At 37.2% G+C, this 144,179-nt stretch overlaps 3 protein-coding genes, 1 non-coding gene and 1 pseudogene across 5 annotated transcripts in view; 2 read left to right on the top strand and 3 right to left on the bottom strand.

Moving 5' to 3' along the window:
- CEP350 (centrosomal protein 350) overlaps positions 1 to 44,846 on the bottom strand; it is a 187,389-nt gene extending 142,543 nt beyond the window's left edge. The window contains exon 1 of the mRNA XM_044673549.1: positions 44,768 to 44,846. The gene's annotated coding sequence lies outside the window, so the exon portion shown is untranslated. The remainder of the gene's footprint in view (positions 1 to 44,767) is intronic.
- Positions 44,847 to 71,002: 26,156 nt separating this feature from the next.
- Positions 71,003 to 105,886, bottom strand: TOR1AIP1 (torsin 1A interacting protein 1). Its single transcript, XM_044672161.1, has 11 exons — positions 105,404 to 105,886; positions 100,296 to 100,373; positions 95,526 to 95,594; positions 94,918 to 94,965; positions 88,335 to 88,373; positions 87,235 to 87,330; positions 80,012 to 80,053; positions 79,204 to 79,272; positions 75,648 to 75,695; positions 73,581 to 73,637; positions 71,003 to 71,799 (listed from the first exon to the last, which is right to left on the bottom strand). The coding sequence occupies exons 1-11, from the start codon at positions 105,870 to 105,872 to the stop codon at positions 71,018 to 71,020; spliced, it is 1,797 nt and encodes a 598-aa protein (XP_044528096.1). The 5' UTR covers positions 105,873 to 105,886; the 3' UTR covers positions 71,003 to 71,017.
- Positions 105,887 to 113,350: 7,464 nt separating this feature from the next.
- On the top strand, positions 113,351 to 129,811 carry TOR1AIP2 (torsin 1A interacting protein 2). 2 transcript variants are annotated; one of them, XM_044677054.1, is made up of 5 exons: positions 113,351 to 113,484; positions 122,165 to 122,314; positions 123,982 to 124,512; positions 128,308 to 128,418; positions 128,862 to 129,811. In XM_044677054.1, exons 2-5 carry the CDS (start codon positions 122,281 to 122,283, stop codon positions 129,614 to 129,616), a joined length of 1,431 nt encoding a protein of 476 aa, XP_044532989.1. In that variant the 5' UTR covers positions 113,351 to 113,484; positions 122,165 to 122,280; the 3' UTR covers positions 129,617 to 129,811. The 2 variants fall into 2 exon arrangements, with proteins under 2 accessions (XP_044532989.1, XP_044532988.1); XM_044677053.1 differs by having other exon boundaries at positions 122,140 to 122,314.
- Positions 115,295 to 115,398, top strand: LOC123248170. Its single transcript, XR_006506249.1, has one exon. It is a non-coding gene; the product is annotated as a U6 spliceosomal RNA (small nuclear RNA).
- On the bottom strand, positions 118,652 to 118,873 carry LOC123247953 (annotated as a pseudogene).
- Positions 129,812 to 144,179: the final 14,368 nt, after the last annotated feature.

Below are 144,179 nucleotides of genomic sequence, written 5' to 3'. Positions count from 1 at the left end.
CAAGCAAACGTGGAGGAGCAGGAGAGATTAAAGGGAATTTGGGAAAATACTAAGGGACTTCTGGGGGATGAAGTACAAAGGCTCAAAATCTCCATTTATATAATTGCAAATATTAATAGTATGGAAATAGGTTTTGAACAATGATACATGAAACTCTCCCCCCCAAAAAAGATGGGAATACAGAGGCCATCAAGTCCACCTCATACATATCATCTATAATGACCCTTATAAGCACCCATCCAAGTTTTGGTTGAAAACCTCTGAGAACCATTAACTCCTAAAGCCATCCATCACACTTTTGGATAGCTCTAATTATAAGGATTTCTTTTTTCTAAAATGAAACAAATATTCCTCTCTATAACTTCCATCCATAGCTCCTATTCTCTTCCCTCCAGCTCAATGCATTATCACAATTCTACTCCTGAGAAGTTATATTAAAATCAAATTGTTTCATTTAGATTTTTTTAAAAACAAGTTTTTAAATACACTAGAGTGTTACTATTTAAAGGATTACTATGAATCAAAATAATATGAGCCAAAATAGGCATGCTTGCAAAAGGTGTACACCAACGTTACATAAATAGAAGAGGAAATGGTGAAGTTTTTACAAATATTCCTGTTTGTGGGATGCTGACAAATAATGCAGATTTTTGAACATGTTTAACTTGATGTATGTGCCATGGGACAATAAATTAACAATAATTAGTAAGCAGCTGCAAGGTACTATCCTAAGCATTGAAAATACAAAGAAAAATGGAAAACAAGTGAAGTTGTCCTTTATGTAGCTAGAAATGAATGTGAAGATCAGCAACGAAGTATTTGGGAATCATATTCATGTAGGTAATAAATGAAGCTATGAGAGAAACTGATAAACAGGGATAAGTATAAGTGATCCAGTGAAATCCAGGGTAGAAAATTTTACTTTTCAAGAGAGAAAGACATGGTCTTTGCAACAACTAATAGTCTTAGAAAGCTGCCTAGATCCTAGAGCACCGAAGGAGTTAACTGACTTCCCAAAAGTCACAGAGGCAATATGTGTCAGACGGGGCACTGGAAGCTAAGTCTTTCTCACTTGGAGATCTACTCTATTCACCATTCCATGCTGCATCTAAAGATGAGTAATGAGATACAAATAATATCACTGTCAAAATCTTTTAGTCTTTGAACAACTAAATACAAATCAATCATTCAACGAGTATTCACTGAAAGTCCCTCTTTTTGCAAAGTATTTGTTGAGTATACTGCCTGTTTTCAGATGAAGAAATCAAAATTATCAATAATCATATGAAAAAGTTATCTCAATCCCTCCTGATTAGAGAAATGCAAATTAAAACAACTCTGAGATAACACTTCACAACTAGCAGACTGGCCAATATGGCAGCAAAGAAAAGTGATAATTGTTGGAGAAGACGTGGCAAAAGTGGGACACTAATGCATTGCTGGTGGAGTTGTGAATTGGTCCAATCATTCTGGAGGGCAATTTGGAACTATGGTCATAGGGCTTTAAATGAAAGCCAACTCTTTGATCCAGTCATACCACTGCTGGGTTTGCACACCAAAGACATAATAAGGAAAAATATTTGTACAAAAATATTTATAGACGCACTCTTTGTGGTGACAAAAAATTAGAAAATGAGGGGGTGTTCATCAATTGAGGAATGGCTAAACAAATTGTGGTATCTGATGATAATGGAATACTGTTGTGCTGTAAGGAATAATGAACTGGAGGATTTCTATGTGAACTGGAAAGACCTCCAGGAATTTATGCAGAGCGAAAGGAGCAGAACCAGGAGAACGTTGTACACAGAGACTGAAATATTGTGGCACAATCGAATGTAAAAGTTGTTGCTCTACTAGCAACAATGCAATGAGACTGAGGACAATCCAGAGGAATTTGTAAGAAAGAATGCATCCACATCCAGAGAAAGATCTGTCAGAGTAAAAATACAGAAGAAAAACATAGGATCAATCATGTGGTTCAATGGGGATTGATTGGGGTTTGGGCGTTAAATGATCATTCTATTGCAAATATGAATAACATGGAAACAGGTTTTGAACAATGATACATGTATAATCCTGTGGAACTGCTTGTCAGCACTGGGAGGGAGGAGGGAAAAGGACTGGAAAAAATCATAAAACATGGAAACATTGAAAAATATTCTAAATTAATTAATTTTTTGAAAAGTGTCCTGCCCACAAAGAACATATAATTAAGCTGAGACTATATACAATCATAACCTCCCTTCCCCTACTCTGCTATTTCTCCAGCTATTTAACATTTTGAAAACAGTCTCTTCATAACAGTCCAGTGGGGTAAGTAGCACAGGTACTGAATTAATTATCATTTTACAGATGAAGAAACTAATGAGGCCTAGAGGGGAAAAGTCAAATTGTTCTGGGCCACAATGAACCTCTAGATTTCCCTTGTAATGTATTGTAGCATTTTATTAGTAGTGTGTTAAGGCCAAATAAAATCTAACAGGTGAAGTGCCACTTAAGATCAAGAGATCTGGATTTTAGTCTGGCCTCTGATACTTACTAGCTGTGTAATAATGGGCAAGTCACTTAAACTCTGACAACAGATTGTAAATGGGTCTCAATCTCCTCATTTAATAAGTGAAAATGATAATTACAGCACTACCTACCTCTGAGCTATTGTAAGGAAAGTTCTGAAAATTTAAAGCAACAGAGAAATGAGTTCTATCCCAAGTTTAGCTCCAAGGTATACTATCTGATGGAGACCAGAAAGAAAATGACCCTCTTCCTCCCAAGCAGTTGGAGATTTTGACACTAGAGGTCAGCAGGGAGGATAGGGCTAGATAACTAAGTCTGAGAAATAGTACAGAGGAAGAAGAGGGCCTAGGATAGAACCCTGGGGTTCACTGGCAGTTAAAAGGTGTGATCTGGATGGAGGTTCAGCAAAGACTGAGGAAGAATAGGTAGTAAGAAAAGAACTAGGAGAATGCAATATCATAAAAACTTAGAAAGTAAGTAATCTAATTTGGCTGTAATACAAAAAAACGGAGAATTATGTTGATTACAGACAATGATACTGGAATATATTTTCTGTCGTACAGCTGTTTTTTGGTTGTGTTGTACTCTTTGTGAGCCTATTTGGGATTTTCTTGGCAAAGATTCTGGAGTGGTTTGCCATTTCCTTCTCCAGCTCATTTTACAGATGATAAAACTGAGACAAAAAGGATTAAGCTGGGATCATACAGCTAATGTCAGTAGCTTCTTCCTGACTTCAGATCCAGTACCCTATCCACTGTACCACCTACCTGCCCTCCCTGGCACATAGTAGCTTCTTAATTAATATTTGTTCACTGGCAGAAAGGGTATTGTGCATTAAACTTGAAACGTTAGACTGGCACTTGATTATAAAGGGTCTTAAATGCCAGAGAACTTTGTATTTCATCTTAGAAGAAATAAGGAATTTTTTAAACAAGAAGTAATATGGTCATACCAGTGGCTTTAGGAAAGTCCATTTGACAGTAGTATTGGAGGGTAGATTGAAGAAAGGACTAGAAGCAGAAACATCAATTAAAAGGTTATTTCAAATAGTTTGGGCAAGAAATGAACTAAGGTGCTAGTCACGTGAGTAGAGAGAAAGGAAGAGATTAATGAGTTGCTATGGAAGTAAAATCAATAAGACTTAGAATCTTATTAGATATGGAAGTTCAGTGAGAAAGAAAAAAATCAAGAATTAATCTGAGATAGCAAAAGTAGATAATTAAAAGATTGTGATACTCCCTAATAAAAATAGTGAAGTTAATAAGATTGAAAGTTCTGGGCAAAAAGATATTGAGTCAGTCTATCCTCTCCAGTCTTTCCTAAGATCATATTTGATCAACATTTCTACCTATTTCACCTTCAATTTGTCTTCATCTAACTTCTTCGTCATTACCAAAAATATGCTTAGTTTACCCATATCTTCCCTTAAAGGTTGTCCCCTTTCCTCCTCTTCCCACAAGGAGGCTCAGGGACAACACTAAACCCAGGATTACAGAAATTAGAATAATTAAGTAGGGCCCAGGAAATAACACACATAAAAAATCCTGAAATCTGAGGCATCACCCCCACACACACCCTGGGAACAGAGCCCAAATCAAACATAAAACTAACAATTAAGCCTATTCATTTGGCTACTGAAATTTGGAAGAAAAAAAAAGAGTAAACCAAAAAGAAAGAATCTTTAAAGAAAGCTATTATGGAAACAGAAAAGACATGGGTTCAAACTTGGAGAGAGAAGTAAAAAACAACTACTTCTAATACAGCAAATCGTCACTATAGCAAAAAGAGTATTAGGAGGGCAGCTGGTAGCTCAGTGGATTGCGAGCTAGGCCTAGAGAAGGGAGGTTCTAAGTTCAAATCTGGCCTCAGACACTTCCTAGCTGTGTGACCCTGGGCAAGTCACTTAACCCCCCATTGCCTAGCCCTGTAACAAATAAAATTAATATAGAAGGATATATTTAAAAGATATTAGGGTTTAAAAAAATTTTTTTTAATACTGGAAAGGGTGCAGCTGAATGGCTCAGTGGATTGAGAGCCAGGCTCAGGAGACATAGTATTGATTCTAAGATGGAAGGTAAGGATTTTTTTTTTTTTTTTTATCCTGGGACTCCATTCTAGGAGCATAGGGCCACAACCAGTAGGCAATGGGTCACACAGTCGCTCAGGGTCACCCAGCTGGGAAGTGTCTTGAGCCCGGGTTTTGAACCTAGGACCTTTCGTCTCTAGGCCTGGCTCTCAATGCACTGAGCTAGCCCAGCTGCCCCTACTTTAGGTTGCAGTTTCTTTAGCAGATGTAGTTTTTACAGGGTGGGGTTGCTAGCCCCACGCCCAACCCTCTTCCTTTTTCATCCAGGCTAGGGACCGTCCTTGGCCCAGGAGTGGTAAGGGTGGGCAATAGGGGTCAAGTGACTTGCCCAAGGTCACACAGCTGGAAGTGTCCGAGGCCGGACTTGAACCTAGGACCTCCAGTCTCTAGGCCTGGCTCTCAATCCACTGAGCCACCCAGCTGCCCCCAGGTAAGGATTTAAAAAATAATAAAAAAATAAAAATAAAAACACTGGAAAACATAGGTATAAATAGAATTTTTACCATCAGCAAATATTATCTGTATTGGGAATAAGCACAGAAGCCTTTCCAAAAAGATTAGGAATTAAAACAAGGGTGGTCATTATCACTTATATTATTTAGCATAATATTAGAAATAGTAGTAATAGCAATAAGAGAAAAAAGAAATTAAAGGAATCAGAATGGGTAAAAAGGTAATAAAACTATTTTTGCAGACAATATATAGGGATATAGACAGTATATAGGGAAAATCCTAGAGATTGAACTAAATTGTTGAAACTATCAATTTTAGCAAAGAGCAGGATATAAAATAAATCCACATAAATCATCAGGATTTTTAAATATTACTTACAAGGTCCTGCAAAAAGTCATAGAAAGAGATACTTCGTTTAAAATAACCACAGATCAAATAAAATAATCTGGGAGAATACCTGCCAAAACAAACCCAAGAACAACATAAACATAATTATAAAACACTTTTTACACAAATAAAATCAGATCTAAATAACTGGAGAAAATATTAATTTTTCATGGGTGGGTAGAAGATAATTAAAATGACAGTCTTACCCAAATTAACCTACTTATTTGAAATTACCAAAAAATTATCTAAGTAAACTAGAAAAAATAACAACAAAATTCACTTGGAAGAAAAAAGATCAAGAATATTAAAGGAACTAATGAAAAAATGTAAAGGAGGAGGTCTAGTAGTACTAGATTTTAACTACATTATGAAGCAATAATTATCAAAACTATCCAGTACTGACTAAGAAATAGAAAGATAGAACAGTAGAATAGAACGGACATACAACAAACATTAGTATATTATAGCAATCATATATTCGACAAAAATATTGAACCAGGCTTTTGGTATAATAAATCTTTATCCTCCAGGTTCTCTGAGCTCTACTTTCCTATTTGAAACTGCCTATGACCAGCTCCATCTGGATATCAGGTTGATAGTTCAAAATGAACATGTCCAGAGGTAATCTAGAGACTTCCGGTTAAGATGGCGGCAGAGTAAGGAGCAGCTGCTCGATCTCTCCCAACCAATGCATACAAAACTCCTCAAGGGGACATAAAAACGAATCCAAACAATCAAAGGAACACCACAATGGGGTGCAGCATTGAAGGTATGCAGAATCGGGGCATTTTCACGCTATAAAGGGGTGAAACAGCTCTCACTAAAACGCGAGAGGAAGAAGGTACTCCACCCCCACACACACACACCACGCACAGCGCCAAGGCCAAAGCACAAGAGTGAAAGCAGGATTGGGGCAACCAGTAAACCACTAGCAGCCCCAGGGCTTGTACCTGTGAGCTGCCAGATGTGGGACCCCAAGAGGCTAGAGGGACGCATGGACTTTCCCCTGCGGTGCTGCCCTGGTGTGAATCTCTAAAGCAGGAAATTTCCCCATCATCTGGTGTGGGTGAAAGCCCTGCCCGGGGCGTGAAGGAAAAGCCCTAAAGCAGGGACTTTCCTGAGCCTACGTGCAGGTGAAGGCAGGGCTCTGGGAGTGAATTGAGATCTCCAGGGCAAGATAGGTCATCAAGTGAGGACCCAGTGCAGACGGGAGCCCGGCTGTGGAAGCAGCCCCCAAGACTGCTGAAGGAGCCTCGGGCAGAGGGGCAGACTGGGGACTACCGGGAGGCCTGACCCCAGGACAAGAAGACCCGGAGCCATCGGGAGCTTAGAGGGGGCAGGCAGACCCTGAGTGTGAAGACAAAGCTGAAAAGGGACAGGGCTAACAATGGCAACACAGAAGAAAAAGATTAGTAAGAAAAATGCTAGAACACTCAACAACTTTTACACGGAGAAAATCTGGACCACAGAGGAGGACAAATAACCAAACCTTCCCCCCCAAAAAAATGAAAGCTGGTCACAAGATATTGAAGAGTTCAAACATGAGATGTTGAGGAAGATGGAAGAAATCTGGCAAGAAAATAACAGTTTAAAAGGCAGAATTTCGCAATTGGAAAGTGAGGCAAGTCAACTGAAGACCAGAAATGACCAGACTGAAAAGGAAAACCAAAAGATTATAGCTGAAACCCAAAATATTATAGCCGAAAACCAAAAGATTATAGCCGAAAAGCAGTCCTTAAAGGCTAGAATTGAACAATTAGAAACCAATGATCTCTCAAGACAAATAAAAAAAAGTCAAAAGACTGATAAAATAGAAGGAAACATGAAATATCTCAATGACAAAGTGACAGACCAAGAAAACCGGGCTAGAAGAGACAATTTGAGAATCATTGGTCTTCCAGAAAAGGCAGAAATTAATAGAAACCTGGACTCCATACTTAAAGAAATTATTCAGCAAAATTGCCCTGAAGTTCTACAACATGAGGGCAATATAGACATTGAAAGGATCCATAGAACACCCTCTACACTGGATCCAGATAAGACAACATCCAGAAATATAATTGCCAAATTCAAGAGCTTCCAAGTAAAAGAAAAAATCTTACAAGAAGCCAGAAAGAGACAATTCAAATATCAAGGAGCACCAATAAGGATCACACAGGATCTGGCAGCCTCCACACTAAAAGACCGCAAAGCTTGGAATACAATATTCAGAAAGGCAAGAGAGTTGGGCCTTCAGCCACGGATCAACTACCCATCAAAACTGACTATATACTTCCAGGGGAAAGTATGGGCATTCAACAAAATTGAAGATTTCCAAGTTTTTGCACAAAAGAGACCAGGACTAAATGGAAAGATTGATACCCAACCACAAAAACCAAGAGAAACATGAAAAGGTAAATAAGAAACAGAGGGAAAAGAAAGAAAGCTCATAATTTTTTTTTAAATTGACTCTTTAAGGGCTTAAAAAAGATCTAATTATCTGTAATACTAGGTGGAGAAATGCTATGTATAAGTCTCTGTAATGAACTCTATTCACTATTATAGCAACCAGAAGAATAATTCATAGGGAGAGGACAGGATACTGAATGGTCTAAGATGACATGGAGGGTGGGAAAGAGGGGGAAACAGTAGGGGACACCAAGAAAAATCTGAGTAAATAAGAAAAATAGGATATTCTATTACACACAAAGAGGGCAGGGGAAGGGGAGGGGATAAATACTATCACAAGAAGGAGAGGAAGAGAGCATTAAGAGGTAATAATCAAACCTTACTCTCAGTGTAATCAACGGGAGAGGGAAGAGTGACTTTATTATCTATTCGGATAAAAAACTTTATCTAACCCTACTGAGAAAGTCAGAAGGGATAAACCAAAGGGAGCAGGGGAGTGGGGAGGTCAAAAAAGGGAGGGGAGAAGAAGGGGGAGGGAATTCATTAGGCCTTTAAAAAACAAAAAGAGGGGAATAACAAGGGAGGGGGCAGAAAGGAAAGTCAATCAAGGGAGGGGATAAGGGATACCTGCTCAAAGCAAACCACTGGTTTAAAAGTAAATAGTGTAAGAAGAAGGGGTGGGTCTAGGGGAGGATACAAAAATGTCAATGAATGCACAACTGATAATTGTAACTCTGAATGTGAATGGGATGAACTCACTCATAAAACGGAAGCAAATAGCAGAGTGGATCAGAAACCAAAATCCTACCATATGTTGTCTACAAGAAACACATATGAGGCGGGTAGACACACACAAGTTTAAGGTTAAGGGCTTGAGCAAAATCTTTTGGGCGTCAAGTGAGAAAAAGAAGGCAGGAGTGGCTATTATGATTTCTGACAAAGCCAAAGTAAAAATAGATATGATTAAAAAAGACAGGGAAGGTCATTACATCCTGATTAAAGGCAGTATAAACAATGAGGAAATAACACTGCTCAATATATATGCACTAAGTGGTATAGCATCCAAATTCATGAAGGAGAAACTGGAAGAGCTCAAGAAGGAAATAGATAGTAAAACCATAATAGTGGGAGATCTAAATATTCCTCTTTCAAATCTAGATAAATCAAACCAAAAAATAAATAAGAGGTAAGAGAGGTGAATGAAGTCCTGGAAAAATTAGATTTAATTGATATGTGGAAAAAAATAAATAGGGACAAAAAGGAATACACCTTCTTTTCAGCTGCACATGGTACATTTACAAAGACTGACCATGTAATAGGGCATAGAATCATTGCAAACAAATGCAAAAGAGCAGATATAATAAATGTAACCTTCTCAGATCATAATGCAATAAAAATAATAATTAGTAAGGGCACCTGGACAGGCAAATCAAAAACCAATTGGAAATTAAACAATATGATTCTCCAAAACCAATTTGTCAGAGAAGAAATCATAGAAACCATCAACAATTTCATTGAAGAGAATGACAATGATGAAACATCCTACCAAACTCTGTGGGCTGCAGCCAAGGCAGTACTCAGGGGGAAATTTATATCCTTGAGTGCATATATTAACAAATTAAGGAGGGCAGAGATTAATGAATTGGGTATGCAACTCAAAAAATTAGAAAGCGAGCAAATTAAAAACCCCCAGATGAAAACTAAATTAGAAATACTAAAAATTAAGGGAGAAATTAACAAAATTGAAAGTAAAAGAACTATTGAATTAATAAATAAGACTAGAAGCTGGTATTTTGAAAAAACAGATAAAATAGACAAAGTATTGGTCAATCTAATAAGAAAAAGGAAAGAAGAAAACTAAATTGACAGTATTAAAAATGAAAAGGGAGACCTCACATCTAATGAAGGGGAAATTAAGGCAATCATTAAAAACTATTTTGCCCAATTATATGGCTACAAATATAACAATTTAGGAGATATGGACAAATATTTACAAAAATATAAATTGCCTAGATTAACAGCAGAAGAAATAGAATACCTAAATAATCCCATATCAGAAATAGAAATTGAACAAGCCATCAAAGAACTCCCTAAGAAAAAATCACCAGGACCTGATGGATTCACAAGTGAATTCTATCAGACATTCAAAGAGCAACTAATCCCAATACTATACAAGTTATTTGACATGATAAGCAAAGAAGGAGTCCTACCAAATTCCTTTTACGACACAAATATAGTACTGATCCCAAAGCCAGGTAGACCAAAAACAGAGAAAGAAAACTATAGACCAATATCCCTAATGAACATAGATGCAAAAATCTTAAATAGAATATTAGCAAAGAGACTCCAGCAAGTAATTAAGAAGATCATTCACATGATCAGGTGGGATTTATACCAGGAATGCAAGGATGGTTCAACATTAGGAAAACCATCCACATAATTGACCATATCAACAAACTAACAAACAAAAATCACATGATTATATCAATAGATGCCGAAAAAACCTTTGACAAAATACAGCATCCATTCCTATTGAAAACATTGGAAAGTATAGGAATAGAAGGACCCTTCCTAAAAATAATAAACAGTATATGCCTAAAACTATCAACAAGCATCATATGCAATGGGGATATATTAGAAGCCTTCCCAATAAGATCAGGAGTGAAACAGGGATGCCCATTATCACCTCTATTATTCAACATAGTACTAGAAACACTAGCAATAGCAATTAGAGAAGAAAAAGAAATTGAAGGTATCAAAATAGGCAATGAGGAGACTAAGCTATCACTCTTTGCAGATGATATGATACTTAAAAAATCCTAGAGAATCGACTAAGAAGCTTGTAGAAATAATCAACAACTTTAGCAAAGTTGCAGGGTTCAAAATAAATGCACATAAATCATCAGCATTTCTATATATTTCCAACACATCACAGCAGCAAGAGGTAGAAAGAGAAACACCATTTAAAATCACCCTAGACAATATAAAATACTTGGGAATCTACCTACCAAAACAAACACAGCAATTATATGAAAACAACTACAAAACACTTTCCAAACAAATAAAACTGAATCTCAACAATTGGAAAGCAATTAATTGTTCATGGGTAGGTCGAGCCAACATAATAAAAATGACAATTCTACCCAAATTAATTTACCTATTTAGCGCCATACCTATCAAATTACCAAAAAACTTCTTTACTGAATTAGGAAAAACTATAACAAATTTCATTTGGAATAACAAAAGATCAAGAATATCAAGGGAAATAATGAAAAAAAATGTGAAGGAAGGGGGCCTAGCAGTACCAGATATTAAACTATACTATAAAGTAGCAGTCACCAAAACAATATGGTACTGGCTAAGAGATAGAAGGGAGGATCAGTGGAATAGACTTGGGGTTAATGATGTCAGCAAGACAGTGTATGATAAACCCAAAGAGCCCAACTTTTGGGACATGAATCCACTATTTGACAAAAATTGCTGGGAAACTTGGAAAACAATATGGGAGAGATTAGGTTTAGATCAACATCTCACACCCTACACCAAGATAAATTCAGAGTGGGTGAATGACCTGAATATAAAGAGGGAAACTATAAATAAGTTAAGTGAACACAAAATAGTATACCTATCAGATCTCTGAGAAAGGAAAGATTTTAAAACCGAGCAAGAGTTAGAAAAAATTACAAAATGTAAATTAAATGGTTTTGATTATATCAAGCTAAAAAGCTTTTGTACAAACAAAAACAATGTAGTCAAAATCAGAAGGGAAACAACAAATTGGGAAAAAATCTTTATAACAAAAAACTCTGACAGGGGTCTAATTACTCAAATATACAAGGAGTTAAATCAATTGTATAAAAAAATCAAGCCATTCCCCAATTGATAAATGGACAAGAGACATGAATAGGAAATTCTCAGGTAAAGAAATCAAAAGTATCAATAAGCACATGAGAAAGTGTTCCAAATCTCTAATAATTAGAGAAATGCACATTAAAACAACTCTGAGGTACCACCTCACACCTAGCAGATTGGCTAAAATGAAAGAAGGGGAGAGTAATGAATGCTGGAGGGGATATGGCAAAATTTGGACATTAATGCATTGCTGGTGGAGTTGTGAACTGATCCAACCATTCTGGCTGGCGATTTGGAACTATGCTCAAAGGGCTATAAAAGAATGCCTGCCCTTTGATCCAGCCATAGCACTGTTGGGTTTGTACCCCAAAGAGATCATAGATAAACAGACTTGTACGAAAATAGTTATAGCTGCACTTTTTGTAGTGGCAAAAAACTGGAAAATGAGGGGATGCCCTTCAATTGGGGAATGGCTGAACAAATTGTGGTATATGCTGGTGATGGAATACTATTGCGCTAAAAGGAATAATAAACTGGAGGAGTTCCAGGTGAACTGGAAAGACCTCCAGTAATTGATGCAGAGCGAAAGGAGCAGATCCAGGAGAACATTGTACACAGAGACTGATATACTGTGGTAAAATCGAATGTAATAGACTTCTGTACCAGCAGCAATGCAATGACACAAGACAGCTCTGAAGGGATTTATGGTAAAGAACGCTACCCACATTCAGAGGAAGGACTGCAGGAGAGGAAACATATAAGAAAAACAACTGCTTGAACGCATGGGTTGGGGTGGACGTGATTGGGGATATGGACTAGAAACTACCACACCAATGCAACTAACAACAATATGGAAATGGGCCCTGAACAAGGACACACGTTACAACCAGTGGAAATGTGCGTCAGCCATGGGTGAGGGGAGAGCAGGGGGTGAAGGGGAAAGTAGGGGTATGAAGCATGTAATCAGGTTAAAAATGAATATTAATAAATGTATAAAAAAAATTTAACATGTCCAAAAATAAACTCATAATCCATCCCCAAAACATATAAGGGTAGAAGAAACAGTATCTTAAGGCCCTATTCCACACAGAGTAACGTTTTTTCCTAATAACTACAGAAATCATTCTTTTTTTTTTTTCAAACCCTTGTACTTCGGTGTATTGTCTCATAGATGGAAGATTGGTAAGGGTGGGCAATGGGGGTCAAGTGACTTTCCCAGGGTCACACAGCTGGGAAGTGGCTGAGGCCGGGTTTGAACCTAGGACCTCCTGTCTCTAGGCCTAACTCTCACTCCACTGAGCTACCCAGCTGCCCCCCAGAAATCATTCTTAACATTTCATTGGCTCAGAAGTCTAAGGCTCAGGCCCCTAACACTGCTTCCTGATAGGTAAGTACAGAAAGCCAGCAACTGACAAATCAGCATCTCCTCCCTCTATGTTCTGACCAGCAGACTAGCATGCCCAACAAAGAGACAGGTCATCTAAATCTAAAGGAATAATGCTGTTTACTTGATGAATTTTCTTTTTCTGATATGTCTAAAGAAACAACTTCTTTTATCAACTGTTGGTAATGAACTATGGGTATCTATTTCATTCCAATTGCACATCTTAACTATGAGACTGGAAGAATTGAATTTAGCCTATAATACCTACTTACCCTAACTTCCCTATTTCTATTACTATTTATAAATATTCCTAGTCATGCAGGCAAAAAAATCATAGAATTATTAATAATTCCTCCCTCTCCTTCCCTTTTCACTTGTAGTTATTAAGTCCTATCAAATCTACTTTCTAGGGGGCAGTTGGGTGACTCAGTGGATTGAGAGCCAAGCCTAGGCTAGGTTCAAATATGGCCTCAGACACTTCCTAGCTGTGTGACCTTGGGCAAGTCACTTAACCCCCATTGCCTAGCCCTTACCACTCAATACCACACAGTATTGATTCCAAGATGGAAGGTAAAGGTTTAAAAAAAATGTACTTTCTATCTCTCCCATCTCTATTTCCTCTCCTCTGCAATGGCACTGTCACCCAGTTGAATCCTTAACTACTCAACTAGTTCTAATGAAACAGCATTCTTCTTGCCTCCAAAGAAATAATATGAATAAATGAAAACACATTTATTAAGCACTTACTATGGTCCAAACACTATGTTCAGTTGGTGGTTGTTGCCCTTTGTAGTAGAAGGCCAAAATAACATTGTTGGTGATGTCTTTGGACTTGCACACAAACTGGATTTAAGTGAAGAATTGTGCAAAGTCACCAGCCTCGCTTCCTCTTCCAGAAAGTCCAGTAGCAAGACAAAAGTCAAACTACCTGGCTGTGGCTCAGGATACAGTGGATAACCATGCTTTGATGTTTGACCAAGTTCTAAGTGCCTGCTTCTATTTAAGTATGCTACAGTGCCTGCTTCTGTTTAAGTATGAGAACTCTAAACTATATATTTTGCTTTTTCTTTATTTCATGATTATTATAAAATATAAGATGGTGTTTAGTTTGAATGAGAATTCTAATGAGAAGAAAGAAGACTGTTAGTTTGGATCTCCTCGTCTCTGACATACCACAAAGATATTGCAGCTTTGGTTCCAGACCACTGCAATAAAGCCAATAATACAATAAAGCTAGTCACACAAATTTTTTTTGGTTTTCAAGTGCATATAAAAGTTATCTTTACACTCTCCAGGAGTCTATTAAGTATGCAATAGTATTATTTCTTTAAAAACAATGTACATTCCTCAACATAAAAATATTTCATTACTAAAAAATGCTGGCCATTATCTAAACCTTCAGTAAGGCATAATCTTTTTGCTTCAGGAGGGCCTTGCCTTCATGCCGATGGCTGCTGACTAATCAAGGTAGTAGTTGCTGAAGGATGAGGTAGCTGTGGCAATTACTTAAAAAAACAATGAAGTTTGCTGGATTGATTGACTCTTCCTTTCACCTCAACACTTAGAGGCTGTAGGTTTATTGAGGGACCTAATTTCAATATTGTCTCAAGGAAGAGAAAGGCACAAGGAAAGGAAGAGACAGGCACTGCCAGTTTGGTGGAGCAGTCAGAAACACATACATTTATCACTTAAATTTGATGTCCTTTATAGGTGAGTTCATGGTGCCCCCAAACAATTACAATAGTAATATCAAAGATCACTGATCATCAATCACCATAACAGTTTTAATAATGAAAGAGCTCAAAATATAACAAGAATTTACCAAAATTTGACAGATATGATGTGAATACATGCCGCTGGAAAAATGGCACCAATAGTCTTGTTAAATGCAGGATTGCCAAAAACCTTCCATTTGTGTTAAACAAACAAAAAAAAGTAATCCTGCAATATCTGATGCAAAGTACAATAAAGCAAAGATCATTAAATTGAGGCATGTCTCACTGTTGAAGGTGCAGGCCTAAAACAAGTACCCTCTTACTTCAGGTTCAACATTGGGATGAAATAAGATAGCAAAAATCACTCAACATTTAATCCATCCAGTTAACCCACCTATACTGCAAAAGTCAGAACTACCATCAAAGTGAGACTAAAAGTAAACTACTAGATACAGAGCTCTTGGTTTTCAGGCACTGTACAATGAAAGCCATAGAGAAGCGAATGGAGCTGGATGTTTACTTTGCCCTAACACAGCAAGGATATATAAGAATACAGTGGCACTTAGCTTCTCTAGAGGCAGGTTCCCCACCCCACCCCCATCTCCATCTAGAACTTTGTCTAGTTAGTGAGTCATCAGGGTATGGTAACTCTCATGGTCTCAGGCATGCCCCAAGTCTGAGAGACACCAACTTACAATGGACTGGGACTTTTTATGCCCCCAGAACAGGAAGCTGGTATGAGGGAAGCTAAGGCCAATGAGACTGAATAGTGGGAGGGAGCTGTCTCAAGGAAGTCTGGCAAATTGTGTCTGGAAACTACTTCTATCACACACCACCAATTTGTGGAAAGGTCCTAATAATTTTTTTTAATCCTTACCTTCCATATTAGAATCAATATTATGCATTGGTTCTAAGATAGAAGAGTGGTAAAGGCTAGGCAGTGGGAGTTAAGTAACTTGCCCAGAGACATTTAGCTAGAAGTCTTTGAGGACATACTTGAACTCAGGACCCCCTGTCTTCAGGTCTAGATCTCTATCCACTGAGCCACCCCACCCACACCCAAATGATTTTTAGAGGCCCTTCCACCAGGTAAATGACTAAACAGTCACATCTGTCACGGATAGTATTAAAGGGAAAGAAAAGAAGGGGGGGGGGGGCAGAAAAATAAAAAAATGTTGAGTCCTTTCCCAGTGGAAGAATTAAGCTTCAAGTCATTTATAGCAGAGGTGTCAAACTTAAAACAGAAATGCATATCCGTAGGCTTAGAAAACTATAAATTAACATTAACTACATTGTATTGTATTTTTATTTAGTGAGATGTTTCTCAATTACATTAAAAAAAATTACCTTCTGCCTTGAAACCAATACAAAGTATCATTTCCAAGGCAGGAGAATGGTAAGGGCTAAGCAACTGGAGTTAAGTGACTTGTCTAGGGTCATACAGCTAGGAAATGTCTGAGGTCAAATTTGAAGCCAGAAACTCCTGTCTCCAGGCCTGGCTCTCTATCCCTAAAGCACCTAGCTACCACTCCCAATTACATCTTAATCTAGATCAGTCCTAACTCAAGGTTTTTACAGACAGTAAATTTGACAATTCTGTTTTATAAACCAGTCCTCCCAGCATGTTCCCCCAGTTTCCCCTAAATAGGGAAAAACAGAAACAAACAAAACAAATAAACACAAAAATATGAAGAAATATAAAAGCCAGAAGTCTTAGGCCTTTCCTTCCTCATTCAGAAAGACTAAATCTGGGGGCAGCTGGGTGGCTCGGTGGACTGAGAGCCAGGCCTAGATATAGGAGGTCTTAGGTTCAAATCTGGCCTCAGACACTTTCTAGCTGTGTGACCCTGGGCAAGTCACTTAACCCCCATTGCCTAGCCCTTACCACTCTTCTGCCTTACACAGTATTGATTCTAAGATGGAAGGGAAGGAGGGAGGGAGGGAGAAAGGAAAGGAGAGAGGGACAAAGAGAAAGGAGAGAGGAAGGAAGGAAGGAAGGAAGGAAGGAAGGAAGGAAGGAAGGAAGGAAGGAAGGAAGGAAGACTAAATCTTACAATTTGGTCCATGTGATGAGTGCCACATCTTTTGAAGTTCACAGTGGCTCTTAATGAAAAGTGGCAATGATGTGCTAGAGCTGCATCAAGAAAATGAGAGCCACAGCATGGTACACCTCTAATAGAATCCAAGATTTCTTCTAATATAAGGTAGTAGTGATGAGCGAAACAGTTCCAAAGTCATCAAAGTCTTTCTACATGGATACATCTGGCACAGTCAATAATTCTTCATTTGGAATTAAGGTCATCTGAGTAGACTAGCTTAGTAGAGTAGCTAAGAGGTCATAAGCTTCCTTCATGCAACCAGTTTCGGTGTCTAAGTGGTTCATATCATGGATAGTTGGAGAAAGAGTCTCACAAATATTGAAGAGAATGGCCTGATTTGATGATGGGTCACTGCCTGATTCCCTGTTGCCAGAGGCCTTTTGGTTATGTTTAGGATGTCCTTTCAATGGAAGCAGGGACAGGCTCCTGCTCAGCCAAAGAGATCAATTCAGTAAGTACTGGAGGAGGCTGCCGAGGAGGCAGTTAAGGTGTTAAATCAAGCATTCCATGGTTGCTATTAAATGTGCTACAAAAGTTGAATTACTAACAAGTCAGACTGAAAGTAAACAGCCAGAGACAGAGCTCTTTCTTGGTTTTTAAGTGCTGTACAATAAACACTGAGGGACAGCTAGTGAAACTTGTGGTCACATCAGTGAAGAGAGCTCTTCGATGGGGATGAGGAGTGAGAGGTCCCAGCTAGGGCCCCACTCTACAATTTCTAGCTCCAAAATCCTGATTCCTCCTGAGGTAGGAGCCTATAAGCTAGAAAAAACTTGAGACCTACTAGGGAATTCCCACAGCTGGTTAGGTACTCCAAGACTTATCTTATCCCTATTCTGAACTGGGGGGAGGGGCACAGGGGAGAGGGCAAAGATTCCTATCCCTGAGGGAACAGATGGTGGATGACCTTCTCCATCAAAGAAAAGCATTTGAAAGAAAAGTTGACCAGGAAACTAGGTCCTTGGTAGTCCTTGGAACAATGGCTCCTGAGGGTGTGGTCTAATGGAGCAATGCTAAAAGGTTCTCTGCTTTAGACTGGAGGAACTCGCAGAGGACCTTTTTTACAGATACAACTAAATGTGTCAGAGACTCCAGAAAAGGTAAAATCTTTGTCCCTTTTTTAGGTAGCTGAGATGGGGAGTTGTTCACATCTGGCCTCATAAATTTTCCTCTTAGCATGCCCAAAGATAGGGATCTGCAAGGGAGGGGATGAAATTTCTAAAGGAAAAGGGTTTGATGAATTGAATTCATCAAAAAACACACATACACATATGTCCAGCCAGTCTGAAGGGCAATTAGATGCCACCTTCTGGCTGGAGGCCCACCAGAATGGCTTCAGAATTTAGTCTTCTCAGGAAACCACACAGATAGGGGCTGAACAATTAAATGAAATTAGAGCAGGAGGTTGGGACAATTGTAGTTTGGGTAAATACTGCTATCAGTGCAAAAAGAAATTCTATGAATGTGAAAAGAAGTCACAGAGCACACCACTACCCAAGTAGGTAGCAAGCAGGGATGAAATCATCCTGAAGCAGGAGCTCTGGGTGGTGCTCCTCAAATATGGGGTTGACAAGAAAGTAATTGATTGCCAGTCCACAATGGTGCTTGTAAAACTACCTGGAAATTAAGCACCAGGGCATTAGTCTCATCCAAGCTTGGGGTATCCTCAAAAGTGTCTGCCTCACTGGGATCAATCAAGGAAAGCTATAGAGGGCAATTGTTAATTGAAATTTGGGAAATGCCATTTAAAAGTATATATATATATATATATTTTTTTTTCCCTATGGACACGTGGGAACTATCAAACTACATTTCCCGTGGTCCAACGGGTTTCCGTTTCCGGTTCTTTGGGCGTGGGGACGCCTGCGTCACCACGCAGAGGACAGTTTAAATGAGAGGAAATCCGAAAGTAAGTTTTTTTAGCTACTTGGCACGGGAAGATACGAAAAGGTAAAATGCCTGAGGCAGTAGTTTTGAATTCTTACAATCTCATGGTCTAATGATTTTATCTCTATCAGCATGGCTTTAATTAAAACACTAATTTCTATATTTATATCAGTCTTTATTATTTTTAATCGTAACACAATCCATGGAAGGAAAGGTTGCTATGGACTCAGTATGTGTGCAGGACTTTTGAGCAATATCTGGATGTTATTGGGCCAAATGGAAATTCTTAGTTATCTGAACCAACATACAATGTCAGGTCCCCAAGGAGAATGAAGTTAAGAGTACTTCGTTATACCAAATTCCCATACCTCAACCCTGTATTACCTGTGAAGATGGTAGATGATATTTGGCAGTATTATAATAGACAACAAGGAGCTAAATGAAGTCATTATGCCTATCTCTATAGTTGTTCCTGATATTATCAATGTTGTATATCAGGTAACCCAGGCATAAGGTGACACCAATCACCAGATAGTGCTATCAATCTTGCCAATGTTCTTATTTCTGGGTCTAAGACTAGTCAGGAACAGTTTGATTTCACCCCAGAAATTCCAACATACCATCACTGTCTTTCCCCCAGGGCTATCTCATATCTCTCCTTCACACTTCACAGAACAGAGACCTGAAAGAGACCTCCTCTCCTCAGGGCATTGGAATATACCACTAAATTGATAGCATAACATTGACCAGACCAGATGAGGCCACAGTGACAAAGGGAATGGAATATATGATGAGAGGGAGAAAAAGGAAATTATTTTACATACTCTATCTATAAACAAGGAGGAAAGAGAGGAAAGCAGCTGAAGAGAATGTCAAACTCATGTGAACTAGTCAAAGGAAGAACAAATACACATCCACATATAGGTAGAGAAATACATTTCACTCAACAGAGAGCCAGGAAAAAAGAGAAGGAAATGAAGGGAAGATAGAATAAGAGAAGGATTAATCCTAAGCAAAACAAGCTCAAATAAAGCACAAAAACAAGTATAACTCCTTTTGAGTTGGCAGAGAATAGTAATCTATAGAGGTACCCATCAATTGGTTAATAGTTAAATGTATATAAATGTATGGAATATAACTAATACAAGAAATGATGAAGGAATGGTTTCAGAGAAACTTCAGATTTATAGAAACTGATACAGAGTGAAATGAACTGAGAAAAATGTATATAATTACAACAATATTGTAAAGACAAACAATTCTAAAAGACTTAGAACTCTGATCAGCATAATTACAAACCACAATTCCAGAGGACTTCAATGAAACATGCTACCCACCTTCCTGAAAGAAGAAAAAGCCTCAAAGTAATGAGACATATTGCATACAAATCTTTTTTACATGTTTTACATATTTACATATTTTACAATTTTGTAAATTGTACATATTTTTCTTTTGGGCATGGTCAATGTAGAAATTCGTTTTGCTCAACAAGGATTTTGTTTTTTTTCCCCTCAGTTGAGGGTGAAGGATGAGAGAAGGCAGATTTCTGCTGATTAAAAAAAAAAATCTAATTTGAAAAAAAGAGAGAAGAGTCTGTCTGGGACCCCTACGGGAACAGGGTGCTGAACAGTGGAGACAGGAGGACAGAGGCTAACACATGTAGGAAAACAAGAAGAAAAGGAAATCAAGAAAGAGTAATATCACAAAAACCCAGGGAGGAGATAAGTTTCCAGGATCAGAGGGAGAAAAAATGTCAAAGTGGCAGAAAGGTCAAGAAGGATAAGGACAATGAAAAGATTTCACAATTAAAAGATCCCTGGTAACATTAGTGACAATTTTGGTTAAATAATGAAGTCAGAAGACAAATTGTAGAGGTTAGAAGTGAAAAGAAAAGAAAAGAAAGGCAATCAATGAATGTACATTGTTTTTCCAGGATCAACACCTATGCTCTACTCCCTAGCACTGAGTGTTCCCCTAGGCCAGCATTAGCCAATTTTTTTTTTTTAAGTTGGAGTGCCCAGAAGACAAATTCAAGCTGTCTGTGAGCCCCCAGGTAGTCCTTACAGAGTGGAGGGAGGAAGTGCTTGCTTTGGGGTGGCTGGACAGAAAGGCAGAGCATGCAAAAAATGTCCTCAGGTGCTGGGAAGAGGGAAGCTGAGCAGCTCCTGGAGTGCCAGCTGGGAACACGAGTCAATACTTCTTTGGGCACCCATGTCAATACTTTGCCTAAGCTGCCCTAGGTCCTGTCCTGGGCTCTTTCTTTTCTCCTTCTCTATCTAGTCTCCCATTCTGGAATCTCAAAAGATTCCATGGATTCCAAAGTCTTTCAGAGTTGTTTGTCTTTACAATATTGTAGTCATTCTATAAATTACTCTAGATCCTATTCAATTCACTCTGCATCAGTTTATACAAGTCCTCCTCAGTTTATCTGAAACCATCCCCTTTATCATTTCTTATATCACAGTAGTATTTCATCACATTTATATACCACAATTCATTCAATTCAATTATCATCTCTATATGGTCACCTTGCTGAATATATACAGTCCTAGTCTTTCTCCTGGGACCTAGTCCCACACGTTTCCATTTGGATTTCTATAGGCATGTCAAACTGAATTCATTATACTTCCCTAAAAAATGTACCCCATCTTCCAAACTTCCATATTCATGTTGAAGGCATCAGCATTGTTCTGGTCATCCAGCCTCTAGGTCATTCTGAACTACTTCACTCAGCCAATCATCTAACTAGTTTTATTGATTCTACTTCCATATCTCTTGCATCCATTCCCTTTCTCTTCACTCACATAATCTCTAATCCCTAGTTCAGGGACCACATCACTTCTCATTTCACTATTGCAATACTCTCCCAATATTCCTAAAGCACAGATCTGACTATATAATTTTCCTGCTCAAGAAGTTACCCTTGCTACCTACTATCATTAAGTTAACTACAAATTCTTCTGTTTGGCAATTAAAGGCCTACACAATCTGCCACTAAGCCTTTCCAGTCTTATAGCATATTACTTCCCTTCGTTAACACTATGTGTTCCAGGCAAACTTGCTGTTGCCCTAAGTAAGATATTTCAGTTCCAGTCTCAATGCCTTTAAATACTGTCCCTTTATGCCTGGAAAGTACAATCTCCTCATCTCTGTGCTCCTCAGAATCCTTAACTTCCTTAAAGGATTAGTTCAAATAGTGGCTCCCACTTGAAAAATATTTCCAGATCCCTATGTTGTTAGGGTTCTCTCCCACTGGGATCAATTTTCCATTTCAATCTCCTACACAACATTCAAAAAAAATAAATCATTGAGACTAGTCAGTCTTTGCATTATAGTTATTTCCCACCTGTTGTTTTTTCATCATTTTAGTCCTGTCCAAATCTTCATGACCCCATTTGGGATTTTCTTGGCAGAAATATTAAAGTGGCTTGCTATTTCCTTCTCCAGTTATTTTACAGATGAGAAAACTGAGGGGAAATTGGGTTAAGTGCCTTACCCAGTATCACAAAGCCATTGAGTGTCTGAGCCCAGATTTGAAGTCAAAAAGATGAGTTTTCCTGAATCCAGGCCTGGTACTCCTATCTCCTATGCCACTTAACTATTCCTCTTTTCCACCTACTACCTCCCAAATGAATCTTTCCTTTTGACAAAGAAAAGCAATTAAGCAAAAATAGTCAATATAAAGACTATATCTGACAATGTACACAATATTCTATCCTGGTAGTCTTCCACTCCTATGCTGAAGGAAGAGGTATAATCTCCTATATTTTTAAACTTTATAATCAATACAATTCACAAGTAATGCAATGCCACATTTATTAAGCATTTAACATGTTCAAGTTGCTATCCTAGGAGGCACTGGAAATACAAAGAGATAAAAGAAAAACTTATATGAGAGGGTAACAAAGTACATAAATATCTGTAATAGAAAGGAAAATTAGGTTATCAAAAAGCCTTTGTTAAGTACTTCCTGTGTTATAAATTCTATGCTAGACTCCAGTAAAGATACAAAGTTTAAATCAGAGCTTACAAAAGAGAAAAAGAAAAATCCAGCAGAGTGCTATAAGAAGTTCAGGGGAGAGAACTCAAGCTAATAACCTAGGAGAAATCCAAGAAGGGTTAAACTGAACCTTAAAGGAAAAAAGGTAATAAAAAATGTTAGAAATAGTGACCTGAAGGGAAAAGATGAGGAAGTTCAAAAGAAAATTTAAATTATGTTTACTACTGTACTGACCAAAGCAGAAGAGCACACTAATTAAGATTTGTAACAAAAAGCTGTTGTTTTTTCTGAATACCAGAACCAAAAGGGACTTAGTCCAATTCCTGCCTGTAGCATAAATACCTTCTATAACAAGCTCAATTGGTTATTTACTTTCTGCTTTAATATCTCCAATATCTTTCACCTAGGGCTATGGTTCTACCTTTTGGAACTACACAGAATAAACTTCCTTCCTTCCTCTTCACATTAAAGTCCTACAAATATCTGAAGATATATCTCCTCTTCTTTAGACCTAATATCTCCATGTCAATGGATCAGCATACAGTAGCTTTTCAAGTCCTCACAATATTCCTCTAATCTTCAAGTGTGAATTTCCCTCCTAAAAAGAAACACGATACTCCATGTATGGCTCACTAAATAAAGGGACTGCTTAGATCCTTTGTCACTATATTTCTACAACCGAAGATTGCATTCAATTTCTTGGCAACTTCATCAAACTACTACTGTACTTGCAACCAATGAAAACTTGACATCTTTTTCATATGTATTGCTATCATGCCATATGTTCAATATATTCTGTGCTTTTAAAGTTTTTTTTTGTACCTGAATACAGGATTTTACATTTGACGACATGAAATTCCAAAAAAAAAAAAAGAAATCAATCATATTATTCACATTGTATTAGAGAAAAACTGAACAGATGATAATGATGAGAGCAGTTGAAATTTACATAGTGCCTTAAAGTTAGCAAAGTGCTTTACATAGTAGATACATATGATCCTCAGAACAAGTCCCAGGAATTAGCTGCTATGACTTATTAGTTTTCCTCTTTTAAAGATAAAGAAATTATTTCAAAGATGGTAAGTGGTTTGTCCATGATTCAATAGCTAATAAGTATCTAAGGCAGGAATTGATTCATAGTATCAGATTTAGAACTAGAAGGGACACTGGAAATCATCTAGTCCAACCCCTCATTTTTCAGTTGAAAAAAACAGACTCAAGGGAGGTTTAAGTGTTTTGCCCAAGGTCACAAAGGTAAAATGTCAGAAGCAGGTATTGAATCCAGGTCTTCTGACTCCAAGTTGAGCATGCTATTCATTACACTACACTACCTCTCTCAAATACAACATCAGTTCAATAAAGGACAAAGGACTCCAGCATTCTGAAAAATTTAAGAGTAGAAAACTACTTTGCTTTTATTTTTAAGGGCTCTATTACATTGCAATAGATTTAAAAACAAAATCTATGAATGTTTGAAAAATACTCTGAAATTACAGTTTTTTCTTTAATTAGTAAATGCCCAGTGTTTTGTGAGATGACTATGCTACATGACAAATCATCCAAAATGTCTTAAAATCTACAAAATGAAATTGAAAATGATTCCATTATCAAGTTTCTTCAATGAGGCAACTAAGAATGTGTTATTATTTCAAAAGAATAATATATTATTGTTTGCTACCAATAAAACAAACTTGTACCATGAAAAATCTGTTTGCTCAGGGTATTTGAATATATGTGTATCTGCATACGTAGCAAATATGACATCAGGCCCATGGGTGGTTTTGTTCTGTTTTGATGGTCTCGAGAGAAGACAAAAAGAAAGAACAGACTAGGGAAGAAAAGAGGAATTGAATAGAAATCACTATCATATAATAAAATTGCAGAAGAAAAAGACTTTCATCATGGAAGGAATATAACAACAACCATCCCTTCAAGCCTCACTTTCCTCTCAACCAGGTGAAAGAAAAGCAAACACAATTACACAAGTATATAAATATAATTATTTCAGCAAATAAATATCTTAAACTCAAAAAGAAAATAGGAGGAGACAAGGGCAAAGGAGGGGGAAAGAAGGGCTAAGGAGGAAGAAAGAACAAGTAAGAAAATAGTCACCAACAAAATACACTTGAAAGTTAGAAAATACATGAAATGGAGATCAAATGGAAAATAAGAAAAGGTAAAAACCTAAGATCTTGGATAGGGTAAGGAGAAAAGAGTAAAAGCAAGCAGGCTGTTTTATTTATATACAAGTTAGGGAAACTTCCTTGCTTTTATATCTTATTTTGTAAACAGAAGGGTGGGAATAAAGAGAGGAAAAAAGTACAAGAAGGCAGAATAAAGAGAAATATAGAATCTAGAATCATAACTATGAATGTGAACGGGATAAACTTACCTGTAAGAAAGAAAAGGATAGCAGAATAGATTAGAAGACTGAATCCAACAATATGATACTAACAAGAAACACATATAAAATACATTTAACTTAGGGTTAAGATGAGAACTTAAAGCAAAATCAATTATAATTCTGCTAAACTCAAAATAGTTGGGACATCAATAATGATTTCAGAGGGGGCAACTGGGTGGCTCAGTGGATTGAGAGCCAGGTCCTAGGTTCAAATCTGACCTCAGACACTTCCCCGATGTGTGACCCTGGGCAAGTCACTTAACCCCCATTGCCTAGCCCAGTGATAGGCAAACTTTTTAAAGAGGGGGCCACAGGAAAGGAAATGCTCATCTGTCTGACTGTTTCTAAGGCAACTCTTTAGAAGTTTCATTGTATTGTATCCTACTCACTGTATTCGTCAAACTAGGAATAATGTCACACAGCAGGATAGAACATTTCAGGGGGCCTCTTCTGGCTCATTTGCTAGCCCTTACCATTCTTCTGCCTTGGAGTCAATACACAGCATTGACTCCAAGACGAAAGGTAAGGGTTTAAAAAAAATTTTTTTTAAATAATGATTTCAGATAAGGCTACAGCAAATATAGATTAATAAGAGATAAATAGGGAAATTATATTATGCTTAAAGGAACCAACGATAATGAATCAATAATTTATAATACTAAATATATAAATGACAATAAATATTTATAAAGTGCCTACTATGTGTCAGGCACTGTGAGAAGCACTAGGGAAACCAAAAAAGGTAAAAGAGAATCCTTTTTCTTAAGGGGCTCACAATATAATTGGGAGAAACGACAAACAAAATGAAGAAACAAGCTACATACAGAATAATTATGAAGTAAAAGAGAGAAGACACTAGAAATAAGAGTTGATATGCCCAAAGGGCTTTAAAAGACTGCCTTTTGTTGTTTTTGTTTGTTTGTTTGTTTTAATTTTTTAAACCCTTAACTTCTGTGCATTGACTTATAGGTGGAAGAGTGGTAAGGGGTAGGCAATGGGGGTCAAGTGACTTGCCCAGGGTCACACAGCTGGGAAGTGTCTGAGGCCGGATTTGAACCTAGGACCTCCTGTCTCTAGACCTGGCTCTCAATCCACTGAGCTACCCAGCTGCCCAAAAGACTGCCTTTTGATCCAGTCTTACCACTGGATTTGTACCCCAAAGAGATAAGGAAAAAGACTTATACAAAAATATTTATAGCCTCGTTCTTTATGGTAGCAAAAAACTGGAAAATGAGGGGATGCCCTTTGATTGAGAAATGGCTGAACAAATTGTGGTATCTGTTGATGATGGAATACTATTGTTCTGAAAGAAATAATGAACTGGAGTAATTCCATGTGAACTAGAACAACCTCCAGGAACTGACAGATGCACTGTGGCACAATCGAATATAATGGACTTCTCTACTAGCAGCAATGCAATAATCCAGGAAATTCCTGAGGGACCTTTAAGAAAGAATGCTATCCACATCCAGAGAAAGAACTGTGGGAGTAGAAACACAGAAGAAAAACAACTGCTTGATCACATGCGTAAATGGGGATATGACTGGGGATGTAGATTCTAAATGATCACACTAATGCAAATATTAATAATATGGAAATGTCTTGATCAATGACACATGTAAAACCCAGTGAAACTGATCATTGGCTACAGGAGGAGGGTGAGAGGAGGGGAGGGAAAGAACATGAATTAGTAACCATGGAAAAATATTATAAACCAATTAATTAAATAAAATTTTTCAAATTAAAAAAAAGAGTTGAGAAAGGTTTCCTATAAAAGATGCGAATTTAGTTAGAACTTAAAGCAAGCCAGTTGGTAGAAGTGTGGAGAAAGAGCATGCCAAATAGAGAGGATATCTAGGGAAAATCCCTGAAGCTAAGAGATGGAATATTTTAATTAAGGAACAGTCAGAAGGCCAGCATCACTAGATCAAAGAGTACATGATGAACTTGGGAAGATGTATATGAACTGATGCTAAGTGAAGTGAACAGAATATTTTGTACATAGTAACTATGGTACTCTAATGATAACTATGAAAGATTAGTTATTCCAATCAATACAACAGTACATGACAATTCCAAAGGACTCATGATGAAAAAATGCTATCCACAACCAGAGAGAGAACTGATGATGTCTGAGTGTAGAATGAAAGAATAATTTTTTCACTTTATTTCTCATGTTTGTTTGTTTTTTGGGGGGAAGGGTTGCTGGCTTATTTGAAAAATACATTTTGCATAACTTCACACATATAATGGGCATCATACTGCTTACCTGCTCAATGAGTAAGAAGGGGCTGACAGGAAGGAGAAAATGTAAAAAAAGAATGAATGAATGATTGGCAATAATGTTAAGAATTCAAGCTAATTTGGCACTGCTACAACACAGGATTATGAAACAGAACTTTCCTTCTTGTTGTAAAGATATATTTATAAAGTTCTACGGCCTCAGCCACTTCCCAGCTGTGTGACCCTGGGCAAGTCACTTGACCCCCATTGCCCACCCTTACCGATCTTCCACCTATGAGACAATACACCGAAGTACAAGGGTTTAAAAAAAAAAAAGTTCTAGAAAGTATCCATAAAGTTTTAATCATCCCAGATTCAACTCTATAAAATTTTGCAAGTTATTCAGGGTCTTTTCTCTATATTTCAAGAAACTCGGAGCACACAGACTGTTCCATTAAGCTATCAAATATTAAATGAACTAAATTAAACTTGAAAAATGAACCACAAACTATTTTCCCATCTTAGGTCTCTCAAATAAATCAGAAGCACTTTTTAAAAAGTATATGGTGGGAAAAAAAAGTATATGGTGGGGAGTAAGACCTAAGTAGACTGGAAAGGTTGAAAAGGACTTTGATTATGTAGGGCTTTGAATGACAAGCAGATAATTTTGTATTTGATCCTCAAGGTAGATATGGAGTCACTGAAATTTGCTGAATAAGGGTTGACATGGTCAGACCTTCAGTTTAGGAAAATTGCTTTGGTAGCTGAATGGAGTTGCAATAGTCTAGACATGAGGAGATGTGGGCTTGTACCAGAGTTGTGGCAGTGTCAAAGGAGAAGAGGAGAAGTATTCAAGAGATGATACAAAGGTGAAATCAACAGACTTTTGTAAAAGATTGGATATGAAGGATAAGTATACTGAGGAATTGAGAAGGGCACCTAGGTTGCATACCTGAGAGACTAGGGATAATGTTGCCCTCAAAAGTAATAGAGAAGTTGGGGCAGGAGGGTGGGATAGGGCAAAAGATAAAAGTTTAGTTTTGGACGTTGAATTTAAGGGGTCTACTGTACATTCAGTTCAAGATCACTGAAAGGCAGCTAGAGATTGTAGGATGGGGCAGAATAGGTAGATTTGAGAATTGTCAGCAAAAAGATGATAAAATTAATGGAAAAATTTATCAAACTTGAGGAATAGTAATAAAATTGTCATAGTGGAGGACTTCAATGGATCCCTTTCAAACCTAGATAAAATTAGCCAAAAGATAAACAAAAATGAAGTTAAGGACCTGAACAAAATTTTAGAAAAATTAGAGATAATTGTATTCTGATTACTGAATGGGAATAGAAAGGATAAAGGATTTCCAAACATTTCAACATACTCTCAACTGTAGATGAATCTTTACAAAAATTAAGTATATACTAGAGCATAAAGACCTCCAAAAATGTTTTTTAAAAAGAGAAATACTAAAAATATAATTTACTGATCACAATGCAATAAATATTAAATTCAATAATGGGCCTTAGGGATAGAATTTTAAAATGGGAAACTAATATAATTTTAAATTATGGATCAAAGAGCAAATTAAAGAAATGAGACAAGTTAATAAAAGAAAAGTACAACTAAGTCAGCATTTCAAGATTTATGGGATGCAGCTAAAGCAAGACTTATGGTAATATTGATATCTTATTAAACACATGTCAATAAAGGAGAAAAAGAATAAAAATTGGGCATACAATTTAAAAAACTTGAATATCAAAAGTCTACAAATAAGCAACAAAGTAGAAATTCTGAAAATTAAAGATGAAATTAATAAACTGAAAGAAAAAAAACACAACTGATAAATCTCTCATGGTACAGCTAAAGAAGTGGTATATGAATGCAATGGAATATTATGTCATAAGCAATGACAAAATGGTCAGTTTCAAAGAAAACTATGAAGACTTCTTTGACCCTATGCAGAGTGAAGTGAGTAAAACAATAATAATGTACATGACAACATTATTTTTAAAAAAACACTTTGAAAGATTTAAAAACTGACTAATGCAGTGATAAACTATGAGTCTAGAAGACTGAAGATGAATCACACCACCCACTTACTGCCAACTGCCAGAAAGATGATGGACTTAAAATTCATATGAAAACATGCCTGTATTTAGCATAGTACCTGGCACTAGCATACACCTAATAAATGTTTATTGAATATTTAGATATAACCGATGTGGAAATTTGTTTTGCTAGATTATGTATATTTATTATGAGAGGTTTGCTTTTGAGTTTTTTTTTAACTGTCCTATGGAGCAAAAAAGTAATGAGAGGGAGAAATAATAAATGCCTGAGCAAAAAAATTTAAATAATTTTTAAAAAATACAAAATATGCTTGCCATTTGAATGTTAACTTGCCAAAATAGAATAGTCAATGAAAAGATTTATTTACATAGAATACATGCAAAATCATCAACTTCATTGAAAAAGAGAGAAGGATAACATATCAGGCATCCCCAAGTGCAGCATTATTACCCATTAAATATTTTTAAAACAAGAAAAAGACTACAGGATTAACATAGGCAATAAGGAAACTAAACTATCACTCTGTGCAGATAATATTATGGTCTACTTAAAGAATCCTAAAAAGTCAACTAAAAGGCTAATGGAAAAATTAACTTTAGGAAAGTTGCAGGGTACAAAATAAACCCATCATCAGCATTTCTGTATATTTCCAACAAAGTTCAGCATCAGGTGTTAGAAAGAGAAACTCCATTTAAAATCACTCTAGGCAATATAAAATATTTAAGAATCTATCTGCCAAGACAAACACAGGAATTACATGAACACAACTATAAAACACTTTTCACACAATTAAGACTAGATCTAAATAATTTGAAAAACATTAATTGCTCATGGGTAGGATGAGCTAATATAATAAAAATGACAATCATATACAAATCAATCTACTTATTTAGTGCCAGACCTATCAAACTACCAAAAAAACTTTTTATAGAATTAGAAAAAATTATATAAGAATAAGGACTTCAGTGAATTCAGTGGCTATTTTATGGAAAGATTTGGAGAAGAACTGTACAGGATATGAAGGTACAAAAGGGTTACCATCTCCTGAGTAGTGAGAATATTTACCCCAATAAGATCAATTAAATTAGCATATCCCAAGGTCTTAAGACCTACTTATCACAAGCTAGAAAATAAAAAGCATAAAATAATAGCAAGGACTAGCATTTGCATAATGGTTTAAGGTTTACACACACTTTACATGTTATCTCATTTGATCTACATACAACCCAGTGATGAGAGGTATTATTATTACTCCCATTTTTGCAGATAAGGAAAAAGACTGGGAGATTAAGTGACTTGCCCAAGGTCACCCAGTTGAAATGTCTAAGGCAGAATTTGAACTTTAATCTTCCCAATTTCAAGTCCAATGCTCTCTGCACAGCTCAAACAAATTATTGGATTAGACCAGATGCCTTAAGTTCCTAAACAATGAATAAAAAATGATGTTTTTGGAAAAACGAATCTGGCAGTGATGTGCAGAATAGTGTGGGGGCTATTAAGAGACTACTGCAATAGCAAAATGTGAAATTATAAAGTCAGTGGGAAGAGAAAAACAGGGAAAAAAATGTGAAACGCATAAAGAAACAATTCTGAATTTAATAAATGATTGGTTATGGGGCAAAGGAGCAATCAAACATGAATCCCAGGGTTTTAGCCTTAGGTGACTGATGGTAACACATGAAAAATAAATCTAGAAAAATATTTTTATTTTGCACATGGTAAAATACTGACTCAATGAGATTTAGTGATTCAGTGAAATTGTGTAAATTGAATTAGCTCACCCCCATTCATAGTTAAAACTCTAGCCACCAGAGATAATGTCATCCCTACCTCCCTTAGTGGGGAGGGGAGATGAGTTACCACACGTGACAATAAGTAACAAATCAAAAAAAAGGGACTGCCCGTTGGGGCAGTATTGAGGCTGTCCACTTGAATTAGAGGTGGACCCCCAGGAAGTGAGGAAAGATGCTATCTCTTCAAGTATGATGGTAACTTCCTGTTGAGGCAGTTCGGGCTTTGAACTTGGTGCTGAAGCATCTCGGCTGAGACCTCATGTGGCTTCCCCTCTGAATTGTCACGTGTGTAAGTTAGGCTGACTTCCTCGGGCCTACCTCAGCATTTTCCAGAGTCTCTACCTAAGAAGTTTTCTTTTAATTCTCCGTTGGTCCAGAGTTCGTTCTCTCTCTCTCTCTCTCTCTCTCTCTCTCTCTCTCTCCTTACCTTCAACCTTCCTAATTGTAAATAAACTACCATAAAGCCCATCCTGACTTGGGTCTATTTTAATTATGGAATCAATCTAGATCTAATTAAACTACCATAAAGCCCATCCTGACTTGGGTCTATTTTAATTATGGAATCAATCTAGATCTAATTGATTCCTGACAACCACACCTTAAATATATATCTATTTAATATATAATTTTTCCCTATTACAAAATGAAGTGACCATTTGTCAAAAAATAGTGATATCTCAATTCAAGTTTCTAGAAACAAGGTTTTCTTTATAAAGATTCGACTAAATGCTACATACAGTCCTAAAGTGGAAAGAAAGAGGGAAACACCTTTCCCTGCATAAAGTTAATCTTAGGCACGGCCCCTAAATATAATAAAATGCAGAGTCTTTTATCATGGGAGAATCAGAAGAATCAAGAGGTAAGGTAAGACTGGAAAATCAAAGCCAAGCCAACCTACTACCAACTCCTTCAAAGACAGAAATTGTGAGCAAACTTTGTGAGTGAAAAAAGAAGACAGAAAAAGGAAAAGGGAAATGGGAAGGAGAAAGTAAATGATGAGGGAAAAAATGAGAGAGCAGGACTAAGAGGGTTACAGGTTCACAGACTGAGCTAGAAGGGATTTTAGAGGTCATCTAGTCCAATCTCCTATTATAGATGAAGAAACAGGTCAAGAATGGATAAGTGACTGTCTAAAATCACACAAGCTAATAAGTGGCAGACATGAACCCATAGAACTCTGAACCCATAGAACTCTGACTCAAATTCTAGGATTCTTTCCCTCACACCACAACGAAAAGGAAAAGAATATTGACCATGGTTGAGCTGCATAACCTAAAAGTCAACACTCAAGTGTCTGGGAACAGAAACTCTCAAGTTTATAGATAGCACCTATAATATTTTTTGTTGTTGTTGAAACATCAAGTCTCTCATTACACACAAAGACTCATACTTCATGACTATTTCTTGGAAGATTTAGGAAAAGGCAGTTCTGTTATCATTTAGTACTCTGCTAAATAGTCTGAATAAGCTATTTATTTAGCACTAAATGGGTAAAAAAGAGGTGAACAGTAGTCACTACACAGAAACTGAAAAGCTCTCTAATCCTTCCTGAGTCAACTCTTTATAATAAAGCTTCATGATTTTTTTTTCAGGTAAACTTCTAGAACATTCAACATTCACATACTACTGTACAAATACATTTCAAACCCAGATATAAAAGACTTGGTAATTATCCATTATTTTTAGCTAAGTGGGAATCTGAAATTCCTATTTCTACTACTCACTATTCTCCCAAATAAGCTTTTCTAAGTACCTTGACTTTAACTTGCCTTTTTCATGCAGACATACTCTCACTTACAAAAGCTAGTAGTAGTTATTATAAAGTACATGGTACTCGTTTGGTCCCCAGCTGGAATAAGGAGCAGGTGAAGGGATTAAAGAAGCTGAATGGTATATGGCCAAAGTTATTGCCAAATCCTCAGTCCTCCTACAAAAAAAGAGTTAACTAGACAGAACAGCATAAGTGTTCATGAAAATGCACTGGCAATGGCCTTTCTTATCCAGTATTTTTCTTGATCTGCCTGCCATTCCATATACCCAACATTTCAGTCTATCCCCAAACCCTAGAATGCACTCCTTCCTCCTCATCATTTCTTCCTTAGACTTCCTTAGACTCTCTAGCTCTCTTCAAAGCTAAGCTCTTATCACCTCCAACATAAGGCCTTACCTACTAATGCCTCCCTCATATTATACTTTGCATTCACCTTGAATTCAATTTGCACTTACAGTCAATCCTCAACATCCACCCATTTCACTTTCAGGACTTCAAGCACTCATGTGATTGATTTTATTAGTAATCTCTCTTTTTTTTTTTATTTTTCACTACTGAGTTGGCAGTCTCACACATTTGTGGCTAAGCACAGTAGAGAAAAAAATGAGGATGGTACATGCAAGTTTGAAGAGCTGTTGGTATCCTACTAAGTGCTTCACTGGTCTTATTCAACCTACCACTGAACAGTAATAGGCTTCCCCATGCATTCATTGCACATTTTCATTGTTCACCTTTAAAACTTAAGTTGTGCTGCAATTATGTCCCCAAATCATAGTGCAAATCTCTATGGTGCCATTAAGACCTCTTCCAACAGCAAAGACTAAAGTCCTAGCAACTTCTTCCTTGGTTTTCAGAGGGCAGCCAAAATAAAGGTTTAGAGCAGTACAATAGATAATGTTCTTAAAACCATCATCTGACACAGTAGAAGGTAAGATACAAGTTAGAAAATGTTTTAGTTTTAAATTTTTTATTTGCTATACAGTATTTATGGTGTTGTAGATATGTTAAGGAAAGTAAATAATGTCTGAAATCAATGTTTTCTTTCTATTGAGATGTTAGCAAAAAAGGTCATAGAATTCTAGGGAATTACTAGCGAGAAAAAATGTTTTTCATATTACTAATTTTATTCTTTATACCACATTTTATGTTTTTTTCATGGTTACTATGTTAGGAATAGTATATATTATTAAAATTATATTTTGTCATAGAGAACTGTATGCAAAATATTAAAATTATATTTTGTTATAAAGAACCATATGTAGAAAAGTGTATTTTCAACAAACTCTAACAAAAGATTAGAGTTTTTGGTGGTAGAGGCTACCTGACATCCCCTATTTCTCATAGGTTCAATGTATCAACAGTCACATTTTTTACTTTCATGACATTTTATTGGAACATTACCCCTTTAAAAGTTGAGGAATGACTCTACTTATATATGTACATGTTGTCTTCCCCAAAGAACATAAGCTCCTTAAGAGCAAAAATTGATTACACCATTTTTTGTCTTTATATCCCCAAATGTTTAGTGCATAATAGGCATTTAATAAATGTTTCCTAATTGTTAGTCTCTCACTCATGTGTTTTTTAATTACTACTTTCTGTCCTAATATCACTATAAGACAGAAAGGCCAGGGAGAAGCAAATGGGGTTAAGTGATTTGCCCAGGGTCACAAAGTTAGGAAAGTGTCTAAGGCCACATTTGTGCATTAAAAACTGTTTTCCGTGTTCAAACCTTACTTGCATAAAAAACTGTTTATGCAACAAGATCAAGATGATTATTACAAGTCAACTAATTTTATTTAGATTAAATGTTGGCATCTACTTTCACAATCTATAGGAATCTAAACTCACAAATATAAAAAAAAAGTCAAGAATTTTTATCCTATACAAATGTACTAAAAATTACCCAATGAAAAATTTTCCACAGTCACATCTAAAGCATAAATTTTTAATGGAATAATTTTTTTTAAACTAAAACCCTTACCTTCTGTCTTGGAGTGAATACTGTGTATTGGTTCCAAGGCAGAAGAGTGGTAAGGGCTAGGCAATAGGGGTCAAGTGACTTGCCTAGGGTCACACAACTGGGAAGTGTGTGAGGCCAAATTTGAACCTTAGGACCTCCAGATTCTAGGCCTGGCTCTCAATCCACTGAGCCACCCAGCTGCCCCCTCAATGACATAAATGTTAATGCTTAAATAATTAGCAACCCTAAAACAAATAACTTTTGTACAATGAATTATTAAATGTTGCTTTGTACACATTTAGACAAAGCAATCATGAATGAAGTCAATTATTTTTCCAACATAGGTATTATTTATGAATGATTCCCTTACTTGATTTAAAAATTGTTTTTCTCTTCCAAAAATATTTCCTTTAAATTCTTAGTTATTTCTCCCTAGTGCATTTTAAAGGATATAATATACAAAATATAAATTACACTCAACTTTAAAGAAGATATCTACTATACTAGAAGATATGGCTATATTAATGGTCCTCTAAAGGCAACTATCTTGGGGTGGAAGGTAAGTTGGTCAAGTAATAGGCGAAAAGGGATAACAGATGGGGAACTCCCATAATGGACTAATACACCTCAAGATCTAGTGCAAAAGTTCTCAATCTTTTTCTATCACAAACACCCTTCCCTCCCTGGGGCAATCTGGTGAATCCTATGAATCACTTCTCAGAATAATGCTTTTTTAAATGCATAAGATTACAAAGGAAACCAATGACATCTGAAATAATCAAAAGAATTTTTTTTTTAAGTTCACAGACTCTAGATTAAAAATCCCTCATCTAAGAGGAAGTTCTCTAGTGGAAAATTTATAAGAATCAAAAAGGTTCAGAAGGGAAGGATGGGTTTTCATTTGCACCATTGGAAGGTATATCACAATTTATGAGGAGTACTGAAACCTGAGAGAGAGAGAGATAAATTAACTTCAGAATCTGAGCATATAAACTCATTTATTTCCCAAAGCAATTTAGGTAGCACCTTTGACAATAGATTACAATTTCTGTCATATGAAATATATCTGTCATGTGAAATAATTATAAACAATAGAATGGGTAAAACCACTAGTTTTTCTACTCTTTGTAAATAGTTTTCTCCATCTTTAATTTTTACTTTTTTAACCTAACCTCCATTCTCTAATATAAGCAATGAATATTTAATAGAGCTCTTGATGCACCATGTGACATTTGTCTCCTTCCTAGATTCCTCTTCTCTAGGTTTTCACTGCTCTGATCTGATTCATCTACCTCTCTAGCCACTTCTTAATGACTCTTTCTGGATCAACATCCATATCCTATCTGTGGCTCTATCCTCAGCCTTCATCTCTTCTATTTCAGCAATCTCATCAGGTTTCCCAGATCTATATATCCAGCCCTAGCCTCCCTATTGAGTTCCCATCCCAGATGACCAACTGGGACTAGACATTTCCATCTGGATTTCCTGTAAGCATGTCAAACTCAACATAAACAAAATAAAATTTGTCTTTCCCTAAAAATTCTCCCTCTCTCTTTAACTTCCCCAGTTCTGTTTAAGGCACCACCATCTTGGAGTGCTTCTCAACTTTTCCCTATCCCTTACCTCCCACATATAATCAGATACCAAGTCTTCAAGATTTTACTTCACAACATCTCTTTTACCTGTCTCCTCTTCATTCACAGCATTACCACCACCCTAGTTCAGACCCTTCATCACTTGTCTGGATAACTGCAAAAGCCTGCTAATTTATTTCCTTGCCTCTACTCAATCTCCTCTCTAATCTATCCTCCATACAGTTGCCAAAATAATATTTCTTTTCCGCACTCAGGATACTAAATGCCTTTTATTTTAAAGTTCAAATTCTGGGGGGCAGCTGGGTAGCTCAGTGGATTGAGAGTCAGACCTAGAGATGGGAAGTCCTAGGTTCAAATCTGACCTCAGACACTTCCCAATTGTGTGATCCTGGGCAAGTCACTTGACCCCCATTACCTAGCCCTTACCACTCTTCTGCCTTGGAGCCAATGCCTAGAACTGATTCTAAGACAGAAGGTAAGGGTTTAAAAAAAATAAAATAAAGTTCAAATTCTGTTCAAACATAGTTATGCATACTTATTTAAGTATTCTATAGCCTTACTTGGCTACACATTTTAAGTGTAATGAAAAATTCTGGGATATTTCTGTTTCTAATTTAATAAAAAATTAATGAAATTCTTACTTTTAAAAAAATGTAGAATTCCTTGATTATTCTTGTTCAAAAGTTCCAGTGGCTTCCTACTGCCATTCAGGAAAAAAACAACAACGGGCACTTAAAGGCTTTCACAACTGCCTACACACTCTTGTCTTTTCAGGTTTACCCACATATAGCTAGCTCACCTCCAAACACTCTACATTCCAGACAAACTGACTTATTTGCTGTTTCTGATAAAGGTTATTTACCTACAGTCTTCATTCCTTTATATAAGCTGTCCATCAGGTCAAGAATACAATTTTTTCTCTCTTCTATTAAAATCTTTAGCTCCTAATCTAGTGTTTCATAAATTCAGAGATCCAAGCTTCTGGGACAAGAACTCAATAACAAAAACTTTTGGGAAAATGGAAAAACAGTATGGCAGAAACGTGGACAACATCTTACACCATATCCCAAGATAAGTCAAACTGGGTACATGATTTAGACATAAATATTGATACCATAAGCAAATAAGTGGAGCATGGAATAGTTTACCTGTCAGATCTACAGATATGAGAAGAATTTATGACCAAACTAAATACAGAGGCCTTACATTCCCGGATGTAAAATGGATTATTTTTGCACACAAAAAACCCTCAATGCAACCAAGATAAGAAGGAAATTAGAAAGCTGGGGGAAAAAATTTTATAGCAGTGTCTCTGATAAAGGCCTCATTTTTCAAATATGAAGAAACTAAGTCAAATCTGTAAGACTATGTTCCCAATTGATAAATGATCAAAAGATATGAACAGGCAATTTTCAAAGAAATAAAAGTTAACTATAGTCATATTTTTAAGTGCTCTAATTCACATTTTTCTTTTTCTTTTTTAATAATAAACTCTTACCTTCCATCTTAGAAGCAATACTATATATTGGTTCTAAGGCAGAAAAATAGTCAGGGCTAGGTAATAGGTGACTTGCCCAAGGTCACACAAAGGGAGTATCTAAGGCCAGATTTGAAGCCAAGACCTCCAGTTTCTAAACCTGATTCTTTATTCACTGAACCATCTAGCTTCCCCCTAAATCACTCTTTATTAGAGAAATATAAATAAAACATCTCTGAGGTACCACCTCATCATACCTACCAGACTGGCTAGTATGAAGGTAAATGAAAATGTTGGAGGGGATATAAGAAAACTGGAATACTAATGCATTGTTGGTGGAGTTGTGAACTTATCCAATCATTCTGTAGAGCAATTTGGAACTATGCCTAAAGGACTTTAAAAGTGGGCATATAGGGGGCAGCTGGGTAGCTCAGTGGATTGAGAGCCAGATCTAGAGATGGGAGGTCCTAGGTTCAAATCTGGCCTCAGACACTTACCAGCTGTGTGACCCTGGGCAAGTCACTTAACCCCCATTGCCTACCCTTACCACTCTTCTGCCTTGGAGCCAATACACAGTATTGGAGGGTAAGGGTTTAAAAAAAAAAAAAGTGGGCATATACCCCTTAATTCAGCAATACCACTACTAGGTCTGTATCCCAAAGAGATTAAAAAAAGAGAAAGGGGTGGAGGGGGGCGGTGAGGGGACCTTGTTGGCTAAAAGTAAATGTATCACAATTAACTATATGAAGAGTTTCTGTAGCAAATTTTTCATCCTCAGTTGGCTTTCCAGCCACATTTACACATAATTCTAATTGAAAAATCCCAATAAAAGTTGCTATGTATAAAAGAAGAAATGCAAACTAATTTTTAACATTTGCCTGGGGAAACTGTTATAAGAAGAATAAAAAAGCGAATGTGCAAAAAGTCATTAAATTTGAAATCCAAACAATCTTTGATAATATAATTTTTATGTTATATTTGATAATAACCTTAATGAGAATTATCTTTAAGAAGATAAGAAATTAATTTTTAAAACTTGTATCCAAAAAGCAGAAATAACACACTTTCTCATCATAGTTCTAAGTGGTAGTAAGACTAATCAATCAACAATCATTTATTATGCTATGGGACAAGAACTATACTAGCCTCTGGAGATACAAATAGAAAAATGAAATAATCTCTGCCTTCTCTCAAGAAGTGTACATCCTATTGGGGAAAATTATTTGCATACATATTAATAAATACAAAATATACAAAAAATAAATATAAGATAATGATGAAAAGAGATCAGAAAAGCATTCGTGCAGGAAGTAGCACTTGATCTGAGCTTTGAGCAATGTAGGGACTCTTAAGAGGAAGAGGTGAAGACAATATATTTGAAGCACAGGAGACAGTCTAAATACCAAGGAACCATAGATGAGAGATACCCTTTATATGGCACAGCAAACAAAAAAAACTTGGCTAGAAATAGACAGAATTCGGTGAAAAAAGTAATAAATATTAATTCCAGAAATATATACAGTCTGGTTCTAGGTTGTGAATGACTTAAAACATCAAACAGGAATTTTGGAGGGGATGTGGCAGAATTGGGACATGAATGCATTGCTAATGGAGTTGTGAACTGATCCAACCATTCTGGATGGCAATTTGGAACTATGCTCAAAGGGCTTTAAAAGACTATCTGCCTTTTGATCCAACCATAGCACTGCTTGGATTATACCCCAAAGAGATAATAAGGAAAAAACTTGTACAAAAATATTTATAGCCACGCTCTTTGTGGTGGCAAAAAATTGGAAAATGAGAGAATGTCTTTCAATTGGGGAATGGCTGAACAAATTATGGTATCTGTTGGTGATGGAATACTATTGTGCTGAAAGGAATCAAGAACTGGAGGAATTCCTTGTGAACTGGAAAGACCTCCAGGAATTGATGCAGAGTGAAAGGAACAGATCCAGGAGAACATTGTACACAGAGACTGATACACTGTGGTACAATGAACATAACAGACGTGTCTATTAGCAGCAATGCAAGGATCCAGAATAAGGCTGAGGGACTTATGAGAAAGAAAACTAGCCACATTGAGAGGAAGAACTGTGGGAGGAGAAACACAAGAAAAACAACTGCTGGAACACATGGGCTGATGGAGATATTATTGGGGATGTAGACACTAAACAATAACTCTAGTCCAACTATCAATAATATGGAATTAGGCCTTGATACATGTAAAAACCCAGTGGAACTGTGCATTGGCTAAGGGAGGTTAGGGAAGTTTGGGGGAGAGGAAAAGAACATGAAATATGTAACTAGGGGAAAATATTCAAAATAAAAATTTTACAAGAAATAAAAAATGAAAACTATGGAGAAATATAGGCTAAGTGATTTTAATGTTCAAGGGATTCAGAAATGTTTGACTGGCCAGACAGAATAATTATTAACGATCCATTTTCAGCTTGAAAGGAAATTTTAAATAGATGTCCTCCTCTATGCTTGGTCCTATGATTCTTAACTAGTTAGATCTTTTTTTTTTACTCCCATTGGTATTTTCCCAAATTACCTTTACATGCTTCCCTACTACTGCCACTTCCTGGATGTCTTCACATAACTATACCTTTTAATTGTCTGTTTCTTTTGAATAAAGTATACTTGTGGGGGGGGGAGGGGAACGGACATCAAACAGGGGGCAGCTGGGTGGCTCAGTGGATAGAGAGCCAGGCCTAGAGTCTGGAGGTCCTAGGTTCAAATCTGGCCTCACACACTTCTAGCTGTGTGACCCTGGGCAAGTCACTTAACCTCCATTGCCTAGCATAGAATTGACTCCAAGATGGAAAGTAAGGGTTTAAAAAAAAAAAATCAAACATATTTATATTTTATCCTAGAGGCAACAGTGGCCACTGAAGCTTTCTGATTAGGAGAGTAACAAGGTCAAACCTTTGCTTTAAGACTATCACTTTATTGGCTGCATGGAGGACAGAGCACAGGGGGAGAGATTTGAAGCATGGCGATCAACCAGATAAATATTGCAATAATCCAGGCCACTTTGAAGACCAAAATTCCAGTACAGGCACAGATTAACTATTTTAATCTTTAAATCTGTTTCCTCATCTATAAAATGATAATAATAAATTTCACAGCTACCTAGACCCTTGAGTGGTTGTGAAGAAAACATGTAATCTATTAAAAGCTATATGAATATAGGCTATTATTATTATGGCTATGATTTCAGAAGATTTCTGTTTTCTAAAATTAAAAAACAAAAACCAAAACAAAAGACTATGACTTTTTAATTATGTTATTGGCCTAACTTCACATTTAAGCAAAAAATGTCACATTTTTTGAAGTACCAGAAATAAAATTGTTATTAAGAGAATGTCAAAGCCCCATTTCAGGGTGTGTGGTGTAGTAAACAAGTGCACTGGACAGAATCTGGAGACCAGGGTATAAATCCAAAGTCTGACACTTAACTATGTGACAAGCTATACACAAGTCACAGTCTCACTGGGTTTCAACTTCTTCACCTGTAAAATAATAAGTACTTTGTAACCTTAAAATACTATATAACTATATTATCACTAATATTTATTAAAGCCTTCCACTTCTTGGTGGGAGTAATGAACTAATGTTTTAAATTGTTTCCCTGGTTCTATTCTTTCCCCATTTTTAAACTGTCATTCAGTATGCCAAAGAAATCTCAAAAAATCTCCAATACTCATTACTTTCCCAATTTAAAAAAAAAAGAAGAAGAATTGGGTCAGCCTAGCCTAGCTTTGCAGTCTTGTCCCATCTATTACCTTTTACATATTCCATATTCTGCACTTACTTCTCTGTTCCCCATCTCATTCTGCCCTCTCTCATCTCCATTTCATGTCTATTTACATCCTTCAAGAAGAGATACTCTGAAAATAACATTCTTAATATGAAACATAATTATTTGTGTACACATTCCACAACTCCTCCTAACCTAGAGGACCCCTGAAAGTAGATGAAATCACAAGTGCAGACCACATTCCTTCGACCCAAAAAAAAAAAGTTTTATCTAGCTTCTGATTGTCTGTACTGCTGGAAAAGTGGAACATCAAATGTAAAAAGGTGTGCTGAACTTTCTTGTATCTCTGTTTCCTCTGTTGAAAAACTTCCCACTTACCTCACAAAATTGCTGTGAGATTCAAAAGAAAAAAAAGTATGTGATAGTATAATGAAAAGATTAATTTGAGATGTGATTTCTCCTCCTTATGACATTTTGTCATAGGATTTAGTTTATTTCTGTTATTTTTCCATAACATTTTGTACCCTCATTGCAATCAAATTCTAACTATTTACTTGTCTTACCAGACTATCCGGCTATAAATTTTTTGAAGATAGGATGTCTTGCTCATCTTTAAACTAATAGCCCTGTCCTCTCCAGACAAACACAGTACCTTGCAAATAACAAAGGCTAAAGTCCCCAAGAATACCATTTAATTCAGTCAAAAGCTTCAACTTCCTATCCCACCAAACCTTCTAAAGAACTTAACTAGACTGGTTTTCATCAGATGAAAAAAAAGTTGATGGACAGAGAAAAAAGAAAATATAAAGAACTTAAATCAGCTACTCAAAATATTCCTGGACCCAAATTATTGACAGAATATCCAAATACTGATACATGGATTTAAAATACCTCCTAGGATAATGGACTGGGAAATTTTAAAAATTAAAATAGTGAAAATCAAACCTATTAAATAATTTTAAATTGCTTAACATAATTTTGACACAATTTCTTATTTCAGAGATCAATACCATCGATAACATCAAAACTCTCATGAAAGAAATTTCTTTTTCAGATATGGCTAAGAGGGAACGAGGTCCCTCCCAACTCTTTCTGGGAACCTCTATTCATACCTCTAACAACACCAGGTTCCCCAGGATATAGTCTGGGAAACAATTGCCTTAAATAATGAATAAAATACTAGACCTGACTCTTGAAAAAAATTCATTCATAACGCTCATAATAAAGCTTGAACAAAAATAGACTAATCATACTGTATTTATATAATGTAAAATTTATCAGAGTAAAGACTACTTACATTATTAGGTTACATTAAGTTATTTAGAATATTGAATCATTGTATATTAGAAAGAGTTAAAAAAAATACTCTTAAAAACTATCACGTCATACAAGTCATGAATTTTTTTTTAAAAAATGTAATCAAGCATAAAATTGTGCAAACTCTTAGAAGGAAATCTACTTAAATGGAAAGCATAACTGTAACATTTCTGAGGCAGGAAATAAGCATATTTAGTATTCTATTAAAATGAACTGTGAATCAAAGTTAAGACAAGATTAACTTTTATTCATGTGTTATTATTCTATTCTTATGAATGGAGAACTGATATGTCAATGGAACAGCCTTATATAGAAGTTTACTTTTAACTGAGTCTCGTGAAGTCAAGAAGCTTTTATTTAGTACCTACTATGTGTCTGGCACTTTGATAAGCAATCTTTGCAGAAAAAAAATCTCATTTTCTGCCTTGTATAATTTTTAATGCAATATCAGTTTAGTTCAGTTTTGTTCAACTACAACAAGTAGGAACCGTATGTACAGAGTATCAGAATTGACAAAAGTAATAGACAAATTTGAAGCAAGTTCTAATACTGAAATAGAAACACATCTAATCACATTTCCTTGACAGTATACTGCCATTTCATTGAAAACACCTTATCTACAAATGCATTCAAAATAGCTTCATTTTATTATTGTTTTTATTAGAGCTGTTCAGTTTGTTACCGAATGTCTAAAGATACAATCCTTCCAGAAATTTTAAAATACAGAAAAATGGTAACATTATCTCAATCTCAGGTCATAACCATAACACTTCTCCAAGCTCAAAACAATTTAAGGAAGTCAGTCAGTTCACAAGCATTTATTAATCGCCTGTGTGCCAAATAAAGTAAAAATAAGTTAAAATACTGAGAGGGAAAACCGAAATAAGAGTTTAATAAGTCATGTCAACTAACATTCACTGGCACCGTAGTCGCTTAATAAATGTTTGCGGACTGTTCGTGGTTAACTGACGGGTCTACTATGTATGTGCCAGGCATAATGCTATATGCTAGGTAAGCAAAGGTGGCAACAACAGCATCAGCAATAGACCCTACTCTCAAGGAACGTTTTTCTACATCAAAAATTTCTGCTACCTAATATTCAGAGTTCATCTCCAGTTAGGGGAGAAAAGTGCAACCTTCTGCCCAACATTCCCCCAAACCTCAAAACCCAGACCTTCAAGTTATCCAGCCCTGTAGCCCTTCAATGCCAAGTAGTGACGTGAGCTTAAGTTGGGAGTTTCGGGCTGCCTAAGAAAAGGCAAGGAGGAACCTAACCCGTTTCTCCGTAGAAGCCTTTTGAACGTTTGTCTCCCGGCTTCCTGAACAGTGGCGAACAGACCACCTAAAGCAGCTGCCAGGCCTCTCTCTACTTAGACGTGTTGGGAACCCCAAGGCTGGGAAGAGGAATGGGATCGCCTCCTCGGGAGTTTCCTGAGAGGACCGCGGACCCCGGACCCCGGCAGGTGCCTCGCTCCTCTCAGGGATCTCCTGGGCGACCGGGCAGCAAGGGAGTCGACGGACAGGAGAAGGGTCCCGCACCGGGTTGGGGTGCCGGCCCCGCCCCGCCTCGGACTCGCGGCCTCGGTGCCATCCCCGCCCGCGCCCCTCTTCGCCGGCCCACCGCTTACCTGAGAGTGTCGCCTCCGGTCCCGGCTACGCCGGCTCATCCCGTGGGGCCGGGCGGAGCAGCGACGACGCCCCCACCCGGCCTGACCCGGCGGCCCGGGCTGTCCGCTGCGACCGGCCCGGCCTGGCACCGGCTCCCTCTTCTACCCACCGGCCGGTGGGGAGAGAGAGGGACGCTGAGGAGGGAGAAGCTGACTTCTCCTCCCCGCGACAGCGCAGCCTCCGGCGCTTCGGCTCGCCCGGACTCCTTCTGGTTCTGACCCGGCTCCACTCCTCCCGCCGGGAGAGTCACTTCGGCGGCGGCAGCGGCGGTGGAGGCGGCGGCGGCAGCTCGGTCGCCATTACAGACCAACAACTGACACGGAGGAGGAGCTGCGGCGGCGACGACGGCGGCGGCGGAGGCAGCGGCAGCAGCAGCGGCGGCGGTGGCGGCGGCAGGCGCGAGGCAGGGCGGGAGCAGCCCCGGGCCTGGAAACCTCGCGATGACTGCCCCGAGATTCTCTGCGCCAGCCGCAACTTTTCGCGCCGGCCATGATGAGTGTGGCACAAAATTGAGGACCTGGACAGAGGAAAATCTCGAACACCATGTTAGGCGTGGCCCAGATCTGAATGCTGAGTAAGTAGAGCCCAAATTCCATCTGCAGCGAAGAGCTGTGGTTTCCTCTTCTACTCCTGCGTGTTTCACCTTGGGAGCAGGGAGATCGGTTTGTACTGTGACTTGGGAGCCAAGAAACCACAAAACTGAAACTGACAAGATATAAAGGCACAAGGCGATGGTGCTTTACTTATTGCCTATGGGATGCACTAGGAAGAGAGCTGGATTTCTGAACTCCAGAGGACTCTACGCTCGAATCCCGCACTCTGCTCTACTTCTAAATTTTCTCGAGCTCAGTTTCCCCATCTGTAAAATGGGTAGTGTTTAGGGTAGATACTCTGATTCCTTCCCGACTTAATTCCTTTATCGATCAATCCAGAGAACTTGCATACTCAAGCTAATTAGTTGTTGCTGCCGTAAAAGAAAAGGATGAGGAGACGAAAGAAAAAATAATAGGAGACAAAAGAAAGACTAATAGGACTGGAAGGGAATTAGTAGTAGTAATTCATGTATAAAGTACTTGAAAGTCTGCCAGGCACTTTACAATATCTCATTTAACCTGTCAGACGATTCTAGGTTGGTTTTTTGGTGATGGTGATTTTTAATCCCTATTTAAAGATAAGAAAAATAAAACTCAGGGGCAGCTGGGTAGCCCAGTGGATTGAGAGCCAGGCCTAGAGACAGGAGGTCCTAGGTTCAAATCTGACCTCAGACACTTCCCAGCTGTGTGACCCTGGGCAAGTCACTTGACCCCCATTGCCTACCCTTACCACTCTTCCACCTAGGAGCCAATACACAGAAGTTAAGGATTTAAAAATGTAAAAAAAAAGAAAAAGAAAACTCAGACAATTTGTTTCCCTAGATCACACAGCTAGCTTGCTAGCTGTCTGATGTTGTCCTACCAGTACCTTCACTTTCTTCTTCTTTTTTTTTTAATATTTTCTTTTTCAGAAAAATTTTCCATGGTTATATGATTTATATTTTTACTTTCCCCTTCACCCCCCCCCCCATAGCCAAGGTACATTTCCACTGGTTTTAACATGTGTCATCAATCAAGACTTATTCTTCTTAAAGCCTTACTATCTTCTTTCTTATCTTATTCCACTGAAACTTCTCTCCCCAGAGTTACCAGTGATCTCTTAATTGCCAAATCCATTGGCCCTTTCTCAAAATTCATTCTTCTTGGCCTTAATGCAGCTTTTGACACTGATGATCACCTCTTCTCCTTGATACTCTTTTCTCTGGTTTTGGGGACTCCATTTTCCCCTGGTTCTCCTCCTACCTGTGTGAATGCTCCTTCTCTTAACACCTTTGTTGGATCTTCTTCCAGATCACACTTTCTAACCCTATGGGTCCCTAAGGGTTCTGTCCTGGTACCTTTTCTATACTTCTGAATACTTCTTCTATATTCCTATACTACTTCATTTAGTGACCTGCTCAGCTCTCATGGATTTATCATCTCTATGCTGATGATACTCAGATCCACCTCTCTTGCCTTAACTTCTCTGACGACCTTCTGCCTCATATCTCCAGCTGCCTTTCAGACAACTCAAACTGGATTCCAGGAGACATCTGAAACTCAGTGTGTCCAAAACAGAATTTATTATCTTTCCCCTAAACTCTCCTCCCTTACTTTTATTGTTCAGTTGTTTCAATCACATTTGACTCTTTATGACCCTATTTGGTTTTTTCTTGGCAGAGATACTGGAGTGATTTTTGTCATTCCCTTCTCCAGCTCTATTTTACAGATGAGGAAACAAGTTAAGTGCCCTGTCCAGGAACACACAACTAGTACGTGTCTGAGGCCCCATTTGAGCTCAAGTCTTCCAGACTTGACACTGGATGCTCTACCTACTGTGCCACAAAGTTGTCTCCTCTCCTACCTTCCCTCTTCCTGCTGAGCATATCACTATCTTCCCAGTCTCCCCGGCTTGAAATCTAGGAATCATCCTGAATTCCTTACTATCTCTTACACCTAATATCCAATCTATTGCCAAAGCCTGCTGATTTCATCCTGCAGCATCTCTCTAATAAGCCTCCTGCTGCTTGTCTCTGCTACTGCCACCACTCTAATACTGACCCTCATCAGCTCACACCTGGACTATTGCAATACCCAACTTCGTGTCAACCTGCCTCAAAGATATTCAAATTCCAGTTCATCTTCTATTCAGCCACTAGAATGATTTTCCTAAAGTTTAGATCTGGCCATATCACTCAATAAACTCCAGTGGCTCCCCATTGTCTCCAGAATCAAATATAAAATCCTCTCTATCTGGCATTTGAAGTTCTTCATAACTTAGCCCTCCCCCTTCCTTTCCAGTCTTCTTATATGATTTCCCCCACCACTTTGATCTTGTCATCGCCTTTTTGTTGTTAAATGAATAAGACATTCCTTCCCTCAACTCTGGGTATTTTCTCTGACTGTCCCCAATGCCTAGAATATTCTGCCTCTCCCTCCTCATCTCTGCCTCATAACTTTCTTCAAGTCCTAACTAAAATCTTATCTCCTATAGGCAGTCTTTCTCAAAATGCTTTTATTTCTTGTGCCTTCCCTCTTTTATTTCCTACTTATCTTGTTTATAGTTTGTTTGCTCATCTCCCCCATTCCATTATTAGCTCCTTGAGAGCAATAACTGTCTTTTACCCCTTTTTGTATATCCAGTGCTTATCACAACACCTGGCACATAGTAGGCATATTTAATAAATTCTTATTGACCAGTTGAGGGAGGACTTCAAATCAGAACTTCCTGATTCCAAGTCCAGTGCTCCACCGACTAAACAACTGAGGTTCCCAACATATTGGCAGCAGCCCGGGCAAAATGATAGAGGCCCTAGTTTCATAAATAAAAGCACCTTCTGTAGAATGAGCCTGGTCCTATACTACTATTGAACATTTACAACTGAATGTCCAATAGGCATCTCAAATTAAACATATCCAAAACATTTTAAATGGCCTTAAAAAGTCTACTTATCTTCCTACCTTCCCTTTTTTCTGATGACAACACTACCAGCCTTCTAATAACCCAAGTTCACCACCTCAGAGTCATCCTCAACTCTTTCCTCTGTCTCTCTCATTCTCCCATATTCAATTAAGTGCTCAGTGTTGTCAATTTTACCTCTATAGCCTCTTGAAACAATTCTCTTCTCCCTATTCACACAGCCTCTACTTTAGTTTGGGTTCTAATAATCTCTTGTTTAGATTATCACAATAGCTTCCTAATTGTTCTCCAAGCTTCTATTCATCTCCCTCTACACAGCCATCAAAGTTATAAATGCAAAGTCTGATCATTAATCAATCCTCTGCTCAGGAAATTCCAGTGGCTCTGTACATTCCCAATAAGAATGTGAGCTCTCTGAAGTTAAGAAGTGTTTTTGCCTTTCTTTGTATCATGAGCACTTAGTCAATAAGTATTTATTAAGTACCAACTATATGCCAAGCACTGTGCCAAACATTGGAGATACAAAGGAAGGCAAAAAAATTCCTTGTTCTCAAGGAGCTCATAGTCTAATGGGGGGGACAGCATGCAAACTGTACAAACAAGCTACTACACGATAAATGAAAATATAAACAGAAGAAAATTAATAGGAATTGGGAAAAGCTTCCTGTTAGAGATGAGATTTTTTTTTTTTAATCTGGAACTTGAAGGAAGCCAAGAAAGAGAGATAGGGAAAGTTCCTTTCAGTCTCAGCCAATACCCCACCTTCTGCAAGCAGTCTTTCCAGACCTCCTTAATCTGAGTACCTTCTCTAGATTACTCCCATTTTATCCCACATATTTTGAGCTGTGTCTTGAAGGAAGCCCCAAAAATAGGCAAAGGTGAAAAAACAAAGCATCTCAGGCATGAGGGATAGCCAATGCAAAGGCATGGAATTCCCTCCCCCTTCTCTCTCCTGGCTTCCTTTGCTTCCTTCAAGGCCCTTCTAAAATCCCTTCAAAACCTTCCCTAAATCCTTTAATTCCAGTGCTTTCTCTGTTGATTATTTCCAATTTATTCTATATGTAGTTTGTTTGTACAGTTGTTTGCATGCTGTCTCCCCTCCTTAGACTATGAACTCCTTGAGAACAAGGAATGTTTTTTGTCTTTATAGCCCTAGCACTTACTGCTGTACCTGGCACATGGTAGGCATTTAATAAGTGTCATTTGATGCATTAGAAAAATATGTGATGGATCACGTAATGTGATAGGGATGTGATTGGGGTTTTGATGTTAAAAAATCACACTACTGAAGATAAGAATGACATGGAAATGGGTTTTGAACAATGATACATGTATAATCCAGTGGAACTGCTTGTTGGATTCAGGAGAAGGGAGGAAAGGGGTGGGGGAGAAAGGGGGAGGATCATGAACGATGTAACTATGGAAAAATATTCTAAATTTTAAAAAATAAATGTCATTTGATAGGAGAGGGAATATGGAAAAATTGGGATACTAATGTATTGTTGGTGGAGTTATGAACTAGACCAATCATTCTGAAAAACAATTTGGAACTATGTACAAATAGCTATAAAATTGTGCATACCTTTTGACTCAGCAATACCATTAATAGGTATAGATCAAAGAAAAGGGAAAATCACCTATTTGTCTAAAAATGTTTATAGCAGTTCTTTTTGTGATGGCAAAGAATTGGACATTGAAAAGATGCCTATCAATTGGGTAATGGCTGAACAAGTTGTGATTTACAATTGGGACGGAATACTTTTGTGCTATAAGAAATAATGAGCAGAATGATTGCAAAAAAAACATGGGGGGGGGTGTGCAGCTGGGTAGCTCAGTGGATTGAGAGTCAGGCTTAGAGATGGAAGGTCCTAGGTTCAAATCTGGCCTCAGACACTTCCCAGCTGTGTGACCCTGGGCAAATCACTTGACCCTCATTGCCCACCCTTACCATTCTTCCACCTAGGAGCCAATACACAGAAGTTAAGGTTTAAAAAAAAAACTAAAAATAAACAAAACATGGGAAGAATTATGTGAACTCACACAAAGTGAAATGAGCAGAACTAAAAGAACATTGTACACAGTAAGAGCAATATTAAAAGGATGATCAACTGTGAAAGACTTAGCTACTCTGATCAAGACAGTGATCCAAGACAACTCCAAAGAACTCATGAAAAAAAATGCTATCCACCCCAGAGAACTAATAAACTCTCAATATAGATCGAAGAATACTTTTTTTTACTTTCTTTTTTTTGGTGGGGTGGGGATTGTGTGTGTGTGTGTGTGTGTGTGTTTTCTTTTGCAACATGAATAACATAGAAATGTTTTGCATGTCTTCACAAATCAATATCAAATTGCCAGAAAGAGGAGAGGAGAATTTGGAAATCAAAAAAATTGTTAATGATTTTTTAAAATTATATGTAATTGGGAAATATTTAACAAAATAAATAAAAAATATTTTAAAAAATAAACACCATTTGCCTGAATGAAACATTATGTTCCTGTCAAACTGGCCTTTTTACTGTCACTTCCTCTCCTGTCATTTTGCTTTTGCATTGACTTTCCCCATGCTGGGAATATATACATACCTTCAGCCTTGCCTCTTAGAATCCTGATTTCTTGAATACTACTCAGGTTCCTTCTTCTACATGAATAAATTCTTGTTGATTGCCCAGTGCCTTCCTTGAGTTGAGGTACTATATAACCTCCTCTACCTACACCCCCAAATTACTTTGTATTTATCCTGTACACATTGTATACTTATATATGTATATATTACTTCTTTCAATAGAAGATAAGCTTTTTCAGAGCAGGAACTATTTCTCTTTTTTTTTATATATATCCTCAATAACTTGTATAATGCCTTAGTGCATAGACATAGGGGTGTTTTCTATCAATCTTATTCTTTGTTTTAAGTCTAAAACTTTTCTGAACAGCATATTGTTACTGAGTTGAAGGCAGGTATGTGAAGGAGCTAAAACAGATTAATAAGGGTTTTCTTTGATCTCGCATAAAAAGAATACAGATTTGACATGAACCATTCCAGAAGAGAGCCAGAGAATTCTTCAGCACATTAAATCAAGATAGAGGAAATAAGCTAAAGAAAGAATAAAACTAAATTTGAACCTTTGAGATTATGTATCTCACAAAAGGGACTTATTTCAATAAAAAGCAAAAAACAAAAACACAGAGTGCAAAATAAAAAACCTTGAACTCAACACATTACAGAGACAATAGGAAGAAAGTGAGCAAAATCTAAAACAAGGAGATGGGAACTCATTGTTTATCCATAAGGAAGGATAGAGTGATAGGAAGGAAATGAGTGAGATGAAGAAGCCAGGAAAGTAACAGCCCATCTGGATAAAGAAAAAAAAAGTAATATTGGTGACTAGCAACAGGGAAGACCCATAATAAAGAAGGCAGAGAAAGTAGAAAAGAACAAAATAAGTACAAGTCCAGACTCTGTCATCAGGGAGGACACACATTAAGGTTCACAGAACATCCTTTGAATCTATTAACAGTGGGCAGCAGACTAAACTTGTTTCTTGTACAAGGGCTCATATCATTTTAAAAGAGAAAGTAGCTCCAGATGTCCTAACAAGTGTGGGAAGCTTTTCCCATGGGGAGGATGGGAGACATTCCCACCAGCAGAGCTGCCTCTTCTCCTCTTAGAGTAAAGTCCCAGTCCCAAAGAGCCTTCCAAGAGAAGGTTTTTCTCACATCCTTTCTCCTGGATCTCTTCTACAATAAAAATGTTAGGAACCCATGTTAATATCCCAACCTGTCAAAAAGTATTAGACCCATTACTGACCCTAAATATGGAGATGCATTGGGCATAGCTACAGTGGTCTATATTTTGATCATTGCAGGTCAGGTAATGAAAGTACTTTTATTACATAACCTTTTATCAAAAACTTTTCTGATCCAATATAGGATTATAGGATGTAACTTCAGCAAAGTTGCATGCATACAGTAACAAAATTGCAAATAGAAGCTGGGCTGCCATGAAATAGTGATTATGGGGTCTATCTCCACTACAGGCATATTATTAAGTATTTTGGACCAGTAACTGTATATAACTTCCCCTAAAGTCTCACTCCAAAGCTTCATCACGGTATGGAGGTAAACCTGAAATGAGAGGGCTCTTATAGTCTTTCATGCTGAAAAAGCTTCAGGTATGAGTCCAATGACAGACATTATACCTATCAACTGAAGGTTTTTGTAAACTTAAAGAGTCACCAGGGATTTGGTTTACAGATTATTTTTTTTAAACCCTTACTTTTTATCTTAGAATCAATAATACATATTGGTTCCAAGGCAAAAGATCAGTAATGGCTAGGCAATGGGGATTTTGTGCCTTGCCCAGAGTCACCTAGCTAGGAAGTGTATGAATTCAGATTTGAACCCAGGACCTCCCATCGCTAGACCTGGTTTTCCATCCACTTAGTTGCCTCACTGCCTCTCAGACAATGACTAGTTAAACCATAACTAGTAAAATATGGAACAGGTTTCAATCTGCATCAGTGGATGGAGTGACAGATCCTTGAAGTATTGAAATACTTAAAAATAACTATAAAATTTATGCATATTATTACAAGGTATGAAAAATATTTTTTACAACTCATAATGGTTCCATTTTATGGTACTTATATGTTCCATCAACTTGCATTTAGTAAGATTTGGGAAGGAGATGTCGGTTAATAAGTGTGGGGAATTCCAGGTGTGAAAGCAGTGTCCAAAGATGCAAAATAGAAACATTTATAATTTATATTCTTAGACGGTTTCCAGGGATGTTGAAAAGTAAACTGATTTGCTGCTCAGACATCTCTAATTATACACATATATATGACAGGATTTGAATTCAGATCTTCCTGAATCCTAGGTTAGTCCTCTTTTCATACCTAAGTAAAGTCAGTTGTTCACTTGATGTGGCTTCCAGTAAAAAATCAGTGCTCAACAAAAACAGTCTCTTGTCTGTATTTATGACTGATACAACTCATTGCTAAGGCTATGATTCAGTCATGATGAATAGGCCTAAAATAATGATACTCAGTGAAAGGGTATGGTGTGGTACTTATTCCCTTGTTAGAAATATATAATGCATAACATCCTTTGACTTTCTTTGAAGTATTGCTCTAGATGTGGTTATAAATCATTTGTAATCATATCACATTTAAATATCACAGATATAAGATTTTTAAAGAGGAAGAAGATTCTTATGAATGGACCACTGATCTGACCTAGAATGGAAATTTCAATATAACTCCTATAATTACAAAACTTTTTTAGCAAATAGGAAGTTAGAATTAGAGTTGATCAGTGGATTCCTCAAGGAAGCATCCAAACTTCTCAAAAAGTGAGCAAGAGCTTGACTGACAAAACAACTTGGGATAGGGAAAAGCTATCATTGAACTGAGTTTAGAACAATGAAAACAAAATATCCCTCATACCTGGATTTGGCTTATTACACGTCACTGACTCACACACAGTCATCGCAGGACACTGAAGTGTGGAGATCCTAACTGCCTGGTTCTTCTCCCATGTGATGATGGGAAAACTCCCAGATCTTGTTCCCTTTTTCCTTGGTATTCAGAGTTGACATCCATTGATGTGAAGATATCTTTCTCCCCAATTCACTTCAATCCTATCCTCCAGAGTCCATACCTTCCTCTGTTCTTTCATTCTGTTGTGCCCTGTGGAACTCCCACTCTATTGTTAACAAACACCTATTCATTCTGGATCTTTTCACTGCCCACTCTTTCTAACTTCTTGGATTAACAGAAACCTGAAGAAGAAGAAGAAGAAGAAGAAGAAGAAGAACTCATGCTTCTCAATGTCACATCCAGATTGTCCCTTTAGCAACTGTTACTTAGCATCCTCTTCTTTGAGATTTGATCTCTCCAGATAAATCATAAAGTCCAGCTTTGTGTTGTGGTCAAAAAAGAAGAAAAAACCTCTTTTTCAAAATATTTAGTCCTAGCCCAAAGCTTTCTTCCACACTCTCCACCTTCCTCCCACCTCTCTACCCCTCAGTCTGCCTTCATACTAGAGATTTCAATAGGTCCTTTATGGTCTCTTCAAAAACCCTAGATTTCTGGGGGCAGCTGGGTGGCTCAGTGGATTGAGAGCCAGGCCTAGAGATGGGAGGTCCTAGGTTCAAATCTGGCCTCAGGCACTTCCCAGCTGTGTAACCCTGGGTAAGTCTCTTGACCCCCATTGCCTACCCTTACCACTCTTCTGCCTTGGAGCCAATACACAATATTGACTCCAAGATGGAAGGTAAGGGTTTAAGAAAAACCAACAAAAAACAAATACCCTAGATTTCTGCTACCACTTCACTTCCCATAACCTACCTACATTTTCATTCCACCTCATTTATCCATAGGGATGCTCATGTCTTTGGTTTCTTCATCATCTTTAACTATCCTCCTTCTACAATACAATTCTGAAATTCCTTTCACTAATCATAATCACTCTTCCTTCCATCTCTTCCTCTGCCTCAGTGGTTCATTCACTCAACACACACACATATTAATTATCTTCTGTATGTTCAACCAGAAGGGTCACTGCTGGCTATTTGCATGATCCTGTTTAACCAGAAAGACAAGAAACCAGCAATCCCACCCTTACTCCTGAAGTTTTGCACTCCATCCAGCACCAAAGGAAAACAGGTTCTAGGTGATTCTCAGAACGTTAATAACCTCCATCCCTTAGGTCCACTACCTGTTTAGATGACAAGGTCCACTTGTTAGTCTAGAAGTGGGGTCTATATGGAATTCACCATTAAATTCTTAATTCAGCCCCCACCTTCTAGGAGATTCTGCTTTCTTTCTTTGATCCTGAATTTCATTGAAAAAAAATGAGGACCATATAGATATGGCTTAATTGACAAATTCACAAAACCTAAAGAGCAAAAGGAATAAAATCAAATATATTAAAACAACTCTCACATGGATGGATTATATGCCTCTGTACCCTCCCAGAGCCAGGTGATCCTAAACAACTCTAAAGGCATATCCTCAACCCAAGAGTCCAAGGGATACAATTCAGTTTCTTCAATTTCTTAGACTCAGATCCATATGAGCCACTCTGATTTGAGTACTAGCCAGTGTCTCTCCCAGCTGCTTTTTCATTCATGGACTTCCAATAGTAAGTGGGAAAACTTGGAACCTGCAGCACTGATCATTCTTTCTCACAATTTTCCTTGTCCAGCGACTCTATCACTGGCTAGGCCCTGCAATCCCTCATTGTAACTCTTTTCCAGAGCAACTGGCTTATTGGCTGGATTTTATAGGATCTGAATTATTTCTAAAAGTTTGTTCATTGCTAGTAGAGTGATGGAGTGTACTCAAAGGCAGCCTTTGGCATGAAGGCTCTTCCCATACTTACATTGCATTTTCTTGTCCTGGAACTCCCTCTCCCTATATTACTCAATCTCCTAGGTGACACACTCGACAAATTAACAGCTGAAATTTGGGCATTCCCCTTTCATTCTCTTCTTCTTACTTGATGACTCCAGGTACACTCCTCTCCCATTAGTCAGAGAGGATTAGGGTAAACCAAAGAACAAGGACATATACAAGACACTATGTTAGATGCTAAGGATACAAAGAAAACAGTGAAACATTCCTCATCCTCAAGAAGCTTACATTCTACTGAAGGGAAACAACACAGATAAGTTAATATAAATACATGTGATATAAACACATTTTATTGGGGAAAGAGGGAGGGAAAGCACTTATACATTGAAGGATCAGGAAAATCCTTGTGTTGGAGGTAGCTTAAAAGCAAGGTATCAAGGGAGAAAAAAGTGAGGACAGAATGCTTTCTAAACCTGAAAGACGATCTAAGCAAAGACATAGAGAAAGGAGATGGAATGTCATGAACAGAGAAAAGCAAGTAGAACAGTTTGGCTTGAGCATAGACTTTGTGAGGAGGAATAATATGAAATTAATTTGGGAAGACTCCTGAACCCCTTCTTTGTCCACAAATCATTCTTGCTCTGGTATGACTTTTTGCCTTTCACAATTATTTGCCTGGTCAATTATACACCATCCTCTACCCTTGAATCCCAATGACTCCTATTTTCATTATCTACCTCCTTCATTTCTACTCTCTTGCAGCTCAGTGTTAATAGGGAAAGTACGCCACCATGCTGATTGATTCCACTATAGATTTCTATTATTCAATCTCAACTGATTCTTTATGGAAATCCTTTTGTTCTTCCCTTATTGACTCTTAGATTCTCCCCGTCAGCTACCCTAAATCATATTTTCTATTCTCAACACTCCTTCCTTCTCAGCAGAGGACTTTGTCTCTTTCCATATTGGAAACATAGAGACCATCTAATGTTAGCTTTCTCTTCCATCCTACTCCATTTCCTTCACACTCCTATCATACCCATTTTTTGTTTCATTGCTTTAGTATCAGAGGAAAAGGTGACATTTCTTCTGAAAGCCAGCTGTATTACATGTGCTCTTGATCTTAATTCCCTCTCATGGACTTACAGTTTCAGTTATCTGTTCCCATGGGTTTCATTATCATTTATGTTTGATGACTTCCAGATCTTTCTTCTGTGATGGTTTTTAAGTTGTTTTTCAGTCCAGTACAACTCTCTGCGACCCATTTGGGTTTTCTTGACATAGGTACTGGAGTGGTTTGATATTTCCTTCTCTAGCTCATTTTTTTAACATTTAATAATTTTTACTTTTTAGAAAAGTTAACATGGTTACATGATTAATGCTCTTACTTTCCCCTTCACCCCCCCAAACTCCCCCCCCATAGCTGATGTGCATTTCCACTGGTTTTAACATGTGTCATTGATCAAGACCTATTTCCAAATTATTGATAGTTGCATTGGTCTGGTAGTTTCGAGTCCACATCCCCAATCATGTCCACCTCAACCCATGTGTTCAAGCAGTTGCTTTTCTTCTGTGTTTCCACTCCTGCAGTTCTTCCTCTGAATGTGGGTAGCGTTCTTTTCCATAAGTCCCTCAGAATTGTCCTGAGTCATTGCATTGCTGCTAGTACAGAAGTCCATTACATTCTATTTTACCACAATGTATTGGTTTCTTTGTACAGTGTTCTTCTGCCTCTGCTCCTTTCACCCTGCATCAGTTCCTGGAGGTCTTTCCAGTTCACATAGAATTCCTCCAGTTTATTATTCCTTTGAGCACAATTTGTTCAGCCATTCTCCAATTGAAGGGCATACCCTCATTTTCCAGTTTTTTTTGCCACCACAAAAAGCGTGGCTATAAATATTTTTGTACAAGTCTGTTTATCTATGATCTCTTTGGGGTACAAACCCAACAATGGTATGGCTGGATCAAAGGGCAGGCATTCTTCTCCAGCTTATTTTACAGATGAGGAAATTGAGGCAGATAAAGGTGAAGTAACACCCAGGGTCACACAGCTACTAAGTGTCTGAGCCTAGATTTGAACTCAAGAAAAGGAATCTTCTCAACTCTAGAACCAGTACTCTATCCACTGTGCCTCCTAGCTGCCCCCAGATCTATCTAGTCCTTTGTTGAACTTAAGTACCACAACATCAACTGTTCACTAGACACTTCCAACTGAACATCCCATTGGAATTTTAAACTTATGTCTAAAATAGAACTCATTATATTCCCTCTAGACTCTTCCTTCCTCCAAACTTCCCAATTTTTTTTGAGAGAACCACTAGATTTGTGATCTCACCCAGATTTGTGATCTCTGAACCATCCTTAACTCTTCCTTCATCTTCATCCCCTACATTCAGTCAGTTGCCAGGTCTTGTCAATTTTTTTCTCCACAACATCTCCTTTTCAACTCTCATATACCCTATAATATCCTAGTTGATCATTGGGCCTTTGGAATGGTGACTCAGCATTGCATTGATCAGAATTCTTAAGTCTTTTAAAGTTGTTTTTCTTTAAAATAGTTATTATTGTGCAAAAGCTCCAAGTTCTGCTCACTTCATTCTGTACTAGTTCATACAAGTCTTCCCAGATTTCTCAAAAATGATCACTTTGGGCTTTTCTGATGGTGTAGTCATATCCCACAACACTCATATGCCATAACTTGACTGGTGCCTTAATTTCTTCTTTGCCATTACAAAAAGAGCTTCTGTAAATATTTTTTCCATGTTGGCAATTAGGTGGCAACCTAGTTAAAGCTTTGGACTTGGAGTTGGGAAGATGACTTCAAACACTTATTAACTCTGTGACTCTGGGCAAGTCACTAAGCCTATCTCTGCCTCAGTATCCTCATGTGTAAACTGAATATAGAAGAAGAATAATTAAACTTACCTACCATAGTTGCTGTAATGATCAAATGAAATAATATTTGTAAAGTGCTTACTTAGCACAGTGTCTGGTAGATAGTATTATAAATGCTTGTTAAATCTAAATCTAGTTAAATGCACCAAAGATTTAATTATAGGAAGGATTTTAAAAATTATTTCATATTATTGTACTTTAAGAAATGACAAGCAGGATGATTTCAGAAAAATCTTGAAAGACTTATATGAAATAATGCAAAGTGAAGTAAGCAAAACCAGAAGAACATTGTATTCAGTGACAACAATATTTCTTAATGTACAACTGTGAATGACCTAATTATTCTCAGCAATACAGTGATCCAAGACAATTCAAGACTCATGAAAAATGCCATCTATCTTCTGAAAAAGAACTGATGGAGTTAGAATGCAGATTGAAATATACTTTATTTCCTTTTCCTTCTTCTTTTTTCCGCATTTGGGAACTCTTCCACAAAACTAATATGGAAAAATGTTTACAAGATTACACATGTAAAATCTATATCAACTAGCTTGCCATCTCAGGGAGGGGAGAGGGCTGGGAGAGTCAGGAGAAGGGAGAGAATTTGTAACTCAAAGCTTTTTTTAAAAATGAATGTTAAAAAATTTTTACATGTAATGGAGGGAAACAAAATATTATTTAAAAAAATTATTTCACCAGAAATTGCTGCTTTGAAGTAGCTAATGGCATAGTGGATAGAATTCCGGGCCTGAAATCAGGAAGACCTAAGTTCATATCCAGCCTTAGTCATCTGCTAACTAACTGTCTGACCCTGGGCAAGTCACTTAATTACTATTTGCCTTAATTTCCTTATCTGTAAAATTGGGATAATAATAGCAGCTCTATCCCAGGGTTGTTGTTATTAAATGAGAGATAATATCTGTAGGAGTACTTTGTACAAAGTCTGGCACATAGTAGGTACTATGTAAAGACTTATTCCCTTTCCTTCCCCCATTGATTGCATCAAATCCTAAAACATTTACAGTCTCCTAAATGAGATTCATAATCACTCCAAGGAGTTTTCCTTAGCTATATACACAGTGTAAAGAAAAGAGATAAAGAATGTCTTTCATCCAGACTATGAGATGCTGTGGGATGGACAGTACATAGAGCTTGTTCATCAACACATCCAGGAGGTGAGTAGCATACTTCATCAGTGGACCTTTGGAATGGTGATTGGTCATTGAATTGTTCAGAAAGCACACATTTTTGCACAGAAGTTGAAAATGGACAATGGACTGGAACCAGAACTGAAGAGGAAGAACACAGTGAGGCAGATTGCTCTTGAGAAAATGAATCATGTTTTAATGACCACAAGCTTCTCCTTGAAATAAAGACCCATCTTTTTAATAATATCATTCCAGTGATACTATCTAGCTCTCAGGTACAGAACACTATATTCTCTAAAGAATTAAACCTAGACATTTAATTAAACCCAAGGGTCACCTAAAGGGTCATGGAGAAGTACATGATTAGATGAGAAAGCCTAGACATATTAAAAAATGAAGAATTGCTTACAAGAAGTGGCATAAAAAATGTCATTAGAGAGATATGTGTATGCCCAGAAAACAAAGATGAGCTGATCATGGGGAGAGCAAAGAAGGTCCTTGGCCCTGTGATATGGATCCTCTATGGGAGAATTTAGACAAGAATGGCACATGATGAGTAGGCACAGATGGGTTGCCATATGCATCACTAAAAGGAGAACCCACATTAACGAGCACACAGATCCATAAAGAATATTTTGCTCATCAATTATTGTAAACCTTACCCACAAAAACATCTTTGAAATCAGGTATTTCCAACAAATTAACTAAATTAGAATTTCCCATACTTACTCTCTATAGATCTTATAAGTCTTTCCAAAGATTTGTTCTATTTAATGGTCAGCAAAGGGGGTGGAGGGTGGGCGAAGCAGCATCTCCTTTTCTTCAATAAGTGAGAAGAGGACAAAATTTGAAGTCAAAAGACCTGGATCAGAGTTGCAGTTCTGTTCCTTACTTTCTATGTGGCTTTGGGCAAGTGACTAATTTCCCTCCCTATCTACTTCTTTTATTTATTTTCTCAATTACATATAGAAATAATTTTCGACAATTGTTTTCTGACATTTTTGTGCTCCAGATTCTCTCTCTGCCTCCCACCTCCCCTTCCCACATCCCAAGATGGCAAATAATCTGATATAGATTATACCAGTGCCTCAGTCTCCTCATCTGTAAAACAAAGAAATTAGACTATGATTTTTAAGGGTTTTCCCAAATCTAAATCTAATTCTGAGATTCCCTGGTGGCCTCTCTTTAGATAACATAAACAACAACTATGACGGTTCATTAAACTATAAACTGAGTAAATGCTTTATAGAAAATGAGTTCATGAAAGTTTCAGGGCTGCCTATACGAACCAGTGGTAAAAAAAACGTAATATGCTGTGGAAAATCTTTTAGCAAAGACAGCTGCAATTCTAAAGAAACAAAATGAAGCTTCCAGGGGCCATGTGTAACGAGACCAGGCCATATTTTGCAGGATGATCTTTCTCCACTTCAACAGGCAGTGGGAAGTTGTCCACTCTTGGCAGGCGATCTATGTTACCCTTCTAAAAATAGAAAGAGGCAGCTGGGTGCCAGTCCTGAAAGAAGACCCACAGGTTTTAATGAGGCGTATCAGTCACTGAAAATGCTCCTGGAATTCTGAGACTGGTTGCCTCCACCTGTCCAGTGAGAACACTTGAGCATTTAGTTGCAAATCCAACTCCATTATCTAACAGAAAGTCTGAGAAACATAACAAGGGAGCAGGGGAGCCCCAGATCAGACCAAGAATGGGGAGGGGGGCGTGGTAATGCAGTGAGGATTGGTTTTAGAACCAAGTGCAATTTTTTAATGTATGTATGGTTTTATGTCTGAGCTACATCATGACTGGAGAAGTCTGCACAAAATAAATACTATTTTATTCTAACAAGCCAGATGATTCCAATAATATTAACTCCTAAAGGAGGCAACTGTAATATAATGAATAGGGAGCCTTCCTCAGAGTAGGGAAGACCTCTGCCTGGGGGACCCTGGCTAAATCACTTAAATTCTCAGAGCCTGAGGCAACTCTCTAAAATTATAAATTTGTTAATTTAATAATTTGCATTATTAAAAGAGTTCTCTCACCAGGAGCTACCACATCAATGAAATCCCAGGTCTATTATATATTTATTTTATTTATTTATTTATTTTAAAGTGACTGCTCTGGGGGCAGCAAGGTTGCTCAATGGATAGAGCACCAGGCCTGGAATCAGGAGGACCCGGGTTCAAATGGGACCTAAGACACTTCCTAATTATGTGACCCTGGGCAGAAAGTAAGGATTTAAAAAGATAAGACAAGTGCTCTAACTTCAGTTCTCTGTACTATGAGAGAGTCATAGTAGGTGATCTCTAAGATGCCTTCTACCCTGAACTCTCTTAGGTGGGACAGCATTTTATAGTGGAACGATGATAGATCTGAGAATCATAGGACCTGAATTTAAATCCCTGCTCCTACTTGAAACCCATGTCCCTCCTGTGCCAATTATTCCATTTCTCTAAGCTTCCGCCTCTGCATTTGTAAAACGAGGTGGCTAGGTGATGGTGGCTGGGTGGCAGGGTCTATCTCTAGCTCTCAGAAAAGAAAGGCAATTTGGTATAACAAATACAGGGCTGGGCTTGGAGTCAGGAAGATGTGAATGAAAGGCAGTTTACTATCTGCTTTGTATTCTCATTACGACAGAAGCACAGCTTATTAACGTTTGAACACTCGAGGCATTTTTACTTAAACATTTTTATTGATTTGTTTGCACTTCCAAATATATCCTCCTTTCCCTCCTCAGCAAGCACTATCTCATGTAGCAAAGAATAAAAATCAGGAAAAAATAGTAATTAGGACCAAGGCAAAAATCTGGATACATACATGCATTTTTATATATATTTTCTTACTAGACTGTAAGATCCTCGATATCAGGAGCTATGTTTTGGTATCTCATAATGATAACTGATATTTATGTGGTGCTTTAAAGTTTTCAAAGTTTTGCCAACTGTTTAAAATCTGCAAGATGTTCTTATGTTGCCTCATTTGCCAATGGCAGAAATCCAAAAATATTTCAAATCGAATGAAGACTTGTCATACATTATGCAAAAATTCCTTAAATTTTAGGCATGTTGATTGGTTGATTGATTCTATGGTTACATCTATGGGGAGGTGAGGACAGGATGGAATCATATCATCCCTCCCTTACATTTACCATTTGGTATTACAGTCTCGATTTAATTACTGTAACAGGGTAGGGTAGAACACTTTCCCTTACACACACATTATCTTACTTAAATCTCATTGTATCACTATGCTAGACTGCTTAATCCATGTTGAATTGAATTGGAACAGTATGTGCACAATTTCATCGTCACATATACAACATTGATCCATGCCAGAGTGTTTTACGTCCAGAAATGTTTGAGGGCAGCATTTATGTGGATTTCACTGCTAATGAGCAGTGACCAGAAAAAGATGCCAGTTATTTGAATTCTGTGGTTTTGGAAGAAGAGCCTTTCTGTTTATTGAGCCTTATTTCTTCCTTCCCTTGCTGTCTATCCATCTGCTGATCTCTTTGTACACGAGAGGGAAAAACAAAAGACCACAATCTTAGAAATGACTGTGTTTGTACAAAAAAAAAAAAATCTGGAAATCAGTTTTTCTATACATGTACACCCAGTTAAGAATGCTGCATTTAGATTGCTTACCCTCTCAGGAAGAGGAGGAGGGGAGAGAGGAAGAGGATTTGGAACTCAAATTTAAAAAACACACACACACACAAATGTCAAAAATTGTTTTTGCATATAATTGTGAGAAATTGTTTTTAAATGCTGCACTTACTCCCTAATAACACCAAAGATTTAAAAAGGGTAATTAAGTGTGCTGAAAAGGATTTGGATCATTTATCCAGAGATGTGACTATATAATTCCTTGCATTGGTTTAGGACCTGTTGCTGTCAGTGGCTGCTAAAAAAGAAACCTTTAATCTTCTCTCCTCAGGCCTTAGCAAAGAAGGAATTCATTTTTGGATTCCCCATCTAAAAATACACTTAAGAGTTCACATTTAATTACATATGATACCGCAAGTACTTCATTTTTATCCTGTTTTTCCAGTTTAACATCAGCCCAAGAATCTGGTACAAAGATCATTTAAACTATATGTCTGCTCGTGATTTTTTTCCCACAAAGCAGTATTAGTAAGTGAATGTGGAAACTTGTTTCTTCCAAGACAATGAAAAAACCTATAGGAAATTCCTTACTACAGAGGGATGATGAATAGACTTTTCGAAGCAATAACAAGTATGAATGCCTCTTAGTTTCATGACACTTGTAGGATCCAGTCAGAATTTGGAAAAGGTGGTAGGTATGGGACAATTTCTAGGCCTTTTTTCTCCTAGAAAATAGTATTGGAAACATGAAGACAAAACAATAAGATTTGATCTCAGCCCAAGAATAGAATCTCTAAGTCAATTTTACTAAAACAACCTTAAGTAGGAGATTCCATTATCAATAATTAATTATTTCCTCTAATGACCTCCTTCTCACAAGGAGCAACTGGTACTGACAAAGGGTGTGCTAAATTTAATTATAGCAGAATGTATTGGGTTTTTTTAAAATCAGGTTTTTGAAAATTAATGTAAATAACTTTTTTTCTATTTTGAGAGTTTGGGAAGGTGACCTTAGTGATTACATCATAGATGAAAGAACCTGAAATCCTGGATGACATTATATCCAGCTTGACTACTGACTCATTCTATCTTCTTAGGCAAGTCTTTTAATCTCCTGGTATCTCAACTTATCCACCTATAAAAATGTGAGTAATAACATTTACTAAGAGATAATGTCAGTGAAGTGCCTAGAAATCCTTAGATGAACGGCGCCAGAAGTATTTTGTTATCTGAAGTATGACTTCACATTGCATGAGAAATATAATATGCTGGGCTTCCCGATTTACCCAATACTTTACTTAATAAACACTCTTTCTTGTTAAGGATGGAAGATTACTTTTTCTTGTTCCGCATACTTCTCAACTTCACTCATGTCTATTTGCACACTTGGTAATGTTTTTGTAGAGTGGATTGCTTTGGGGAAAACTTGAAAAACAACTTTTTGCTTTTTGCTTTTTGTAGAAGTCACATTCTGGAATTTAAGATTTCTAAACAGCTTTCAAATAAGGGGAAATGGCTTTATAGAAGTTACAGTAAACTTTTATCAATCAAAGAATTACATAATTTTTAAGGTAAAAAGAACCACAGAGTGTAATCCCACCAACTTTTCTAATTTAGTTATTTTTGCTGTTTTTAATTATCTGTAGGATGTGCTTTGGAGATACTCTCCTAATGCCCACTCACATTGAGGAGTTGCCTCCCTCTAGCACGGATATTACAACCCAGGAAGGCTCTTAGAACTCAGGAAAATTTTTCCTGAAACTCCAAAGGGATGGCTTAGGTACATACACAGACCCCTGGATGGAAACTGGTATACCTGGTTATTGAAAGGGATACCTAGAAGTGTTTTCTGAACTGAGAAACCTAAAGAAAAGAGAGGGGGAGAAGAGCAGTATCAAAAGCTGTATAGAAGTTGGGCATAATGTGAAAAGGACAGTGTATTGAGAATCTACTGCACAAGTGATCTCATTTCATTGCATTTTCTCTATCAGATTGGCCCCTCTATCAGTCCACATTCTCTCATTCCTCTTCAATCTCTACTGGCTGTTTACCTGTTGCATACAAACATGCCAAAGTCTTCCCTCATTTGATTCATCTCTACTCGGTACCATCCCATATCTCTGCTCCCTTTTGTGGTTAAAACTCTGTAAAAACCACCTACAATTGATGTTCTTTCCTCTCTCTCTCACTTGTTCACTCTAGACCGACTTCTGACCTCAACATTCAACTGAAACTGGTCTCCAAAGTTACTTAGTGAATTCTTAATTGTCAAATTCATGACCTTTTCTCAGTTTTCAATTTTAGGAACAGAAAGTGGTTTTTTTGGTTTGGTTTGGTTTGGTTTTTTACTTATTAACAATGGTTCAGAGTGTCTTAAGATTCAGGCAAAGTTAGGGATGAGTGAGGAGTTGAATTTCCCTCTGACTAATGCGCTTCACACCTTCTCTTAGGTTTAAAGAGATTTGACAATTACAAACTGGTTTATCCTGGGAGAGTTGAAATATTTCACAGGGAACAAAACTTTGGCCTTTGGAACATACCAATTTATGACACAAGGCATCTTTTGGAAATCTTATCATTGTGTGCTATTTTCTGCCACCTAAGTTTTCTTATAAATCCAGCCCTTCCAGATTATCAAATTCAAACACTATGAGTCATCAATGAAGTCACAAAGCCACAGGGTGTGAAGGGTCATGAAGTTGCCAGAGGGGCTTTTCAAGTGAGCTTGTTACCCAAGGACCAAATACTTCCTGACTCATGGATTTCCCAGACTGGGTAGCCCCACCTGGTTCCCAACGTGGGGAAACACTTGCTTCTCCTTAAGTTTCCAGCCTTTCTTGCTGCCAGTGGATTTATAGGCACCCAACTACTTACTGAACTGTTATTCTTCGTGCTCTTGGCTTTTTTCCACTAATTGTTATGTTTCTAACATAGAAGTCAGCTAAATGTTTAGCAGGAAGTTAAGTGATTTCAAGAGTATGGATCTGTTTTGATGTTTTTGCTCTTTGAGAAGTTGAAACTATTGTGTTAAAAATAAAGTTGAAACTATTGTGTTAATAATAAAAGTGATGGTGATGATGTATATTTTCCTTAGGTTTGCAGATGACAACAAGATTTTTCTGAAGGCCTTGGAGAAAGCTTAAAGATAAGGAAAATGGAAATCATAATTTTAGTTGTGACAAGTTATACTTCTTAAACTTCTGGTCTTTGGTTGCTGGGTGTGAACACATTTTGATTCTAATTGTACTGTTACCTATTTGAAATACCATTATATATATGCATGCAATGCCATGAGCAGATTTTATCAGCATTTATCCTGTTCAAGCCAAGCCCCTGACATTAGCTGTGTGACCCCAAGCAAGTCACTTAATCTCTTTGAAAATCCAAAGCAGGGGGGGCAGCTGGGTAGCTCAGTGGATTGAGAGCCAGGCCTAGAGATGGGAGGTCCTAGGTTCAAATCTGACCTCAGACACTTCCCAGCTGTGTGACCCTGGGCAAGTCACTTGACCCCCATTGCCTATTTAAAAGAAAAAGAAAAAAAAAATCCAAAGCAGGGGAAGTTAGGTGTTTGAATGGATAAGACAACCAGACTTGGGGACTGTGGATCCTAGATTCAAACCTACCCTCAGTCACTCCCTAGCTATGTCACATTGGGCAAGTCACTTCACCTTAACTGCCTAACCCTTACCATTCTTCTGTATTGATTCTAAGACAGAAGGTAAGAATTAAAAAAGAAAAAGTCTAAAACAACATCTAAGAATGTAAATTGCTGATGAATTTACTGATCTGTATTATCCATGGAGGGAGTGTCCATAAAGTGTTCCTGATTGCTAATGAAAACACAGGTCTCTATAAAATGTATATTTGTATATACTTACATAAGACCCTGTTGAGAGGCAACATGATTAATGAATAGTAGTAGTTTGACATTGGATTAAGGGACATGACACTTGAATTCAAGTCCTGTGATTCTGTGTCATCTAACCTTTCAAGCAGCTTCCTCTTCTATAAAATGGGAATAGCATCTACTTTATTCTCATAGGATTGTGAGGATTAACTATTAAAGAACTTTGCAAGCCTGAAGTGCTACATAAATGCTGGTGATTCTGGGAATTTCACTTTTTCCTTTCCCTATTCCTAGTGCCTACCCAACACAGTAGATTCTCAATACATTGTCCTTTTCACATTATACCTTACACTAAGATTGTATACATACATCTTATCTTGCCCACCCTGTTTTGATTTTAAACTTTTAAAAAAATGCATTTCTCCAAGGGTACCTAGCACAGAGCTTTGCACATAGCAGCAGGGACATAATACTTAATTTTATTTTCCAAAGCCTTCCTTGTTAGCAAACATAATTATTGGAATTTTTCTGCAATAGTATGAACTATGAGATTGATTTTTAAATACATATACCAGAATGCATATCTAGATAAATGCTTATCAGATCAAACTTCAGATTTGCCACCACTGGAGAGATCTAAAAGAATGCAAGATATTTTGCAAGAACATTAAGATACCTAAAAGAATGCAGGCTTTGAAAAGGCAAGTTAAATGTTTTGAGTATGGAACAGATATATTTCCTTCCTAAAGTCACTAATTTGAAGGACTCTAAAAAATCCCTTTATTCCCAGCAGAAAGCATTGCACATAGTATTTAATGTTTTGCTAAAATGAAAATCTTCATTAAGATGCATGTTTTGGTATGTTCACTATTAAAAATCAAGTCTGTTTTACTGCCATATCTCCTTTTAAGCATACATATTAGAACACATCACTTTGCCTTTATTTAAATTCCAGTCTTGGAACTGTGATTATGAATCCCTTTTATCCTCATAACAATCATAACCACCACCATGAAACCCATTTTTGAGAAGGTAAGAATCCTAGGCTGTAGTGATGTACTATATAACTTTTTTCACTTGTCCCAACTATACCTTTCTCTGATTGAAGGGACCAAAACTTGCCTCCATTGTTTGAAGATTAGAGGGCTTTTAAACTCACATTACCCAAGAGGTACCAAATTCAAAAATTATGTAAACAAAGGAAGAATTGGTAGCATCTGACAATTCTTAAGTTGTAAATCAATTGTCTTGTTTTCTTCAATGAATTTATTTTCTGGATTTAGAACTTTAGAACTGATGTTTAAGAGGATATTCTTTAGCTCCTTTTTCCTAAAGAGAACTATGAAAGGATAGTCATTGCTCTAAAGAATCAGCCAACACAGTGTTTTAATCTTTTTATCTTCAACTTCATTTGCCTATTTAAATTTTAGTCCCATACTTCACCATCAAACATGAAGACTTCTACATGGACTTGGGTCTAAGTTGACTAAGACTACTTGAAAACATCTTGGATATTAATAGGAAACTCATATCTACCTTTTATTATGTCAATATGCCTTCTAAAATCTTTGCCTACAGAAATCTTCCTTTTAGAATCCAGCTCTGGTGTGACCTCTTTTCCATGAAGCCTCCCTAGGTCCATCCAGTTCAAAGGGATCACTATATTTCCAAATCTCTCCTCATACATAGGTATGCAAGCAACATTTAATGTTTGTTGAATTGAATGATTTTTGAAGGACACTAACCTTCTTTAACTTTCGTGTCTCTCAGCAAGTCACCATATAAATTACTCCAAATATGAACACACTCATTCAAGAACTATTTCATTCAATTCAACAAATATTTATATCTACTATGTATAAGTACCTTTATACCTACTATGTGTAAGGCATTGCTGGGTGCTAGGGATACAAAGACAAAAATGAAACAGGCCTGTTATCAAGGAACTCACATTCTACTGAGGGAATAATACAGGTACACAGATGAGTAAATACATTATTATACAAAGCAATTTCAAGAGGGAGAGATTGTCTAATAATTTGAAGGAGATTAAGGAAAAGTTTCCTGTAGAAGGTGGCACCTGAGCTAAGGAAGGAAACTAGAAACTTCAAGAGAGGAGAGAGTGCATTTCAGAGATGGAAAAAACCATGTGCAAAAGGATGGAGGCAGGAGATGGAATATGATGGGACAGTGAAACACTAGTGGGGCCAGGAGGTCTACAAATAAGAAATGTGTTTAAATATTTATCATTAAATTCACACCATGCTCTTTAATAAAAACCAAAAAAGTAAATTTATTTGTTACTAAAATAGTATTGAAAGTCATTTACAAATCAGCTGCTACAATTAATGTTTCCAAAAGGTACAACAAAAGTAGCATATTAAACACTTAAAATTACTTGGTCAGCAACAAAACTATTTAATAAAAACATTTACTTCCCCACCCAATAATTTTTGTATGTATAAAACAATACCTTCTATTATTTTCCTGTTGGTTTGGGAATTCTTTTTTGTAAAATGATTCAAATAACATAACTTTAGATTGCTAGAAAAACATTTTAATAGGGATGTGATTTATGAATGTAGGTGGCCTCACCAAAGAAGAATCGAACCACCTATCTATTTACTATCAAATGTAGGACGGTCATTCAAAGGCAATTATGAAACTAATGTCTAGCTCTATAATAACTCTGAAAAAAAAATTAAATATAAGAATAAGAAATAAAGATTTACCAAGTTTTAAGAACCAAAAAAATTAAGTCACTCCATAATTATAAGAATCTAAGAAAAACTATAGCAACTTAAGAGGACTACAAATTACAGATTGAAAGTTACAACAAATATATAAAACTACATTAATATACATTTTAAAATTCTTCATCTGTGGTACTTTATAATCTTTTTGGCATGAAGCACTCAAAATAAACATATGCATAGTAAATCTTCATAATTCTTCATGGTATTTCATTAAATGACTTAGAATAAAACATATATACAGAAGAAGTAGTTAATATTTACTGATCCTACAATTTTAAATTCTGATTAGAATTAAAAGTTTTAACATATATGTTCAGGAGAAACTACCCAGAATTTGCCCACCCTTCAAGAGTTGGATTGAGTTTAGGTCTCATGATATAAATTGCCTTCCAAATCTTAGTGGATCAGAAATTCCCTATGGGAAAACTATTGAGATAGCTATAAAAAAAAGGAAAGATTGAATTATTAACTGTGATAAGGATGCTATAAAAATCCTAAATCATCCAAGTCTCAATTGGCTAATTATTAAATTTAACTTTGTGTAAGATTTTCTTCTCCATCCCCCCAATCTTTGAAAATATTCAGTGCTTCTGTTATTCTAAGAAATAGTTAATAGGATAAATGCACACCTAAAATGTGTTAAAGGAAAGGGAAAAGAGGAAAGCCCATTGCTATGAGAGAAGAGTTGCTACCCATTAGATCAATCATTAAGCATGTGGGGGAGGAGAGTGGAGAGTAAGCCTTCGAAGAAAATACATGAACTAAAAAATTGGAAAGGTCAATGACAAAGAAGTCTATCAAATTCATTAATGAGACCAAATCTATAACGATTCTGCCCCAGGTTCTTCAAAGAGATCTTTGAGGAATCTGCAAACTGCAACTCTAAGTTACCTCTTCACTGTTCTGTATGTAAAAAAGAAAAGATCCTTCTTCTTCAAGATCACAGACCATATTAAGATGACTAAGAAATTAAAACATTTACACTGCTTTGCATTCACTATGTCCTATGTTTACAACAGAACTTTAATTTCCTTTAAAAAGAAAATAGTTCTTGCAAAAAGAGCTCTGATTCTTATTACTGGTTAGAGGGCTTGCGCAGTTCTTGTGATAGTTATAAGCACACCCCACTTTTCAGGGAATTTTCAGGCTGGACAGGTAATACTAGGTGGGAGATACGGCTCCACAGTCCACTTAATTTGTCTGAATCCATGTGATTATAGGAGTTTGGGGTATCAGAACTGGTAAACTTGGCCTTCAGGAAATCCCTCACTTTCTCTTCAACCTCCTTTAGGCCTAAATCAGTCCCCAGGGTCTTTTCTTCCAGGAGGACTGTAAGAATCAGGGCCACATCTTTGAAGGCAGCATTTTCATGGTCACAGTACTTGTAGAAGATGAGAGTGGAACCTGCTGGAAGTGATTCAAAACGATGAACCACGGCTGCATTCTGGCCATTCTTGAACCCACTGCTCAGTTTCTGGTCGACCTCCAGCTTGACATAGTCACTATCTTGGGTGGATGTGCCGGTCCCATTAATCCGGATTGCACGAACACTATAGAAGGAGGAGTAGGCATCTGCAATCTGTTCACTCAGACATCTGAGTGTTTCTTCAGCATCCTGGGCAGCAGTCAGCAACAAGATGGCGGGCTGAGGCCGTGGGTGGGAGCTATTTAGATGTTTCTCCAGGAACGTCTGGCTCCTTTTCCATAACTTTTCGTCCTGACTTTGGTACTTTTTCATAAGTTTTTTCATCTGATTCTGGAATTCCCTCACAGCAGTGGTTTTTACGTTTGTGGTGAAAGGCCAGTTCATGTACAAAAAACCAGGGACAACACCAAACATCAACATTAGAAGCAGCCAAAACTTGACAGAAGACTTCTTTTTGGATTGATCTCCTTAGAAATAACAGAAGTGACAAACATAAAAATTACTTTCCTAGCACATCACAGAAGAATCACTTGTTGAAATTTTACATTAAATTTTGTAACATATTCTGTTTTATACTTAGAAAATAAGGGAAGGATAGTAAAAAAAAAAAAGGATTGATGAAACATAAGAATATAGTTTCTCCAAATATAGACACAAAATTATTACATTTTTTAAAAAGAGCAACCATATTAAAATATAGTTACATACATGCAAAAATATTCAAGATTGTATATATATATGTGTGTATATTTCTTTAGACACTGCCATGGGTAATAGGAAATTATTTCTAAGGTTCATTCTAGCTCTAAAATTGCAGAAATAGTTTTAAAAAGTGCCCCTTATAGTAATAGAGAAAAATGCTGTAAGAAGTTCAGAAATAGCACAAAGCATATCTAAATATTTATTTCTACTGTGGTCACAGGGCAATATGAAATGAGGAAAAGAACAATATTAGACCAAATTTATGAAATGATTTCTTATTAAAGGGAATTTTAGATGAAATGTTTTTAATATTATAATTATGAGAATAAAAAAGGATAACTCAAATTAATCTCCCATGTATCACTAATAAGTTATGATTTTGCTTTTATATTTAATTTCCTACAATGCCAAGTTTCCCCAGTTGTTGGTGCTTCTTCCCCTCCTCAAATTATCTTGCATCTTTTGTATATACCTGTATATGTACATAGGCCCCAGTAATATGTACTAGTTAGTGCTCCTCAGGGGGAATGACTGTTTTCACTTTGGTCTTTTAACATACTCTGGGTCTTGGTATACCTATCTACACAGTGCTCCACACATTAGTACAGTGATGGCAAACCACTGACACGTGTAGCCATTTTCGATGACATGCGGCCACATGCAGCCACACACAGAGAAGTGGGGTCGCATGCCGAGGATGAAACATTTGTAGTGTAGAAACTGTGCACTATAGGTGACAATTCTATCTATATTAATTTACCCATTTTGGTTTATTAAATACAGTTATATATTAAAATTATACATTTTTGTTATTTAAACTATAAATGTCATGAAATTATGGTTTTTTTTCTCAAAGTGTGACACATACCACCCGAGTTATGCTTGGTTTTTTTGATGAATTTTGACACACCGAGCTCAAAAGGCTGCCCCCATCACTGCATTAGTAGGTACATAATATATACTTGGTTTTTTGGAACCACAAGCTGATTCTATTTTTTTCTGTGATATAAGTATCTTAACAGTAGTAAAACTGAGTTTGGAATTTTCTCATCTTTGATTACAAACCAATGAGGAGGGTGTGCTGTACTGCAACGTTATACAACATTTTAAGATGCTGCATTCTGAAAGGTCCAGCATAAATGGTTGTTAGTGTTAAAAGCATCACAAAACCTATTCCAGTAACCTTCTACATCCTTTTGATTGTGAGAGCCAATTAAGAGTTAAAGGAAGAGCCCAACATTTGGCTTTTCTTATATTAAATATTTACCAGACCTTAAAATCAATGGTTTTTTTTTTCCCTGAAGCGCTTAAGCCATGTTTCTTCAATAGCAGTAAAGTTAACTGTCCTGCTATCATAATGAAATAGAAAACCTAATTGTGGAATAACCAGAAAGGAGTTTTGTCAGGTATAAAGTAAAGGTTGGAATAAGTGATCTTTAAGGTCCATTTCAATGCTGAGATTTTACAACTTCTGTGAATAACTTATCATTAATATAGTTTCATTGAAGAATAAGGTCAAGTATAGAAATTAAGGAAAAGTACTTACTTAGGTTGACAGATAATAACGATCTGTTTCTAAGCTCTGACTTATGGCAGTTATCATCTGTTGAAAGGATTGAGAAAGACAATAGTCTTGTCAATTTAGGTTTAAAATTTTTGGTATTTCCATCTAATCAAGAAAAAGAAAAAAAGTAAGAACATGAACAAGAAACTAAGAGTGTGTGGTCATAGCTTTTAATTCTGGAGCTTCTGTTTCTACCATTTTTTCCATCTTCCTATTCGTCTAAAACTGCTTCCCAAACTAACCCCATTCATTTATGCCTTTTTGTTCATCACTGCCTCCCACCTCTCCTTTCTCTTTTGACCCCATTCTCTAAGAGCTAATTTCACTGACCAACATTAAAAAAGAATGGTTATCTACTGCCTCTATTTCTTCGCCATCCATTCATTCTCAGTATCTTACAACATGTGCCTCCTATGCCTACTTCAAACTACTTTTTCAAAAGTTACCAGGCCCCTTATAAAACTCAAGGGGGTTTTCACCTTCCTCAATCCTAAAACACCCTCTGACAGCTCAAGCAGCATCTCATGATGACCACCTTCACCTTCATATAAAAAGAACAAACATTTAAGTCAGAGGTTCTTAATCTAGGGTTTATGAATTTGTTTTTAAAAATATTTTGATTAATAATCTCAATATAATTGGTTTCCTTTGTAATCTAATATATTTTATGCATTTATAAAAGCATGATTCTGAGAAGGGACCCACAAATGCTCACCATACTGGTAAAGGGATCTAAAGCATATAGAATGGCTTATGTCTTTACCAAAATAAGCTAAGCATGACTGAGTATTGCTGGGGAAAGTTCTTCCTCAGGTTAGCCTCCTGCTAGAGTGGATCTCCCTCCTGGAATTTCTAATGTCTTTTCTATCCTATTAAACAGCATGACCTATATATTGGATCCTATTGTTTCTGCCTCTTTGGTGATTAATAATATGGTGCTCTGTATCTATCTGGCATTTAAGAAATATTTCCTGAACTGAATTTGAACTCTCTTCAAAACTGAGCTCATCATCATTCTTCCAAATCTTGTTCCTCCTTCTACCTTCCATATTTCCATTAATAAACCTCACCCCATGCTCCAACTTTCCACTGTTAAAAACTCTAGGGCTATTGGCACAACATCCTCTATAGCAAGTTCCAGGGTATTTATTCCTTGAGTAAAGGAACCAAGCAAACATCCCCAAACATCAACATAAACGGACTACAAAAATAAGCCCCAGAGAAAGCAGGCTTCATGACTAGACATGCCAAGTATGAGATGAGGATGCTATGTGGGCAGAGCTATAGCCGCATCCTAGTGGAAAGAGTTCTGGATCTGAAGTCAGGAGACTTTCAAGAATGAAGCCTAGCTCTTTTGCTTATAACCTGAATGACCCCCTTGGGCTAAATTACTTCAACTTCTCTGGGCGCTTCAGTTTCCTCATATGCTAAATGAGGAAGTGGGACTAGATGGCTGTAGTTCCTAAAGATGAGGACAGGTATTGGGCTTGAGAGTGAAACAAGGCCAGATAATGAATGACTGGGTTCAAATCTCCTTTTGTGAATAGAAGCAAGTGACTTTCCGCCTCTGGACCTCAGCTTCCTCATCTATAAAATAGGGGGTTTGTGGACCAGATGTACTTTTAAAGTTCCTTCCAAGCTCTATATCTCAGACTTTATGATCTAAACTTCTTTTCTCCCATCCCCAATACATCCAAACTAGAAATAAGCTATTTCTCTTTTATAATTTAGCTCTATATGTTTTGTCAAGGCCTAGAATAATGCCTTATACACAGTAGGTACCTAACACGTGTTTGTCAAATGGAAGATTAAACTGCTCATTAAATTATAAATCTTTATAAAACCAGATCCTCACATTATCTATAAAAAGTGGCTAAAAATAAAATTTGAAGATCCAATACTGAATGTTGCGATAAGGTCTTTAAGTCAATTAAAGTATCACTATCCCATCTTAATTATTTAAAAGGAGTAGAGAATGTTCTGGGACAAGTCAAGGGAAAAAAGAAAACAGGTCAAGCACGTGATAAAATTTAATATGTATCATCATACCATCTGAAAAATGATCGTGAATCAAGTTCTTCTTGCTTAATGTAGATGCTGCAAGGAAAAAGAAAATTGAATATAGGCTACTTATAGACTTTTTCAAATAAACCTTGATCCTAGTGTCTCTGCCTCACACAATTGTTGAAACACTTTCAATCTTTTTCTTTAAAACATTGGATATTTTCCTCCCAAATAAAAGGAGAGTAGTTTAAGCCCAGTGGTTTTCCAAATCTTCCTCAATCTCATATAATATGCAGGTTAAGGAATCTCTGGAATAGGCAGTTAAAATTTTGACCTCAAGACCAAAAAGCAAATACAAATATATACTTCACTAAAATAAAATTCCCCCAAAGTCTCAGAACAATTATGAACTTGAGAGTTATCGAAATAAGTCTATAAAATAAGGGATAAAACTCATCATCTATAATAGCTCTATCCTGGTATAAATAACATAGCTTAAACTATAATTTAAATTTAGATGCTGTTTGTAGAAAATAGATAAATAAAGGTAATGAGACTTAATTTTTTTTAAATTTCCCATCATGAGGAGGTGTCCACAATAGGTACTATTGTAACACACCTAGGATTTACCTAATTAAAAAAAGAGAACTGACATATGTATTTATAGTTACCACTCCCAAACTATCAATATACAATACAATATTGGTAAGGCAGGACAAGCTCTAAAATCAGTAAATGAAACACTGTCGATTCTTAATAACATAATTAAAATATTGAAAGTAGCACAGATTTCCAAAATGAAACTTTTATGGGTTGGGGCTCAAACTATTCCTACCGAGAGGGTAGAGTGATAATTACTCACTACCTTCACAATAAGAAGCAGATGGCTGGGATCCTTTTATTCTCATCAGTAATAGCTCTCTAAAGAGGAGACTCATTAACATCTTAACATGGAAATGACAGGGTAGCAGCACCCAGCTCAGAGCAGTGTAGAAAGAGGATCTCTCAGTTTAAGTCTCGATCCTTCCATTTACTAATTATATGAATGTGAGCTCAGACAGTCATTTTATCTCCCCTGAATGCCAGTTTCCTTGTCTATTAAAAAACAAGGGATGTGTGACCCTGGGCAAGTCACTTAACCCCTATTGCCTAGCCCTTACCACTCTTCTGCCTTGGAGCCAATACACAGTATTGGGTTTAAAAAACAAACAAACAAGGGGGAGGGTGTTAGGGTGTTCGAAGTAAATGATCTTTATGTTCCTTTCCAACTCTAATCACACCTGGGGCTTGGCCTCCAACACATAATACTAGTTTGGTAATTTTAGGCAACCCACTGTACCTCAGTCTTTATCTGTAAAATAGTAATATTTGTTACTACCCAAGGGCTAAATATGAGATTGTCATCATTATTATACAGTGATTTTGTATGTCATCAACAATCTAATGGAGGAAATGCCCTTGCTAGAGAGGGAACTATACATTGCCATCTACTTTGAAATACTGATGGAATGATATTAAAAAAGCTTGCACAGCACCTCCCTTTTTTAAAACCATTAGTGACTTTACCTGAGCTGACAAAATTATGCAGTCAGACTAAATGATGAATTTTGGAATGCTGAGGAAAGGAAAGAAAGTCATTAGGATTGGGGAAGGAGTAAAGAAGGGAGAAAGGAAACCTATGGCAAGTCTGTTTTGAAATAAATGTAGAACTGCCTTTCCCCAAATGAACAGACTTCCTAATGTTATTACTATTATTACCACCCAGGGTTACCATAGTTTGAAGTGGATTTTTATTTCCCACTCCTTATCTGTATTAAATTTGTTTTCTTTGTTTTTCTTTTTTTTTTAACCCATAAATTCTTGTGTATTGGCTCATAGGTGGAAGAGTGGTAAGGGTGGGCAATGGGGGTCAAGTGACTTGCCCAGGGTCACACAGCTGGGAAGTGTCTGAGGCCGGGTTTGAACCTAGGACCTCCTGTCTCTAGGCCTGGCTCTCAATCCACTGAACTACCCCCCCCTCCCCCTAGCTGCCCCTGTTTTCTTTGTTTTTAAGGAACTTATGAAATACTTTAAAATGAAATCATGGACTGGTCATGTATGCTATTATAAACTCAACATCCACAGTAATTTCATTTTCTATAATGTTGACAAGCCTATGACAAGCCTGGTATAGTGTTAAAAAAATATTTTTTTTTAATGAAGGAGAGGAGGTAACTAGGCTCTAATACTATGGTGAGCACAATGTCTCTTAAGGCAACTGATACTACTACTAGGCTAACACTATTCTTAGGAAATAGTTGCTAAAGAAATGAGCTATGACTATGAGTAGCAGGGAGGGAAAGGGAATGAGAATGGCCTGAGCCAAAAAAGGAAGGTAAAGTCTCACTGAGTCTGTTTCAAAGTCTAATTGGCAGCATCAAATAGTAGGAATGTAAAATAAGGAGAAAGCTAGAGAAGCTTGTACTGAACAGAAGAGAAAGGACAATGTATGTATATTCAAGGTATGTACATTCAAGGAGTAATAGACTGAAATATTAACAAGCACATAAATATACAAAATACAAGTGGGCAAGAGAATTTAAGCAAGGCTTAACAATGATAGACAGTGATTCTTATGTTACATACTTAAGCCCAATTATAATAAAATACAGATAAGGATTATGATAGAGTTTATGAGAAGGCCAGCATTGTTCCAAAGTCCAACTCCTACTTTGTGGTTAAACATGAGTGATACAACTGGACAAGAAATTGTGCCTTCTCTGCATGTTCTACATTCCTTTCACTCATCTAGCTTCAGGAGACCCTCCTTGTCATGGATCTCTATGAAATCCAAGGGTGGTGGTGGTGAAGCAAAGCAGTTAGGTGGCTCAATGGATAGAGTACTAGGCCAAGAGATGGGAGAGATCAAGGGTTCAAATCTGATCTCAGAAACTTCTAGCTGTGTTATCCCTGGGCAAATCACTTAACTTCTTCCCTTACCTAGCCCCTTAGAACTGATACTTAGCATTGGTTCTAAGACAGAACATAAGGGTTTAAAAAAAGAAAAGAAAAAGAAATCCAAGGGGTCCCACTTGGCCTAGATAAATGAAAGAGTAGATACTTAAGATTGAATGTCACTTCAAATCCAAGTACTATGTATTTTCTTATAATGTTAAGATAATATTACTTTTAGCATTTCTTAAGTTCTTTAAAAACAGATCAAATAACTTATCCTACATACATATTTACAAACAAAATCCAAAGGCTATATATAGCCATTATTTCATTAAAACTGTGGTAAATGAAGCTTCCCCAAATAATGACATTATATCCCAGAAAGTAAACCAGAATATCTTTTTGGAGAGGTAACTTACAGAAAAAGGCGTCCATAGTAAAGAAATGGCAGTACAATATGGGAACAATGTCTCATTGGAACTGTTAACTGTCAGTTTAAAAAGAGCCAAAGCACCTTATAAAACACTTACAAATCTTTATATAAAGCAAGTCAGAGGACCTTGGAGGTTTGGGTATTTTTGCTTATCACTGCAAGCAAATTCTTTTATCATCACTAATCTACTTAACAACTAAACAGTGGGCATACAAAACTAATTCGTCCACTTACTTGGCATTTTTGTCCGTAGTCTTGCATTCTGTCCAGACCATTCTGGAAGTTTTGCTGGAACCTGGGAAGCTGGAGTAAAAGGAAGGAAATGAAAACATCAACATTTCAATGCACAGCTTTTAGAAACAATTACATATTTAACACATTGTTATGAGGTTAATAAGTCAAAAAGGTCAAAAACATGACTAACTACGGTAGTAGCCAGACAACTAGCAGCATTAAGCTCAAAAATAAAGGGAAAAGACAAGACAGTGGGATAGGCCAGGGTCACAGATATGCCAGGCAGGATACCAAGATAAGGTTTGACATGATCCTTATAACCCAAGAGTTTATAAACTCTACCTTCCCCTCCAATCCTTAATTTAATGGCTCTAATTAGGGAGAAAATAAACATTTTATCAGTGAGGAACCATTTCTCAATTGAGAATGAATGATATAAGTAAAATTCTATTTCATCTTCTTCCTAGGTAATTTTTAACAAACAGGATGCATTCAATGACTTGTAAATAAATTGTGCATGAAGTATGGAACCTTCTCATTTCTCTACCCTGATGTCTTCATCATGGCATTGATGTCAAAAAGGGGGAAACAAAAACAAAAAATCCAATAGTAATCTGGATGATATATGATAATATACCCACATTACAACAAAAGCAACCACTATACTATATCTCTGGTATGCTGGTGATTTAAAAGGAAAAAAGAAGCCTAATAGTTTAAGGTCCTACCATAGTACTTTTTATGGATAGAAAGCAAGATTAAGTGGCTCCTTATCAGTAGGAAAAATAGCAAACATTTATGTACTTACTTAGCAATGGTGACTGCTGATTGGGAAGTTTGATTTCTTGACCTGCATTAGAAAACAGAGGCAGAAAAAATACAAGATACTTAAGAAGGCTAAAACAAAAATATTCCTAAAGACCAGAATCTAGTATTTGTTTTTTCATTTTGAAAATCAGAAAAATAACTCTTCCCAAAATTTTTAGGCTTTTTTCAGGGGGCAGCTGGGTAGCTCAATGGATTGAGAGTCAGGCCTAGAGATGGGAGGTCCTGGGTTCAAATCTGGCCTCAGACACTTCCCAGCTGTGTGACCCTGGGCAAGTCACTTGACCCCCATTGCCTACCCTTACCACTCTTCTGCCTTGGAGCCAATACACAGTATTGACTCCAAGACGGAAGGTAAGGGTTTAAAAAAAAAATAAAAAAATAAAAATTTTAGGCTTTTTCAAAGAAATTTACCATGACCTTATTCATACATACTCTTATTTTTGGGGTCTCAACTTTTGATCTTATTTATCTGTGTAGGAAAATAATGACTTGTGTGGTAACCCCCTCTAATATAGATTCATCAGAACCTTACAATTTAAAAGAACAGGCAATAAGGAGAGTAACTGGCCTAAGGTAACAGGACCCAGAATATATGTGTCAAAAAAAATAAACTAAAAAAAATAAATAAACTAAAAAAACCAAAAAACAGGTGTTTCTGACTCCAAGACTGGTCTTTTTTTTTCCTCTAGGAAGGTGAGACTTGGGCTTTTTTAATATTCCACTTGTCCAACACTAAGAACATTTCCCTTCAGTATGGTATGGTACCTTTAGCACATACATGAGGAAACCACCTCTCCAGGATCACATAAAGCTTTGTCAAACACACAAACACCCTAGATGTTTCCTATAAGCAACTACCTGGCCATTACAGAGGGTGGTCACAAAGTAAGAGTCATATACTCTATCATCATTGAAGCTTGAAGGTAACACTTAAGAACCAAAAAACTTGTACAACCAAGTAGAAAAATCTTGATACCAAGATATGATTTATTATTAACAAGTTCCCCAAAAAGGACTTATTTTGGTAATGCTTGAAAATTTGGTATAAAGATAGATTGAATTCTAAAACCTTTTAAGAAGCAAAAGGCACAAAATCATAAGTCCACTATCAACATTTAACCAGTGCTAGAAAGGTCAAAGTGATTTTTTTTCTTAATTTCAAATTCAAATCTGGGTATGGACATAGGGAATTCAAGAAATTCAGACACTTAAAAGATGCATGCTTTTCTCTCTCCCTTTTATCACTGATTTCTCTTTATCTTTTGCTATACTTTAATAAAACTAAGGAAAGATGACTGGAAAAAAATAAGAATACCTACCCATAAACAGAAAAAGTAAGAAGGAGGAAGGAAACATGCCTTAAAAACAATCTATAATGGCTGTCAATGAGATTCTGGATACTGAACTAGGAGATCTAAAGATTTAATCTAAAAATAAAGGCAAGGGGCAGCCGGGTAGTTCAGTGGATTGAGAGTCAGGCCTAGAGACGGCGGGAGGTCCTAGGTTCAAATCCGGCCTCAGACACTTCCCAGCTGTGTGACCCTGGGCAAGTCACTTGACCCCCCATTGCCTACCCTTACCACTCCTCCTTCCACCTATGAGCCAATACACAGAAGTTAAAGGTTTAAAAAATAAATAAATAAAAATAAAGGCAAGATATACTGAATAAAAAGACATTTCATGTTTTAAAAGCATAATTTACGCAGGTCCTATTTTTAAGTTCTTCAATTTAAAAAGCCATATCACAGGGGCAGCTGGGTAGCTCAGTGGATTGAAAGCCAGGCCTAGAGACAGGAGTATTGACTCCAAGATGGAAGGTAAGGGTTTAAAAAAAAAAAAAGTCATATCACAAGGCCATGATTGTATCTAGCACAGCATCTGAATATATTTGCTAAAACCATATAATTAATGAACTGTTTTGTGAAGCTGTGAGTTGGTCCAATCATTCTGGTAAGCAATAATTTGGAGTTATACTATAAAAGTCATTGAATTATTATTATACCTGTACTAAGTCTGACCCAGTGATATTAGGCATAATTGTGACCAAGAAGATCAAAGATGGCAGGAAAGATTCCATATATTAAAAAAATATTTGATGCAAGCATTACTTTTTTGTAGTAGCTGGGGGGAAAAAAGGATGCCCATCCACTGAACAAACTCATATACGAATTTGATGGGAAATTATTTTCCCATAAGAAATGATCAAGATGAAGAATTCGTAAATGTTTGAGGAAGCTTATCTGAACCAATGCAAAACACAAAGGCAGCAGAATAATGAGATTGATTTACACAATGAAGCACACTAACCACACTAAACACTACTAACAGATGAAGTGAGTAGGAGCAGCTTTTGAGAACTGAATAGAAAGCACACTTCATCTTTTGTCAGAAGATCGATAAGCTATAGGTATAGAAGGAGGTATACATTTTCAGGCCCAGCTGACATGCTGACTTGTTTCCCTTATAACTGTACTTATTTGTCATAAGGACGGGTATGATGATAGCAGAAGTCTTAGTTATGTTTTAAAAAAAAAAGATAACACATTGAAAAAGAGCTAAGAGCTGATGTCTTTTTTCTAGAATATTCTTTGGAGACATAACAAGACACAGAATATGGTTTAGAAGATTAAAAATCTTGGAAAACCCTAATGATTCAAAATGACAGAGTTGCAGCAGAATATAAGGTTAGAGCAACTAGAGTAGGAAGGGACCTTGGAGGTCCCTCTAGTACACATAACCACTCATTGCATAAATGAGAAAACTGAGGCTCAAATAAGGAGTAGAACTTCCCGAGCTAACACAGGGAGTTAGTGGACTAGTTGAGAATTGAACTCAGGTCTCTGGATTCCAGCAATTTTTAAAGAAGTATATATACAGGTAAACAAAGAAAGATATTGACTTAAAAATAAAGTTTTATCAAAACTGTTGCAGATGCAATTCATACTAATACATTATATAGAAGAGTAAATTTTGGATAAAAAAATTCATGTTGATAAAGAAATGGATCAGGAAGTAAAGCCACAGCTGGCACTGTATTTGGTTCCACCACCTCAAAAGGACATGCTATTTGAGCAACTGCTTCATTATATCAAAGACTCTGGGATCATAGACTTCAAATAACCTTTAGTTGGTATAATCATGTTCTATGAGACCTCAATGATTCATGATGGAGATCATTTCAACACATTGTGATTTTTGGATCCTTGAACTTCAGAAATCATAAATTCCTTGAGCCCCAAGGTCAGAGAAAGTTGTGATTTTAATCTGAGTTCTTCTATTTCACAATAAGACTATGAACAATCATAAATTAATAAATAAATTTTACTTTCCTGCATGCTTGAGGATTTTCATGTTTGTGATATATTATATGCTGCAATAGTCCATTATGGTTGTAATTTTAAAATTCTTTAATTTTTCTTGTTAATTGCCACTATCTAATCTCCCTTTACCGTACATACTATACTAGTTCCTGAATTAACTTGAAAGTAACAAAACTCTAATTCAGAATTTTTTAAGGTAATGATATTCATATAATTATATAGTACTTATGAATTACAAACCTAACTATAATCTAAGTTAGACAATTTATAATTCACTATTTTTTAAAAACCCTTATCTTCTATCTTGGAATCAATTCTAAGGTAAAAAAAGTAGAAAGGTTTAGGCAATGGGGTCTAAATGACTTGCCCAGGATCACACAGGGTCACTATAACAAAAATGGCAAATACTAAGTAATTCAGAGATCATTGAGTTCTTGTAGAAAATTCCAAAGCTTGTTCCATTTGATTCAAGAAAAAGTTCTGATCAAGCCATTCCCCAATTAACAAATGATCAAAGGATAAGAATAAGAAGTTTTCAAAGAAATAAAAACTATCAATAATGACATGAAAGTGTTCTAAATCTCTCCTGATTAGAGAAATGCAAATCAAAACAACTGGGGTACCACCTTCACACCTAGCAGACTGGCCGATATATGACAGTAAAGGAAAATAATAAATATTGGAGGGGATGGGGCAAAATTGGGCCACTAATACACTGCTGCATTCTAGAAGGCAATTTGGAATTATACCCAAAGGGCTTTAAAAGAATGCCTGCCCTTTGATCCAGCCATACATACCTCTACTAGGTTTGTACTCCTCAAAGAGATAATGAAAAACGTTTATACAAAAATATTCATAGCTGCACTCTTTGTGGTGGCAAAAAAACTGGAAAATAAGGGGGTTGTCCCTCGATTGGGGAATGGCTGAACAAATTGTGGTATATGATGGTGATGGAATACTATTACACAATAAGGAATGATAAACTGTTTGATTTTCATACAAGCTGGAAAGACCTCCATGAACTGATGTGGAGTGAAATGAGCAGAACCAGAACACTGTACTAACACTGTGGGACAAGCAAATATAATCGACTTTGCTACTAACAGCAATGTAATGATTCAGGACAATCTTGAGGGACTTATGAGAAAGAATCCTATCTGCATTAAGAGAAAGAACTCTGGGAGTAGAAACACAGAAGGAAAACATTTATGACTTGTTTATATGGGTATAGGATGTGAGGTTTTGGTTTTTAAAAGATACTTTATTACAAAAAATGAATATGGAAATAAGTATTGAGATAATACATTTATGACCCAGTGGAATTGCTTGTTGGCTTGGGAGGGAAAGGAGGAGAGAATGAACATGAATCATGTAACCATGGAAAAATACTTAAATGAAAAAAAGAAAAGGAAAAAGTTCTGAATAACTCAGCACTGCTTGATAATAATAACTAGCATTTATAGAGGGGGCTTTCAGGTTTGCAAAGTTTTATACATGTTATCTTATTTAATCCATATAACAATCCTGTGAAAGCAGGTGGCATTATTATCCCTGTTTCACAGATGAAGAAATTAGGCGGAAAGAGATTTTAATTGATTTACCTAGAGTCACATAGCCAGTAAGTGTCTGAAGCTGAATTTGAACTCTGACTTTCCTGACTTGTAGTCCCAGTTTGCTCTATCCCACTGCACCGCTCTTACTTCCCAATTATTGTTATCATTGCTAGAAAATGAAGCAGTTTTGTCACTTTCAAGGTGATACCCCATTAAACATACCTAGAAAATGCAGCAGTTATCTCTCCTCTGTCAATATGGCCCTCATCTCTTCTATGGCAATATTCTTCCTATCTGCCTTAGTGTAAGAGATTCACTTCAATTTAGCAAGCATTTTTAAAGCCCTTTGACACTGTGCTAGGAGTAAGGGATACAAAGACAACCTTTTCAAGGAGCCCAAGGTTCTACTGGGAGAAGAGGAGGAAAGGACAAATATGGGTGGATAAATAGCAATGTCCACAAGGCACACTATCAGTGGCGATTGGGAGAAGGCCTTCTCTAGGCGAGTAGGGGTACCCAAGGAAAGCCCTGAGAATTCTTCCTATTCCTCCTGGACAAGCAAATGCATATAAAGGGCATTAACTACCAATTGCTTCCCTCAGTCTTCTAGAGCTTCTTTCTCTGGGTTCATTATCTTAGTTATTAAAAATCTGTCTTGATATATTAAGAGGGATGATAGAAATAGAGAACACTGACTTATTGTCATTTTAATGGTAATACTTACAAAGTGAAACTATGGGCTTTCAATCTGAGGGCCGAAGAGACTGCAGTGTAAGACTACTGGTTCTGTTTAGTTAAAAAAAATTTTTTGACTTGTGTTTGAACGTTATATGTTGATATCATTAGTAACTTTTCTTTCTTTAGGTAAATTCTCCCTGGATTAGGGCTGAACATTTGGAAAAAACCAATATGATATGGCAAAAAGAAGCACACATGGGGGCAGCTGGGTAGCTCAGTGGATTGAGAGTCAGGCCTAGAGACAGGAGGTCCTAGGTTCAAATCCGGCCTCAGACACTTCCCAGCTGTGTGACCCTGGGCAAGTCACTTGACCCCCCCCCCCCATTGCCCACCCTTACCACTCTTCCACCAAGGAGCAAATACACAGAAGTTAAGGGTTTAAAAACAAAACAAAACAAAACAAACAAAAAAAGAATAGAGACGAGACTGTGACAAAGACAACAATAAACAGAAATATACAATTATTAAAAAAAAAAAAAAGTACACATCTTTGGAATCGAATCCTGAGTTCAAATCTCCTTTCTGTCACTTAACCCAAGTGACCCTAAACAGATTAGTTCCTTTCTCTTAGTCTCGGTTTTCTCATAAGTAAGATCAGAGAGTTGGACTTGATGGTCTGCGAGGCACTTGCCAAAACTCTAGACACATTGAACTATACTATTATTATATGCAATTGCTGATGTAGGGTTGAATTTATTTTTTTTAAGTTTTTTTTTTGAATATTTTCCCAGTTACATATTTCATGTTCTTTCCCTCTCCCCCAAAACCTCCACTTAATCCTCCCCCCACCCTTAGCCAACGTACAATTCTACTGCATCTTACATTTATCATTGATCAAGACCTAATTCCATATTATTGATAGTTGGACTAGAGTTATCATTTAGTGTCTACATCCCCAATGATATTCCCCCATCAGCCCATGTGTTCAAGCAGTTGTTTTTCTTCTGTGTTTCTCCTCCCACAGTTCTTCCTCTGAATGTAGCTAGTTTTCTTTCTCATAAGTCTGTGGGGTTGAATTTAGACTAGAAATAGGGATAAAATTTTGACTAAAGCTAAACTATTATTAATTTCTTAAAAACCAGGCCAAAATCTTGAGAAAACAGAGACCTAATGTCAACATAATTTCTCTGACTTTTAAAAAAACTAGCATACTGGTAAAATAACTTTTCACTCACATATTTAAGATAGTTATTTTTGCCAATCCTTGGAGGTAATGTAAGAGAGGGTGTGAAAGGCTGTCATAGTTGTGGTGACAGGACCTGGGTTCAAAGCCTGGTTTTATTTCCTTACTATTTGTGGAACTCCCTTGGGTAACTCATAAGCTCTCCATACCTGTTTGTTAAAATAAGTGAAGATAGAAGGTCTTCTCAGCTCTATGATTCTGTGATCAAAGCAGGCAAAAATTGGTTTAACTTGCTCAAACATTGTAATTCATCTCAAGTTACTCTTCAGAAATGGACTAAAAACTTTTAATGAGAGCTCATTTCAAATGCAAAACTCACAATAATAAATTGTTTTTCATACAAATTTGCCAAATATTGATATGCTCTCTACTAAAAAGCTTGACAAGATAATCAGATTCCATCATTTACCTCTTGACTTAGTAGAATCCTCATCACTAGGGCTCGGAGGATTCGCATCACTGTCAGAGACGTTTTGTTGTTCTACCTCCTCATCTTCAGGGTCCACTACAATGACATAATTTGTGTAAAGAATTATAGAGGGAGAGAGCCTTGTCAGCCCAATGGGTCAAAAAGCCTTGGTTTGACCATGTTTCCAGGACATAAGAGGTATTTATTAATCTAGACAAGCCCTATTTTTCATCACAAAAAAATAGAAACATCCCTCCATTTATTAAGTTTTCTGGGGGTTGCAGTTTATAGATCAACTATTTTTTTTTCATCAAAAGAATCCCAATGCTTTAAATATGAGTTAGTCATACCTTATAATTAACAAGAACACATTTGAGACATGGTATACAAAAATGCTGTCTGTGCCCCAGCCATCTATTTTTAACAGGCTAACCACATACGATCAGTCACATCCATATTTCATGGTCCTTAAGGCATCTATTACCTGAACAAACATTTAGAGACAAATCTGAAAGATTAAAACCTTACCATGGAGACCACAGAGAGAATAAATGGCCACTAAGTGTTAGAAATGTGAGCTAATCTATCAAGGAAAACAAAAAACCTACAGTTTAATATATAATTGAGATTCTGACAGGACCAGGAAATGTGCCAGTTATAGACTAACCAATCCAAATTACAGTTTAAAACAAGGATTCAAAAGACTACATATAACTTTTGACCTATTCAAAAACAGAATGATATGAAACCTTATAAACATATGATTTTCAAAATTACAATAATCAAATCTAGAAGCTCCTAGGAGCTTCTAGTTTTGAAAATTAATTCTTTTTGAGAAAGATAATACATACACACACAGAGGTACCTATCAATTCCTAAAAATTATTCTAATTATCCACCCATTTTGTACCTTGTGAAAGTATGTGGGGAGAAAAAATGGTATATCTACACACTCACTATCTTTTTTCTATGATTTGACTCCAAAAGACATTTTGTTTTCTGTCTCAGCTCAGTTTCTGGATGTTACATTACTTATAACCAGTATTAAATTACTTGTGAGATAACAAGTGCTGAATTAGACAAATGCATTAAGTCAGTACCTTCTTCAGAAAAATCAACATTCTCCATTCTAGTGACTCCTAGGGGAAGAAAAGAAAGATCACATTTAAGTTTTAAGTAGCTTCAGTGGTTTAAAAAAAAAAAGTAAAGTTGTACTTATACCTAGATTGGTAATGATTCTTCAAAGTGATAATGAAGAAATATGAATCCGTGCACACCCAACATTTTCAGTTGGATAAACTGAAGAGTGTTAACACTCTCCAGAGTTGTTTCAAGACTCAACCAGTTAATCTTTTGTTAGGTGGCAAAGCAGTTAGAGTACTGGGCACCTAGAATCAGAAAAACCTGAATTCAGATTTGGCCTCAGATGCCTACTTAGCTGTACTGTATGACCTTGGACAAGTCACTCACAAACACAGGTGGCCTTGGTTTTCCCATCTGTAAAATGGGGATAATGATAGCACTTACCTCCTAGGGTTGTTGTGAAGATCAAAATTTGTATAATATGTTTGCAACAGTGCAGTGCTGGGCACACACAGTAGGCTTTCTATAAAAGTTGGTTATTATTATTAGAAGTATATTTAACGGGGCAGCTGGGTAGCTCAGTGGATTGAGAGTCAGGCCTAGAGACAGGAGGTCCTAGGTTCAAATCCAGCCTCAGATACTTCCCAGCTGTGTGACCCCTGGGCAAGTCACTTGACCCCCATTGCCCACCCTTACCACTCTTCCACCTATGAGCCAATACACAGAAGATAAGGGTTTAAAAAAAACTTTAAAAAAAAGAAATATATTTAGCTGATTTAGAAATCACTCTGGAGGATATCTGTGATGACACATTAACAGAAATTCTTACTTATATATAGCATGACAATGACAACAATTCTCCTTGACATGTTAAATTTCTTATTACAAATAAGAAACTGAAAGACTAAAAGGAAAAAATAATTAGCAAAAAGATTAGGAATAAGAATAAGTGCTGTTGGATAGAGTGCTGGCCCCAGAGTCAGGTGGCCCTGAGTTAAAATCTATCTTCAGTCTAAGCACAAATTTATGCCTGGTGCTTCTCTCTATATCACCACAACAGATGACTTTATTTGACCAAGGATAAGCAGCTCACCTAATGTGCAAAAAAATCCAGCAACTATAAATGAATTGCCTTCTTTTAGTTGCAAGAAAAGCTTTTACATCAATATATTTTATTTTTACATCATGTTCATTACTGAATATATTTCCCTTCTCCTACATTTAATGAGCTTTTTCCTATAGTAAAGAGTAATGAAACTAGAAAGTTAATTAAAAACAAGATAATCATTGACAGAAAATTTTTAAGTCTTCCAAGAGGAAACATTTTGTTAGCCTATTTCCATATTTTATTACATATTACCTGAAAATAATAGTCATCTTTTTTAATAGTCTTTAAAGACATAATATATTTCAGAGTTTTCCTTACTTAAGACAATTAAGTATTTACAAAGCACCTACTATGTGCTAGGTGCTGGGAATACAAATAGAAAGATAGAAAAACAATCCCTACTTCTTCCAAAAGATTACTTCTAACATATTTGATTATTTAGGTGTTCTCAAAGTATCCAACTGAGAACAGAGTAATGAGTAGCAAATTAGGTAATTTAAGCAATGTAGTTAGTTGGCCATATATCTGTTTTTAAATTTAAAAAATATTAAATTTTAATAGGCACAGATATCCTATTTTAGCAAATAAAAATCCTAAAATTATTCTGATAATAGTTTCTCATGCCCAATATTAATATCCTAAAACAGTTATGGCTAAATAATTTACAATCCTATCTTAAATACCAAGAATTAATTTCTCTTATTTCATAACCCCTAAAGGCAGGCATCGGCAACCTTTTTGACCGTGAGAGCCATAAACGCCACATTTTTTAAAATGTCATTTCGTGAGAGCCGTACAGTGCTCACAGTGCGCGCTCCTGTAACAGCGCCTTAAAAAAAACTGACTTTATGGCTCCTGCAGAAAGAGCTATATCTGGCCCTCAAAAGAGCCAGATATGGCTCGAGAGCCATACGTTGCCGACCCCTGCGCCTAAAGGTCTTCAAGGAGTATGTCTAGAACTGATATGAGAAAGCTTACTTTGTAATTTTAAGGATCATGGAATACAGCAACTTACAGATACAGTTTGATCATTTGCCATAAAGCCATGTTCCAAACAGTGGCAGAAAAGATAGTATTTTAAGAATCTTATGCAACAGGAGGCAGTGGCCAGAAAATTGAGAAAAACATCATTCAGTGGTTTAAGGCAGGTTTTTTTTTTAGGGCTCAAGTTTCATGCAGGTGATTCAATACAATATCTGATTTAATGCAATTTACAAAAAGTATCAACAAATATAAATATTTAAAAGCAAATCTGACCCATGAATTGGCAGCTTCTTAATATAATCAAGTTTCAATTTCATTTCCCTAATACCTATTGCAGTTCCCTGTATTTTCAACTTGCTTCCCTAATCTAGGAGTTAAAAATTGTTCCTCCCTATGATTATTCAGAAGCTTTGTGAAATAAAAACCCCATTCGGGGACAAGAAAATGTTCTTTACAAAACGGAATTACAGTTGTCTTAAGATCTATTTTATAAAATAAGAAATTCAGTTAGAATAGGGAGCTAAAGAGACTTCTAGGCTTAGTATTCTTATGATGAGTGATTTAAAATAGTTAAGGACTTTAGGAAATGACAGTTTTGCTGATATAATAATAATAGCTAGTATTAACATAGTGCTTCTTTTTAAGGACTGTGAAATACTTTATATTCACTCATTTGATCTTTGCAACAACTCTGGGAGGTAGACTTCATTATTATTTTCCTATTATAGATAAGAGGAAACAAAGGCAAAGAGAGATTAGATTAAGTGACTTGCCCAAGGTCACACAGCTAAGATTCTGAGGCAAAGTCTGAGTCCAAGGCCACCATCCTATTCATTGTGCCCCATTTTAGCTACCTCTAACCTCAAGAGACTACCTCATAACTATCTTTCCAGTGATATCCATTTTTCACCCTTAATTATCCTAGTCATAGTAATTAACAAGATAGTGATGAATAACTATAGAACATGTTGGAGAAAGTTGAGCATGGGCCCCTGATGTGCTGGAGGGGGGTGCTCCCCCCTCCCCCTCTCCACAGCACCTGAGGACATTTTTCACATGCCCCATCCCTCCCCAGCCAGCCACCCAATGCCTTCCCCTCTGATCTCCGGGATAATGGGGGGAAGAGGGTTTCACAGGTGGCTTAACGATGCAGTTTGGGTATGTGATCCCTAAAAGGTTCGCCAACGCTGCTATAGAATATTCACAAGTGTTGAAAAAAAGCTAAATAGATCATCTGTTTGAGAAGGAATGGCTAAAAATTTGTAACTCCAATGAATTCCCCAAAATTGTTTGCAAGTGTCCAAATTTCATCATAAAAGACATTCTTTATTACCTAGCAACTTATTAGCTCCACTGGAATTTGGAGAGAGCACTGAAGAGGGAGAAAGAAAGGGGAAATAAAAGCTTTATTTTGCAAAAACCTAGAGGGCTTATCTGGTCTCTGTAATGCCTAGAGGTCAAGCATATGAGAATGATATCATAAAGGAAATCATCAGCCAGTCTCACAAAGAATCACTATCAAGGACACTTCCAAACCAGATGGACCTCTTAGGACATATAGAATAGCATTTATCTTGTCTAGACTTGTCAAGACAATTTAGGAGTTGTATAATAACAATAAGAGCTATCCAAAAACTGGAATAGAATGCTTTTCAAGGGATGGCTTCTTAGCCTCTACACCCCAAGTTTCAAGCCTGGTAGGCTGACTGGCCTTATGAAATTGCCCTACTGTAGAGGAAATGCTAGGTGACCTCTGAGGTACTTTCCAACTCGGGTTTTATGATGCATTTAATTGCATCTTAATATATTTTTATCATTCATTCAATTGAATTTTTGCTTACTTGACCATGTGGATGATATCTACTGTCCTTATTCTATTAGAATAGATAATTCAAATTCAAAATCAACATATCCTAAATACCTAATAGGTAATAAGGCATGGTGTTAGGTATTGGGGTTAAAAGATTTTTTAAATGACACAGTGCTTGCCCTCAAGGAGATTACAATCTCTTCAATGTAGCAGGGGAAATGAGATACAAAGATAATAAGTAGATCAGGATATGGAGTATGGACAAAAAAGATACTCATATTAAAAAAAAAGTGCTATACGAAAAAGTAAGGAGGAAGAGATAATTTGCAAACTGGGCGATAAAATCAGAGATGTCACAGAAAGATGGTACCTGAGATGAGCCTTAAAGGAAGATGAGAAACCTGAAAAGTAGAGATAAAGTATGAAAACATTCAGAACCCTCAGTGTAGCCTAAACAAATGTAAGAAGACAAAAGAGAGCAGGCCCTTGAAGTCCAGTACTACTAGCACAGTCTGGCTAAATGGTCAAGTATATGAAGGAAAGTAACATGAAATACAAGTTAGGAAGTTTCGTTGAAAGGGAGAATGTTAAAAGATACGTGGTGTGTGTGTGTGTGTGTGTGTGTGTGTGTGTGTGTGTAAATAGCTATGCCTAGGTAGCTCAGTGGAAAGTCAGGCCTGGAGATGAATGGTGCTGGATTCAAATCTAGCCTGATATTAGCTAGCTGTGTGACCATGGCACAATGGCAAACGTCATTTAACCCCTATCGTCTAGCCCTTACAACTCTTCTACCTTGGAACCAAAATAGTATTGATTTAAAATGAAAGGTTAGGTTAAAAAAAAAAGATATTAAAAGTGGGAAGGAGGAAAGGGGGAGAAAACAAGTTTGTGGAATCATTTTCACTGATGCTTAATGTTCTAATCATATATTACCAGCTGTACTGAAACTGGGGCACAATTAATCAGGAGGCACCACTTCTATGATAACTGGACAAAAAAATTTTTCTTTACTGTCTTAAAAAGTGATTTACATATTTGTTTTGGTTGTAAAGAATAGTCTTAAAAAATTATAAATTCTCATCTGCAAAATAAGGTCACTGAAATGGATGATCTGAGATCTTTCCAACTTTATTCCAAACAAATTGGTTTGATGATAGTATTTGAGAAGGGGTCACTTTCAATGCTCAAAAGCCAAGAGGGCAATTTTTGAAGTGACACTTTTGTTCAACCCTTAGGCTGAGCTTCATACCAAAGAAAAGCTTCTTAAAAGAAAAAACCAAACCAAAATCAATCCTTTCCTTTTGTGACTCATTATGAAATTAAGCTGTTACATGATAAGAATCGGAACTAATGTGCTTAGTATTAGTAATTCACTTTAGCAGCTTTACCTCATTGCAAGTCAGCTTGGCAAGATACAAAGAATAGACTTAGAACTGGGAAGAGACCAAAGAGGGGTCAGCTAATCCAAAACTCTTGCTCAAAGCATGAAACTTATCTTTGAAATCACAATCAAGTAGCTATCCAACCTCTTTTTGAAGCTAAAAGGAAACTCAATTACTTTCTAAGGCAGCACTATCAAAAAGTCAAATTGGATTGGATTAATTCCTGGGAAATTTTTGTATGGAAGCAATTGTGATTTCTACTCATAAAATCCAAGTTTTCTTTCTCCAAGGCAGGTACCTGGCAGACTAAGCTTAGCACTTCTTCGAAATGCCAGCCTTTCAAATATTTGAAAACTCTCATGGGGCACTGTGATCTACTGTGGTGGCATTAGAGGGCCTGGATTTTCATATGAGCTCTGCCAAGTACCACCCCTAATGGACCCCAGACAGATTACTTCCCCTCTTTGGGTCCCAGTTTCTTCATCTATAAAACAAGGAAGTTGGACTAGATGCCCTTTTAAGTCCAAACCCTAAACCTAGGACTCCCTTCTTTTTTATCCCTGTATATCTGTCTCTCTTACAGATCTTTTCTTCAAGTTAAATATGTTTCAAGTTTCTTAAACTAATCCTTAAAGGCAGTTCCCTAGTCCCTTAACCTGCTTGTTCTCTTTCTCCTCTGGATGTATCTCAGTCTGTCAAAAAGCCCTCCCCACTTAAGATGTGTCCTAGAACTAGCCAGTAAATCCCAAATGAGGCCTAACTGAGTAAGATTAGCAGACAGAGACCATCCTTGCTCTGGACATTAAGCTTCTTTTAATGTGGCATTAAATCATATTGGCTTTTTTGCTCAACACAGACTGCATCAGCAGATACCTACTGAGCTAGACTTTCAGGATCACCTAGGTCTTTTTCATATTAACTGTTTTCTAGCCATGTAATTTACCCTCCTCAATACTGTGAATTTGAAAGAAGCTAAATTAAATGAAAATTTTTTGAATGAACACTCATGAGTTGGAATAACAAATTAATTCACTATTTCATACTTGTCTATTTTGTAAAGTTAAAACCAAAATTTTTAAGTCAGGATGTTGAAATGATCAAGAATATATTATTCATGCATGTCGGCTATGGGGAGGGGGATTTGGGGGAGGAGGGAAAGAACATGAATCATGGAATCATGGAAAAATATTCTAAAAAAAAAGAAAAAAGAAAAAATATATATTATTCATGATACAGAGTAAGGCCCCAAATCTCATTTACATCACTATAGCCCTTCAGGACTTTCACAAAGAACAAATAAAAGCATAGTCACCAACCTGTTTCCTTCATTTTACTATTTCCATTTGTCCCAAATGAAGAGTAATCTGTGACAAAGCAAAAAATGATTAGAGCCAAGAAGTAAAAAAAGCACACAGTTCCACAAAAGAAGCAAGGACACTTCAAGCAGTGTCTTTTCAAAAACCAAAAAATGGTAGAATAATACACAATTTAAAAAGAGAGAAAAAAAAGGGGGGGGGGCCATGGAGGCAGAAAGTCTCTGGAAAGAAGAATAAGGAGACTTTTCAATTCTTTTGATATCTTCACAGCACATGGCCTAACACATCATTTAGGTACCAGTCAATATACGGATACTAAATAGAGGTTATAGGTTTATAAGGAAAATTTTAGGGTTTTTTTCCCCTTCTCAGATAGGAGAGCAACTCAAATACAATTATTTTAAAAGTTTTAATCATAAAATATGTGTAAGCAAAGGCATATATCTGATTACTCTGTATAAGATGTTATGCTTCTAAGACAATATATTCTTCAGCCTTTTGTTTTCCATTACTAAGATAATTAGTAGAGATGAAATTTTCCTTAATTTTTAAAAATCAACCAGGATAATAAATGGAACTATAGAAACACATAGAAAACAAGCTCTTACCAAATCCTGAACTTTTTTTTATAGGTGGTCTACGAAGGTCACCTATAATTGTAGAATCTTCATTAGCTACTATAGTAAGGGAAGAAAATATATTTTAAGTGATTAGAAATAGTAAATATACTAAATATATAAATTAACTTTCTCTCACTTCTGACCAACTTTAAAGTCACCACATATCAATGTAATAAGATCTGTGATTTAATACTGTTTTAATTTTAAACCTTGCTATAGGTTCCATCACACTCTAAATCTTCTCCCTGACCCCCAAATCAATCTACAGGCCAAGCCTTCCAGAGATGAGCTTCCCTGCCCTTTGGTAGGCCAACCCTTAGATAACAGGCAGTTCTTTACTGTCTTGTGCTTTGTCAAAGCCTTTTTAAACTTCCCAGGCCTTGAACTTGACATTTGACATTTCTACACTATGATGAAAAATCAAAGTAGGGTTCAAAAGAGAAGGAGCAATTCTACACTGATAAGGAACAATGAATACAAAAGTTCCTAACTTTCTTCAACTCAAAAATTTTTTTTAAATCCAATCTTCTTCTCTTAGAATCTGTTCTCTTGGGGGCAGCTGGGTAGCTCAGTGGATTGAGAGCCAGGCCTAGAGATGGGAGGTCCTAGGTTCAAATTTGACCTCAGACACTTTCCAGCTGTGTGACCCTGGGCAAGTCAATTGATCCCCATTGCCCACCCTTACCACTCTTCCACCAAGGAGCCAATACACAGAAGTTAAGGGGTTAAAAAAAAAATCCAACTCAATATAAAATTTATCTGATATGTTCATCACCTTCTAATTTTTGAATTATCTATAGAAATTTTACATTCAAGTTTGGCTTCCAACTGCCCAGTACATTCTTTTTTCCACTTGACTAACCTGAAACACTCAGGAAATGCAATTTAACTTTAAATATTAAAATGAAAATTTCGTATTAAGCTAGGGACTTAAAGCTAGCATTACAAAGGTAATTTGCTAAAAAAAAACAAAACAAAATAAAAAATACCTTCCCCAACAATTCTAATGTGTTCTCACAATATGTCTTTTAATTTTGCTAATGCTTTATATTAAACATTAGCATTTAAAAAACTATCAAGCAACTTTTTTTCTGTTATAATTTTTATCAGAGTTTCACCAAGGCAGCCAGAAGGTACAGTAGTCTGGACAGGGTCTGGAGTCAGAAAGCCCAGAGTTCAAATTCAATTTTAGACACTTACTAAGCTGTATGATCCTGGGCAAGTCACTAGACTTGTCTATCTCAGTTCCCTCAAAACAGTAAAATGGGGGGGGGGGGGGCAGCTGGGTAGCTCAGTGGAGTGAGAGTCAGGCCTAGAGACAGGAGGTCCTAGGTTCAAACCCGGCCTCAGCCACTTCCCAGCTGTGTGACCCTGGGCAAGTCACTTGACCCCCATTGCCCACCCTTACCAATCTTCCACCTATGAGACAATACACCGAAGTACAAGGGTTTAAAAAAAAACAAAACAGTAAAATGGGTTAATAATAATAGCATTGACCTCTCAGAGTTGTTTTAAGAATGAAATGAGGGAATATCTGTGAAGTGCTTAGCATAGTGCCTGGCAAAAATAGTAGGTCCTTAATGAATACTGGTTTCCTTCCTTTCTTCATTATGGCACAGAGGTGACTGATTCTGGGTTCTTATGGCCATCCATGATGTGCAATGTGCAAGTCCTGCCAAGCACTATTAATCTACCAAGTATGGACTTAATAATGGAATATATATCTAATCTGACAACCAGGTTCAGATTGGCTTGGTGACATTCATCAGCAAGTTGGCTTTAGGGTTTGAATTTTTTGGCCATAACAATTCTTTTAAGACCTCCTAAGAATCTGCTCTGTACTAATTTTATACCACTTCCCTGGCTCCACAGCACAGATACCTGAGTTGATTACACATAACTTAAAAATGTATGCCCCTTTATATTTTAAATTAAACTAAAAATTTAAGTTAAGCAACATTAAGTGATAACCTTCTACTCTGCATCTATCCTATGCTGGGTGCTAGAGATACAAAGGGGAGAAATGGCATCAGATCTAAACAGGGAATCTAACATATCCATAAAAAAAAAATAGAATGATAGAAAGGAAGAGGGGTTAGGAAAATAGTTCAGGACAGAACGCTTTTGGCTCCATAACAACATGGTTCCAACCTACCTTTCCTATGGCTTTCTAGACAAAGAGCCTACTGGCTGGAACAGCACTGCATTGCTATGTCCATGCATTCATATAGGCTGTTCATGGGCAGAGAAGACTTCCACCTCTCCAGTATCCCACAGAGTCCTCGGCTTCCCTAAGGGCTCAGATCAAAGCCACTTCCAAATGAAGTCTTTGCTGTTTTCTCCACTGATCCTCAAGTTACCTTGTTATTTTCTTATCTTCGGATAATAGGATAGGATAACAAGAGCAGATACCTAGAGCTGGAAGAGACAATCTCATCCAAACCCCATGTCTACTGACCATCAGGTTAGAGTTTGCACTGTGCTCTATTGGTAACAGGGCACATCACTGAGGTCAAAGGTGTCACACAGTGGTCAGATCTGTGCATTAGAAAGATGTTGACAACTGTGTTAAAGATGGATTTTTGGAAGAGAAGAACTGGAGGCTAGAAAAGCTTTTGGAGGCTACTAATGGCCCAAGAAAAGCTTTTGGAGGCTACTATAATGGCCTAATAGAGAGGTGCATGATGGCTTGAATTGGACTGAGTTGTGGCATTGTGAGTGAAGTGGAGGGAAGCACAAAGATGAGATGTGAGATATTACTAATTGAATCAATAGGAAAAAAATTTAACTTTGCTCTTAACCCAACATTCTCAATTCTATTTCAACTTTCAACCCTCCACATTTCAATGTGATTAGGAGGTAAAGAAGTAATTCTTATGGAAGCCTATACATGTGAAGACATGATTAGAAGTTGATTTAAGGTTATTCCCAGTGACCACTCTTTCTTCTTTCTTACTACTCGGTTTTCACTATTACTAAGCCCCTGCAACACATATATCCACTTCCAAGTTTTGTTAAATGCAATCTTCAAGAAGGTATGTCTTGTCTGCTCTCTTTCTTTCAGAGCCAAGTGACTGCTTTAAAAAGTACTTTTCAAATAGATTACCCTACATCCGTAGCTTTTAATTCAACAAATACTTAAATGAGTGGCTACTATGTATATGGTTATTGTACATAGTGTTGAAGTAATAATTTACATTAGCAATGTAAAGTTACTTTCTCTCTCCTATGGAGGTGGTATGAGGATGAATATATAGATTGTGAAGAACAGGATTAGCAAAACCCTCACAAAGACTTTAGGAATAGAGGACAGTGAAGAGAGTAGATTGGCTTTGGCTGAAGCAGAAAAGCCAGTTAAGGAAGTCAGGAGATCAAATTCTGGAATACTCAAGAAGCTGGGGGTAGAAGGGGATGGGAAGAGGGAAGAAGTGGGCCTTGGGCTGGATTTCAGTCAGTCTTTAAGGTGATCTGACTATAAAGACAACTAGTAGTGGAAAGACTCATTTCCATAGTATTGAGATGCTCTTATCTTTCCTGTTGAGCCTCACTACAAGTCTGATTAGAAGAGAATAAGAAAAATGAACATTTCAAGGCCAAGTTGATGGGAAGGAAGCATGGTATAGTGGAAAGGACTCTAGAGCCAGAGGATATGAATTCAAATACTGTCTCCTATTGCTTATTCACCTCTGTGATATTAGGCAAATTACTTAACCTTCCTGGATCTCAGTTTCTTTATATCTATTAAAATGAAAAGGTCTGCCAGTAGGAACGATAAATCTATGCTCCTCTGACCTAAGATTTCCAGAGTACTTCAGGAAGTGCATTCAGTCTTTGTCCCTTACCCATTCTGAACTCATCTCTTAAACAAGGCAACATCATTTGAATTTTTGTATTTGCATATCCCTAGCACTTAGCCCTGTGCCTAGATCTTATTAAGCACTTAATAAAAGTTTATTTATTCATCTGTTCATTCCTCTACGGCAGAAGTCAGTAACCTTTTTTGTAGCCTTCTCAGAATAGCATTTTAAAATGCGTAATATAAATAGATAATATAAATAGATGTATGTATCATTTTGGATTAAGTCCCTCTACTAATCTAAGGAAAGCTTTAAATATAAGATGCACTGAATGATGGCTCTTGCCCAAGATCAGTACAGAGCAGCTCATCACCAAAAGACTAACAATTAGGTGATGAATATTTCTGGCCACAGCTAATCATGAAAACAGTCTATTAGGGCAGAGAGGGTCTATAATCTGCATAATGCTGAGGTCCCACACTGAAAAAAAGTTCTGAAGTACAAGTATATTAACTCTGAAGAATTCTCCAAATCATTTTGTAACTATGAAATTTTCCCATGTTGAATAAATGGGTCACATATGCTAGGAATCGAAATTCTAAAGATACCTCTACTGCTATAATATAGGCAACTAGATGTTGCCCCAATGCATAGAGCTAAGGTCTTGGAGACCTGAGTTTGACTCCAGATTGACACATACTACTTGTGTGACTTTGGGGCAAGTCACTTGACCTCCACCCCTCAGATTCCTCTCATCTGTAAAATGGGGATAATGATGGCAGCTACCACCCACTGTTATTGTGAAGATAAAATGTGATACTTATTATAAAGCCTTTTGCAAATCTTAAAACAGTATATAAATGTTATTATTCTGAAAAATCTACTTTTAGAGATTTGATGTAATTCAGATGGCAAAGACTATACCAAACAAAGAAAAGAAAGAAAACTAGACCTTTCTTACCTGGTATCTCTTGTGTTCTTTTGATAGATTTCTTTGAGACTGTTTGGCTTATGATGGTTTGGGAAGATGGTTCATCCTCTAAAGAATAAAACATGTGAACAGTTAAAACTGGGTGGGAGGAAAAAAACAAAATACCTATTCAATTCCAGTGCTACCTCTTTAATGATGCCTAATCCTTGGACTAAAAAAAAGCATTAATCTCTCTTCAATATTTTTGTAAAGACAAATTTCATCTCTACTTTGTCCAATCTCATTCTACCTATTAACATGCTTATTATATATCTTCGCCTCCTCCTTGAGAAAAGTGTAATTTTTCATGTATTCCTATTCCTAGGCTTTAAGTACCTTGGCACATAGTAGGTTGAATAAATAACTGTCAAATGCAATATCTTTTGTAATTATGTTTTAACTTTTAGACATTTAAATATAAATGTTTTAAATCTATTTCTCTAAGTTTCTCCTACAAGGCCATAAACTAGAAGGCTTTATTCACCTATATTCTCTTTAGTACCTAGCACAGTACTTTGCACACAGTATATTTTCATCATATTAAGGTTAAAAAAAGCTTGGAATTTATAAAGTCAGAAATATTCCAAGCAGTGGTGAAGGCATATGAAAGTAGTCAGAAAGAGAAAATATTTCAACATATTCAGGTTACTGGCAAAATATGCTGAAGTGGTTGGTACTAAAGAAGTGAAACCAAGATTTCCCTCTGGGGGCTCTACATGTACAAAATAGAAAGGAAGGGATGGGCTGCAATCTACCCTGATGGAAATATGTGCAAGTAGATGAGATGAAAGAGTCTCTAAAAAATAGTGAGCATAATAATTATTCTTTTACTTTTCTCTAACAATAATTTATCAAATGAACATCATTATGTACATAGATGTTGGGGTGGGGTAATGAGGAGAGAGGAGATCCAGAAAAATGAAGGGACCTCCTAAATGTATGATCTTGCTAAATATACACACACAAAATATTTTAAAGAAAACTTATATAATAGATAAGGCTAGAGATTGGGTTTGGGGTTTTACTAATTATCAGGGAACCTCTTAGGGAAGGGGGTACTCCCTCTAGCAACTTAGTGTTAGAGTTGCCCAGGGTACTAAAGGACTAAATGATTTCCAAAGTCACAAAGGTAGCATATGTTTCTGGCAAGTCTTGAACTTGGTTCTTCCTGGCTTCAAGGCCAGGTTGGATATCTATTACCTCCTCTCTTTGCCTGCCACAATGTAGATGATGCCTATACTTATTTTAAATCCTTACTTTCTGTCTTAGATCAATACTAAGTATCCATTCTAAGGCAGAAAAGCTATAAAGGCTAGGAAGTTGGGGTTAAATGACTTGCCCAGGGTTATACAGCTAAGAAGCATCTGAGGCCACATTTGAACCTAGAGACTTCTATTCTCCAGGCCTGTCTCTCTATCCACCCAGCTGCCCCAATGCCTGTACTTCTTTATTTTTTAAAGTTTATTTAATTAGTTTAAAATATTTTTTCCATGGTTACATGATTCATGTTCTTTCCTACCCCACCTCCCGTAGCCAGTGAGCAATTCCACTGGGTTTTACACGTATCATTGATCAAGACCTATTTCCATATTATTAATATTTGCAATAAAGTGATCGTTTAAGTCTACATCCCTAATCATATCCCCATCGAACTATGTGATCAAGCAGTTGTTTTTCTTCTGTGTTTCTACTTCCACAGTTCTTTCTTTGGATGTGGATAGTGTTCTTTCTACCAAGTCCCTCAGAATTGTCCTGGATTGCTACTAGCAGAGAAGTCCATTATGTTGGATTGTGCCACAGTGTATCAGTCTCTGTGTACAATGTTCTCCTGATTCTGCTCTTTTAGCTCTGGAGGTTGTTCCAGTTCACATGGGATTCCTCCAGTTTATTATTCCTTTTAGCACAATAGTATTCCATCACCACCAACAGATACTAAAACTTGTTCAGATATTCCCCAATTGAACGGCATCCCCTAATTTTCAAATTTTTTGCTACCACAAAGGGCACGGCTATAAATATTTTTGCACGCATATTTTTCCCTGTTATCTCTTTGGGGTACAAACCCAGCAGTGGTATGGCTGGATCAAAGGGCAGGCAGTCTTTTAAAGCCCTTTGAGCATAATTCCAAATTGCCTTCCAGAATGGTTAGATTAATTCACAACTCCACCAACAATGCATTAAGTGTCCCAATTTTGCCACATCCCCCTCCAACATTTATTACTTTCCTTTGCTGTCATATTAGCCAGTCTGCTAGGCTTGAGATGGTACCATACTTATTTCTATCTTACTTGTAATGAAATTGAAATTGAGGCCCAAAGATTCCATTAAATTATGAACTTTGCTTAAGGCAGTGTCTACATACAGGAGGTGCTAAATAAATATTTAATGCCTAAGTGACAGGAAATGATTTGTCAAAGTGATCTTCATAAAGCACAAGTCATTCCTCTATTGGATAAACTTCAGTGTCTCCCTATTGCCTCCAGGATCAAATTATAAAATGTTTTGACTTTTAAAACCCTTTTACAATTGGCCACTTCCTACCTTTCAAGTCCTATACTTTATTCTTCTGATACAAGATCTAGCAACATTAGCCTTGCTATTATTCTTTGAACACAATTTCTGCTCTGTGGTGTAAAGAGTAAATCAAACTTTGTCTATCAATCAGCAATTTTTAAATTAATCAACCAAAAACTTAAACACCTCTACTTAACAGGTAAAGTAAAGGAGTTCCTAAGTCACTTACTAAAATGAGTGACAACTCCAGAGGCCACTGACCACCCCACTGGGCAGTGCTAAGCAAATTGAAAGACTGCAATTGGTTACCATAAAAGTGGAGGAAGGGAGGGATAGGAAGTGAAGTGGAAAAAGGACTATAAAAAGTCCTGCCTTCCTATCAGGGTAACTTCAGCTAGTGACTTGACTTTTGGAGGTGGCTTTGGACTGGACCTTCGGCTTGGACCTTGATTTTGGCTCTTGTTCTTGGAGAACTGCTCCTGGATCTTCTCCTTTGGACTTCGTCTTGGGTGAGTGAGTAGCTGGCCTTCCTTTCCTGGCTTCTGGAGAGGCCTTCCTTTGGCTGCGTAGGTAGAACCCCTTGCATAACACATCACCGGGTCCCTCTGGCTGAGGATTAATGAGCTAGACATTTTCTCTACCAGAGTCTTCCTTCCATTTCTCCATTTTCACTCTTTCCACCTCTGTAAATAAACGCTACTAAAAGTCATTTTGACTTGAGCTATAATATTTTAAATCAGCAATTACAATATTGCCTTAGAATTCTCATATTTAGTCAAACCCTAAATTTAATTTCTTACAGTGCCTTCTGCACATTGGCTGTTCCACATACTTGGAATGCTGTTTCTCTTTTCTGCCTCCTGGATTCCTTCAGGACTCAAGGTTCAAATCCTACTTTCTATAAGTTATCTCTGCTGCCTCCTCCCCCCTCAATGAAGTAATCTCCCTCTGAGATGCCCTCCCATTTACCCTGCATATATACTTACATATAATTAATGTATTTGTTTTCTCTTGCAAATTATCTCACCAATGAAAATGTGAGACACCTTTCTTTGTATTCCTGGCATTCTGCACAGCAGCTTGCATATAGTTAGTGATGTTGACTTGGTCACAAAGAAAAGTACTGGAAACCAAGACTGAAATCAGATCTTCCAAATTCCAAATTGGGAGTTTAGCATGCTTTCCATTTCCATTTCCATTATATCAACCTACTTCTGCTGAAAATAAAGGGCCTGTGCTTGGGTAAAGATACGTATTTCTTCTCTATCAGCATCAATAGGCTTACCATAATACCTTGTAATTCAAACCACTGTCTTGTCAGATCTTGCTAGTGAGTCGTCACATCCTTTGCACGACATTTTGCCTGAGTCAGTTTCAACCAGCCCCCCTACAAACACACACACACACACACACACACACCATCAACCAAGGTATTACAAGGCTGAGAGTTACTCCACACTCTGGCACTTATAACACAGTGCCTCAAACATAGTAGGCACTTAATAGAGAATTTCTGACTGGTTTACCTTGATGAACTTGCACCAGGTTTTCTTCATAACTACAGTAGATTCTCATTTCTCCTTCTCTCTCTGCCCCCTTCTCTACTCTTTCAGAGGAAAAGCTCTCAGAATGAGGAAAAGAAAAATTAACTTAACTTTACTGAGTGGAAAAGAGAAAGTAATTTAAGTTTGAGTCCAGTGAGACTGTCCTCCTTGCTGTACCTAGGGCACTGCATCTCCACACTCTAGCATTTTCATTGGCTGATTCTCATGACTAGACTAATCCTTTTCTCTTCTCATCTCAGCCTCCTGTGGTTTACTTCAAGTCTCAGCTAAAATTCCACCTTCTACTAGAAGCATTTCCTGATCCCCCTTAAAGTTCCTACCTTCCCTCTAACGATTAGTTCTACTTTATCCTGCTCTGTTTGTACAAAGTTGCTTGCAGATCGTTCACCCCATTAGTCTGTGAGCTTCTTGAGAGCAGTGGTGTCTTTTGCGCTTTTTTTTTTTTATTCTCCAAATGCCTACTGCTGCCTGGGACTCTCAATAACCAAGACCAATGTTAAAATTCTCACTAAGAATTGGAGGATCAATCCCCTCCATTAGAGTAGAACACCAGCGCATGAGTGCTGCCCTTATTCTCCCAACTCCTAGCTCCTCTCTTTCTCTCCTCTGGGAGGAGTGGAGAAGGATGACAGGTGGGGGTGAGGACACTGGCACCCAGGGATCCCCCCCCAAGAAATGCGCCGGGGAGCGACATGAGGTGCTGCTAATAGCTTCAGCTACGCCATCCTTGTCCCTCCAGTCTCCTGTCTCTCACTACCCGGACGGCTGGGGCTACTGGCAAGTCTCCACCATTGGGACCATGGTGCCCATAATACTGGCCCCCCACCAGACCCCTATCAATTTCTTCCTTTTCTCTCGGGTCTCCCCCACAGGAGTCCATCCCTCGCGACAGGCCGAGACGGAACCTAGAAGACACCCCACCCCACCCCCGGCCCCGCGGGGCTCGAGGCGGGAATCCTCCCTCCCTTCGCGGGCGCGCGCGCTGCTGCTGCCCGTTACCTCGGCGGAGGCGGTCCTCACCTTCCGAGGACTTGGACTCCCGCAGCCCTCTTCTCGTAGTGGCCGGCGAAGGCTGCGGCGGTGGCTGAGCCTCCTGCTGCTGGAGCCGGGTAGTCCTCCTCGTTTTCATTTCCACAGGTCCCAGGCGCGAGAGATGCGTGCCAAGCGGTGACCTAAGGTAAGCCTCCACGACTTCCTCTTTCCCGGGAGAAGGGCGGAACTCTTGTGTTGGGCTCCGCTTTTCCACCGGAGCACTTCCTCCGGACGCAAACGGCTCGAAATCGCCGTACACTTGGGGCGGGAGCTCGGAAAACCTCACTTCCCGCCGGCGACGGCGCTGACCCGAGGGGTTTCCGTACGCGAGTGCGTCGCTGCCGTCGCCATCTTGAGGGGCGAGGAGACGCTTTCCTTGTCGCAAAGGGGCTCTGGGCGTGACGTTCGCTGCCCACCCCTCGAGCTCTGGCTCGGCGCGCCACCTCTCGTCTGCCATGGTCTGCGTCCCTGGCCTGCTGCTAGCCCGACTAGCCAGCCGGGTAGTCTTTCTAGAGAGAGAGCGGCGGCGGGGTCTTCGCGCCCGTCAAGGAGGCAGCTGGGAGTCGCCGGGGCCGCCGCCGCCGCTGTCCCTGTCGCTGTCACCGCCGCGGTATTCAGCCTCCTCTGGGCCCATGGTGGCTCCCGAGGGCAGTGAGGCTGTCAGTGACTGGGCTGGTCAGCTGCTGCTGGCGTGTGTGTGTCACTCCCGCCCTTCTGGCTGCAGGCCCGAAAGAGGAGGAGAAGGGAGAGCCTAGCCCGTCTGCTCTGGGGGCGGGGAGGGGCCCGGCTTGGACCAGAGGCGGCGAGCAGGGAACGGTTCGGCCCTGGCCCTTCAGCCAGTCTAAAAGCACGTCACGGGGGTGGATGAGAAAGGAAAAGCCGTCACTTGGGTATAAACGAGCTGTGGCGCAGGATTCCTGAGCCCGGCCCCCACAACCGTGCCCTTCCCGGGCACTCCTCTCCCTGGGACACCGTGCCCGGGAGACGCTGGAGAAAATGTTTTGATAGGCTCTCCGAAAACGCACCACAAAGTCTAATCTCCGTCATTACCAGTTCTCCACCATTTTGTCAAATCTGAGCAATCAGAGCAACTGGTTTTGTTAGCTTTTATCGATTTACAAGACGTAAAATTTACCAGCTGAAAATTGAAAATTTAACAACCAGCCCCGGAGCTGGCTCGACCACATCTATTTTGCCCACGTAGGAACCTGCTCCTACCACATCCCCTATCTATGTTGCTCTACTTTTAAATTGGATCAAGGATCAAAATGCAGGACAAAAATTTACATTTTGGGGCCGATATTACGTGGGGAGATTGCTTTTGCTTGATTGCCTATTTGTTGAAAGGATTATTTCCCCCTTGTAAATTAGGGGTGAGGGTGGGAGAAGAAAATCAAATGCTTATTAATTGAAAAATAAAACTTGTTAAGTTGCGGTGTGAGTATGCCAGGTCCTGGGGAAATGTTTGTAGTTTGGGGAAAGGCAAAAGCTACTGGGTTTTTTAATTTTGAAATCAATATGGGAAATGGAAATCTTACTCTATAAGCAGAAAGACCTTGTCATTTGCCTAAGGCAGTATTTGAATAGAGCAAGAATAAAAAGAAAGCTTATCCAACAATCATATGATACTAAAATTCAGAAGAGGCTTGCCCCCTCCTTCCAAATTCATCAGCAAATTACAAAATATTTGTAAAATTAGCTGCCACGGTACAGTGGAAAGAGCTGGATTGGGTATCAGAAGTTGACTTGGACTACTTGTTCTGCAATTTGACTATTTTCAGAACCTTCAGTCACTTAGCCTTGTACCTCAGAGGTTCCTTATCTTTAAAATGAGATTGTTTTGGGTCCCTTCGATCTCAAAATCTATGATCTTAAAGAAATTGACATTCCTCAACTGAAATTAAGGAGCATTTCCCGCTTCATTAAGGAATTTAGTAAATTCAGCTGTTTGGTTTTTTGGTAATCTGCATTAAGAATTTCAAACATAAATTTATTCTAGATTTCATTGTACAATTCCCAAATTTAACTTACTATCAGTCTAGCATTTAAGTACCCACTCTGTGCCAAAGACTAGAATACAAATTGTTAAAAACTAGGTAGAACCAAGATAGGAAATAACAATCAACAGAGCACTACTATACTCATTTAACAATCTATTTGGAATACTGAGATGGGAAAAAAAACCTGATTTTTAAAAAAATCCCATTTCATATACATAGTAAACAGCACTATTCCAATAGTATTATCTCTTCAAGGCCAGGAAGATGATTTAGTAAATATATAAAAAAGGATTTATGTTTAGGTTATCAATTTTCTGTAAAAAAAAATATGCTTTGAAAGGAATGTAAGCAATTTAAAATTAAAAAGTAAAATTTTTACTATCTTGTTTAAACTACTAAATTTCAAATCTCAACTCTTATTCAAATAATCACAAATAGCATTATTACATACAACTTTGCTGTTCCATGGGTTTTGTCATAAAAAAAAAATAGGCTCTAGTTATAACATTGGCAAAGGTTTGATTAACTTTATACAGGGACATAGTGATACAGGCTTTTAAAAAGTAGAAACCTGAGGACAGGTTGGTGGTGCAATGGATTAAGAGCCAGGCCCAGAGATGGGTGGTCCTGGGTTCAAATGTGATCTCAGATACTTCCTAGCTTTGTGACCCTGGACAAGTCACTTAACCTCCATTGCCTAGTCTTTACCAATCTTCTGCCTTAGAACCATTACACAGTATTGATTCTAAGATGGCAGTAAGGGTTTGGGGAAAAAAAAGTTTGGTATAAACACTGGTTTACAGTAAAATAATATAGCAAAGGACAAAAAAAAGGAAGAAACTAAAGAATAGTTCTTTGTTACCGTTTTGCTTTTTTTACTGCCTTCAGGAAAGGGAAAGCATAAGGACTCTACTTTTAACCTATGGGATAGATACATGAGACCACAAGATTTTTCGCTGTTTTTAAAAATGTTGAAAACTATTTAATTAATATTTGGTATTTTATAAATCTCTTCTAAAAAGAGTATATTAGCATAATTAAAACCCACTAAACTGTTATTACTGTTAGATGACTAAAATATTATTAAATTATATTGCCTACAATAAATCAAATGCAATACTGAATAGACATTGTCAAAGGAGCCCTCAAGGGCCTCATATTTTTAAAGGGCATAAATAATAGTCATGAAAAACTTACCTTTCAGCCCTTTTCACTGAGGATATTTGCTTGATTCCTTTTGTGTGTGGTCGAGAAAGGAAGAGGTTCATCTACTATTGTACTTACTCTGGTACACTGCCAAAAATAGTTCAAGAATGACTTCCCCAAAGAAATGAAGTCTTTTACAAAAGCAAAGGCATAGGCAATTATAGACAGAAGTTTGCTTGTTTGTGGCCTTGGTCTACCTGGGAGGGCCACTTATATCCTGGCCCTCCTCTGTGAGGTGGCAACAGAAGCTACAGGTGCCTAACAATATGCCTGTTTCACCAAGCAACCTCTCAAAAGCTCAGCCTAAAGGAGAGTTTTATGACTGAGCTGTCCAACAGTGGAATCCAATCTCTTCAGGAGTGAGATATTGGTCGATGGGATCATATATTTAGGCTGGATAGAATCTCAGCAGCCATATAGTCCAACCCCTCATTTGACAAATTAGGAAACTGGCCCAGAGAGATCAAGTGACTTTAAGGTTTACAGGTAATCAGAGGTGAGATTTGAGCCTGAAACCTCTGATTCCAGAACCAGTGTAATTTGTGTACCCTAGCAGAAAATCTTGCATGTCTGATGTTAGCTTAAGACAAAAACTGATATTTCTGTTACCAATCCCTGAAAATTACTTTTAATTGCCCCCTAAGAAGGGATTGATCGGGATCTGTAGTTCTTTGGGGAAGACTGCCACCCATTTTTTCTTAAATTGGGAAGAACTATAGATCCCAGTGGATTTTATGGCCAGCAAATCCCTTGCGAGGGGTTATTTCATGACAGTTTTGAAAAAAAATTTTTTTAACCTTCCTCCCATCTTAAAGTCAATAATTGTGTATTAGTTCCAAGGCAGAAGAGTAGTGAAGGCTGGGCAGTAGGGGTTAGGTGACTTGCCCAGAGTCACACAGCTAGGAAGTGTTTGAGGTCAGATTTGAACCCTAGGCCTGGCTCTCAATCCACTGAGCTACCCAACTGCCCCCTTGAAATGTCTTTTAATTAAGTACCTAGTATGTCATGGAGAAAAATGTTTTCTTTAAAAAAAATTTTAATAACAAATTTCCACAAAAGTTTTCCAAAGTCATATGAACCAGTCTGTCTCCCTTCTTCCCTCAACCTCTCCTGGAGTTGACAAGCAATTCAGTTTGGGTTATACATGTATTATCCTATAAAACATTAAAACATTTCTATATTATTCATTCTTGTAAGTTAATAATCTTATAAAACCAAAACTCCAAAACATATACCCAAATAAACAAGTGATAAATCATGTTTTCATCAGCATTTCTACTCCAACATTTCTCTAGAGGTGGATAGCATTCTTTTCATAAGGTGCTCAATTGTCCTGGGTCATTGTATTGCTGTTAGTAGCAAAGTCTATCACATTTGATTGTTCCACAATATTGCAGTTACTATGTATAATGTTCTCCTGGTTCTGCTTATTTCACCCTTCATCTATTCATTTAGGTCTTTCCAGCTCTTTCTGAAATCATTTCTTATAGCACAATAGTATTCCATTACCATCTCGAATACCTCAATTTGTTCAGCCATTCCCCAATTGAGGGACATCCTTTTAGTTCCCATTTCTTTACCACCACAAAAACAGCTACTATATATAAAAAAATATTATCTTTTTTTTTTTTTTTTTTTTTTTTTTTTTTTACTTTAAACCCTTAACTTCTGTGTATTGACTTATAGGTGGAATGGAAGAGTGGTAAGGGTAGGCAATGGGGGTCAAGTGACTTGCCCAGGGTCACACAGCTGGGAAGTGTCTGAGGCCGGATTTGAACCTAGGACCTCCCGTCTCTAGGCTTGGCTCTCAATCCACTGAGCTACCCAGCTGCCCCCCCCAAAAATATTATCTTTTAAAGCACTAAATTAAATTTGGTTCTGAACTTCCCTATTACTGTGTTGGGGCAGTTCCTTTCCCCAAGTCATTCAGTTTCAAAACCTTGTTGTCTTGGTCATTCTATAGTCCTCACTCAAAACCCTCATATCCAATCTGTTGTTAAATCTTATCATTAGGATATCTCTCATGTGCTATATCCCATTCCTTCTACTCATACTGCCAGGACCCCTATTCAAACCCTTATTACTCCTGACTACACAATCTTTTAACTTGTTTCCCTGTCTTGAATCTTTCCCTACTCCAATCTATCCCCCACTCAGCTACTGGAATAATTTTTCTAAAGTATGATTCTGAAGCTTTCCCAACTTTGAGTTCTCATAGCTCACTATTCCAAGATCAAATTAAGGACTTCAGTTTGGCTTTTAAAATTCTTCAAAATTCTGCTCTTTCCCCTTTAAAACCTTGACTCACTTCCATTCACACTGTGATCTAGCTACACTGACCTTGCAGTTCTCTTGTTGCCATGCCACACTATCTTCATTCTTAGAATGTTCTTTCCTCTCATTTTTGTCTTTTAGTTTTTCTGACTTCCTTCAAGATTGAGTTCAAAGTCCACCTTCGGTGTAAGGCTTCCCTCCTCCCTCACTCCTCAGCTGTTAATACTTTTCCCCTACATATTGCCTCCCATCTACTTTGTATATAGATTGTGTATGTGCTTAGTTATTTTGTATATTGTCTTCCTTGTACTCCCTCCGAATTCAAGCTTCTTGAAAGCAAATGCCCTCCCTCCCCCCATTCTTTGTATGCCCAGTACTTAGCACTGTAGGGGAGCACACTGTAACCACTTAATAAATGCTTGTTGGTTGACTGATTTGAAGTACATCTAGCACTAGAGAATCTGACTAATGATGCAGGATCTTCTGAAGTTGGGAGCAAAGTTTTTATTGAGTCCAAGAAGTTAGAAAGATAAAAAGGAAGTCATCTAAGAGGAATCGAAGTTTATCAACAATAGATCAGGATTCTGGAGGTATAAGGAAAGGAGAAAACAGTACCAGGATTGCAGAAAGGGTATAGTTGAGGTTAATAGGGATAAGAATAGAGAGTGACAGGTAAGATTTTTCAACTTGGCAGATGGTGACCAAAATGACAAATATCCTCAGGTCTCTTCTATAATTAAAAACAGTACCAGTAATAGCATTCATCTAACTCCTTACAGTTTACAAACACTTTACAGAATGTTATCTCATTTTATATTCACAACAACCCTAGGAGATAGTTGTTATTAGTATCCTTATTTTACAGGTGAAGGAAACTGAGGCATACCAGTCAAGTGGCTTGTCCAGGATCATACAGTTAGTGTCTTAAGGTTGAGTTTGACTCGGCCTTTCCACAATGGATAGTCCAATATTTTATCTACTGTCTAGCAACAACAGCAAATGACTTTTGATCCCTTTGCTTCCTATTACTACTATCTGTAATAGTTACTACTATTCCATCTGTGTATAGTTGATATAATTTAACACTATTTGGTGAAATCATTGGTTTCAATTGTAAATGTTAGAGTATGTAATTGTATGTAAAGCTAGATTAGAAACTCAACACTTTCAAGTGAAAGATAAACTGAGCTTCTTATAGGTCTTAGTCTTCTGTCTTACTGATTTATTGACATTTCTTGAAAAAGCTCTTTATTCCCGCTATTCCCATTGCATTTTTGTCGTTTGGATTTTTGACCCAATTAACCTGACAGGACTTGCTGTCTCAAAAAATACTGGTGACCACTAAATTGCCTAATTAAACTTTTTATTCCAGTGCTAATTACTTACCTAATTACCCTTAACTCTATGAAGGATCTAGATACTTTTGACTGCCTTTGCCTTCTAGATACTCTCACTTTCCTCACGAATGCTATATTTTCTTGGTGATTGCTATTATTTTAATGGAGCACTTTAAGGTTTATAAAGGACTTTCTTCACAATACTGACATGAGTTCAAGGCAGGTGTTGTCCCCATTCTGTGGATGAGAAGACTAAGGCTCTCAAGAGAAAGTGACTTGAATGGCTGTTTGCTGGCTAGTAAGTTTGATAATCAATTGAAGATTTGTTTAGCCTGGAGAAGAATGTTGTATAACTGTGTTCAAGTATTTAAAAGGTTGTTACATGGAAAAGTTCTATATAACTGTTGCTTGTTTCCAGAGGAAAAAAATAAGAACAATGGATAAAAAATGTAAAGAGAAAAACTGCGGTTTTTTGTAAGGAAAATTTTCCTAATAATTCAAGATATCCAAAAAGTGGAATTTTTTCAGGACATAATGGGTTCTCCCTCCACTGACAGTTTTTAAGGGATCCCTTTTCATGTTTGGACTGGGCAAGGTCTCTTCCAGCTCTGAAATTCTGTGATTCTAGAGTAGTGGCCTACTTTATTAGTTGGAAGGTGGTTAAATAATTAATAATAATAATATATGGCACCTATATAAGGCTTTAAGATTTGCCAAGCACTTTATACATGTTATACATGTTAACTCTCTTGATCTTCACTCCTTTGAGGTAAGAAGAGCTATTATTCTAGAATTGAGGAAATGGAGGCTAAGAGAAAGTGATGGAACTTGCCCAGGATTGCCCAGTTAATAAATGAACTGATGACAATTATCTGATGTCAGCACAATGTGGGAGCCTGTCTTTAGAACTTTCAGAAATGTCAAGAACTTTGAAGTGCTGCTCACTAAACAGAATGTATGTAGCAAGTATGTGGCATTAATAGTCGTAATTTGTAGTAATTGAAGCTTCCTTTTAGGAACAGTAGAAAAAACTACTACTCCCAGCATTCCACTGGAGGCTCTTTCCTTGGGGCAAAGTTCACTGTCACATTGACCGAGGAAGGATTTGTGGCCATGGGTGTGTGTAGCCGCCTGTTTTTCCAGTCCAGGTTGAAAACTAAAAAGTTTCATGCCTTTGGAATTTGATCATTGAAGTGGGCCTTGATTCGAAATCCACTTTACGGACACTTTCCCCATCATCAAGAATCTACAAGTAAGTAAACTCAATTTCTTCATCTGGAACATAAACGGGTTAGATCTAAAAAGTCCTAGCTCTAACAGTTCTGTAATTAGAATATTCAACTTTACATTGTTTCAGTTTCCACACCAACCTCCTCCTCTCTCCCCCCTCAAAAAAAAAAAAAGCCACCAAATAATAAAGAATACATCATTTTGTGTTTTGATGGAAAGATGGGAAAGGGGGAATTCTTACCAGATTTAGAGAATGAAATGGGAATCAAGCTCATGAGTCTGGTTGAAATCTTTACTGAATTTAATTAGGTAGCAAAATTAAGAATAGTGCAGAGTTCGTGATAGAACCTTATGATGAATTTCTCTAAAGCCTTTAAGATTTGGGAAAGGGCCAAGTTTGAGGCGTCTGAACACACAAGTTCTCCTGTGTATCTAATATTTTGGTTATGTATTTGCTTTGTATCAATTAACAAGTGTTTTATTAGCTACCTTCTATGTGACTGGTACTGTGCAAAGCAATAGAAATACAGACAAAAATGGAACCAGGCCTGTCCTCCTACTAGTACAGTATGTTTGTTGAACCGAATTTATTTGAATTCTTTAAAACTCAGCTACATCCAGGCAGGCCTATTATAAACTAATCATTGATTTCTGTTATCAAAAATACTGAATTGTGAAACAATTTTTTACCCAGACCTGAGATGTCATTTATATCTGAAGTTCTCAATAAGGAACTCTTCCTACCAAAGCAGATCAGGTCTGCTGTATATCTTACTGACAAAGAGTTGATTAAGTGACTTACCTGGAGTCATACATCCTATGTGTGGAAGAGGCAGGCCTTGAATCCAATTCTTGAAATCCAATACTCTCTGCTGCTTCTCAAAACTTTATATTTATTTAAATTGTTAACAAAAATGGATATCCCTGTACCTGGTCTGACATTTTATTTTGTTTCAATTCTTTTTTTTAATCCTTACCTTCCATCTTAGAACCAATACTTTGGTAAGGGCTAGGGTCACATAACTAGGAAGTGTCTGAGGTCATATTTGAACCCAAGACTTCCCATCAGCTCTCAATCCACTGAGCCATTTAGCTGCCCCCATTTCAATTCTTATATTAACAATAAAATAATAACGATAGCAATACAGCTTTAATTTCTTTTCCCTCTTTGCTAAAAATTAAATACAAAGCCTTTAGCCTAAATCTTTTTTATGGACTTTATTAGTATATAAATTACCCACTGGGATAATAAAAATTAAGTTATCTAATAGTGAGAGATTTAAAAAAAAATTTAAACCTCACAAACCAATTCTTTGGGGCTTTTGAATGTGTTCTAACAGCTTGAGGAAACAATATTACCAGACATGGTGTAAAATTTTACAGTGAAGCACACACTCTGGTATGGTAGTAGGCATATCTGAATTGGATGATCAGTTATGCTATGAATTTGTTATGTGACCTTTGGTTATGGTGTGTCACTGATCTTTTATTTACTTGACCTTGTAATGAAGAGATAATAGCACTAGCCTGAAGAGCTTTCCTCTGTAATTGATAGCAGGGTAGAAGGAACAGTGGCCTTTGGAGTAAGAACCCAAGGTACAAGTTGCCACATAGGTAATAAAGTAGTAGAGCCAGGATTTGAACCTAAGTTTGAACCTAAATGCAATGCTATTTCTATTATTCCACACTGCCTTGGAATAGTTCAGATAGGAGTGCAGTCAAACTAAGGGCTCTTCCAAGTTTGTAAATAATCAAAACTTACCAGGATAACTCTTCTAAAAAGAGAAATGAAATATTATGAACTAGAAAAGCCTTGGAAATTAAATATACCTATGCTCACTTTTGCAGCACACATACTAAAATTGGAATGATAAAGAAATTAGCATGGTCTCAGCACAAGGATGACATGCAAATTCATGAAGTCTTCCCCCCCAAAAAAAAGAAAATATGATATAACATATAGGAAACGCACACACATGTATGTATTGTAAAGATGGGATTAACTCTCCCCTGCTTACTTTTGAATTAATCTAAACTCTCTTAAGTGGCATGCCAGCTCCCCACCTACTGCTAAAAGGGGTGTTCAAGCTTTTGTTGATTAATTCAGAAGTAGGCAGGGGAGAGTTAATCCCATCTTCACAGTATATACATTAATTTTAAAATTTTGAGGTCCAAATTCTCTCACTATTGAGAAGGCAAGCACCACAATACTTATTATGAGGATGAAGTCATGTTGCCCCCCCAAAAAATGCTTCAATTTGCACTCAGAATTCATCAGTTCTCTCCCTGGAGGTGGATAGTATTTTTCATCAAGAATGCTTTGGAATCATTGTGGATCATTGTATTGATCAGGGTAGCTAAATCTTTCACAGTCGATTAGCATTATAGATTTGCTGTTACTGTGTACAGTATTCTGGTTTTGCTCATTTCACTTTGCATCCAAATGTTCATATAAACCTTCCTTTTAAAAAAAAAATGCTATGTATTGGTTCCAAGGCAGAAGAGTGGTAAGGGCTAGGCAATGGGGGTTAAGTGACTTGTCCAGGGTCACACAGCAAGAAAGAAACCTTTTTTTTCCTCTGAAACCATCCTCTTTGTCATTTCTTACAGCACAATAATATTCCATCACAATCATATACTACAGCTTGTTCAGCCATTCTCTAATTGGTGAGCATCTCCTCAATTTCCAATTCTTTGCCACCTCATAAAGAGCTGCTGTGGATATTTTTGTCCATAGGTCCTTTTCCTTTTTCTTTTATTTCTTTGTGATATAGATCTAGTAGTGGTATTATAGTAAGAAGTCTTTTAAATAAGAACTCCAAGATTTTACAGAAGGTATTTTATATTGCTTCTATTCTGGTTTTGTGTATCATATGAAAGTCTAGCTGATTGAAATTGCCCAAGAAAAGTTCTCTTTATCTCTTGACAGTCAGAAATTGTAAATTATCACTCTCGGTATCAAGGGAATTTTTCATTTAAAGTAATTGTCTCATTTCTATTTAGAAAAATGTAAATGATGAAGAAAGGAAATAATGTAAGGGGATAAGCGAAATATACAGAAGACATAATCCCTGGCCTCTGAGAGTTTATATTCTAACCTAATTAAATCCAAAAGTTTAAGCATTGGAAGAAACTACATTTTTCTATTCTGATGTCAAAGTATTCTCTTTTGAGGTACTTTGTTTGTAATGTAGATTTAGGAGAGCCTTTTTTTTTTTTTTTAATTTTTTTTAACCCTTACTTTCCATCTTAGAATCAATACTGTTTATTGGTTCCAAGTGTTAAGAGAGTTTTTCTAATCTCTCCCTTTTTCTCTTTAAGAGGCAATAGAGTAAAAAGATTTGAGGAAGAGCCCCCTGCTGTACAGGCTGTCCGTTGGTGACAGTTAAGAAGGGGTGGCTGAGAGTTGGGGGGTGAGCTGGAGGCAGTTGAAAGGGGCTTTTGTCTCCCGGTTCCCTGGAGAGTAGGAGTGTCTGTCTGTGTCTCTGAGACCAACTGGCCTTTGGGAAAATAACTGACCGCAGGTAAAGATTGAAGAAGGTGAAAGGTGATTAATGCTGATTGATTAATGCTTATTGATTAACTTAGAGTGATCCTTAGATAGTGGGTGTATTCTTAGACAGACTGAATAGGTAGATAGGCAGATAGATTTAGAGCGAGTTTTTTTAGAAAATTTTAGTTAGGATTGGGATCTTAGGTATAATTATAAGCTATTATAAGATACTCTCACTTTCCTCCTTTCTTTTTCCTATTTGAACTTTCCTAAAAGTAAACTAAGCATTTGCATTTACCACACTGCTCTCCTTACCTTTGTTCAAACTCCTATCAAAAAGTTTTAACCCTTTACACAAGGCAGAAGAGTGGAAAGATCGAGGCAATGGAGGTCAGGTGATTTGTCCAAGGTCATACAACTAGGAATTTGTCTGAGGTCAAATTTGAACCCAGGACTTCCCTTCTCTGGGCCTGGCTCTCAATCCACTTGACCTTGCCAGTTGCCCCCCTAGGAGAGACTTTTTGAAAAAGCATAGGCTTTTCTCATGTAAAATATTGAAAAACAGATTTGTGTGGCAATGTCAGAAGTACAGCTTCTTTTCTGTGGATGTCTCTGAGCTAGAGATCAAATAGAAATAATGATTCTTGGAACTAGGTTTTAGTCTAAATTGACTCACAACTATAGATATTTTTAAAAATTTTAATGATGACTTCCATTTTTATATCACATTTTCAGATAAGCATCTCTCTCTTACCCCAACTCTTACCTCATTATTATAACAAAAAAAAAAAAAAAGTTACGGAAAACCAATTTACACAATGAGCACATTTAACAGTACATATAACATTTTATTTTAATTTTTTTCAAACTGTATCCAGCTTTATTAAAGATATTTTCATAAACAATCATGGTAATTCAGGCAGGACATGGGCTACGATCTGCAACAGTATACAACTTTCAAACTCCCCTCCTCCATGAACTACCAAAAAACATAAAGTCACTATAAAACCCAATGAAGAGTCTTTATTTTATACTTTAAACAGGGAAAGTTTAAAGTTTAGACACTTTCACATTGAGCATATGTTGTTTAGCAACTTTTCAAGAGCCTACCCTGACTTTGAGGAAATGAAATGAAAACTGCAGAATTCTTAATTGAAAAATATCCCCAATATGAAAGAAACTTTGGCTCTTTTGGGGAGGCTACCAGAGGGCCATAATTCAAGTCCAGATTGCCTGAAAGTCTGCTATCCAACACAATTGATTTGAAAGTAGGGGGAAGAAGGGAAATAGGGGCAGGTCCTGATAGGCCCCTGGTTTTGGAGAAGTCAAGTTGATGCTTATGGCAGACAGGGAAGGAGTACAAATTTTTGAAGATATGCACTCCACCCCCACTAGACAGAGGCTGAAGGGTTTATATACCTATATCTGGTGTGTGTATGTGTGTGTGTGTCAGGGAACCCTCTCTTGGTATTCAAGAGAAGTTCTCTCAAAAACTAGGAGGGGAAGAAATCCCCACCTATTTCAACCTAGCTTCTGAGACATTTGTCTATCTGTAACATCTGCCCTATCCCCTGAAAACAACAACAAGGCTTAAAAACAGTAAAACAAAAGTCTTCATTTTTATAAAATTGATAAAAAATAGTATTTCAAACTGTACAGTCACCAGAAGTACACAGTTATCAAAAAGTCACACAATTCACTTGGCATTTCCAACGCCTTCAGCTTTCTGTGCCTCGTCTGTTTTGGCATCTCCATTTTTTGCAGGGTTGTTCCCATCCTTACCGGAGTCAGCCTTTCCCTTTTTCCCTTTGGGTAACTTCTTTCCCTTAGCAGATTACCCTGCTGATCTCCTCTGTGATTCATTCTTAACCTTGGTCTTGTCTCCATTAGCATCTCCTTGGGCCTTTCTCTTGGGCATAGTGGTGATGGCAGAGGGGCAGGAGTGGTAGGAGCGGCAGCAGCAGCAGAGTCTGGGTGCAGGTTGCAGTGGCCACAATGGCCATGCAAGGGGTCGCTCCCCTCTCCTCTTCCTCACACTGCTTCTACACATAACATTTTAAATTAGTCTCACATGTTTCCTGAAAGGAGAGAGGTCCAGTTCATTATCTCATTATCTCTTTTCTGATTAAATATGTATTTAATCAGAGTTTGATTTCTTTTTAGCATTTTTCTACTTATATTACTATAATCATAATATATATGGTTTTCCATATTCTGCTTACTACATTTTGCTTCAATTCATATCAGATTTCCAATATTTATCTGAATTCCTCATATTAATTTTTATAGTACTAGAAAAATTCTATTACATTCTTTTATAAAATGATGTGTTCAACCATTGCAAATGGATTGGCACCCACTTGAGTTTCTAGCTTTTTGCTACCCAGAGATAAGCACTGCTATGAATAGCTTGGTATATATGGCTTCTCCTTAGGGTACATAGTAGTGTAACTACAGAGTCATAGCCTCAGTCATAGACATAGTCATATAGACAATGCAGTGATTTTTCTTGCATAATTGTAAACTATTTTCCCAAATGGTTGGATCTATTCATAGCTCTGCCAGTTATATATTATTGTGCCCACCTTTCCACAGTATTTTTAACGTCAACTATTTCTATTGTTGATTTGAAGAATGTGAGGTAAAACTTCACAGTTTTAATTTACATTTCTCTTATTAATGACAAGCATCATTTTTCATATATTTGTTGATAGTTTGCAACTCTTTAGAAAACTGTTGTATACTTTTGACTACTTGTATATTAGGGAATGATTCTTTTGTCTTATATTTGTATCAGTTCTCTATGTTTATTGGTTAACAGATTTTCATCAGATACATTTTGATGCAGTTTTTAAATTTTGACCTTTTCTGTTTTAGCTAGCTGTACTGGTTTTGTTCATTCAAAAGTTTTAAACTTTATGTAATTAAAATTGTCTTTTACTTTTTATGATCTACTTTTATTTCTTTAGTTAAGTATTCCTCTAAAACCATAGGTGTAAATTACTACCTTCTTCTGGTGTTTTTTCTGGTCTTATTATTAGGTCCTGTATCTGATTTGGAACTTATTGTGGTATATGTTATAAAATGCTTTTCTAAACCTAATTTCTGTCATATGGTTTTTTAGTTTTTCCAGTAGTACTTGTAAAATAGAGAGTATCCCTAGCTTCTGTCCTTAGTTTTGTTGCACACTGGGCTTGGATAACTTGGTGATTTTTAGGTTTTGCTTTTTTTTTTTTTTTTTTTTACACTGTTCCATGAATGGACTTTTCCATTTTTTTAACCTATATTACTTTTCCATTTTTTAAACCTATATTAAATAGTTTAAGTCAGTGATGGGCAAACTTTTTAAAGAGGGGCCAAAGGAAAAGAAATGCTCATCTGTCTGTCTCTTTCTAAGGCAGCTCTTTGGAAGTTTCATTGTATTGTATCCCACTCATTGTATTAGTCAGATTAGGAATAATGTTGCCCTGCCAGATAGAACATTTCAGGGGCCACATCTGGCCCATCACTGAAGTGATTATTCTCTCAATGACTATATATTTAAACATTTTATTTATATTTTTTCTTTTTACATCTCCTTAATTTCTAAACATATTCCTTCTCCTACCCCTTTCCAGAAATCTATCACTTATAACAAAAAATATTTTTAAAAATCATAAAATTTTAGGTTAAGAGAGCATCCAAAGAGGTGCAGCAAGGAAATTTAAAGAACTTAAGTTTCTATCATCTGGAATCAGTTGAAGGAATTGAGGATAGTTAGTCTGGATCAGAAAAGACTCAGGATATGTGACAACTGTCTTCAAATTTTTCAGAGAACAGTCATGTGGAATTGGGGGTTTGACTTGGGGTTTTTTTTGGCTTAGAGGGCAGAACTAGGAACAGTAGAAGATTCAGAGACAAATTTAGGCTTGATGGCAGAGAAAATTTCTTATGGTTCAGAAGCATAAGTGGAATGGTAGATTCATGTTGTGTTGAAAGTTTCTAAGTGGAGATTGGATTACCTCTTCTTAGATATGTTATTAAAAAGTTTCCTTTTTGAGTACGAATTAGATGGTTGTTGAGATTCCTTCCAAATATGTTTGGAAATTTTGTGATAGTGGTAAATTGTAGCTTTAGCTTAGCAGTGAAGATCATATCTACTCATGTGAAACATGCGAATGGCAATGAAGTCTCATGAAGAATCTGTTTAGTATTGAATACAAATAATAACTTAATAGTGTTGTTTTTTTCATTTTATTTAAATTCCAGCACTTTGAATTCAATAACAAATTTTATAGTTGGTATAACTGCTCTGAAATATAGGCTTACAAAATGTTCATACTCCATCATCTTTGGCACAGGAAGGTAATAGAGCCTAACATTTAGAATAGCTGGCAATGATGTGGTTATTTCTAATTGTGTTTGTGATCTGAGGATATTGAGTTTTATATCCATGATAGCTGGATGATTTTTATTTTCCCCAGAAGATGTTTCATAGTATGGAGAATCTTTTAAAGAACTAAAGACTTAATGATTAATGAATTATTTTCACATTGTGCCTATTTACTAAACATTGTACAAGATACAGGAGTAACCAGGTGATACAGTGGATAGAGTGTTGACCCCTAGAGTAAGGAAGGCTCATCTTCCTGAATCTGACCTTAGACACTTAATAGCTGTGTGATCCTGGGCAAGTCACTTTACCCTGTTTGCCTCAACTTACTCATCTGTAAAAGGAGCTGGAGAAGGAAATGGCAAACCACTCTAGTATCTTTGCCAAGAAAATCCCTAATGAGATCACAAATAGTCATACATGACTGAAATGACTGAACAACAAAAATAATAAGATATAGAAGGAAGTATAGAGATAAATAATGCATTCGCTCTGCCTATAAGGTGTTTCTAATCCAGTAGGGGAGATAAAACATATTTGCAATTAACTGTAATACAAATCACTAGTTCAGATTCCTAGGAAACTTCAGAAATAGGGAAATTTATTTTGGAGAATAGGCGGGATCAGTGAATGCTTCATGCAAGTGATGGCATTTGAGCAGGGCTTTAAAGGATAAGTATTGTTTCAAAAGGAAGTAAGTTTTTATTACAATTTATTACAATTGATTGTTTTTACCCTCATGTGCATAGAAATTCATTCATTAAATTATTTCAGTGTTTGCATTAATTAACTATATTTTTGCTTGCTTTAAGTTATTCTGAGCCCTGGTCTTTGCAGGGTCCAGGGAGGGATGAACTTATTGAGACTGAGAGAACTATTTCTGAACAAAATAGAAGAAAGCACAATATCATCATAAGGAAAACCAGGGTGCAAAACCAGGAGATACCGCAAAAATGACGGACAATGGATATGTGAATCCTCAAGAGGGTATGTTCAGTCTTTGCAGTATGGAAATCTGAATATCATGGGTCTGTATTCTAGGAAACAAAATGCATAAAGACAAAATCACTGATCATTAAGCACTTATTTAAACAAAAATAATTGGATTAGTTTTTCCAGTTTGGTACAGATTATGCTATGACTTATTGTTTAACTTTCTGTGAACATTAGCATGAGAATAAGCACAGGTTAATAGTGTGGTATAGCAGATAGAAGGGCATCCTAAAAGTCATGAAGATTTAGGTTTAAGTTGTTATGATTAAAATGATTTCAAGAAACACTGGTTTATGAGTGAGAATACCAGTTATAACGAATAGTTTGGTTTATGGCCTCTTTGAAGGCTAAAGACCCCAAGGCTACCCAGGCAGATCTTTAAACTCTATAAATAAAATTTTAGGAGCTCATTCAGCCCCTCCCTTGAATATCCCAAGACATCTCTAATTAGTATATAGATAATTAGGAGGTGATAGAGGTCACATAATTAGGAAGAGAATCATTGTCTTCTCTTTTAACCAAATTTTGTTAAAAGGAAAATAATTCTCAGAATTTTTAAGGACAAAGAACATGTAAAAAGCAGTAGACAGGAGGGAGCCCCTCTAATCCAGGATCCTAAGAGAAATCAATACAATATATGAAAAATAAATTTTCATAGACATATTAGTTGTGTGTGACCATGTAGCCAGTCACCTCCATGCTTCAGGCAACTCTCTAATATTATACTTTACGGAAGATGTGCATCTCCCTTGGTAGAGAAAGTGTCTACAAACATTTAATCAGAATATATGCTATAGAAATAAAGATAAAGATATCTACAAATATAGAGATATCTGTGTATGAAAATATAGATATATATAATATAGTTATATGTAGATTATGTTTACATAGAGACATAAATATCTATATCTACTTTTGTTTCCTAAGATTCAAAGAAGAAATATTCAAATTGATATCCTATAATTTTGGATAACAGTGATAAAATTCAGGAATGATAGATACATTAAAAGGAATGATAGAGTCTAATAGAACAAAGGTTGTAAAGTCTAAAATTCATTGAGATTTCATGTATTCAGTGGGCTTCTGATCATTGTAACAGCAGAACAAGAGCTCTATTCAAATGTTCCAGTCTGCTAATGATTATATAAAAAAATAGGTAAAGAATTTTCCCAGGATAAAAATAGTATGTTGGATAACTAGAACTTATTAAATGCTTACTGTGTGCCAGACCCTGCTAAGACTGTAGGTAAAAATAAGTCTCTGCCCATGTGGAGTTTACATTCTAATTGGTGAAGACAGTACATTAAGGGGAATACGAACTGGTTGGTAAGAACCAGGGGTACAATCCAGGTTACCAATGGGGAGGAGGTATAGAGATAAAAGACGGAGAAGGCATGGTATAGAAAAGGCCAGTAAAAGCTCTGGATACCAGAGCCCTGGCCAGATAAAGTGAAAGTTCACCTGGTTACTGGTGATATAAAGAAAATATGGCTTTGCCAGTCGAAAGGAGGATGACAATAATGTAAATATGGAATTTAGATAAAAGAAAATATCTTTAGTGTGAGAGGAATAAGGAATGATTTTTTTAAAAAGTCAGTCAGAGGGACATTTTCAGCAATTCTCCCAAAACTATACTAAATTATTAATTTTTATCTAAACAGAATGTCAAATGAAAAAGAATTTGGAAAAAGACCCAACAGTGACTCCTCAGACTCATGAGGCTATAAAGGCATCAGAGGTCACTGAAGAAACCCAAATTGAATGTCCTGTTTCTGGCCTTAAGGATGTCCCTATAGAGGCAGAAACAATAGGGTCACAAAGCCTGGATGAAGAAAATAAATATTTGAATACTTGTGAAGCAGATGAAGGGAACTCTCCAGAGACAGAACCAGAGAAGAAAGAGAAGCAGAATGATCCCATTAGTAAACAAGAGTATTCTCTCAACTCCGAAGGACTGTGTGAAAGACCCATGGATCAAAAGATCATCAGCATTTCTTTAAAGGAAAAGGAAAGTCCAGCCTCTCTCCAGGAGAAAAGCTCTGCAGTTCTCACAGAAGATAATAAGGAATCCACTATTCCACAAAAGCTTAATGCTGATCAAAAGGTTCCAGACACTGTGGGAACCCAGAACTCAGTTACTACTAAAGAAGAACTAGAAAATGAGGTTATGGTGAGGAAACGTTTTGTACAAGGTAAGAAAACAATAATTCAATCAAATGAAATAGCTAATCTACCTTAAAAAAAAACCAAATCATAATGTTTTCCTATCACTATTGACATCATATGAGGCAATACCCAAGCTATCTCAAAAGCCTAATTGTTGGTACTGAACCTGTACCTGCATTTCTTTTCAGTCACTGACTATTTAATTCTCCCTCATACAGATAATTCCATCACCTATGCTTTTGGATAAGCTGGCCTCCATGACTAGAATGTATTCTTTCTTTACCTTTACCTTTTGGAAAAAAAAACTAATTAGGTTTTATTCAAAGTTTGGTTCAGATACTATCAATGTATGAGATCTTTCCTAGTCCTTCCAACTGCTAGTAAACCCCAATTACTTTTGTCCTTTTTCCCCCACATATGGGAAAAACTCATAAAAATATTGCAATAATAGTATTTACGCAGTCACCCAGAAAAAAGGAATAATTCAATACAATATTCAGTTTATCCTCAAAGTTAAGTGGAATTTTTTCTTGATGCTTGTCTTATCAAAAAGAGGTCTGTCAATTTTGTCTCCTAAATGTCCATTCAAATTAAAGTATTTAGCTGTATCTCTATGTTTCTTTCTAGAGGAAATAGTCTGATGATAAAACAGCATCCAGATCTCCCAATAAGCAGAAAAAACTGACTATTTTGCCACCATGGTTAAAAACCAATTCCTACTTTGTTTTATACTTGGAAACTACTTGTTAGTATGAGTTATTAAATACACAAATTATCTATTTGCCAGAAACTTAAGTTTTGCTTATAATATAATGTAGTGGCAAAAACACTGGAGGAGGAATGAGAATATCTGGATTATAGGATCAACTCTGTAGCAACTTGAGTATATGACTTAGACAATTTTTTTACTTCTCTGGACCCCAGCTACCTGGTCTGCAAGATAAAAGATTGAACTGTCACCTTTTAAAGTGATAGGATCCAGCTAGGTGGCTCAGTGGACTGAGAGCCAGGCCTGGAGATGCAAGGTCCTAGTTTCAAATCTGGCCTCAAAACACTTCCTAGCTGTGTGACCCTGGGCAAGTCACTTAACCCCAATTGCCTAGTCCTTACCACTCTTCTGCCTTGGAACCAATACACAGTATTGATTCTAAGATGGAAGGTAAGGGTTTAATAAATAAATAAATAAAGTGAATTCTAATTCAAGATTAATTCAGTCAATCAGTAAACATTTAAGTCTTTTGGGGTGTCAAGTACCTGTGCTAGATGCTGGAGAATCAAAGACAAAAATGAAACAGTTTGTACCCTCAGGTCCATTCTACAGTAAAAACAGTGAAAGCAGAGCACCAGGCCAATAACCATTTATTAATGGGACCTGGCCCCCTTCGGTGAATGGAGATCTCAGATCTTTCTCATAATATGAGATGCGGTACAAATTTTATAACCCTCAGATCCCAAACAGTCCAGATGGTGCACCACAAAATATGACATTTCATTGGTGGTTACATAATCACTCTAGCAATGGGCAAAAGTTGGATAATCATTGAGCAGCAGAATCCTCCCAAACACTGGACAATCAAGGGAAATGACAAAGGTTCAGAGGACTCCTAAAATAACTTGGGAACTTTTCGCGAGTGATCACAAAAGGAGTAAGATAAGGATGGGCACGATGCATATCCATTGCCAACTTGGGGCTCATGAAATGAGGGAAAAATATCAGCAGAGGAGGTCTGGATGACCCTCTTCCTCATGTGGGCATTTAGTCATTAGGCCATATGGCCAAATGTCCTCCAACTTGGATGTTTTTGTGCCTAGGGAAGTGCATTCATGCCTCTTAGTATACTGTCTTAAATCTACTTCTTATGGCCTAAAAATGTCTGATATAAGAACAAATCCTTTCAATCTGATGAAAGTATAATATGGGTCAATATCTATAAGATTAAACTTGACTGATAACTTAATATGAATATGAGCCTATTGAATAATCACCTAATCACACCAAACTGAATAACTGGAAATAAAATGAGGAATAGATCATAATAAACTATGGATAAATTATGGATCAACAAATCAATTATTTTTGCGTTCCAAGCATGGGGAGAGAGAATGTCATGTGTGGAAAAACAGGTCAAGAAAGACAACTTGATTTGGCAATAGAGTGTGTGAATATATTAAGCTTGGAAAGCTAGGCCAGAGCCAGATTGGGAAGGCTTTAATGCCAAATGGAGAAGTTTGTATTTAATACTAGAGTTAATGAGGAGCTTTGGTAGTCTTTTTAAGCAAGAGAGTGGTAAAATCATACATATGCCTTAGGAAAATCACTTTGCAACTATGTGGAGAATGGATTTGAGAAAGGAAAGACTTGACACAGGGAAGCCAATTAGAAGACTATTGCAATAGTCTAGGTGTTATGAAAGTAGCATCTATGAAACTTGGCAATTGATTAGCTATGTGGTATTGAGAGGACTCGAGGATGACTCCAAGGTTGTGAACCTTTAAGACTAGAAGATGATATCCTTGTGTAACATCCAGCTAAAAATTTCCAATAGACAATTGGTGACATAAATTGGAGTTCAGGAGAGAGACTTGGGCTGGATATAATGGGAATAATCTGCATACAACTGAAGAAGTTAAGAAATGATAAGTAGAGAGAAGGCGGCTCATATCAAGAGCCTTGGGATACATTCAGTGTTAGAAGTTAGGCTATGGATCCAGCAAAAGAGACTCAAAAATAGCAATTGGAGAGGTGGGAGGAGAACCCAGAGGGAACAGTGTGCTAAAAACCTAGTGAAAATTATTCAGGAGGAGAGAGTGTCAGATGTTTCAGACATTAAAAAAGAATGAAGAATGAGAAAAAGCTGTAGGATTTGGCAGTTAAGGAAACACTGGTAGCTTTGGAGAGAGCAGTTTATTGAGTGATGAGGTCAGAAACAAAAGACTGAGAAATTAGTAGTGAGAAAATGGAGGCAGTGAGTATTGACAGCTTTTTCTAAGAATTTGTCTGTGAAACATGATAGAGGAGAAGAGAGAAGGCAATAGGTAGAAAGGATGATAGTTTTATGAGGATGGAGAGACCTGATCATGAGACTCAAAGGTAAAGTCTTAGTTATGTGACTGGAAATATATTTGCAGTCTCTTATTAAGCAAGAGCCACAGGATGAATATATGCCCCACAGAGTTAATATAATACAAAATTCTAATACAGAAATTCAACATCTTGAAAAGCCATAGATTATCTATGGCTTGAGAGCTGGGATATGTCTATTATTCTTCTGTTGTGGTGATTCGCTCTCATATATTTAAATGTCTATTTCTTTAAATTTTTCAGACTCCTTCATAATATTGTACATTTTTATCACGTCCCTAAGACTTTCTTTTCTATAGTAAAAACTATTAACATTTATTCTTTAGAACAATTATAACTCATTTAGAGTCTATTATAACTCAATTAGAACTCAGATTCCTAGAACTGACTTCATAGTTTTATTTCTGGTTATCATTGCAGTCTCTTACACTGAAATCTTGCATGGAATGAAAAATCTTTAGAGACTGTTCCCAGCTTCCCTTCCCTTATGAGGCCATGAGTTTCACATCCCTTTGTAGTTACTGACCAAGAAGAAATATTTTGTTTTCTCCTAGCTGGAAGAAAAACAAAAGTCAAATCTTAAAGAAAACTGAAAGGAGAAAACTAGCTTTTTGTTTTAGATCCCTACTATTACAAAATAGAGAAAACCTTTGAGGAAACTAATACTTTAAGTCAGTGATGATTAGGTAACTAAATAGAACCATTGTAGTGATTTGTTGTATTTTTCTTTTATTTTCAGAGGTTAGAAGTCATCAGCAGGAGTCAGTGGAAACTCAGAGACCTGAAGAAAACAAAGAGAGGGCCCAGGATGTGGGAAAGAGCCCTGAAAAGAATCTGTGGAGCAAATTAGGTATTTATTACAAAGTTAACAAAAGTAGCTCAAAATATACTTTTGCAGGTTAAAAAAATTGGCACATTAGATAATTGTGAGAAGGGGCATTACTTTGGGAGCTGACAAGCAGCTTGCTGTGCTTAGCAATATGGAAGTTACCAAAATAGGAAGGAAATGTCACAAGATATAAACTGAAAAGTGATATCTTGTTAGTCATTTTAGAATTCTAGCAGGCATTTTCCTCAACCGGGCCCTTGTAATGAATAGATTTTCTTAGAGCAGAGGATGGGTGTCTAAGAGACTTTGAATAGAGGAAAGATCAAAACAATTACAAAAAAGCCACCATTACCAGTAAAAATGGTTACTTGATAGTACTGTCTCTATTGACTCCTCTTTGTTTGTCCCAAGATTTGTGCATGATTCATGCTTTGTCTAATTTTCCTTCCTTTACCTTCTTGTAGGACATGTCGTTGGATTTTTGGCTGTATTCATTTTTGTGGTAGCCTTCATTTCCAGCTTCTCATCCCAGGCCCAGCAAGTGCCCAAAAACCCTGCTTTAGAAGCCTTCTTAGATCAGTTCAGCCAACTGAAGGACAAATTTCCAGGCCAGAGCTCTTACCTCTGGCAGCGAGGACGTAAGTTCCTCCAGAAGCACCTAAATGCTTCCAGCCCTCTAGAGCCAGCCACTATCATCTTTACAGCTGCTCAGGAGGGGAAAGAGACTTTAAAGTGCTTGAGCCACCACATTGCTGATGCCTACACGTTCTTCCAAAATGTCTCTGCCATTAAAATTGATGGTGCTCATCGGACCTCTCAAGACAGTGACACTGTCAAGCTCTTGGTGGATATCGAGCTAAGTACTGGATTTGAAGTTGGCCGAAAAGCAGCTGTGGTCCATCGCTTTGAGTCCCTTCCTGCAGGCTCCACTTTGATTTTCTACAAGTATTGTGACCATGAGAATGCAGCCTTCAAGGATGTTGCCCTGGTGCTGACAGTTTTACTAGAAGAGGAGACATTAGAAAAAAGTGTGGGTCCAAGGGAAACTGAAGAAAAAGTGAGAGATTTGCTTTGGGCCAGGTTCACTAACTCGGACACCCCCAGCTCCTTCAATCATATGGATTCAGATAAACTGAGTGGCCTATGGAGTCGGATCTCCCACCTGGTACTGCCAGTCCAGCCAGTTGAGAAGATAGAAGAAAAGGGCTGCTTTCTATAAAGCTAAGCACAGAATTACATCAAGCAAAGGCTTACACTAAAGACAACATAAATATGACTGGTGTTTGAAAACTTTTGAGAGAACCACTCTGAAAAGCAGCGTATTAATTTTAGAACAGATTTGCACTTTGGTATCTTTTTACCTCCTTTGAAAGCTTTTTAAGTGAAAACTGATAAAAACCAATCAGATCTGAAATGCAGCACAATTGTTTTTTTTAATTGTGATTTTTACATATGAAAGATAACATCACAGATCACTCACTGTATTAGGAGAATATTCTTACTTCCAGCAGTTAACTACAGAGTCTTCTTTATTGGCTTGGGTGAGAACACAAGAAGGCATCTTTAACCAGGTAGTTAGTGTTCTCATTCAGAGAACTCTAGCAAAAAGAGATTACAAAGTCTTGTAGGTTTGCCAAGGTTTAAATGATAATGTCATTGAAAATAAGACCTGCCAAGGACCAGGTTTCCAGATAGTTGAGTTGTTGCAACCAGAACTGTGACTGCACTATCTGGTGAGCTGGCTGTGATGTGTATGATCTCATGATGGGACTAGAATGCCTTTTCCTTTTCCTTTTTTTTTTTTTAAGCCATCTCATATGTGTGTTCATAAAGACACTAAAGAAGGAATAGAGAACATTAGTCGAATGAATCAAAGGGGTGGAAAGATCTAGAATTTGTTGAAGAAAAGAAAATTCTGGGGTGAACTGAAGGGTATTATTGATACATAAAAAGATCATAAGGATTTAGGAAAGTGTTTTTGGAAATAAGTATAACTGGAAAATGGGCTTTTATAATCAAGCCTTTTTTTATTTTTGCAGTTAGGCTCAATTTGGTGGGAAGTGGCCAAGCTTTAGTTGTTGGTTTGTGTTTGTAAACTTTTGACTCAACAATGAAATTTCATAATAGTTGAGGTATAAGATATGAACAGAAGCTTAAAACATTAGTAGGAATTGATATCCTTGTAGTTATAATATAAAAGCAGAAAGAAAAAAGTGAGAAAAAATGATTTAATATGTTTTGGTTCTCTCAGTATTTACATATCACAGACAGCCTCAATATAAATAAAACCATTGGTGCCTTGAAGAACAATTTTATCAATCCACAGAAATGAGCTACCTCAGGTCAAAGAACCAGGCTGGAGCATGCATTTCTGTTAGGTTAGGTGTTAAACATTGCTGTTAGCTCAGCACTTGAAATTGGAATTAGTTCTTTTTATCTTATCAGCTCAACATTGTTTTTTATCACCTCTACTTCAAGATGTAACCCAGAAATGTAAATATTCTTGGTGATTTGTTCATTCCTTTTGCTAAAACACATTTTTCCTTCCATTTGAAGATCAAAGTTAATTCTGTCAAGACATTTATCAAGTTCACATATTCAGCTTCAAAGACCATTTGAATAAGAGCACTATGTTAAGAAAACTTGCATCTTCTTATATGAGTAATATATTTATTTTTTAAAGCTCAAAACCATATTTTTAAAAACAAAAATTGACCAAAGCCTATAATTTTTATACTCTCTTAAATTATTCTCCACAGATCTTTTTAAATGCTATTCAGATTTTTAAGCCTGTTATTCTTGCTGCTTCTTGTTTCATTACTTATAATTGTTACTTGCTTGATTTACAAAATTGTTTCTTAAACATATGACATTAGTACATAATACATGACCTGTAGCTTTACATTTTTTCATATGTACACCTGAAATATTTCCAGATAACAATGAGTTAAAAAAATTAAACATACCTATAAACCAATCCTTTCATGTTAAGATTGCAAAAGAAAGCAGGAGTCATAAATTTCATCTATTGACTAAAAGACTCTTCCTTTATTTTGAACTCCTTTCTAAGTGTATATCTAGTGATTGTTACTACACTTGCAAAAAAGAAGCAACTAGATGCATCTAGGAGAAGTTCCTTGAGCTTTAATATCACTCAGATGACTTTGCAAATGTGCCTTTTCTCTGGTTTATGCTAAGTTCTAGATCTCAAATTGTAACATAGTTTATTATAAGGTCCCAAATTCCCCAAGCCCTGATTGAAGATGACTTCAATAAACTCATTTCCAGTTTTACTACCCTTTATTTCTGACTCTGTGTAGTGGTATTTCTCAAACCTTTTTAATTTTTTCAAAATAAAGAACACTAAATGTACTAAATTAAGCCTGATTATGGCATGAGAGCAAAACCAATATATCGTAAAATTCTTTTGAATTGGAAGGATAATTTGTATTTGAAGGACAATTAGCAAAGGACTATATATAACATATTCATCCCTTCCTTTCTCAAATTGGCCTCTTCCCCAGTTATTTCCAGTGTGTTTTTCAGCTTGTATTTTTCCGAAAAACCTATGTATGAGTAACTGTAACCCAGGAAACATTTTTATACTCTTTTCCTTATTTGAAGAGCCAATTTGTCCTTTACAAAAATTATTTTTCTGATTAAAAAGAGGACCTAAGTGCTCTGAAGCAGTAATTTGGGAAGTACTGCCATCAAGAAAGGTCAGGATATATTGACCTGCAAACTAAGTGCATTCAGTGATTTAAGCTCAAAGAGTGGGATCCATATTGATAACAAAATTCCTGTTATTCCTTGGGTCTTTCCACAATTTTACCATTATGTAAGAGTGGCTTTTTCATTTTTCTCTCTTGGATGATAAAGAATGTGCCTTATTTCATTATAATTTGTCATAACCAAAAATGAATCTCAGTAATTTATTCTAATTGGCCCACTCTTGGCTTAAATTCCAGCAGCATCACATTCAGGTGAGGCTGAAGAAAGCACCTTTCAAGTTATCATGTATTTTTTGTTTGGCAATAATTTAAAAAGAAGAGAAAAAGACTGTTATAAAATGTATCGAGTGACTGTAATAAAAATAGCTCTGGAAAGACATCTATGTCAGGAATCTACTCTTTATATTTAAAGGTCTTGCTATCTTCATTTAGCATTCTTCAGAGTAATAACTTTTACCTGATATTGATCACATTAAATTTAATATGAAATAGTTTGCCCCTTGTAAGGGAAGATGATATCTGCTGGTATTAAGGGGGAAATAAGCTGATATTTAGTGGTCTGTATTGCAGCTAAAAGAGGATATTGAAGAGACCAGCCAGTTGGAAGCTCAAAGGAAGCTTCACACTTCCAGGGACTAGGCTTCAACTTTTCAGTTCCAGAACCTCAACTTTATCAGTTCATCCAGTAGGTATATCAAACTCTAGGACACTAGATTACACTAACCAGATTCTCAAGAGACTCAATAAATTAGTATATCAATATATTACTTTGCAGTTGGGATATATACCATTCTAATGACTGGAATACTCATCTGCTATGCAGAGCTTCTGGTTTTTCTTTTCATAATATTTAGGGAACTAAATAATAGTTGGCTAGTATAGTAACTTACAAAGCACTTAACATATATTATTTCCTTTGTTCCTCACCATGCCAAGGAAAATTAATTTTAATGCTGTATTGCCAGAAGCCATCAAAGCCCGTGACATTTAGCACGGCTTCTCACCAGCTATGACACCAACACAGCAGGCGTCAGAAGGATGGATGTTCCACTCAGTTTCCCCTATGTGACTCTTTTCTCACTAACATTCCCTTTTACAGGCCCCCTATAACTACAAGGAAATTGCCACCCTTACATACAGTAATACAGAAATTCCCCTAGAAGTCACTTCACAACAAATCAGCATATAGTGAGTTAATGTTAAAGATTTTAAATCTCTAACTCAGATTCCCATACACAGGTGCCTGCAAGAACAGGCCAGAACAGTCTCCAAGTTTCCCCCCTCCCAGAACTGATTTGGTGCATTAATTTAATATAAAAGAACAATAAATGAAATATAAAGAAATTGTCTCCCATGAAAAGGCCTGTACTTTCTCACCCCTGTGGCCCAAAAGATACGTCAAACACACCTGACACATTGTCTCCAAAGATAAGATGTATGGTGGGAATGGAATTCATGCCAACATTGATGTAATCTTGAGAAAAATGATATAAAAATTAAATTTATATTATATATTATATATTATAAAATTATATTATATATGCAGATGGCACTTCAGATCAGCCACTACAAACCTACTGGGTCTCTGGCTCTCTCACTCCATTTTTGCTCAATTGTCCTGCCCCCAAGGGAACTGGACTGCTGGTAATCCCCCTTTTAACCCCCAGCACTGTATCATTTGATTTTTTAAGATGATCCAGGACCCTGCATCTTTGTCTTTAATTACCAAGAGAATATTGATCATTAATTTATTGAATATTGCTAGCTTTGCCAATAAATTGATTTTTCTCACCCAGAACCTCCTCTCTCAGAATTTTATATATCACAATGCTATGAGGCAGATACTACAAGTATCAATATTTTCCCACAGACTCGGGGAAATTAAGTTGCCTTGGTCACATAGCTAGTGAATGTGAGTCAAAAGCCAATTCTTTTTCTTCCAGTTCTCTTCCTCCTTCCACCATACCATTTTTGATTACATATCCAGGCTGTGAAAAATTTCCCATTTTTTCTCTTAAATATATTTTTCTTAGTTACTAGAATACTTGGATTCATTGGATATAGTGTTGCTTTCCCTTTAGCAATGGCAGATTAAAAAATTCTTTGTATCCAATTCTTTTTCAACATTCCTTATTAAGAATGAAAAACATATGTTGCTTTGTGATAGATGTGTTTATGACATGAACTCCCGAGGCAAAGACCACTGTCCTTGGAATTCCTTTAAGTTGAGATAAACGAAGAGATACACCTCCTCCATAACAAGCTGTTTATCTCAGACATCCATCTGTCCCCTAAACTATGAGGGTCACCCCCTATGTCTCCAGGCAGACCCAGATCAGATGACCATCACCCCCCCCCCACCGAATACCTGAGTGTTTACCATTCTAGAATCACATCCTCATCAGGAGAAGGCATCATGTCCCCACAATTGTAAAAGTATATAATCCCCAGGATTGAGGGATTCAGGGGGAGCCTCCCATGGCTGCTCCACTCATGCTGTCTTGCTGGCCTTTAATCCTATCTTACTAATAAATCTTTCTTTTTACTTTTAAGCTAAGCTTGGAGTCCTCTCATTCTTGAGAATGGTTTCCTTCCCGAACCCAGGGGTTCACCAATTTGCACCCCTATAACATTTACAGCTTTCAAGATGACCAACTATTAACTTATGTTAGCTACACTTTAAATTGATGCTTTTGTAAAGGCTGGTCCTTTGATGAGGTATGAGGTTCAGGAAGCATCAGTCTTGCCAGCACTTAAAGAGTGGGATACTTTTGTAAAGGGCCAATCTCATCTTGTTTATGTTGATTTTTAGAATCAGTTTCAGAGGGTGAAACTTGTCCCTGAATTCTGGAAATATATCCATTTAAAGATTATCATTCCCGTATTTACTAACTATGTAGGCTCTAGTATCTAGGAAATTTCATATTTGTGTAATTTGCTTTAATGATTATTTGGGTGAAAAATAGAGAGTGAGGATTGAACTCAGGATGCTCTGGGCCTTGGCCCCTGGGAGTGCCACCATTGGGATGAACAAAAGAAATTGGGAAACCTATATACCATTTGGGAAGATCCAGGGGCAGGGAAAGATGATTGACATTACCATACTGACAGGATTCAATCAAGCTTGGGAAAGGAATCATAGCCAGAGTCTAGGGTGTAAGGGAAGGGGCTACTTACAGTGGATACTAAAGGATGGTCCCTGCCCAGGTATGTCTTCCTGGGAAGGGGTCTCTGATACAATGGGGAAGACTACCTAAGACAAAAGAATATTTAGCTTTTACCTCGGGGTCCATTATTCAGTCTGAAACTGCTAGCCAGAGATTATCTTCAAGGTGAATTCTCATGGAAACAGGGAACAAGCACAAGCTTTGGGGATCTCCAACTTACAAGCTAGTCCTAAAATTTGGGGTTCACCAGAGCCCACCAGACCACAAGTATGGGGTCTCCAGATTCCATGTCAACAAATGCAAAGGGGACCTCTGCTTTTTTTTTCTTTTGCCTTAGAAGCTTCTCCCATTGTACCACATCATGCCACATCATACCACATCCCCCCTTTCAGGGATCAAACTCAGGACCTTCAGCTTACAAGACTGCCACACTGCCACTGTACCAAAGAGTCACTTAGTTTTTATCCTAGAGTCCATTTATCAGTCTGCAACTGCTAGTCTGAGATTCCCTTCAGGGTGGATTCTCACAGGAACAGGGAACAGATACAAGCTTTGGGGGCCTCCAACTTACAAGCTATTCCAAAACTTGGGGTTCATCAGATCTCACTAGGCCACAAGTTTGGGGTCTCTAGATTCCATGTCGACAATATAACATGAGTCTGAGGCATTATTTCCTTGTTCTTGTTAGCCAGCCTGTAAAGAAACAACTCAATAAAAAAGAGAAATCACATGAAAATGTCCATTCTCTGGTAGACTATAATCCTCAGCTTTGAAGTCAACAGCCCCTGGCTGGTATTGCTTTTTTACATGTGTCAACATGGAACCTAAAAGCCTCCAAAATTCTAGCCTAGGAAGATTAGATGACCCCCAGTTTAGTTAGCTTAAAGGTGAAATGTCCCTAGTTTGACCTTGTCATGTGAGAATCTCTCCCTGAGGAGAAAGTCCAACCTCAGGGTCTCAGACCAACAATAACCCTTAAAGTAGTTTAAGTGGGGAGGGACAATCAGATCCGGTTTTAAGTATCTCTTTTTGTCCCAATGGTTTCTCCCCTGAGGCCAAAGTCCTTTCTAGAGGTGGCCCAGCCCTGGGCTGGATCCTTCCCTTTGTGTCCATTGTAAGCATCAGTCCCTCACTGTTATTCCTGTCTGGAACTCCTCATATTCCTTTTTTACCATTGTAAAGCCAATCAACGACTATCCTCTCTCATCCTTAGTCCCTGTGTTCCCCTAGAAAGGCATTTAAGCTTCCCACTTGAGTGGCTCTTTGGAGTTGTCATCTAGCATGGTGGCACTCCCAGGAGTTTGGTGACTCTGCAGGATTTGATAGTGGAACAGCTCTTCTAGGAGGCCTAAAATTTTAGCACTCAACTCCTTTCTCTAATTAAAGAGTGGCTTTTTCTGAGTATTTAATAATTGTGTTTTTTCCCAGTTAACACATGCAATGGCAGTGGTAAAGACAATGGGTACAGGTACCTCTCTCTGCAATTCGGAAGTGAGCCCATTACAGAGAAAGTTGTTCAAACCAGCACCATTTTGCATGATCACTAAGAACCACTTTAGTCAGGACTCCTTCCTTCAGCCAATCCCAGGATACAAAACCAATTTAGCTTTACTGGCCAATTTAAATCTGTATTCATTTGCATTGCTAAATATCACTAGGAGAATTTAAGTGTTTTATATTTAAAGCTGTGGGAAGCATAGCCTTCTTCATAACAAAGAAATTAATTCATGTAGTCACTTTTGGACATAAGAACAGGAAAAAATCAAATAAAAATATATTTTAAAAATATAAACTTTAAACCAAAATTGTATAGACTCAGTCACTGTCATATTAATTGTCCTCAAAGGTGAATTAAAGTTATATTGTTGGCTGTTTAGTCTTGAAGTCTAAGCAATTACTATCATTTTTACTCCATATCCAGACTCACAACCTATCTATTGTTTAGTTCCTTTGGAGAGTAGTTATACTTACCTCAGCTATAGAGAGTAGTTGAATTTTTTTACTTTTTTTTCTTTAGAATATTTTTCCATTGTTACATGATTCATCATCTCCCCCCCACCACCACCACCACCACTGCATTTACTCCCCCTCCCAAATCCAACAAACTGTTCCACTGGATTATACATGTATCATTGTTCAAAACCTATTTCCATGTTAGTTGTATCTGCAGTAGAGAGATCTTTCAACATAAAAACCCCAATCATATCCCTATCACATTATGTGATCGATCATATATTTTTCTAATACATTTCCATTTCCACAGTTCTTTTTCTGGATGTGGATAGCGTTTTTCTCATAAGTCCCTCTGGATTGTCCTGGATCATTGCAATGCTGCTAGTATAGAAGTCCATTACATTCGATTATACCACAGTGCATCAGTCTCTGTGTACGATGTTCTCCTGGTTCTGCTCCTTTCACTCTGCATCACTTCCTGGAGGTCTTTCCAGTTCACATGGAAGAATAGCTTTCATTTTTATAAAAATTATCCATCTCATCTGAGAGATATCACTAGTTAGATTTGACACTAAGTGGAAAGGATCTGGTCCATTTAGTGACAAATCTAGTGATAACTCTCACAATCTAATAGGGGATATAACATGCAAACAATTGTATATGACAAGCTATATTCAGGATAAATAGGAAATAATGAACAAAGGGAGGATGCTAGAATTAAGGGGGTTGGTAAAGGCTTCTTGTAAAAAAAATGGGATTTGAATTAGAATTTAAAAGATACCATGAAAGTCAATATGCAGAGCTAAGGAGGGAGAGCATCCTATTAAAAAAAAAAGTGAGAAAATACCCACAACTAAGAGATTTAGTGTCTTGTTCATGGAACAAGGAGGCCCCTATCACAGGACTAAAGAGTACATGGTAGGGAGTAAGATGTAAGAAGATTAGAAAGGTTGGGGGCTAATATGAAGGGCTTTGAATGCCAAACAGAAAACTTTGTATTTCATCCTGGAGGCAATAGGAGCCATTGGAGTTAATACTTAAGTAAGTGAGGTAGGTGGGTCAGAGTGTGACATGGTCAGATTTTCACTTTAAGAAAATCATTTTGGTGACTGGAGAATAGATTGGAGTGGAAAGAGACTTGAGGCAGGCAGACTCCAGCAGATTCTTGCAATAATCCAGCTGATGAGGGAAAAAAAAACACATGATACACATGGGTGAAAGTGAAGGTCCACAACCAGTCCCACAGTGGGGTCAGATTAGACCACTCTCTGACGAGCCAAGGCTCTTCACTGCCAAGGTAGGGCTGTGTTCTCTCAGACTGGGAAGGAATCCTTAGTTTGGGACTTGCAGAAGCTTCTCCAATTCTGTTCATTTGGCTGGGCTCTGAAGAATTTCCACCTTCTAGGAAACAGATGGTAGAGCAGAGAAATATTGCTGCTGTAGCACAAAAGCTTTCAATTTCAGAGTTATACATTCCTCCTTTTCCATCTTGACCCTTTGACGAACCAGTTCTTCTCTACATTTTCTCTAGAATCTTTTATCTGCATTTTCTTTTTTTATTGATTAATTAATAAAACTTTTTCATGGTTAGATGATTCATGTTCTTTCCTTCCCCTCCTCTCACCCCCTTCCCATGCACATGCATATGCACAATTCCTTTGGGTTTTACATGTGTCATTAATCAAGACCTATTTTCGTATTATTGATATTTGCACTAGGGTGATCCTTTAGAGTCTACACCCCCAACCATATCCCCATCGAACCATATGATCAAGCAGTTGTTTTTCTTCTGTGTTTCTACTTCCACAGTTCTTTCTCTGGATGTAGAGAGTGTTCTTTCTTACAAGTCCCTCAGAATTGTCCTGGATCATTGCACTGCTGCTGGTACAGAAGTCCATTACATTTGATTATACCACAGTGTATCAGTCTCTGTGTACAATGTTCTCCTGGTTCTGCTCCTTTCACTCCGCATCAATTCCTGAAGGTTGTTCCAGTTCACATGGAATTCCTCCAGTTATTTATTCCTTTCAGCACAATAGTATTCCATCACCAACAGATATCACAGTTTGTTCAGCCATTCCCCAGTTGAAGGGTATCCCCTCATTTTCCAATTTTTTGCTACACAAAGAGCGTGTCTAAAAATGTTTTTGTACAAATCTTTTTCCTTATGATCTCTTTGGGGTGTAAACCCAGCAGTGATATGTATCTCTGTATCTTGTCAAAGATTTTGCCTTGCTAAATCTCTGCCTTCATTCCTGTTCTCATGCTGTTGAACAGAGCTGGAGAAAAAACATAAGCATTTCCATTCCATTGTCCAGCAATGTCCCCTCTATCATCCTTACTCTCAGAGAAAGTTGTCCAAACCAGTGCTTTTTTTGTTATATGGTGTATACACACACACACACACACACACACACACACACACACACACACACACACACACACACACATATATATATAGTGTTTTTTTTAAATTTAGATATTTTGTTTCTACATAGATGTTTGCATGTTTGGGAGCTCCTTGAAAGAGACTGTTTTTTGCCTTTCTTGGTATCCCCAAAACTTTAAACAGAGCCTGGGAGATAGTAGGTGCTTAATCAGTGTTTACTTGACTTGCTTGCTTTCAGGTAAGCTGACATAATTTCTCTGGAAAAGACTCAAATTTGGGCTAAATTTGAAATGTTTCCCAAAAGGAAGATAAAAAGACCTTGTATATGAGGGGCAAAACATGAGCCATACTTATTAGAGAAGAGTCATAATCAAATCTAGTTTACTGGCACAGAATTCCAATTCTATTATAAGCACTTGGATTTTAGCAGTGTAATCCATTAGTGACTGCCCGCCATATACTTGAAGATAATTCAAGTTATTATGTCGCACTACAGCTCTTCTCCCATCTCTTTTTCATTATTACATGATTTTGTGTTTCTTTAACAGTCTGATTATACTCTGAGTTCATCTCCAGCTAGTTAATTTCCTTCTCTAAATGTGGCATACAAAATGCAATATTTAAATATGATCTGACCATAGCAGCGTGCATCAGAATTATTTTATATTTTATTTATTTAGTATTCTATTTCTTTTTACTTATATTTATTATATATTTAAATTTATCATATATTTTATTTATTACCACATTTCACTGCAGCATGAAATTCAATTAACCATTTTGCCTATTGTGTTTCATTCAACTCATACTGAATTTGAAGTCTACAAAACCTCTAGACCCAAATCATTCTCCATCTTGTCTTCTATTCTTTACCTGTATCGTTGTATCGTCGGATTTTTGAACCTAAGTATTTAATTTCAGCTCATTAGATTTGGCCCATTTTTTGAGTCCCAGCTCCATCATGTAATGTGTTAGTGGTCCCTCCTACTTTTTGTGTCATCTTCAAATTTTATAAGCATGCCCTCTCTCAGCAAGCAGGTGACCCTGCGGTTGCAATGATTATGGTCCACCTCAGCTATGCTGGTCTTTAGATGACAGACGTGTAGTCCATAAATGCTTTTTAATTTATGCATTCATTCTTGAATTCATTTATTGCCAAGTCTATACAAGAAACTTTCATGCTATGTGGGACCTGCTAGAGCTTGCTCCCTGCCTGCACAACCTTTATTTATTTATATTAAAATTTATTTATTATTTTTAAAACTCTTCTCTTCTGTCTTAGAATGCTAAATATCAGTTTCAAGGCAGAATATGGGTAAGGGCTAGGTAGTTGGAGGTGGCAGAGGGGTGAGGGTAGGGTGGATTAAGTGGCTTGCCCAGGGTGGCATAATGCTAGGAAAGGTCTGAGACCAGATTCAAACCTAGGCTCTCCCATTTCCAGGTCCAGCTCTCTAGCCACTCAACCATCTAGCTACCCCTAATACTTTGTTCTAGAATTTTTTCAGGAGATGAAGTCGAGCTTATTAAGCTATATTTTAAAGGATCCTCCTTTATAAATGATACTTAGGGGGGAAAAAAGGGAGGAGGTGGCAACTGGGTGGCTCAGGGGATTGAGAGTCAGGCCCAGAATTGGGAGGTCCTGGGTTCAAATGTGACCTCAGATACTTCCTACCTGTGTGACCCTGGGCAAGTCAGTTGACCGCCATTGCCTAGCCCTTACCACTCTTCTGCATTGGAACCAATACACAATATTAATTCCAAGCCAGGAAGTAAGGATTTTAGAAAAAAAAATAAATGATGCTTATAGGAATAAGAATTTATGCTAATGCAGCCATAACTGGGGAATGTTTTCACATGTCCCTTGAATCTATTCAGCTTTACAATCTCTCCTCATGGCCTGCCTTTCCTTGCTATTTGATTTGGGGAAGGCAGAGAAGGGAAGAAAATATCCAGAGGACACAGAAAAATCTCAAGGGATTCCAGGAAATATTCTGCCACTTGGGCATCTGGGTAGAAGAAATAGGCTCCTTTCATTCTCTATGAGAAACAGGAGTAAGAGGCCCTGCATATAGTGAAACATCCTCATTTCTTCTGTCTATGCTTTGCAGCTTAGCACTAATCAGGAATATGCTGTTCTAGGCACTGAGAAGGGGGAGGATGTAAATCCTAAAGCTACAGGTTTCAGTGACATGCCTTCAAGAGGACACAGTTCGAGTCTGGGTTTGGCTTGCATTATGGATGATTTCCTGGACCACACATGTTGAACTCATCAAGCCCTCCAGGTCAGGTCTCTAAATAGCTAATGATTTTTCCAGCTGTGGCTCGGGGCTGTAAGTGCCCTGAGGAGATTTCATTTAAAACACACAGGCACATCCACACCAAAGGAAATGATGAACTGGCCTCTGACAGATCTGAGCTGGCAAGCCTTGAAGACCCAGCGGGGATGCGCCAGCCGCTCTTCAGAAAGGTCCTCTACACAGGGAGAAGTCTTGGGGATTATGCCACAGATGAGAAAAAATGCATGAATATCATGAGTTCTACTATTTAGCCACTCTTTAGTTCTACATGCCCAATAACCTAGATATTCCCATCCATAGATGGGGACCATAAAATAATGATTTGCATTTATATTTGCAAACTTTGAGGTTTGAGAAGCATTTTACAAGCATTCATTCATTATTCCTCACAATGACCCTCTGAGGTTGGCAATGCAGGTATGCTTACCCAAATTTTATAGATGAAGAAACGGAGACGTTAAATGGCTTGACCAGGATCATCCAGCAAGGAAGTATCTATTTAAACCCAGATCTTCCTGACACGAACTCCATTGCTCCATCTCCAATGCCGAATTGCCTCATGGTAATTTGACACACAGGAAGTCTTTTTTATTTTTGGTGGTGATTATCCCATTCAATTAGACAAATGCCTACAATGTGCAAATCACCTAAAAGAGGCACACAAGCACATGTTTTAAGAAACTTAAGTTTCTCGTGTATTGTCCCATTTCTCATTTCTTTTTTTCTTCAGCCAAGGTTTTTTCCTTTTATGATTTTTCACAAATTCAAGCCAAATCTTAAGTAAATTTCCGTTGAAAAGCTTTTAACTTAGTGGATTAAATTCAGGTGAAATTATTTCTTGGCTGTTAATTACAGATTTCTGAATCTTAAAAAGCCCTTTGTTACTGTTTATTCCAGGCCCCTCAACTTATAGATGAGAAAACTAGTTTTAGATAAATAAAGGGACTTTTCTAAGATTATATAGCTAGTCAATGAGAGGTCCAAGACTAGAACCCAGGCCAATAGACGTACAATGCTACTTAACGGTAGTAGATTTTAATTTTGATTCTGGCAACCTGCTATGAATATTGTTCTGGTTGACTGATGTTGCATACATTAAAATTTTATCTTTTAGACCTGGAAATTGAATAAGAAGTTCATAGTGCTCATAGGTTAGCTTTAATTACATGTTATAACAGAATCTATTATTTTGTCTTTGTCCCTTACTGAAAAATGATGTTTTCTTTTTTTTTTTTTAAAACTCTTACCTTCTGTCTTAGAATCAATACTGTAGGGGCAGCTGGGTAGCTCAGTGGAGTGAGAGTCAGGCCTAGAGACTGGAGGTCCTAGGTTCAAATCCAGCCTCAGACACTTCCCAGCTGTGTGACCCTGGGCAAGTCACTTGACCCCCATTGCCTACCCTTACCACTCTTCCACCTATAAGTCAATACACAGAAGTTAAGGGTTTAAAATTAAAAAAAAAAAAAAAAGAATCAATACTGTGTATTGGTTCTAAGGCAAAAGAATGGTAAAGGCTAGGCAATGGGGGTTAAGTGACTTGGCCAGGGTCACATATCTGAGGCCACATTTGAACCTAGGACCTCTGGTCTTGTGGCCTGGCTTTCAGTCCACTGAGCCACCTAGCTGCCTCCAAAAATGACGTTTTCTAAGGAGTATAAGAATAAATCCCATCCTTATAGGAGTTTACTAATATCCTAGAGACTATACATTATTGTATTTCATTAATGTTTTTTAGCTGAATACATGAGTTCAAATAGCATGTATTTATTCTTTTATTTTTGATCTGATTTGTATATGATCTGACTCTTCTTTACCCCATTTAGGGTTTTCTTGGCAAAGATCATGGAGTGGTTTGCCATTTCCTTCTCCAGTTCATTTTACACATGAGGAAACTGAGGCAAACAGGTATAAATGATTTGTTTAAGGTTATACAGTGTATAGTTGGAAAATCTTGAACCTCTGGAATTGCATTGTCCAGGATTCCTTTCTGTATTATCCACAATTCAATTTCCTTTCTATTTATATGTGTCTTTTGTGCATTGTATATAAGTTTTAGGTAATGCCCCTTTCCCTTTCTCTTCCATGTAAATTGAGTGGTGACAGGTCTTTGTTGCCCAAACTCTCTCTTCCAAGTGAAGTGAGTGGGGAACTTTCTCTCTGTGTTCTCTAGTTAAATATTAATACATCTCTATAAATATTATACTTTGGAGATATTGAATATTAATTTTAAAATCCACAACAGCTA

The sequence above is a fragment of the Gracilinanus agilis genome, chromosome 4 (genome assembly GCF_016433145.1).
Source record: "Gracilinanus agilis isolate LMUSP501 chromosome 4, AgileGrace, whole genome shotgun sequence".
Taxonomy (NCBI): Eukaryota; Metazoa; Chordata; class Mammalia; order Didelphimorphia; family Didelphidae; genus Gracilinanus; species Gracilinanus agilis.
Note: the sequence above shows the minus strand (reverse complement) of the source record. Positions and strands in the feature narration are given on the sequence as shown.

What these genes read in the sequence shown, in the direction of transcription:
- TOR1AIP2 (XM_044677054.1), top strand. Translation starts at nt 122,281, where the DNA reads ATGACGGACAATGGATATGTGAATCCTCAAGAGG. An exon ending in GAGGAAACGTTTTGTACAAG is followed by an intron (nt 124,513 to 128,307) that starts GTAAGAAAACAA and finishes TTTTATTTTCAG; the next exon opens with AGGTTAGAAGTCATCAGCAG. An exon ending in GAATCTGTGGAGCAAATTAG is followed by an intron (nt 128,419 to 128,861) that starts GTATTTATTACA and finishes ACCTTCTTGTAG; the next exon opens with GACATGTCGTTGGATTTTTG.
- TOR1AIP1 (XM_044672161.1), bottom strand. Translation starts at nt 105,872, where the DNA reads ATGGCAGACGAGAGGTGGCGCGCCGAGCCAGAGCTCGAGGGGTGGGCA. An exon ending in AAAAAAAAGTTCAGGATTTG is followed by an intron (nt 94,966 to 95,525) that starts GTAAGAGCTTGT and finishes GCTTTGTCACAG; the next exon opens with ATTACTCTTCATTTGGGACA. An exon ending in GTTATTATCTGTCAACCTAA is followed by an intron (nt 71,800 to 73,580) that starts GTAAGTACTTTT and finishes GTTATTTCTAAG; the next exon opens with GAGATCAATCCAAAAAGAAG.